Below are 144,179 nucleotides of genomic sequence, written 5' to 3' on the forward strand. Positions count from 1 at the left end.
AGTAGACAGAGAGAGCATCCCTTTCAGATACAGCATACAGAGAGAGAGCACCCCTATTTTAGAAACAGCAGACAGAGAGAGCACCCCTTTTCATATACAGCAGAGAGAGAGCACCCCTTTTTCAGATACAGCAGAGAGCACCCCTTTCAGATACAGCATACAGAGAGAGAGAGAGAGAGCACCCCTTTTTCAGATACAGCAAAGAGCACCCCTACAGCATACAGAGAGAGAGAGCACCCCTTTTTCAGATACAGCAGACAGAGAGAGCACCTTTTTTCAGGAACAGCAGACAGAGAGAGCACCCCTTTAAGATACAGAGAGAGCACCCCTTTTTCAGATACAGCAGACAGAGAGAGCACCCCTTTTTAATATACAGCAGACAGAGAGAGCACCCCTTTCATTTACAGCAGACAGAGAGAGCACCCCTTTTTCAAATACAGCAGACAAAGAGAGCACCCCTTTTTAAGATACAGCAGACAGAGAGAGCACCCCTTTTTCCAGATACAGTACACAGAGAGAGCACCCCTTTTTCAAATATAGCAGAGAGAGCACCCCTTTCAGATACAGCATACAGAGAGAGAGCATCCCTATTTCAGATACAGCAGACAGAGAGCACCCCTTTTCAGATACAGCAGACAGAGAGCACCCCTTTTTCAGATACAGCAGAGAGCACCCCTTTCAGATACAGCATACAGAGAGAGAGAGCACCCCTTTTCAGATACAGCAGAGAGCACCCTTTTCAGATACAGCAGACAGAGAGAGCACCCTTTTTTCATATACAGCAGACAGAGAGAGAGCACCCCTTTCATTTACAGCAGACAGAGCACCCCTTTTTCAGATACAGCACAGAGTGAGCACCCCTCTCAGATACAGCAGACAGAGAAAGCACCCCTTTCAGATACAGTAGACAGAGAGAGCACCCCTTTTTCAGATACAGTAGACAGAGAGAGCACCCCTTTCAGATACAGGTGAGAGCACCCCTTTTCAGATACAGTAGACAGAGATAGCATCCCTTTCAGATACAGCATACACAGAGAGAGCACCCTTATTTTAGAAACAGCAGACAGAGAGAGCACCCCTTTTCAGATACAGCAGACAGAGAGAGAGCACAACTTTTTCAGATACAGCAGAGAGCACCCCATTCAGATACAGCATACAGAGAGAGAGAGCACCCCTTTTCAGATACAGCAGAGAGCACCCTTATCAGATACAGCAGACAGAGAGAGCACCCTTTTTTCAGATACAGCAGAGAGAGAGAGAGAGCACCCCTTTCATTTACAGCAGACAGAGAGCACCCCTTTTTCAGATACAGCAGAGTGAGAACCCTTTCAGATACAGCAGACAGAGAGAGCACCCCTTTCAGATACAGCAGACAGAGAGAGCACCCCTTTCAGATACAGCAGACATAGAGAGCACCCCTCTCAGATACAGCAGAGTGAGAACCTTTTCAGATACAGCAGACAGAGAAAGCACCCCTTTCAGATACAGTAGACAGAGAGAGCACCCCTTTCAGATACAGTAGACAGAGAGAGCACCCCTTTTTCAGATACAGTAGACAGAGAGAGCACCCCTTTCAGATACAGCAGACAGAGCACCCCTTTTTCAGATACAGCAAAGAGAGCACCCCTTTTTCAGATACAGCAGAGAGAGCACCCCTTTTAGATACAGCATACAGAGAGAGAGAGCACCCCTATTTCAGATACAGCAGACACAGAGAGAGCGCCCCTTTTCAGATACAGCAGACAGAGAGCACCCCTTTTCAGATACAGTAGACAGAGAGAGCACCCCTTTCAGATACAGCATACAGAGAGAGAGCACCCCTATTTTAGAAACAGCAGACAGAGAGCACCCCTTTTCAGATACAGCAGACAGAGAGAGCACCCCTTTTTCAGATACAGCAGAGAGCACCCCTTTCAGATACAGCATACAGAGAGAGCACCCCTTTAAGATACAGAGAGAGCACCCCTTTCAGATACAGCAGAGAGAGAAAGCACTCTTTTCAGATACAGCAGACAGACAGAGAGCACCTCTTTTTCAGATACAGCAGAGAGCACCCCTTTCAGATACAGCATACAGAGAGAGAGAGCACCCCTATTTCAGATACAGCAGACAGAGAGAGCACCCCTTTTCAGATACAGCAGACAGACAGAGAGCACCCCTTTTTCAGATACAGCAGACAGAGAGCACCCCTTTTTTCAGATACAGCAGACAGAGAGAGCACCCCTTTCATTTACAGCAGACAGAGAGAGCACCCCTTTCAGATACAGCAGACAGAGACAGCACCCCTTTTAGATACAGCAGACAGAGAGCACCCCTTTTTTCAGATACAGCAGACAGAGAGCACCCCTTTTTTCAGATACAGCAGACAGAGACAGCACCCCTTTTAGATACAGCAGACAGAGAGCACCCCTTTTTTCAGATACAGCAGACAGAGAGAGCACCCCTTTCATTTACAGCAGACAGAGAGAGCACCCCTTTCAGATACAGTAGACAGAGAGCACCCCTTTTTCAGATACAGTAGACAGAGAGAGCACCCGTGTTTCGGATACAGCAGATAGAGAGCACTCCTTTCAGAGACAGCAGAGAGCACTCCTTTCAGATACAGCAGAAAAAGATAGCGCCCCTTTAATTTACAGCAGGCAGAGAGAGCACCCCTTTTTCAGATACAGCAGGCAGAGAGAGCACCCCTTTTTCAGATACAGCAGGCAGAGAGAGCACCCCTTTCAGATACAGCAGAGAGAGAGAGCACCCTTTTCAGATACAGCAGACAGACCGAGAGCACCCCTTTTTCAGATACAGCAGACAGACCGAGAGCACCCCTTTTTCAGATACAGCAGAGAGCACCCCTTTCAGATACAGCATACAGAGGGAGAGCACCCCTATTTCAGATACAGCAGACAGAGAGAGCACCCCTTTTCAGATACAGCAGACAGAGAGAGCACCCCTTTTTCAGATACAGCAGACAGAGAGAGCACCCCTTTCATTTACAGCAGACAGAGAGAGCACCCCTTTCAGATACAGCAGACAGAGAGCACCCCTTTTTCAGATACAGCAGACAGAGACAGCACCCCTTTCAGATACAGCAGACAGAGAGAGCACCCCTTTTTCAGATACAGCTGACAGAGAGCACCCCTTTTTTCAGATACAGCAGACAGAGAGAGCACCCCTTTCATTTACAGCAGACAGAGAGAGCACCCCTTTCAGATACACCAGACAGAGAGCACCCCTTTTTCAAATACAGCAGACAGAGACAGCACCCCTTTCAGATACAGCAGACAGAGAGCACCCCTTTTTCAGATACAGCAGACAGAGACAGCACCCCTTTCAGATACAGCAGACAGAGAGAGCACCCGTGTTTCGGATACAGCAGATAGAGAGCACTCCTTTCAGATACAGCAGAGAGCACTCCTTTCAGATACAGCAGAAAAAGAGAGCGCCCCTTTAATTGACAGCAGGCAGAGAGAGCACCCCTTTTTCAGATACAGCAGGCAGAGAGAGCACCCTTTTTTCAGATACAGCAGGCAGAGAGAGCACCCCTTTCAGATACAGCAGGCAGAGAGAGCACCCCTTTCAGATACAGCAGGCAGAGAGAGCACCCCTTTTTCAGATACAGCAGGCAGAGAGAGCACCCCTTTTTCAGATACAGCAGGCAGAGAGAGCACCCCTTTTTCAGATACAGCAGGCAGAGAGAGCACCCCTTTCAGATACAGCAGGCAGAGAGAGCACCCCTTTCAGATACAGCAGGCAGAGAGAGCACCCCTTTCAGATACAGCAGGCAGAGAAAGCACCCCTTTTTCAGATACAGCAGGCAGAGAGAGCACCCCTTTCAGATACAGCAGGCAGAGAGAGCACCCCTTTTTCAGATACAGCAGGCAGAGAGAGCACCCCTTTCAGATACATCAGAAAAAGAGAGCGCCCTTTAATTTACAGCAGGCAGATAGAGCACCCCTTTTTCAGATACAGCAGGCAGACAGAGCACCCCTTTTTCAGATACAGCAGGCCGAGAGAGCTCCCCTTTTTCAGATACAGCAGGCAGAGAGAGCACCCCTTTCAGATACAGCAGGCAGAGAGAGCACCCCTTTCAGATACAGCAGGCAGAGAGAGCACCCCTTTCAGATACAGCAGGCAGAGAGAGCACCCCTTTTTCAGATACAGCAGGCAGAGAGAGCACCCCTTTTTCAGATACAGCAGGCAGAGAGAGCACCCCTTTCAGATACAGCAGGCAGAGAGAGCACCCCTTTCAGATACAGCAGGCAGAGAGAGCACCCCTTTCAGATACAGGTGAGAGCACCCCTTTTAGATACAGCAGATAGCCTGGAGAAGTGATAAAGCAGTGATACGTGCACGGTGATAACGCACCAGCCAATCAGCTGCAATATATAAGTTGACAGTTATAAACTGATTGGCTGGTGCGTTATCACCTTGCACTTATCACTGCTTTATCACTTCTCCAGGCTTAATACATCTGCCCCAGAGCACCTGCCCAACACCATGGCAGACACAGTACTGAGATGGACATGTCCGTCCAGGACTCTCTCCACAGCCGGAGTCAAGATGGCGCCGATGCACGAGACTTATATAGAGTGCAATACCCAGGAGAATCCGACAGTGGGAAGATGATGTTCGGTCCTGCGTTGGGATCTGAGTAAGGTGAGACGTCCTGTGCTCTACTTGGATCGCAATGTTCTGGGGGGGGGGGGGGGGGGGGAGAGATCAGTTCCTGGGGAACCGAACTCACTCATCCCTAGTTATAATAGTAGTGCGAACATAACATCTCATAATATAATACTTTAGAGATATTGGGGGTCATTCCGAGTTGATCGCTAGCTGCCGTTGTTCACAGCACAGCGATCAGGCCAAAAATCGTCATTTCTGCGCATGCGTATGCACCGCAATGCGCACGTGCGACGTACGGGTACAAAGTCCTTTGTGGTTTTGCACAGGTTCTAGCGAAGCTTTCAGTCGCACGGCACAACGCAAGAAGATTGACAGGAAGGGGGCATTTCTGGGTGTCAACTGACCGTTTTCAAGGAGTGTTTGGAAAAATGCAGGCATGCCGGGGAAAACGCTGGCGTGGCTCGGCGAACGCTGGGCGGGTGTGTGATGTCAAAAGCCGTCCCTCCAACGTTAGAATCAATGCACACGAAGAGTAACTACAGGGCTGGTCTTGTTTTGCACAAAATGATTTTGCAGGCGCTCTGCTGCACAAGCGTTCGTACTTCTGCAAAGTGAAAATACACTCCCCAGTGGGCGGCGACAATGCGTTTGCACGGCTGCTAAAAACTGCTAGCGAGCGATCAACTCGGAATGACCCCCATTGTGGATATACATCCATTCCGTTGCTGCAATCCTGGTATTTGTTAGTAGTGAAATATACAGGAGCTTGGGCCCTCATTCCGAGTTGATCGCTCGCTAGCTGCTATTAGCAGCAGTGCAAACGCTAAGCCGCCGCCCTCTGGGAGTGTATCTTAGCTTAGCAGAAGTGTGACCGAAAGGATCGCAGCTCTGCTACAAAAAAGATTGTGAAGTTTCTGAGTAGCTGGAGACTTGCTCCTAGCTAGCGATCACTTCAGTCAGTTTAGTTCCTGTTTTGACGTCACAAACACGCCCTGCGTTCGGCTAGCCACTCCCCCGTTTTACCAGGCACGCCTGCGTTTGTATCTGACACGTCTGCGTTTTTCAGCACACTCCCGGAAAACGGTCAATTACCACCCAGAAACGCCCCATTCCTGTCAATCACTCACCGATCAGCAGTGCGACTGAAAAGCGTCGCTAGACCTTGTGTGAAATTGTATCGGCTTTTGTGAAAGTACGTAGCGCGTGCGCACTGCGCACCATATACATGCGCAGAAGTGCCAATTTTTTGCCTGATCGCTGCGCTGCGAACAACGGCAGATAGCGATCAACTCGGAATGACCCCCTTGGTGAGAAAAGTAGCCCCGAGCAGGATGCACTAATATGAGACGGCTCACTCATAAACTTTAATACAGTATAAGAAGTTAGGTAGCGCTAAATTTTGTGCAGGACCTGCTCACTTCAATTTTGGAAGCAATTCTAGACCTTTAATATCTCTGTAGCAATAACACCAAGTTTAATTGAGACAGCTCATAACGTTTAGGAAATAAACTGATGCGGGTCTGGTATATATATATATATATATATATATGAAATGACAGATGAAGTAAGTGATACAACTGTTGCTGAGTGATATAACATCATGGGAAAGGGTTACAATAATAAGTAGCTATAACTGCAGAGTGCAGCCTATGGGGGAGATTCAAATGTTTGAAAAGTCAGTTGGGCGTCTGTATTTTCCTATCTAATACACAGGAAAAAATAGACTGCCAACTGACTTTTCAAACATTTGAATCTCCCTCTATGACTGAAATCCCCCATTAGTCTGTAACAAATGGAGACTGTTGAAGAAACGTAATAGTATCCAATTACAATTGCAGAGCGCAATTCATGAATTATTACCTGTAGAGCAGGGGTCTTCTTCCTCTAATGGGCCTTACACATTGGCCAATCCGCCGCCGAGCTGCCCGACGGCGGATACGACCGACGGGCGACCCGGCGGTGGGGGGGGGGGGGGGGGCAGTGACGGGGGGAGTGAAGTTACTTCACTCCCCCCGTCACACGGCTCCATAGAACTGCAGGCAAATATGGACGAGATCGTCCATATTGGCCTGCATGCACAGCCGACGGGAGACCAGCGATGAACGAGCGCAGGGCCGCGCATCGTTCATCGCTGGAGCCTCCACACTGCACGATATGAACGTTGGCCCTCATTCCGAGTTGTTCGCTCGGTAAAAATCTTCGCCTGGCAGCGATTTTCCGCTTAGTGCGCATGCGCAATGTTCGCACTGCGACTGCGCCAAGTAAATTTGCTATGCACTTAGTAATTTTACTCACGGCTTTTTCATCGTTCTGGTGATCGTAATGTGATTGACAGGAAATGGGTGTTACTGGGCGGAAACAGGCCGTTTTATGGGCGTGTGGGAAAAAACGCTACCGTTTCCGGAAAAAACGCAGGAGTGGCCAGAGAAACGGGGGAGTGTCTGGGCGAACGCTGGGTGTGTTTGTGACGTCAAACCAGGAACGACAAGCACTGAACTGATCGCAGATGCCGAGTAAGTCTGAAGCTACTCAGAAACTGCTACGAGGTGTGTAATCGCAATATTGCGAATACATCGTTCGCAATTTTAAGATGCTAAGATTCACTCCCAGTAGGCGGCGGCTTAGCATGAGCAAATCTGCTAAAATCCGCTTGCGAGCGAACAACTCGGAATGACCTCCGTTATCTCATTCATTAATGGACGAGATCGTTCATATCGTGCAGTGATGTCGGCCAGTGTGTATTAGACAGTGTGGGCCGTATTAAATAATTCAATGAAGCCCGAGGGCCACCAAGCTATACTGCAGTATTTAGACTTATAAACTATTTAAAAATTATAATTTAAGATTGTATGGGGCCTATTTATTAACATTGTTTTTACTAAAATAATGTGAAAAAGGGTGTTTTCTGTTTTTTTCTGTTTTCACACCCTATTCACATTATTTTAGCATCACCTGAATGTATTAGAGGGCATTTGGAGCAGTTTTCATGAAACTGCTCCAAATGCTCCAGGTGCTGCAAAGCGGCAGCGCACTTTACAGCACCAGGGGTCACAGCGCAGAAGAAGGACCCGGCGCCCAGCAGCGCTCACCGAAGCAGCGGACACCGGCTCCTGGGACTGGTAAGTATGAATCCAGGGGGAAGGGGAGGGTGCTATATCCGGTGCAGGGGTAGTCACAATAGGGGGGGGGGGGGGGGACCCGGCAGCGGCAGTTGCAACGGGCGGCGGCGCATACGTAGTAGGCCATCGGGGTATTTTTTACGAAAAATACCGCGATGATGCTGCAAAGAGAAATCGCAGGGACAGGACTTGCCCGCAAGCTTTGTCCCTGCTTGCCACAATTGATACATCCATGCGATGCACTCAATTATCGCAGTGCAAGTTTAGTCGAGTTTATCACCTGTCATCGCGGATGGTGATAAATAGACCTCTATGTCTGCTCTACTGCAATACAATATTTCCACGTGCCCCACCTCACCACATTGGAGACCAGACCCCCCCCCCTCTCCCACCCCCACCCCCGCTGTCCATGACAACAGAAGCACCCCGCTTACTGTAACCATATTCTGTCCACCTTATCTGGCTTTCAGCCTGTGCCTAACGTCAAAGACAGGTGCTCAGTGCCTCAGCCACAGTGCTGAGAAGGGGAAGGGAGGAGGAAGGGTTGGTTCTAAATCGGAGTGGGGTAAGGGACCTTTGACGTCACCAGGGGGTGGAGCCACGTCACCAGGGGGAGGAGCCACACCCGAACAGGGTACCCAAAAAGTACGCTCGCCACCGGGTTACTAAAGGTAATAGTTGGTGGCGTGGATAGTAGAACTATCCAGCTGGCCTAGCTACCCCCCCTGGTGACATGGCTCCTCCCCCTGATGTCATAGGTCCCTTAGGCCACTTGGATCTAGCATCTACCGAGGAGGAAGGGGTGGCAATGGAAGACGAGAAGGGAATGGAAGAAAGTAGAGGGGAGGAGTCTGATCCTTGCCATGGTATTGGTAAACAGAAAAACAGTAGCTGGAGGAGTATAGGGGAGGGGACAATCTTCTATGAATATGAATTACATTAGAACAAATTAAAACGTTTTTAATTAATATCAAAACCTAAAAACAGATTACAGTATGTACAAAAAAACCCAGTTCATAAATATATATTGCCTCTGAAGTAAGCAATATATATCAATGAATAAATTGTATTCATTAAAAACAATTCACGTGAGTCAAATAAGTAGCGGTAACAGTTCTATCAGCTTTGTATTGCACTGCCTACCTTCTGCTTATAAAGCAGTGTGCTTACAGTGTGAGGGAGATGGTGTGCTGCGTTGTCATACAGATGCTCCCCGTCTGCACCAATTGTGAGCTCCAGAGGAGTTGTGTTAGAGCGCTATGGGCAAGCGGGAGCGCCGCAATGTAATACAGGTGCTCTCAAACAGTCACCACTCTTTGCACAGGGGTATAGTGTTAGGGATGGACATCGTATTGCGATGGTTAGCAGCCAACAATGGCCCTCATTCCGAGTTGATTGCTCACTAGCTGCTTTTAGCAGCATTGCACACGCTAGGCCGCCGCCCTCTGGGAGTGTATCTTAGCTTAGCAGAACTGCGCGTAAAAATTCTCATGCAGTTTCTGAGCAGCTCCAGACCTACTCCTACCTTGCGATCACTTCAGTCAGTTTAGTTCCTGCTTTGACGTCACAAACACGCCCTGCGTTCGGCCAGCCACTCCCCCATGTCCCCAGAAAACGCCTTAATTTTTACCTGGCACGCCTGCGTTTTTTAGCACACTCCCGGAAAACGCTCAGTTACCACCCAGAAACACCCACTTCCCGTCAATCACTCACCGATCAATAGAGCGACAGAAAAGCGTCGCTCGACCTTGTGTAAAACTACATAGTTCTGTGTAAAAGTACTTCGCGCGTGCGTACTGCGCATGCATGTACTGTGCGTACGCATGCGCAGAAGTGCCGCTTTTTCAACTAATCGCCGCGCTGCGAATGAAAGCAGCTAGCGATCAACTCGGAATGAGGGCCCATGTTTTTGTTGTGATGTTAGTGTTTTTACCATTTGATGGCGGCATTCCGATGTTTTCCACCATCGAATAAATAATAATTTGATGGTGTTCCAATGGTTAACTTACTTAAACACTGAAAGCTGCGCTTTCAGCTGCTCCTATATTGCTGCTGTTCCCTGCATCGGGGGAACATCTTGGTGACCCATTGCAGGTTTTCTCTGTGCCTCCGAGGTGACCCGCTCGGCCCCTCCCCTCTCCCAACAGAGCAGATTGCTTGCTGTGATTGGCTCTCTGACACTGTGAGAACCAATCAGAGCACAGCTCTTGCCACTGCAGCATCAGAGATGAGGAGCCTGACTGTATCACTCTGACTGTGTCTCTCTCCTCCATGTCTGCGGCACCATTCAGATAACTGGCGGCCGTGCCACGCAGGTTAGTGGAGCTGTGGCTGTGTCCAGTGCTGCAGCTGCTCCACCTCCTCTTGTAATAGCCTGCCTCTGGTCTGTCTCAGTACCACCTCTAGCCCGCCCCCATTAAGCAACGGTGCGGCAAACATCGTGATGGATTTACCATTGAATGCTTTTAATGTGATAGTTAACTACCATCATATCGGAACATTCGATGGCGGAAACCCATCCACCATTCGATGATGGGTTTCCGATGTCCATCCCTATATAGTGTGCAGCGCACCACTTACCACTCCATTCACAGCTTTCGCCGGTGGGCAGGCCCAGCGCTAGCCGCTCAGCAAAGGGATGTAGTGCAGGGAGGCGCCAGGCTGGAGAGGCGTTCTACACAGGACCAGGATGCAGCCTGCTACACAGGAGGATGAGTTGTTACATCTCTGGCCTGCCAGACTTCTTTAGGTAAGTGTGTGTGTGTGTGACTGTGTGGCATAATGTGTGTAAGTATCACTGGTACAGGGGGGTGTTACACGTGTAAGCACCACTGCTACAGGGGCAATTACTTGTGTAAGGGGGCGTTACGTGTGTAAGCGTCACTGATACAGGGGGCGTTACGTGTGTAAGCGTCACTGATACAGGGGGAGTCTTGTATAAGCATCACTACTACAGAGTTCATTGTGTGTATAAGTGGCACTACTACAGGGTTCATTGTGTGTATAAGTGGCACTACTACAGGGTTCATTGTGTGTATAAGTGGAACTACTACAGGGAGCATTATGTGTATAAGCGTCACTGCTACAGGGGGCATTATGTGTATAAGTGTCACTGCTACAGGGGGCATTATGTGTATAAGTGTCACTGCTACAGGGGGCATTATGTGTATAAGCATCACTACTACAGGGTTCATTGTGTGTATAAGTGGCACTACTACAGGGTTCATTGTGTGAATAAGTGGCACTACTACAGGGTTCATTGTGTGTATAAGTGGAACTACTACAGGGTTCATTGTGTGTATAAGCATCACTACTACAGGGTTCATTGTGTGTATAAGTGGAACTACTACAGGGAGCATTATGTGTATAAGCGTCACTGCTACAGGGGGCATTATGTGTATAAGTGTCACTGCTACAGGGGGCATTATGTGTATAAGCGTCACTGCTACAGGGGGCATTATGTGTATAAGCGTCACTGCTACAGGGGGCATTATGTGTATAAGCGTCACTGCTACAGGGGGCATTATGTGTATAAGTGTCACTGCTACAGGGGGCATTATGTGTATAAGCATCACTACTACAGGGTTCATTGTGTGTATAAGTGGCACTACTACAGGGTTCATTGTGTGTATAAGTGGAACTACTACAGGGTTTATTGTGTGTATAAGCATCACTACTACAGGGTTCATTGTGTGTATAAGTGGCACTACTACAGGGTTCATTGTGTGTATAAGTGGAACTACTACAGGGAGCATTATGTGTATAAGCGTCACTGCTACAGGGGGCATTATGTGTATAAGTGTCACTGCTACAGGGGGCATTATGTGTATAAGCGTCACTGCTACAGGGGGCATTATGTGTATAAGCGTCACTGCTACAGGGGGCATTATGTGTATAAGCGTCACTGCTACAGGGGGCATTATGTGTATAAGCGTCACTGCTATAGGGGGCATTATGTGTATAAGCATCACTGCTACAGGGGGCATTATGTGTATAAGCATCACTGCTACAGGGAGCATTATGGCCCTCATTCCGAGTTGTTCGCTCGTTCTTTTTCCTCGCATCGGTGCGATAATTCACAAACTGCGCATGCGCAATGTTCGCAGTGCGCCTGCGCCAAGTAAATTAGCACAACAGTTAGGTATTTTACTCACGGCTTAACGAAGAAATTTCTTCGTTCTGATGATCGGAGTGTGATTGACAGGAAGTGGGTGTTTCTGGGCGGAAACTGGCCGCTTTATGGGTGTGTGCGGAAAAACGCTGCCGTTTCTGGGAAAAACGCGGGAGTGTCTGAAGAAACGGGGGAGTGTCTGGGCGAACGCTGGGTGTGTTTGTGACGTCAAACCAGGAACGAAACTGACTGAACTGATCGCACTGGCAGAGTAAGTCTCGAGCTACTCAGAAACTGCAAAGAAATTTCTATTCGCAATTCTGCTAATCTTTCGTTCGCAATTCTGCAAAGCTAAGATTCACTCCCAGTAGGCGGCGGCTTAGCGTGTGCAAAGCTGCTAAAAGCAGCTAGCGAGCGAACAACTCGGAATGAGGGCCTATGTGCGCTGTCCCTTTGTAAAGAATGGGAGGGCGCAAATTTATAGTTTGCAGGGGTACGCCAAACACCCTAGCACCGCGAGTAACCCTTCGTAGTCTGAGGGGTCTGGTGGTGCCACTTGTGTGGGGCAGTGTCCGACTTTTCGACCGGCCAGTTGTGCTGGTCTTTATATGCAACATAAAGATAGCTGGCCGCTGGACAATGCTTCCTGCATCATGTGTGCTGGAGTGACTTCTGAGCTGGCCGGCCCACTCCACACTGTCCCCAGCCCTGTGAGAGAGCCGATGAGGCGGGCCAGCGGGAAGCTTCTCAAGTTCCCGCTGGGCCAAACCGCCTCTGCCACAGAGTCGCCAGAGCCCACTGCAGAAGGCCACCTGAATCACACGACTATCGGACGGTATCCGCCCAGTTGGTCGACCATGTTATGGTCGACAGTCATTAGGTCGACCACTATTGGTCGACATTGACATGGTCGACATGGACACGTGGTCGACACATGAAAATGGTCGACACGTGAGAGGTCGACAGATGAAAAGGTCGACATGAGTTTTTTAACTTTTTTTTCTTTTGGGGAACTTTTCCATACTTTACGATCCACGTGGACTACGATTGAAACGGTAATCTGTGCCGAGCGAAGCGGTAGCGGAGCGAAGGCACCATGCCCGAAGCATGGCGAGCGAAGCGAGCCATGCGAGGGGACGCGGTGCACTAATTGGGGTTCCCAGTCACTTTACGCAAAAAACGACACCAAAAAAAGTTAAAAAACTCACGTCGACCTTTTCACGTGTGTAGACCATTTTCATGTGTCGACCATGTGTCCATGTCGACCATGTCAATGTCGACCAATAGTGGTCGACCTAATGACTGTCGACCATAACATGGTCGACCATTCATACCGGAACCCTATCGGACAGGCAGCGCCATGGTCTGAGAGGTCCACAGGGGTGCGGGTAAGACCTGGAGCTGCACCAGGTGGGGGAGCCATTAGCTGAGCTTTACCAATGGGGCAGATGCACAGGGGCTGGTCGGGCAGGAGACTGCGGGGAGAATAGTGAGAGCCAGTATAGCCAAGACTCCTCTGTCAGTCATCCAATCAGCATAGTCAGGGAGCAGTTTTTTACGCTCCCTCCTGGATCCGTCTCTGTAATTATCAGCTATCACTTCTACCTGAGTGTGTGTGTGTGTGTGGGGGGGGGGGGGGGGGGGGGTGCCTTGATGTGAGCTCATGGCACAGCCTGTCAATGAGGCAGATGTACAGCTGCCTCAACTCCTGTGTTATTTTCAATGGGCTTTTCCTGCCCGCGGCCGCGGCCCTGCCCCCCACTTCATATAGTTTATAACTGTGCCTCCCGCTGCTTCCCATCCAGACTTAGCTAGGTTTTCACTGAAAAATTTATAGAATAATACCAAAAAAGTCCGTATAACACAGGAGATGTAGTTATGAGACCGGTGGTCAGGAGATCACCGGTCACGTTACCGACGGCTACATCCCGCACCCTTTAAGTCCCGACAGTCAACATGCTGACTAGCAGGGACTATTGCGCTTGCCACCGAGCCTGCAGCGTGGCGAGTGCAGCTTGTTGCCCCCCCCCCACTGCATTCCACTGCCGGGATCCCCAACGGCGGTAACGCTTACCCAACCCTAACGCAGAGTCTGTGTTAAAAGCATCTTCTTTGTATTATTCTAATCCTCAGAATATGACAGGTGAGGCTCTGCCTCCCCTGACTGTACGTCCCTGGTCTACACACTCATAACATAGAGTATAAATTATATGGTTGTATGGTGCACCTGCACTCTTGTCCCAGCAAGGTAGCACATCCCACTATAAGATGCTACGGCGTGCAGTCCAGGCCCTCTCCCACCCTGGTTACTGGACAGCTTGCCTGTGACAGCTGGAAGGCTTTAATGTCAGGATTGGAGCCATAAAGTGGACTGTTCTGCGAATTGGAGAAACATTCAATATGGCGTCCGCCGCTGTCGCTGTAGCAGGACTGATAATATGCAAATGCTAATGTCAGCCTTCCCCCCAGAGTACAACGGGGAGTACGAGCACAGAGGCAGTGCCGGTTCAAGGGCGCAGAGCGCCCCGGGCAGGAAAGGGGCGTGGCCTAATACAGGGGGCGTGGTGAGTCACGCCCCCTGTACATTGAAAGCGCCGCTTGAATGCTGAGCGGTGCGCGATGACGTCATCGCGCACCGCACAGCAAAAGGTCCTCTCCACGAAGAGAAACTAGACGCTATGCGTCTAGTTCCCTTCTTGGAGAGGACCTTTGCTGTGCGGTGCGCGATGACGTCATCGCGCACCGCTCAGCAGTTACTCTCCACGAAGGGAAACTAGACGCATAGCGTCTAGTTCCCTTCACAGGAGGCGCCGAGGACGGGGACGGCAGCGGGCAGCGGAGGCGGACGGGGGACACAGCGGGCAGCAGTGGCGGATCTTGCCACGGTGCGGCGCCCTCCGGATGGCGCCAGCGCCCTCCGGAAGGCGGCGCCCCGGGCAAAAGTCCTGCTTGCCCGTGGCAAGAACCGCCACTGCACAGAGACACCCATTTTTAGAGTCCGTTGTCGATGCAACTGGGTCAGTGGCTCTGAACGCTCTTAACGCTTGCTCCGCCATTGCCGCACCATCTACACTTACGACACCCTGTGGGTTGCTCAGTGTAGGGAAATCCATAGACCATCGATGTAAAAACAGTTCAATAAAAACATTGATGGTCTATGGGTGATGTTGAGTACTTTTACTATTGATGATGGAGAACCAGTTGGATCCCCGCCATCGATGGTAGCCGCGGTCCCAATGTTTAAAAAAAAAAAAATCTATATTTTTATTTTGCAGTTTACAGTGCTGCTGTTGCTGCTCGGGGCTGTGAGGCTGCCAGCCAGCAGCCCTGCGCAGCGCCCCTCTCTTACTGCCGGGAATGGGATGGCCTGCATCCATGACAGTCTGTGCTGTCAATCACAACTCAGCCCCACCCCCAGCTCTTACCCAGAGCATACTTGCCTACTTTCCCGGATCCAGCAGGAGACACCCCAATTTTCGGGTATCCCCTGCAGCCCATGGAAGAATGGGCTCCCCTTCTGCATCCCATCCACTGGGTGTCCTCGAAAAGGGGGCAGGGCTTAGTGACGTGTCTCTATGGAAATGCACCATTTTGGCCCCACCCCAATGCAAATTTGAGCCAATCGCAGCAAGAAAATCATGGGTGGGGCCTAATGACCTAACTAACTAAAGTGGTCACTGAGTATGTCACATATCTATTCTCTCCCCACACAGACACAGCCATTCCCAAGAGGGGAGATACTGCACGGCACTTCAGGGGGCAGGACCAGACTTCACGTCAGTAGGCACCGCACCCGGCTCGGCAGAATCCTGCGATTTGCAGGTCAGTTCCGAAGGGGTGGAGCTAAAATAACACAGTTAGCATAATTTTAGTCCTGCCCTCTCCCAACGGACTGGCGATTCCCTATTTTATCTCACCATCCTGCCCACTTCTCTGGGAAGTGTCCGGGATGTGGGAAATGTGGCTACTCTTCCAGGGCTGCAGTGGACTGTCTGAAAAATCGTGAGTCTCCTGCAACTTCCGGGAGAGTAGGTAAGGATGTTGCATTGCAGTGTGGTCACCCTTCTGTCTGAATAATACTAATTAATGCTGCTTGGTGCACATTTTGAGGATTGTCTATCATTTTGTCAAGTATGTCACATATCTGTGGACGTTACTGCTTAGCCCCTCCCTCTGCACTGATCTGTATTGTAAGAAAGTTTAGTTTCATTTCTTCCTGTTCCCTAGAATGGCGTCTGCAATGCTGGGAGCTGAGCTGAGCTGCTCCATCTGCCTGAGCACTTACACAGACCCTGTATCCCTGAGATGTGGACACATCTTCTGCCAGGACTGTATTGTGAGGGTGCTGGATACACAGGAGGGGGATGGGGGCTATTCCTGTCCGGAATGCAGGGCTGAGTATCAGGAGCGCCCGGCACTGGAGAAGAACAGGAAGCTGAGTAACATTGTGGAATGTTTCCTATGTAGTCACCCAGAGCCGGAGGAGACCCAGATCTTCTGTACTTACTGTGACTCTCCTGTGCCGGCTACTAAAACATGTCTGCAGTGTGATGCTTCATTTTGTGATAAACACTTGAGCAAACACAGTAAATCCGCTGAACATGTTTTAACTGAACCCACTGTTTCCCTTGAGCACAGAAAATGCTTCATACACAAGGAGATTGTAAAGTATTACTGCTGTGAGGACTCAGCGCCAATCTGCATATCCTGCTGGGTGACTGGAGACCACCGGGGTCACCATGTGGAGCTTCTGAATGTGGCCTCTGAAAAGAAAAAAGAGACACTGAGAAATGTTACGGAGACCCTGAAGTCTGAGAGAGAAGAGACTGAGAGGAGAGTGCAGCGTCTGCAGGATCACAGGAGAGAGGAGAAGGAGAAAGCCGCCGGTGTCACTGAGAGAGTCACTGATCTGTTTAGAGACATCAGGGAGAAGTTAGACACCCTGGAGAGGGGGGTCCTGGGTGAGATCTCCAGACAGGAAGAGCAGATGTCACTCTCAGTCTCTGATCTGATCACACAGCTGGAGAAACAGAAGGACGAGCTGTCCAGGAAGATTAGTAGCATTGAGGAGATGTGTAACATCACTGATCCATTAACTGTCCTGAAGGAAGAACCAGAGAGTGATGTCATCAGTCAGAGGAGCTGTGATGTCACCAGTGATGTAAGAGATACTGGATGTCTGGATGAGGCAATAATCTCACTGATGTTACACAGGGGACTTTTACACTTGGTTGATAATCTGATTCATCTAAAATCAGAGAAACAGCTCTCTGTGCAGAAAGCAGACATATTACTGGATAGAAAGACAGCCAATAATTACATTATTATATCAGGGGATCGCAGATCTGCTTCTGTTACCGATGTATATAAGCAGAGACCAGATGGACCAGAGAGGTTTCTCTCCCAGCAGGTGTTAAGCTCCTGTAGCTTCTCATCTGGGAGACATTACTGGGAAGTGGATGTGAGTGCAGCAGATTGCTGGCTGATCGGGGTGGCCGGTCACAGTATAGAGAGAAAGATATGTGGTAATGAATCATTCATTGGTTGTAATGACAAATCATGGGGTCTGGAGCGTAATTATTACCTTGAAGCAAAACATAACAATGTAGAGAAAGACATAGAAGAAATAGATCCAGATTCTGTGCAGACAGTGGGGATATACCTGGACTATGAGGCCGGGCGTCTGTCCTTCTATCAGCTGTGTGACCCCATCAGACACTTACACACCTTCTCCGCCACCTTCACTGAGCCCCTATTTGCTGCCTTCTATGTGTATGAAGATACCAACATCAAATTAGAGTAAATAGGAGATTATTTGGAAGACAATATAACATATGTAAAACTCACTGTGGAAAATGAATGACTTAATATTATATTACTTAGGTTTTTCTTTGGATTTTTTTTTCCCACTAATAATCAAGAACAGACCAAATACCATTGTAAAGGCGAGAGCTACTGTATTTGTTGTATAATTATCGTGTGTTTATCAAACAGTAACTCCTATCCAGAACTTTGGGGTAAACTAAGTTATAATAACATATAAAGTTCTGTATAACGTGGGTGCAGAGTTCCCCTGATCAGCAGACTCCAGCGGTCAGTGATCCGGTGCTGGTCTGTTACCTGCTACTAGGGAGGGTCTATGCCAGGCAGACAGTGCTGGTGGTGATGCCGCCCTCTGTAGGGCGCCTCGTTCATTAGGGTCCCAGGAGAGGGTCATAAACATCATCTTCATCTGTGTTTAGGACAGGCCTCCACTGTAGCAGAGAACAGAGCTGAAGTTACCATTGGAGGCTACAGCATACCTCCCAAGTGTCCCGATTTTCGCAGGACAGTTCGGTTTTTCAACAATATACATTAAGATGCATTTTCACTGTCCATCGACCATCGATGGTTCCAAATTATCGATGGTTTATGGCTGATGGCAAATACTTTTGCCATTGATGGGGGACAACCAGATGGTTTCCCACCATGGATGGTACAGAGCCACCCGAAGGTTCTTTTTTTTTTTCTTTCTTCAAGGTGATTGGACACAGAGCATAACTCAACCCCCTGACACCTATGAAGTCCTGTTCCCAGGTTCTAATTAGCCCACGGGCCGGTAAGTGAAAGAATAGGTATAACCATTGATAGAGTTAATTCTAAAATTCTAAATAATAATTTATGCTAACCTGCAGAGCTGAAAATGAGCAGAACCTGTACGCAAATACAGTATTTTAACATATTTCTATGTATTCTCCCCAAGAGACTTCTATGTGTCCATTGTTTTGCAGTAACAAGATAATATAATTTTACTGTTACAAAGTCACCATCTGTGTTCTCATAGAAGAGTGAACAATTGGTCTTTAATATCTGTTAAGCTCTTAGAAAAGGCTTGAAATCATAATTATTTGCTTATTAATAATTAGGACAACACTGCCCTCTGCTGCTAATACTGACAGTGCATGTGCATTTATAATAATGCCTCGGCAACAGTTTGCACATGCTCAACATATGATCTGATATGTGTTTGAAAAGTTTTATAAACCCCTGTGGTTCTAATAAGTGTCTGATACACTACTGGTGTGTGTCCATTACTCTGCGGCCATGATATTAACCCGTTTTTTTACAGATAGTCTGGTTGACTAACTATTGCCCCTAATGCATACTTACCTACTTTGCTGCCTCCTCCTCCAGGAGGAGGCAGCGTTGTAGGTGCACGGGGGCGTGGCTGGCAGCAGGATGGGCTGTTCGGGGGCGTGGCCAGCAGCAGGATGGGCGGTCCGGGAGCGTGGCATCAGGGTCACGTCATCGTGACTCCACCCCCCGCTGTGCTGTGCCGAGAAACAAGGTGCTGCATAGCGGGGGGCCGAGCTACGATGACGCGATTCATCGCAAATCGCATCATCGGACCCCCTCGGGCCGCCCACTTGTTCTCTGCTGCGGGCGGCCGAGGGGGAAAGCGGGAGGCTTGCCCACCTTTCCGGGGGGCCGGGAGGGTCACCCGATTTTCGGGAGCCTCACGGCCATTCCGGGAGGGTAGGCAAGTATGCGCTAATGCCATCAGTTGTTGAAACCATCGATGGTCATCCGTTGAACAGGTCTGCAATCATCGGTCACTTGCTATTCCACCATCGATGGTAAACACACCGACTGCAATCCCTAGCTCAGTTATTTTATCTTGAGTAAGTCTAAACATGGCCCTTTGGGCTGCATATCTGTGTTGGGTACAAAGCCACATCTGCAGACACCCCCTGACAATACCATAAAGCGCCCTTATTTTGCGAACACTTCTGCCCACTTCCCAGTCACCGCCCAGGAACACCCTTGGCTATCCACCGCAAGCTCTATTGCAAGCAACTCTGCACACAACAGCGATGGCTGCATACAGTCAGGGGGACATATGCACCATAAGGGTTTTCTGGAGTTCTCACAAATGTTCAGTGGCAAATAATCACTCAAGTGGGCAAAATATAGCATTGCGTCCGCCTCTGCATCACAGTGGCGCACGCAGGGTGGGGGGTGGGGGGGCGGGTCCGAGTACCTGAAAACCCCCCCTGATGAGCAAAACTTTTTATTTTTGAGACGGAGACACTGTATTTATGTAAGTATGTGTGTTTGTTTGTGTGCTTGTGTATGTCTATATGTTTGTGTATGTATATGTGTATGTATGAATTTGTGTGCTATATATATGTAAACATACAGTCTGCATATATACGTACATACACACACGGAAACGGGTGGCACTTCATATGCCAGCTGTCGGGATCCCGGCGCTCAGCATACCGGTGCCGGAATCCCGACAGCTGGCATTCCGACAACTATTTTCCCTCTTGGGGTGTCCACGACACCCCTGGAGGGAGAATATATAGCGTGGCGCACGTAACGCACCACCTTGCCCACAGCATGGCGCTCGCCCCGCTGCCGGCATACCAACGCTCGGATACCGGTGTCGGTATGCTGGACTCCAGGATCCCGAGCGCCGGTATGCCGTAGTAGACCACATGGAACCCCCCCTGACTAAATCCCGGTTTGGCCCTGGCATCAGGCAGCCCTGAGGTCTTTGGTTTGATTCCCACCAAGGCACTACCTGTGATAAGACTGTATGTTCTCCCCATGTTCGGGTAAGTTTTTCCTCCAGGTGCTCCAAATACATACTGGCGAATTAATTGGTTAAAGTCATGTCCCAGGACCACAAGGCCACACCTTTTTTTTTGCAGGTGCCCATTGTCCCTCTAGGGTGTGGTATGTTAGGTCGACCACACTTAGGTCGGCAGTGTCTAGGACGACCACTATTGGTTGACAGTAAGTAGGTCAACATGGTGTCTAGGTCGACGGAGTCTAGGTCGATATGTTCTAGGTTGACATGACATAAGGTCGACATGAGTTTTTTCACTTTTTTTGGTGTTGTTTTCTCCGTACAGTGACCGGGAACCCAAATTAGTGCACCGTGTCCCCTCACATGGCGAGCGAGCTTCGGGCAAGGTGCCTCGCTCCGCTACCCCTACCGTTCCCACTTGTAGGCCACGTGGATCATAAAGTATGAAAAGGTAAAAACAATGGGGGGAAAAATTTGAAAAACTCACGTCGACCTAGAGTCCCTCTCGACCTAGAAACCATGTAGGCCGACTTACTGTCGACCAATAGTGGTCGACCTAGACAGTGTCGAGCTAAGCATGCTTGACCTAAAGACCGGATCCCGTCCCTCTCCCCTCCTCCCTACTGTTGGTTGGAATGTAAGTGTCTCTCTGTTCATACTCAGCCTTGTTGTATTGCTGTGTTTATGCTGGCACTTTATACATAACTGAACTTGGTTTACTAACCTTAGCCTATAAGGGAAATAATTGTACAAAACTCTGTCATACTCTGTCTGCAATGTTATCTTGGGCACATACATCGCATATGTCTACATCATCAATTCAAGCAGGATTAAAGTATTATTTACTAACTTGCTAAATCATTCTATTACATACACAATGCTTCGTTAGAACTAATCTCTGCTGTACAATATTTGTGTTGTTATCATATATAGTAAAATGTATATTCTTTGGATCAAAAACTTTCAAACTTTGTCTTGGACCGCTCACCTGGCACCTGGTAACTTGGCTTTTGTTATGGGAAGACTGTGCCCAAGTCTTAAGCCCAGCGATGGCTATTGGCTGGCCGGCTTCCAGAAATAGGACTGCGCCCTGTCTGTGTGCACAGGGATCACCTAATAATTGTTCATTCAGGTATAAAGACAAAGCGGTCCTGGACAGGCCTAAGCCTCTTGGATGGGGAATTGTTTGCCGTGCTGAGTCACAGGCACTGGGTTCCAGGTGGGCAGAGAAGGGACACCTGGTGCCTTTATATAAAGCTTACTCTCTCCTCTGGGTTTATCATATCTGATTATCTCTAGCTACGTTCTCCATGGCCGGGAAGAAGATTATCACTGTCTTTGGAGCCACAGGTGAGTGGATTGTCCCTCTCTCATGGAGGTCTATGGGTAACTTCAGCCAGATCACTGGGATTTGGATATTCCTCTGGATCACGTCCTCTCACACCATTTACTGTTCCCTGTGGTCTTTTGTGCTTACAAAATCTATATACGGTTTCTTCTTGTCTTAAGCTAGGTACACACTACCCAACGGGTGCCGGGGATCCGGTAAACACTCCATTTCCATTCATCTCTTGAAACATTCCAGCACTCCTGCATACACACTATTCAATTATCGGACATTATTGGCTGTTCTGAATCCCGAAAGTCGGGCAGTGTGTATCTAACTTTTCTCATACTTGAGGGAGAGTAAGAACGGATTGCAGTCTCCTAGGTAACAGTATGGAGGGTTCAAATTCAAACCCCAATGACTAGTGATATCATTGTATGCTTGAAGGGATATTTCCGGAGTTTCCATCCTAGCTTTCTTTTACTTTTCTGTCCCCATGTAAATACTTGTCATTGATTGCAAGCTGCGGGATGTGATTATGAAGTAGGAAGTATTGCCGCACACTAGGGGAAGTGTAGCAAACCTCAGAGAGATAAGGCAGAGACTTTGCACATATTAACCAATCAGCTACTAACTGTCATTTTATAGACTGTGTTAGCTAAATGATAGCTGGGAGTTGATTGGTTGCTATGGGTAACTGCCCCACTTTCTTTCAGAGGTTGGATTCATCCCCCCAACTGTAGTTTTAAACAGGGCAAAGCCAGCTCTTCATGGGGGGTTTCTAGGTACTCGGATACCCCCCCTGCGTGCGCTACTGATGTTATATGTGTAATGTACAGATGGCAGATGCAGTGGGTGATGTAACATTATTTTCAGAAATCTTCCCCTCCCCAGTTGTCAACTGGTTCCAGAGGGTAGAGCTGGATGATATTATAATGTCCTCTGGTGGTCAGTGTAGGAACTACTCCAAGGTGTGATTTTCCTGGTTGGAATTCTGCGAGCCTGCTTGCTACAAATCCCTGATGGGAGCCTCAGAATTCTTTCTGCTGTTTTATGATTTGGCAGTCGCCTCTTGGTCATTGGGTTCCCGGTGGCTCCCCCCATCCCTTCCTTCCCCCCTCCTTTCCCTTCTTCTCTTATCTACTTTTTTTATTATTATTTTCTGTTTCCTTTATATATTTTTACTTTTATGCCTCTATGGGCCTAATTCAGACCTGATCGCAAAAGCAAAATATTTTTGTAATGGGCAAAACCATGTGCAGTGCAGGTGGGGCAGATGTAACATGTGCAGAGAGAGTTAGATTTGGGTGGGTTATTTTGTTTCTGTGCAGGGTAAATAGTGGCTGCTGTATTTTACACTGCAATTCAGATTTCAGTTTGAACACACCCCACCCAAATCTAACTCTCACATGTTACATCTGCCCCACCTGCACTGCACATGGTTTTGCCCATTAGAGAAATATTTGGCTGTTGTGATCAGGTCTGAATGAGGCCCTATGTTCTGTGTATAAAATACTATTGCAGTAAGCCATGCTTACATTTACACTTGGTCATAATGTATATAGCCGTCAGTTTCTTTCTATGACTGTCACTTTTAGACATCGCTGCCCCCATGTAAAGTTTTGGACTTTTTTAAGGCATATTTGCAGTTTTGCAGTGAAACGTCTTGGCTATTTTTGTTTTGTCTATGGAAACCTGTGATCACGACGTGGTGATTTGTCTACTTGTTTGTATATTAAAACTTAGATTAATTTGACTTGCAAAAATAATAATAATTTCTAGAGGTCCGTACATACAGGGAAATATCTGCATTGGATTCCCGGGAACAGGCAGTAATTGCTGAGTACTGTGACTTATAAGACGCTTTGTAACTGTCACATAAATAAAGGGAACTCTGACAGGTTTCTGGTGATTGGGGCGGGTCACTGTGTATGCTTCGGGGCAGACGCAGGATATTAAATGGGGATTTGGAATACAATAGATTATATAAATGGGCACTTCCGCAGCGGGGGGAAGAAATGCAGAATATTAGTGGGTGTCATTCCACCGCCTTTGGCAAATGCCACATCACATCTTTCATATATTCTTAGTATGCCTATATACACATTGGGCTGATGTGGCGTGTGTACAATGGGCCTGAATCATGTTTGTAAGTAAAGCCAAAAACAATGCTGCACTGCAGGTGGGGCAGAAGTAACATGTGCAGAGAGAGTTAGATTTGGCTGGGCTATATTGTTTCTGTGCAGGGTAAATACTGACTGCTTTTGCATGTAGCCCACAGATGTTAAACAGATGAAATTTTTACATTGCAATTTAGATTTCAGTTTGAACACACCCCAATCTCTCTGCACATGTTACATCTGCTCCACCTGAAGCATGGTTTTGCTTGCCTTTTGGCTTTACTTCCAAACATGAATCAGGCCCTATGCCAGTTAGTGTAGCACATCTTCCATGAAATCGCACTGCGTGTGCCTAGAACATCAGCTGCACGCACATGAAGTGGTCGCTTGTAATTTCCCATTTATTTATTTTTTTTTAAATGTGAGACGGGGAATTGTTCTGGCTGTATTATTGCAGAGAATTACTTGATGTTTTATTGATGCCTAATAGCAAATGCAAATTTTCCATGCCAAACAAAAGGCTATACACTTGCGTACTGTATGTGTCTGTGGCTTATGCCTGGCTATGCAATAAAAGCTGCAGATTATCTTGCAATAATTGCAGCTTTACATATAGAAACAAACAATTGCAGCTTCTTTAGTGGACTCAAATGGCTCCTGTGTTTTGGGACACAACAGCGACCAACTTGGCATCAGCCACATTACCTGCAAATTTTAAAAGTATTTTGTATAATGTTACATTATATTAATCCTGTCTGCATAGTTTATAAACTGCACAATATATATTTTGTTTGGAAGAGCCCTACATCGCCACCTGATGCCCAAAAGTGGTACTGAGGTCTTATATATAAATATATATACAGCAGGGTTGGGGAACCTTTTTTCTTGCCAAGTGCCATTTGGATTTTTGTAACTACATTCATGGGCAATTTCTGAAGTGCCACCCCACCTCCGATGCGCGCGCCCTCCTGGGAAAGTAGGCGTGGCCTTACAAAATGCCCACATTAGTGCTCCTTACACAAAATGTACACAGTAATGTCCACAATAGTGCCAGTTACACATAATGCCCCTAGTAGTGCAGATGCACATAATATCCCCAGTAGTGCCAGACACATATAATGCCCTCAGTATAGTCCCAGATACACATAATGCCCTCAATATAGTGCCAGTTACACATAATGCCACTAGTATAGTCCCAGATACACATAATGCCCTCAGTGTAGTGCCAGATACACATAATGCCCCCAATAGAGTGCCAGTTACACATAATGCCACTAGTATAGTCTCAGATACACATAATGCCCTCAGTGTAGTGCCAGATACACATAATGCCCCCAGTAGAGTGCCAGTTACACATAATGTCTCCAGTATAGTCCCAGATACACATAATGCCCCCAGTAGAGTGCCAGTTACACATAATGTCTCCAGTATAGTCCCAGATACACATAATGCCCTCAGTGTAGTGCCAGATACACATAATGCCCTCAGTGTAGTGCCAGATACACATAATGCCCCCAGTAGAGTGCCAGTTACACATAATGCCACTAGTATAGTCCCAGATACACATAATGCCCTCAGTGTAGTGCCAGATACACATAATGCCCTCAGTGTAGTGCCAGATACACATAATGCCCTCAGTGTAGTGCCAGATACACATAATGCCCCCAGTAGAGTGCCAGTTACACATAATGCCACTAGTATAGTCCCAGTGTCACAACTGAGGGCCTGAGCTGACGGGAGGCAGCCTCAGTTGTAGGGGCTGAGATGTACCGGAACCTGGGAGGTTGTATCAGACCCCTGGACATGTAAGTAACATGAATAATAACTGCCCGAAGGCGTGACCACGACAACTTGGATAAAAGTCAATGATGTTTATTATGACAACTCCGCAACACAGCAGCAGTAAAAGAAAACGTAAAAGTCAGCAAAGAATAAATACAGTTCCTGGGTACTACAGGATGGCAGGAGCCACAGGGCACTGGTAGTGTGAGATAGTTCTTATGATCTTCTAGATGGAAAGTCCTTACCAGGCCCGACTGTAGCAATGGAGATAACCCAGGATTGTGCCAGCTGGTGTTCCAGGAAAAGCTGGGTTGCTGAAGATAAAACAGCTGCTGTGGATACTGGCTGGAACCAGACTGTTGTTAGCACGGAGTGGATACTGGCTGGAACCAGTTAAATAATAAATGAACTTGGGAGCGATGAAATATGAACTGAAATGTAGAACTTGAGAGCGGAGAAACAATAATACCGGTGGAGAGTGGTAAAGTGTAGAAAGGACACCGGCCCTTTAAGGGAAGCTGTACTCTGCTGGAAGCTGAGCTGGAAGCAGGTAATGTTGTAGCTGGAAACAGATGAATCCACAATGGATTGGAGAGTCAGGCTACACCGCAGGTGGAATGCTGGTGCGGGTCTCTATGGTGGAAGTCTTGAGACAGGAGCTGGAACCTGGAAGACAATCACAGGAGAGAGACAAACAGGAACTAGGTTTGACAACCAAAGCACTGACGCCTTCCTTGCTCAGGCACAGTGTATTTATACCTGCAGCAAGGAAGGGATTGGCTAGGCAATTATGCAGATTATCAATACTGAGAACAGATTGGTGGAAATGATCAGCTGACAGAATCCAAGATGGCTGCGCCCATGCAGACACTTGGAGGGAAGTTTGGTTTGTAATCCATGTGGTAATGAAAACAGTAATGGCGGCGCCGGCCACCGAAGACAGGAGGCGCCAGGCTGACAGATGCACATCCAACCACGCGGACACAGCGGAGGCCGCGGCTGACGTAATCGCCACTCAGACACTCTGCATGCAGAAGTTCAGGGACGGCTGCGGAGGCCGCGGGAGACGCCATGCCAGGTGTAATATGGCGTTTACTGTGACAGCGTCCCAGAGTGACAGGAGAGGATACAGGAATGTACACATCAGGATAACAGATGGGATCCGGTCCTGGAGCGCTGAGCCAGCCTTAGGAGGCATCTTATGGGTAAGAAATGGCGTCCAGATACCCGGATCGTGACAGCACCCCCCCCTTTAGGAGTGGCCCCAGGACACTTCTTTGGCTTTTGAGGAAACTTGGAATGGAATCTCCGGACCAAGGCAGGAGCATGGACATCAGAAGCATTGGTCCATGAACGTTCCTCAGGACCATAACCCTTCCAGTCAATAAGATATTGTAGTTGACCGTAACGGTGACGTGAGTCCAGGATCTTGGCCACTTCATACTCAACGCCTCGTTGAGTTTGGACTTTCGGAGTTGGAGGAAGTGAGGAATGAAACCGATTCAAGATCAGCGGTTTCAACAGGGAAACATGGAATGTCCTGGGTATTTTTAAGAAGGGAGGCAACTGGAGTCTGTAAGCAACAGGATTGATAACTTGTTCAATCTTGAAAGGACCGATATAGCGAGGTGCAAACTTCATACTGGGAACTCTTAACCTCAAATTCTTCGTGGATAACCATACCCGATCACCCACCTTGAGAGCAGGAACTGCTCGACGCTTCTTATCCGCAAACTTCTTGTACCTGAACGATGCCTTGAGCAGAGCTGATCGTATGCTCTTCCAGATATTGGCAAACTGATGCAAGGTGATATCCACTGCGGGAACAGAAGTTGCTGGAAGCGGTTGGAACTCAGGGACTTTAGGGTGGAATCCAAAGTTAGTGAAGAATGGTGTTGAAGCAGATGAAGAATGATACTGGTTGTTATGACAGAACTCGGCCCAGGGAAGTAATTGAACCCAGTCATCTTGAGAGGAGGACACATAGATGCGGAGGAAGGCCTCCAAGTCCTGATTCACCCTCTCGGTTTGACCATTGGTCTGAGGATGGTAAGCCGTGGAAAACTTTAGCTTGACTTGGAGGACTTGACATAAACTTCGCCAGAATTTGGCTGTGAATTGAACTCCTCGATCTGAGATAATTTCTTCAGGAAGACCGTGGAGTCGGAAGATCTCTTGTATGAATACTTGAGCCAACTTGGAAGCTGACGGAAGACCGGTGAGAGGAATGAAGTGTGCCATCTTGGTGAACCGGTCAACTACCACCCAGATGGTATTGAACTTGTTGCACATGGGTAAGTCTGTAATGAAGTCCATCGACAAGTGGGTCCATGGTCGACGGGGAACGGATAGTGGAACCAGTTGCCCCGCAGGCGACTGGCGGGATACTTTATGTTGGGCACACTTTGGGCAAGATGCAATAAACTCCAAGACGTCCTTTTTCAGAGTTGGCCACCAATAGGACCTAGAGATAAACTCCAGGGTTTTTTGGATACCTGTATGTCCGGCAAAACGGGAAGCATGGGCCCAATGCATGAGCTTCTTCCTTAGCATCGGCTTCACAAAACTTTTCCCTGATGGGGGCGTAGAGTCCATCCCTACCGTGGAGAATGCCAACGGATTTATAATAGGATGCTTGTCTGAAGACTCTGACTCATTTTCTTGCTCCCATGAGCGGGAAAGGGCATCGGCCTTGCGATTCTGAGAGCCCGGACAGAACTGGAGTTTAAAGTCGAACCTGGAAAAGAAAAGTGCCCATCTGGCCTGACGAGGGTTGAGACATTGTGCGCCCTTCAGGTATAAAAGGTTCTTGTGGTCTGTAAGTATGGTGATTGAATGAGAAGCTCCCTCCAACAGATACCTCCACTCTTCTAGAGCGAGCTTGATGGCTAGCAACTCCTGGTCGCCAATGGCATAGTTGCGCTCAGCTGGGGAGAACTTCCGGGAGAAGAAACTGCAAGGGTGTAAATGGCCATCTTTAGCCCTCTGAGATAACACCGCTCCTACTCCAACGGAGGAGGCATCCACCTCTAAGATGAAAGGAGAGTCGATGTCAGGCTGTTTCAGAACAGGCGCAGAGATGAACCTTTGTTTTAAAAGATGAAATGCTTGCATGGCTTCTTCAGACCACTTGGACGGGTTAGCACCCTTCTTAGTGAAAGCAGTAATAGGCGCCACAATGGTGGAAAAGTCTCGTATAAACTTTCGGTAATAGTTGGCGAACCCTAAGAACCTCTGGACCCCTTTGAGGGTTAAGGGTACCGGCCAATTTTGGATTGCTTGTAGTTTCTCAGGATCCATCTCTAGTCCGGAACCGGACACAATGTACCCTAGAAACGGAATGGACTTGACTTCAAAGACGCATTTTTCTAATTTGCAATAGAGATGATTGACACGGAGACGGGACAGAACCTCTTTAACCCAAAAACGATGTTCCTCTAAATCGTTGGCAAAAATGAGGATATCGTCTAGATAGACCACGACATGACGGTATAGAATGTCTCTGAAGATCTCATTGACAAAATGCTGGAAGACAGCTGGAGCATTGCTCAATCCGAAGGGCATGACGAGGTACTCATAATGTCCGTCACGGGTGTTAAAGGCGGTCTTCCACTCGTCACCCTCACGGATCCGGATGAGATTGTATGCACCTCGCAAGTCCAGCTTTGTAAAGATGGTAGCTCCGCTAACTCTGTCAAAGAGCTCAGTAATCAGGGGTAAAGGATAACGGTTCTTGATGGTAATGTCGTTCAAACCTCTGTAGTCGATGCACGGCCGCAGACCACCATCTTTCTTTTTTACAAAAAAGAAGCCTGCGCCGGCTGGAGAAGAAGAAGGTCGAATGAACCCCTTTGCTAGGTTCTCTTTAATATATTCCTCCATAGAATGCGTCTCAGGCAGAGACAACGGATAAGTTCGGCCTCGAGGTGGAACCTTCCCTGGAACGAGATCAATCGGACAGTCCCATTCTCTATGAGGAGGAAGGATATCAGCAGAAGCTTTACTGAACACATCCGTGAAATCTTGATATGGAGGAGGTGGAACATCAGACGACCTGGGGGAGGAAGAACAGACAGGCAATACTTTAAACAAACATGTCTCAGCACAGGAGGAACCCCATGCCAGGATTTGCGTAGTCGTCCAATCAATTGTAGGATTGTGAAGACGGAGCCATGGAAGGCCCAGGACCACAGGATGTGTGGCTCTTGGAATCACTAAAAAAGAAATAAGTTCGGAATGAAGAACTCCCACTCTCAGACGAACTGGTAGAGTCCTTAAAGAAATAACTGCATCAAAAATTTTGCTGCCATCCACGGCAGTTAAAGAAATGGACGAAGGAAGTCTCTCGGTGGGTAGGGACCACCGTTTAACATAGGCTTCGGTAATAAAGTTCCCAGCTGCTCCGGAATCAAGGAGGGCAATGACGTTCCGATAACGTTGAGCAACTTGAAGCGAGACTGGGAGATTACAATCTTGAGGAGATGGAGAGGAGATCATTACTCCTAGCCGGCCCTCTCCTTGGCGAGCTAGGATTTGGAGTTTCCCGGACGTTTGGGACAGGCATTAATGGTGTGAGACGGAGCTGCACAATAGAGACAGAGAAACTCGGAGAGACGTCTTCGGCGCTCAGCAGGAGTTAAACGGGAACGGCCAAGTTGCATGGGCTCATCTTTAGATGGTGACAGTTGACGAGGAGGAGGAGCAGAAGATTTTGGAGCAGATGATCTTCCACGCTCAGTTGCTCTCTCTCTGAAACGTAAATCAACTTTCGTGCAGAGTGAGATTAGCTCATCTAACTTAGAAGGTAAGTCTCTGGTAGCTAACTCATCTTTAATACGCTCAGATAAGCCATGCCAGAATGCAGCATACAGGGCCTCGTCGTTCCATGCCAGTTCGGATGCCAGGATCTGGAACTGTATCAGATATTGTCCTACAGTACGTGACCCCTGGCGTAAACGGAGAATCTCGGATGAAGCTGAGGTTACCCGGCCTGGCTCGTCGAAGATGCGCCTGAATGTTGACACGAAGGCAGTGTAGGAAGATAGCAGGGTGTCGGACCTCTCCCATAACGGTGATGCCCAATCAAGGGCTGAGCCACTGAGAAGAGAAATAATGTAGGCAATTTTTGTACGGTCACTGGGAAAATTGCCAGGTTGTAGCTCAAACTGAATCTCACACTGGTTGAGAAATCCCCTGCAGAATCTTGGAGATCCGTCAAATTTTGCTGGCGTTGGAAGACGTGGAGCAGAAATGGGTAAGGTGGGTGGGGTTATAGCTGGAGTCACTGTGGTTGACGCACCAGACGCGCCTGATCCACGGAGAGTTGTCTGAATCCCATCCAGCCGAGTAGAGAGATCCTGGAGACAGCGGATGATGTGGCCCTGTGCAGCCTCCTGATGTTCTAGTCGGGCTGCCAGTTCTTGCATCGGCCTGGCCGCTTGATCCTGGTCTCCGGCTGGATTCATTAGGTCAGTGCTTACTGTCACAACTGAGGGCCTGAGCTGACGGGAGGCAGCCTCAGTTGTAGGGGCTGAGATGTACCGGAACCTGGGAGGTTGTATCAGACCCCTGGACATGTAAGTAACATGAATAATAACTGCCCGAAGGCGTGACCACGACAACTTGGATAAAAGTCAATGATGTTTATTATGACAACTCCGCAACACAGCAGCAGTAAAAGAAAACGTAAAAGTCAGCAAAGAATAAATACAGTTCCTGGGTACTACAGGATGGCAGGAGCCACAGGGCACTGGTAGTGTGAGATAGTTCTTATGATCTTCTAGATGGAAAGTCCTTACCAGGCCCGACTGTAGCAATGGAGATAACCCAGGATTGTGCCAGCTGGTGTTCCAGGAAAAGCTGGGTTGCTGAAGATAAAACAGCTGCTGTGGATACTGGCTGGAACCAGACTGTTGTTAGCACGGAGTGGATACTGGCTGGAACCAGTTAAATAATAAATGAACTTGGGAGCGATGAAATATGAACTGAAATGTAGAACTTGAGAGCGGAGAAACAATAATACCGGTGGAGAGTGGTAAAGTGTAGAAAGGACACCGGCCCTTTAAGGGAAGCTGTACTCTGCTGGAAGCTGAGCTGGAAGCAGGTAATGTTGTAGCTGGAAACAGATGAATCCACAATGGATTGGAGAGTCAGGCTACACCGCAGGTGGAATGCTGGTGCGGGTCTCTATGGTGGAAGTCTTGAGACAGGAGCTGGAACCTGGAAGACAATCACAGGAGAGAGACAAACAGGAACTAGGTTTGACAACCAAAGCACTGACGCCTTCCTTGCTCAGGCACAGTGTATTTATACCTGCAGCAAGGAAGGGATTGGCTAGGCAATTATGCAGATTATCAATACTGAGAACAGATTGGTGGAAATGATCAGCTGACAGAATCCAAGATGGCTGCGCCCATGCAGACACTTGGAGGGAAGTTTGGTTTGTAATCCATGTGGTAATGAAAACAGTAATGGCGGCGCCGGCCACCGAAGACAGGAGGCGCCAGGCTGACAGATGCACATCCAACCACGCGGACACAGCGGAGGCCGCGGCTGACGTAATCGCCACTCAGACACTCTGCATGCAGAAGTTCAGGGACGGCGGCGGAGGCCGCGGGAGACGCCATGCCAGGTGTAATATGGCGTTTACTGTGACAGCGTCCCAGAGTGACAGGAGAGGATACAGGAATGTACACATCAGGATAACAGATGGGATCCGGTCCTGGAGCGCTGAGCCAGCCTTAGGAGGCATCTGATGGGTAAGAAATGGCGTCCAGATACCCGGATCGTGACACCCAGATACACATAATGCCCTCAGTGTAGTGCCAGATATACATAATGCCACTAGTATAGTCCTAGATACACATAATGCCCTCAGTGTAGTGCCGGATACACATAATGCCCTCAGTAGAGTGCCAGTTACACATAATGCCACCAGTATAGTGCCAGCAGAGCACTCACCACCATTGCAGGACAGGTCCCATCCAGACATCTGCACACCACCGGTCCAGGTCCTGGGTCCGGTCTGCACCACAGCACAGCCATTCTTCCCACCCGCCTGCAGCCAGCAGAGTAGACCCCCGCCGAGTTCCCTCTCCAAAGCTGCCTCACATCACTGCTTGTATTCCATACCTCTACTCATTTTACAGTAATGGTCCTGCTTAAGTTTATTAAGTCTCCAGTTGCTTTATTTCATATGATCACAGTCTCTTGGTGCGTCCTAGCTGCAAAGTGTTGCAATTGAAAAACAGTTTCGGCTAAGAAGAAGCAAAAAGACGTCCGACACTGGCAGAGTCTCTCAGAACATTGCGTGCTGAGAGGGGCTGTTTCTCGCAATTACAGCAGTGATATGAGGACACATTTGTAAGTCACACCGCGCATACGTCCCAATAGTGCAGAGTTGCAGTTATCTTAGTGTGCGCACGGAGGTGGTCTGTCTTATAGACGTCACCAGGGCCGGTTCTATGGCTTTTTGCGCCCCGGTGGGAAATAGGGGCGTGGCTTCATACAGGGGGCGTGGTCAGTTACGCCCCGTACAGTAGTAGCGCCGCTGAAATGCTGTGCGGTGGGTGATGACGTCATCGCGCACCGCACAGTAAAGGTCCTCTCCACGAAGGGAAACTAGACGCTACGCGTCTAGTTCCCTTCACAGCGGGACACAGCGGGCAGCAGGGGGGCACAGCAGTAGCGGATCTTGCCCTGGTGCGGCACCCTCCGGATGGCGGTGCCCCGGGGAAAAGTCCTGCTTGCCCGTGGCAAGATCTGCTACTGGACGTCACTGACAGTGGCTGTGTACACAGACACTGGTTCGCTCACATAGGAGGGCATACCTGGATGGAGAAACTGCACCTATGGTAGGGCTGGTGTAATGGAGTCTAAGGACGCACCAATCAGTATTGCTGCATGGACAGACACTGAAAGTGAGCGACTCAGCCTCTGTGGTGGATGGCCACACCCCTAAGCATGGGCCCCTATAACTGAACTCCCCCAGTGGGCCTTTCATGCCCCAGTCCGACTCGGGGCCCATTGTGTGTCTGTATTTTAGATACCCCCATGGTGCCCTGTGATCGCCTTGGTTCACTTCATCCTGGCGTCAGCCCTGCCCCTCAGCCTGTGCATGCTTCTGTGTCTCTGCAAACACTGTGCACTTATGGAAATCCATGTACAAAGTTACTCAGCAGATGTTTTGCCTCTGTGACCTCCACGATTTGTTTGCCTGTGGGATTAGAGCCAGCAGAACCCCCCAAACCCCCCTGCCCTATAACATGCCAGTGTATGTTCCAAGTCAGTCTGTAAACATAGCTTTTGGCTCTGGAGCATACTAGTAAAACATAGGATTGAAGTGGGATTATTATTCTGGCATCATGTTAGCATATAGCTGGCGTCTTACCGTACCAGTATTGTGTGAGTAGGGTGAGGTCCATGAGACACCTGGAAAGTTATGTTCACACACTGATAGACGGGAGCCTAGCCATCTGAATATGTTCCAAATAGATAGCAAGCTCTTGTGACCAGTGTGTACAAATCTGCACATGTATAACACACTGGGCCTGCTTCTGAGTCAGACGCTGCATTGTCCGCGTGTGCGCTTTTTGATGGATGTAGCATGTGCAACGTTCTAACAATACTGCTCCCCTGTTGCACAACCACTTTGGGCAAACCATATTGCCATGCAAGGGCAGCAAATATATTTATATTTTTCAGGGCAGAGTAAATACTGGCTGCTTTTGCATATAGCCATAGCCAGATTAAGATGAAGGGGAGCGCAGGAGATACTGTTCCCCGGGCTCACCTCTGTCAGGGGGGCCCCTGTCCGCAGCACTCTGACATCACTAGCTCTCCCTCTTGTGCAGCAGCTGAACCAGGCAGACAGAATGTGAGCAGGATAGTATGCAGTGCAGGCAGAAACACAAGAGTATCTGGTTTCATGAACTATCGATGGAGTTCCTGACCAGAAGAGAGATAGGAGGGTTGAGAAAGCTGTAAGTGACCCATGGATTAAACCCCCCCAAAAGGCATAATGCATTTCCAATACACTTCTTAGAATGTGAGCCTCAATATACGTGCACACAATGGTGCGACCAGTGATGGTATGTCCTGTGCGACTTACATGCATGCACAAATATCACGGCCTGGGATGGGTATGGGTCATTGGGTTGACACAACTTAGGTCGACAGTTATTAGGTTGACCACTGAAGGTCGACACTGGCATTAGGTCGACATGTACTAAGTCGACGGGTGAAAAGGTCGACACGAGTTTTTTTACTTTTTTGGGTGTTGTTTTCTTCGTAAAGTAATGGGGAACCCCAATTAGTGCACCGCGTCCCCTCGCATGGCACAGGTTACCGTTCCCAATTGTAGTCCACGTGGATTGTAAAGTATGAAAAAGTCCAAAAATGGGGGGAAAAAGTGAAAACATCAAGTTGACCTTTTGACCTGTCGACCTAGTACATGTCGACCTAAGTTGTGTCGCCCTAACGGCCATATCCCTGTGGGGTGAGCAAGTTACAAACACAGAATGTGATGGCAGATAAGAACCACTTGGCCCATGTAGTCTGCCCTAAAACATTTTTACCTACCAGTATATTATTGGCTCATGGGAGGAGACCGGAGCACCCGGATCAAACCCAAGCAAGCATGAGGAGAAGATACAAACTCCACACAGTTGGGGCCGTGGGGGAAATCAAAGTGCTGTGAGGCAGCAATGCTATCCATTACACCATCCGTGCTGCCCAAAGTTGTTGACTTTGTGCCACAACCTCTGCTGCTCTGTTTCCTCTCCTCACCCGCAGTTCTGTGTCTCCCATACTCATCCACCTTTCATATTTATTTTGTGGAATAATGCGCCGGGTGCTGTAAATTCTAAGGGTTGTAGAAGTAGTAGAGGAGTGTTTTGGTCATTGTTCCCAGTGGAAATATTATATCGGAGGCATAGTGAGAGGCGGGGACACCTCAGAACAGTTTAAACAATCATTTATTTACAATATCATTAATAAAAAAGAAATGATACTTAGCCAAATTCCTGAAAGCAGTTTTACAGGATAATCAGAGTCCTAGCATAGGGTGTTGTTCTGTCTGCTGTGGAGCGCCTGGGTCTTTTGTCAGTCATGTGCACTCTCTTGCCATCTGTTTTCTCAATAGAGCCAGACTGTAGTGTCCCTGTCTGCAAGGTGGGAGGCCCCTGGTCAGTGATACCATATTGCAAAATCTGTTTTTACACAGGGGGGTATCCAATTAGCTGCAACAATGCGGTTTCGTGATACATTATCGCAAATGCGATCATTCTGTATCCTATTAGCAGGGATAAGTTATTTGCAATAAGTCTCCATAGGGTTTATCGGGTGGTATTCAGGTTGCCGGCAGGCCGGGCTCCCGGCGACCACCATACCAGTGCCGGAATCCCGACCGCCGGCATACCGACATCTTTTCTCCCTCTTGGGGTCCACGACCCCCCTGGAGGGAAAATAGAAAGCGTGGCACACGTAGCGCGCCAACGTGCCCGCAAGGTGCTCATTTGCGCTCGCCCACCTGTCGGTATGACGGCGGTCGGGATTCCGGCGCTGGTATGCTGGTCGCTGGGACCCCGACCGTTGGCAAACCATACCACACCCGGTTTATCATAGGGGTGTGGTATGTAAGGACGATGGTAAGTAGGTCGACAATGTTTAGGTCGACCACTATTGGTCGACAGGGATGCTAGGTCAACAGGGTGTTTAGGTTGACTTTGTCTAGGTCGACAGGTCAAAAGGTCGACATGAGTTTTTAATGTTTTTTTAGTGTATTTTCTCCGTACAGTGACCGGGAAGCCCAATTAGTGCACCGTGTCCCCTCACATGGCTCGCTTCATTCTGCGCAGGTTACTATTCCCACTCTTAGTCCGCGTGGATCGTTAAGTAGGAAAAAGTTCAAAAAATGAAGGGAAAAAAGTGAAAAACTCATGTCGACCTTTTGACCTATGACATGTCGACCTTTTGACCTGTCGATCTAGGTCATGTCGACATACTTACTGTCGACCAATAGAGGTCGACCTAAACATTGTCCACCTACTTACTGTTGACCTAGAGACGGGATCCCTATCTCTGAGCAGGGGATAAGTAGTGCAAAATCCCTATATTTAGTTAAAAATGTTGGGATTTGGTTCTGAACCCCTGGGACAACCCCAAGTGACTAATAATTAGGCACTTAGACGTTTTTAATTATTTTTAATTGCCCATTAATGACATTCCATTTTTGGGGTTAAAAAATGCAAAGGGATGGAAATTGGGGTACAAGGTATGGGACAGGTACATTGGGGGGCTGTATGAGTGGGACAGGTGTTTTTTTAGACTTGCTGGTGGGAGTGATTGGTCCATTTCCACTTTTATTTAAAAGTCCCCTAAAATGACCCAAATATATACTTATACCCATTTTTATGTACCCCCAAATTTAATGAGAGCATTTATTTTGCAGAATAAAAATAGCTTTCTACAATTTTTTAAATTGCTTAAAAAAAATGCATTTAAAACCATTCGACGCAATGTAATGACACCAAACAGTTTTATTATAGCCACTAGTAGATTTCTATGTTTTCCTATAGTAGTTTGGCTTTTTTTGGGGGGTACAGGCAGATTTCCCCACTTTCTCCTATATTTATCTCAGCTTTTGCTGGCTAAAATTATCGCGCAAATCCTGTTATCGCCATTTTGGAATAGGATATCTCTGGCAGCGACATAGGCCGATTCTTCAGGATATAGATGCCATAACATTAGCCGCAATCATATATCGTGTTATCACGGCTAATTAGATAACCCCATATAATTCTAATTCAGGTCTAACTGCCTTTACTCATGCTTACCTACTTTCTGGCTGCTCCCTGCGGGAGAGAGCAGCCAGGTCGGCTCAGAGGGCGGGCAGGGGAGGCTGTGACGTAGAGGAGGGGGTGGGCCGGAGGCGGGGCAAGGGCAAAGTGGGGGCGGAGCAAGGGCGGGGTCACAATGACGCCTCCTTTAAGCCACACCCCCAGCTCTGTAATGCCGCAATCACTGGCATTACACTGCAGGGGGCGTGGCTATGATGACGCGATTCAGCAAGAATCGCGTCATCAACTGCCCGGACCGCCCACTTTACACACTAAGTGGGCGGATGGGCAGGGGGGACCCCGCGAATCGGGAGACTTGCCTGCTCTTCCGGGGGGCCGGGAGGGTCACCCGATTTTCGGGAGCCTCCCGGTCATTCCGGGAGAGTAGGCAAGTATGCCTTTACTTCTGTGTATTTTGGATTGTAATATCAGATATCCTAGCATATTTGGACTTGATCAAAGTAAACATCTATTTGTTAGCCACAAATAGATCTATTGCCTGTTCCCCAATGTAAAAAACACAAAGAAGAACCAAATTCTGAATAACATACTATTAGCTTATAGTCTATTGAAAACAAGATACACAGGGCCAGACAGAGTTGGACTGGCCCACAGGGGTATAGGGGAAACCACCGGTGGGCCTCACTGTCTGGGTGGCCCTTCTCCTCCACTATGGATCAGGTTCCAGACTGTGCACTTGAATTGTACATTATACATGTTACCTTATACTGCACAGGACTATGGTGTATTACTCTGGTACATTATCATGCATGCATTAGCAGTATTTACTATATATACTTATCAAGGGGCCCAGCCCATGCACTCTTTCATGGTTAGGCAAACCAATGTGGTGGCTGGCCACACCCGTTCATGAGACTGGCCATATCTCTAAATATGGGCCCCTACCACTGCATCCCCCCCCCCCGGTGGGCCCCTTATGCCTCAGTCCAACACTGGGGCCAGATGCAATGACGCCCTAGTTTGGCGGCCGTGCGAGATACCGGATGAACACAGACATTTTTTTACGATTGGTCACTATACCTAAATCACTGTCTCCCACAGGAGCTCAGGGCGGATCAGTAGCCGAGGCTCTATTGCATGATGGGCACTTTGCGGTCAGGGCGGTGACTCGGGACACCAGCAAACCAGCAGCTGACAAGCTGAAACAGGCCGGAGCGGAGGTCGTGTGCGCGGATCTGGACAACAAGGAAAGCCTGGCGGCCGCACTGAAGGGCGCCTATGGTGTTTTCTTGGTCACCGATTCCTGGGGCCATTCCGATAAGGGCAAGGAACTCACCCAGGTAAAGACTACAGTCATGGCAGTGACATCATGAATAATAATTAAAAAAACAATAAATGTACATTCATTAATGAGCAGAAGCTGTCATGTTGCATTCTCTGTCTGCAGGTTTCAAATATATATTTCTAGACAACAGTGCCACCTTGTGGTCACATCGTCACTGCACGATGGGTTGGCTTTAGATAGAAGATAGTGATGCTTGATGTTGCCCATTGCTCTTGTGCATTACAAAGCAAATTTCCCAACATTGTTAAAATATAACACAAATTATCTAAATTGTTGCATTCATACAATATTAGGAGCTTGAGTTGCCATTTATTATAAATAAGCACAGTTATGAAATGTAATGGACATGACCACAGGTGATGTAACTAATAGTAACAAATTAAATGAACTAAAGTGTACTAAAAGAATGATAATTATAATTGTATTATGTCGACAGTCACAATAGCAACAGTATATTATAGTGGGAGATTTAGGGTTAGGGTTAGGCTGGGGATTGTGCTTCGACAGGTCGGTAGGTTTGAGCTTAAAGAGCCTATTGACATAGTTGACGTTCTGGTGTCAACATTTTGCAACACAACAGGTTTTTTAAAACCGTAACCATTCCACCTGATTCAGAAGTGTCTCACCAAATAATCTGACATTTTCTGTGCAATACAACAATTGAAATGAATTCTTATGAAACTTGCCAAAAACCCCAGTGTCCAATGCAGGATTTCTAGAGGGAGGTTTACAAGTGCAATCCACAATCTCCCTCTCCGCGGAACATTGGAGCAAGTGCGGGAGTCTGTGGGAGCGGTAGAAGAACGTAGTAATGACTCTGGACATTAATGTAAACACATTGGTCTGTTTATACACTGGATGCTGTATGGAATACAGTATTAATATTTAGCACTAGAGAAGGTCTATAGTATAGGCGGTATCAAACATATTCAAATAATTTCAATATGATAAGTGGTCAGGAAAAGGATAATAATACCATAATAAATAAATTCACAAACACAATAGAACCACTACTGTATTTTCTAAGCAACATTCTCCCACCTCATGGTAAGGCCCCTGTCTCTTCTTCCTAATAACTACTCTCTGGTTCAATGCACTGATTGAGGATTCAGCTCCACACACACAGCAAACTTGGTAGACCGGACATGTGCAGCTGCAGCAGCACTTGCCAAGAGGAGGGGGGTACCGGGCAACACCCTATTTGCCTATGGACCCCCATCCCCACCTCATTTATCATACCACATGATCTCCAAAACCAAGGATGTTGTGGTAAGGGTATTGTCACCCAGATCGAATCTAACAGATACATCATGAACCCTGCCCCTCACCACATAACTAAACCTAATGATGACATATAAACACCATTGACATAATTTTATGTTTTTTTGAACTTCACAATAAGAAACTTTTGGCCTAGGGGGTGTCGTGAAAACAAAAAATATATATATATATATATATATATATATATATATTCTAGTGTGACATGACTCAAAAAAGTTTGAGATCCACTGATCCACTAAATATACAATATGTCCATATTGACTTTACCGTTTTTGTGTTCCAGGGGAAATTGGTGGCGGATTTGTGTAAGCACCTGCACGTGGAGCATGTGGTCTACAGTGGCTTGGAGAACGTGAAGAAGGCCACTGGAGGGCATCTCTCCGTTCCGCACTTTGACTTTAAAGGCGAGGTGGAGGAGTACTTTAAGCACTTGGAGTGCCACATCACCAGCGTCAGGCTTGCCTTCTACTACGAGAACCTGCTGGATACGTTCAAGCCACAAAAGTGCAAGGATGAGGCGTGCTACTCAATATGTACGAGGGGGAGTATATATATATGTATGTGTGTGTGTCCGGTGATTCTACACGTCACGCAAATTGGGGGATAATTTGGTGTTAGATTGCCCTACAAGTTTTTGTAGACTCCAGATTTTTTGAAAAAAAAAAACCCAAAACACTTTATCTCCAGTAAAGCACCAAATCCTACAAATTATTTGCCTATCGGTATAATACAGGTAGTAGTGGTTACCACTTACCTCAAAAGCAAGAGTGACAACATTACACAATTATTGGTATACGCACATAACAAACGTAAAGTGAGAGAAGAACAGAAGGAGCTCCAGAGGGTAAAATTATATAATGGACCGGATTCTGAGGTGGGGTAAAGCATAAAAAAAGTAATACCCCTTTCAGACATAGAGCAAAAACCCAGGTTCAAAGCGGGTCCGGCTTATGTCTGAAAGGGTCTCCACGGGGTTGACCGTCCCGGGTCCTGTTACCCTTCAATCGACAAGGGTTATTCCCTGGACTAGCAACCCGGCACAGTGCCATGGCACCTGCCTGAAAGTATGACCTGGGTCTTGATGACCTGGATCACGCCTCAAAGGAGCTGATTTGTGGGGGACAGTAGCTCTTGGAGATAACATCACCTCTAAGTGTCCACTATAAACTGGAATACGCAGGTACTGGAAGGCCCATGTCCGTTGTGAGGGGTGGCAACCTGGGAATAACCCGGGTTGTCACCCATGTTTTAATGGGGACTTTAACAGAAAGCCCTGGTTTCAACCCATGCTCAGTGTCCCGGGCCCGAGCCTGGTTGAAGATGGGGTTTTATGTTTGAACTGTACTCCTATGCAAAACCATTCTGCACTGCAGGTGGGGCAGATGTATCATGTGAGACAGAGTTAGATTTGAGAGAGTTATGTCCAACCTCAAATCTACATTGCAGTATAAAAATCAAGTTGTCCAGCATTTATGGTCTACGTGCAAAATTAGCCAGCATTTACCCTGCATGCAAAAAATAAATGTACTTGCCACCCCCCCCCCCCCCCGTACATTGCAGCGTGGGTTGTCCATGTGCACAGTTACTAGTGCTTTTGTGCTTTACTAACACTACGGAATCAGCCTCGATGAGTTGATTTTAAATGGCAATTTACCTCAACATTTTTACTTTTTGGAAATGCTCTTTTTTTTAATAGTTTGTCTGAAAAACATCTTTTTATAAAAACTTTTGATCTAAAAAACCTCTTGCTAATGACCAAGAATACTGTAATCCAGTATTGTATGCCTGGACTTCATTGCACAAAGGTTTCTGATCCATTCATCATGTCTTGTTTTAAGGCCTGCCAGTGGGCGATGTACCCCTGGATGGGATATCTGTGGCAGATCTGGGTCCTGCCGTTGTCACCATCCTAAAACATCCGTCACACTACAAAGGGAAGACCATTGGGCTCAGCGCAGAGAAGCTGACGGCGGAGCAGTATGCCGCAATAATGTCCAAAGTCACCGGGAAGACCATTAAAGACGCCAAGGTGAGTGTCCTGTGGCTGTATCTTTCGTAGTTGGTTGGTCTTGTGCCAGACGTGTCCTACGTTGAAGTCTCTGTCAGTGGTGTAGCAATAGCCCCCGCAGACCCCAAACTGGCTTAGAGGCGTGGGGTGGCTTTTGGGCGGGGGCTATTGCTATGCCACTTCCTGGAACTGGAGATACTTCTCTTTGGCCCCCCAAAATGGCCACCACCTCAGAGGAGACAGTTATTAAGGATGCTAGAGGTGTTGGTTGCCATTTTGGGAGGGACGTTTTTAATGGGGGCAGGCGCAACAGGACTGCAGACCTGTGGCAGCCGGAGGGGTCCCCTGACAACGAGCAGTTACTGTGGTGGTGGTGGTGGGGGCGCCTGAAACTTTTTGGGTGGGCGCCTAATTTATAGTCACGCCACGGGTCTCTGTTAAATACATTTGACCTAAGAAACATTTCTGGTAGCCATGAAGAGTCAAAGTCTTTACATAGAATTTTCAATGAAGTGACTCAATGACCAACTTATGGTTTCCCAAATGAGGAGTATATTTACTTAGACTAAAGTGGTGGTGTTGCCCATAGCAACCAATCAGATTCTGTCTATCATTTTCTAGGATGCAATAGAGAAATAATAGACAAAGTCTGATTGGTTGCTATAGGCAACACCACCACAATTCATTTTGAGAAGCTTTAGCTTCTAAAAATGAGACTCTTAAGATTTAAATTGTCCTAAAATGATTAGTTGCAACTGGCCAGATCGTCATTGGACATGTTGGTAATTGAAGTGGGAAGAGGACCACTGCGGGCCTGTATATACATTTGTATTCTGACTATCAGGGCCGGCGCTACCATTAGGCAGCTTTAGGCAGCTGCCTATGGGCGCCGGCCACTAGAGGGCGGCAAGCTCCTGCTGAACCAGTTTTAAAAATTATTCTAGTGGCTGCCGCGGCGCGGGTCTGGCCAGCCGCAGCCACCACTGTCAGTCACCCTCCTCACCGGCCAGGGTGAATTGCTTTTGCCACGACTGGACACAACCGCCAGTCAACAGCAGCGGCTCCCGCTCACCTCCGCCGCCGCAATGAAAGAAGTCAGCAAGGCTCCGTACAGTCAAAGCACTTGCGGCCGGGCCACCCTTATTGACTGTCAGAGGCTGACAGTCGGCCTGCTGCGCGATGCTGCTGTGTCTCTCTTCTGGCCGGACAAGCAGCAGAAGCATCGTTTTCTCCCTTCTCGTCCTGCAGCGCCCCCTCTCAAAGCCGCAGGCAGGGAGGTCCGGTCACTGCCCCGAGCCTTGCATGCTCCCTCAGTCGCCCATCGTTTTCCACAAGCTGCTGGCCGCTGCTCACCTGCTCCAGGCTCCCTTGTATCTGCCTGACCCCGGCCAGCTCCACATCCTGCCCCTGCAAGCTCTGTGTGCAGAGAGGAGCGATGGAGTGCTGCATTGGAACCGCACTTCTAGGACAAAAAGTCCCCCCTGCCACAGACATCAAATTTATGTAAGTGAAAATCGTATATGGCACCATGACATTAAACTAAATTAGGGTTGTTAGGTATAATTTATATAAAGGAAAGGGAGGGGGGGAGGGGGGGGGGGGGATAAGCACAACGCATATAAGGGGTGGGGGTATGGTAAACAAAAACATATAAGGAGTACACAAAATTGTACTATATATATATATATATATATATATATATATATATATATGTTCCGTATGGTTTACCGTTTGGGTGGGATGCCAGCTGTCACAATCCCGACAGCAGCATCCCGCCCGCCAGAATGCCTCCCTGTCGTCTCTCTGGCTGTCCCTGTCATCTCTCTGGCTGTCCCTGTCTTCTCTCTGGCTGTCCCTGTCTTCTCTCTGGCTGTCCCTTTCGTCACTCTGGCTGTCCCTGCTGTCACAATTTCAGCTCATTCAGTGTGCTACAATGTGAATTTCGGCTCATTCCGCGTGCTATAATGTGAAATTTGGCTCATTCAGTGTGCTATTATGTGAATTTCGTCTCATTCAGTGTGCTACAATGTGAATGTCGGCTCATTCAGTGTGCTATAATGTGAATTTCGGCTCATTCAGTGTGCTACAATGTGAATGTCGGCTCATTCAGTGTGCTACAATGTGAATGTCGGCTCATTCAGTGTGCTACAATATGACTGTCGGCTCATTCAGTGTGCTACAATGTGAATGTCGGCTCATTCAGTGTGCTACAATGTGAATTTCGGCTCATTCAGTGTGCTACAATGTGACTGTCGGCTCATTCAGTGTGCTACAATGTGAATGCCGGCTCATTCAGTGTGCTACAATGTGACTGTCGGCTCATTCAGTGTGCTACAATGTGAATGTCGGCTCGTTCAGTGTGCTACAATTTGACTGTTGGCTCATTCAGTGTGCTACAATGTGAATGTCGGCTCATTCAGTATGCTACAATGTGAATTTCGGCTCATTCAGTATGCTACAATGTGAGTTTCGGCTCATTCAGTGTGCTACAATGTGAGTTTCAGCTCATTTAGTGTGCTCACAGTGCTTTTATGTGGCTTGATAAAAGCGCTGAAACGTTGCCGATCAGAGCCGTGTCCTGTTGTCATTATTTACGAGACCTGAGTGCCGCCATTGGAGGGAATATAGATATAAAGATATAGATATACGTTAATGCTATATAGTCTGTGCGTTTCCAGTATGAACAGCTGGGCTTGGGGAACCAGTGTAGCATTGTAGGATGGGTCCAAATTACTATTTTGGGGGAGAGGTTAGGCTGCGGGGTTGGGTGGGTTAGGGTTAGTCTGCAGGGGTGGGAGGGTTTTGCTGTGGGTAGGGGGGATTAGGCAGCCCTGGGGAGGGTTAGGATTAGGCTTTGGGGGAGGAAGGGTTAGGGTTAGGCTGGGGGAAGGGGGAGTTAAGGTTAGGCACCACTGGGGAGGGTTAGGATTAGGAAGGGGGGGTGGTGGAAGATTAGGGATCAGGGTTAGTTTACATAATTAGCAAGTGTTGGGATTTTAATCTTCTGGATGTCGCTGTCCGTATTCTGACAGCCGGCATCCCGAGCGCCAGGATATCGTATGTAACATATATATATATATATATATATATATATATCCCTAATAATAACACCTAACCTTAACCCACACTGATAAATCAACCCTTATTTCCTATCCCTAATACCGTAACCCCAATATCCTAACCCAAACCGATAAATTGTGAGGCGGTTACCTGGGTGGGGGGAGAGGGGGGGGGGGGGGGCTGCTGCTGACTATTTGCCTAGGGTGCAGAGAAACCTTGCACCGGCCCTGCTGACTATACAAACCTCCAAAAGGGGCAGCTCTCGTTCAACTTGGGCCACTTTCTGAGATGCCAAATTGGTCACTAATACTAAGGTCGAGCCTCGGGTTCGGACATTTGGTGCCAAAGTATATTCTTTCTTGGTGCCCGTCTTCTTCTACAAAAGCAAACTAATGTATACAAACATGGTGTTGTATCCTCAGATTCATCCTGACGAGTTTGAGAAACGCGACTTCCCAGAAGCGAAGGGGATGGCCAATATGTTCCGATTCTACATGACAAAACCCGACCGGGATGTGGAGATGACCCACAAACTCAACCCCAAAGTCAAGAAGTTCCAACAGTGGATGGAGGTTAACAAGGACAAATTTAAAGACCTGTGACCGGAAGACATCTTTCTGTAGTGTTACATGTCATATCAAATGTATACTCTAAGTACCAAATGTTTTTTTTTTGATAAGTGGTTTTTGCTACTAAATTGAAAATTACGTCTTTTTACCATGTGTTCTTTGTGTTAGAAATGCAAGTGGGCACCACTCATCCTTGTGGCCCAATGTGGGTTCTTTTGTAACTTTAATGTACAGTCCGAGCTGGACAGCAATAATGATTTGCATTTAATATAGTCTTTGGTACCTAAACCACTTGTCCAGATCTTTACTCCATCAACATTTCAGGTTCATGGCAGAGGATGTGGCCCCAGTACCAGAGATTTAACAGTAACTTAAACAGAACTTTGCAAGACTCCTACAGCCAGTTCTGAGTCACCAGGATATACATATACATTGATGTAAAATAATCCCAGCAGTTTCCTCTTTCATTTCTGAAGGTTGGGCAGAAAAGTGAAACAGAAAAGGGGATTTATGTCCCACAAAAGGGCATCGGCCTGTGGACTGAGATAGCCGGGTCAGAGTGGGTGCAGAGGAGTGGGTTGGGTCAAGGATGTCCTTCCACACCAATTCCACCCACATAATAACACTCACACGTACAGAAACAAAGACTTAATGTTCCTGTGGTTCATATGATCCCTAGTGTAAAGGAATACAGTGTTTGGAAGTTGTACTGTGCACTTCCTGAGTCTTTTCTGAGCCACAGAACTATGGTGGAGAATTATCTAAAGCGGACAAGGGGAAGAGTTGCCCATAGCAGCTCAACATACTCTAGCTATTCTATAGAGTGTACTAGGTAAATGATAGGTTGATTCTGATTGGTTGATATGGGTAACAGCTCCACTCATCCTTTTATAGAAGGTTTAATAAATATTTATATGGGTAGGACAGTTTCCAAAGCCTAACCCTCCTTCCCCTGCAGCCTAACCCACCCTTAGTGCCTAACCCTCCCCTCTGCAGCCTAACTCTAACCCCCAACCACTACCGCAGCCTTACCCCAACCTCCCCTATACTGCCTAAATCTAACCCCCCGCACCCTCCCCCCAATCCCACGGCCCAACCCTAACCTTTCCTGGCATACTTAAGTTTGGAAGATGCTGACAGTCGGGATTCTGGCGTCAGCACTGTGAACAGTGTCGGAGTTCCAGCGCCGGTCTTTTAACCAGTGTTGGGATTCCCGCGTTCGATATGGTGAACGCATCCCCTCCAACCTAATAAAATGGAGGCAGTGGGCCAAATCAAAAAATAGGGCATCGGATCAGAAGATAGAGTAAAAAAATTTCTGCTGATAGTATAACCTAAAAACATCACCTTTTGTGGGCATTTGTATTTAAAGAGACGATTTGGAATAGAGAGGATCATTTGGAATAAAACTAATATTGTATATTGTGACAAACACATATTTAAAGGCAACGGAACACTTCAAAAAAATAAAAACTATATAGAAAACAGCTAACCAAATCTTCATAACAGCACTGGTACTGTACTTTGCACAGAAGAGTATCATAGAAGGTTTTCCAAATAGCAAAGATAATTGCACAGCAGACAACTGGTGGACAGATCCTCCCAAATAGCACAGATAGTTTGGACAACAAAGAAATGCCTGCCTGTTATTTCATATATCACAGGCACTTTCCCATGTGGAGAATTGCCGATAGGTAGCAGGTTTTCTGAATAGCAAAGGTACTTGCACTGAAATAGTGAACAGTTCTTTCAAATAGCACAAAAACTTACACAGTAGCGAGATATTGGTTAGATCTTCACAGAACTCCTAATTAGTTGCACTGAAGAGAAATACTGAACAGTTCTTTCACATAGCATAAATAATTTGCACAGTAGCAAGATGTTAAGCAGATCTTCAGATAAAGGGGGTCATTCCGAGTTGTACGCTCGTTGCCGATTTTCGCAACGGAACGATTAAGGAAAAAATGCGCATGGTTCGCAGTGCGCATGCGGTTAGTATTTTAGATCAAAACTTAGTAGATTTACTCACGTCCGAACGAAGATTTTTCATTGTTGAAGTGATCGGAGTGTGATTGACAGGAAGTGGGTGTTTCTGGGCGGAAACTGGCCGTTTTCTGGGAGTGTGCGGAAAAACGCAGGCGTGTCAGGGAAAAACGCGGGAGTGTCTGGAGAAACGGGGGAGTGGCTGGGCGAACGCTGGGCGTGTGTGTGACGTCAAACCAGGAACGAAACTGACTGAACTGATCGCTATTTGTGAGTAGGTCTGGAGCTACTCAGAAACTGCTAAGAAATTTCTATTCGAAATTCTGCTAATCTTTCGTTCGCTATTTTACTAAGCTAAGATTCACTCCCAGAGGGCGGCGGCCTAGCGTGTGCAATGCTGCTAAAAGCAGCTAACGAGCGAACAACTCGGAATCACCCCCAAAATCCAGATTTATTGCACTGAATAGAGAGTTTTCCAACACAGGTAAATGAGCTCCTCTAAGCAGCACAGAGCAGGAATCCAAGTATTCACCAGGACTGACAGAATTAGACTGATTATAACAAAGTATAAAAGGGCTGAACAGCCAATTACCACAAGTCCAGCAACCAAGCAAGGTTATGAACCCAGCTGCAGCAATCAGGAGTCAAGATGAAGCCCAGAACGATGACACCATTTAAATATTTGTAGAATATGAATTTTTGGGGGATATCTGAAAACGTTGAGTATCACCGGCATGTATGTTGGAGAGACCACAACAAATATGGGAAATATCTGCAGCGATCCCTATATTTCTGACAGAAGTGGCAGCCCCCCTTTCTGTGGGGTGTGCAATGATGTCAGATTTACACAGCCGCCGCAACTAATTCCATCTGAAGATGGTGTTAGTCCATTGTAGCATATGTTGTATGAGGAGTGTTCTGTACTGCCTCCATCCATTTGCAGCAGGGCCGGGGGTTTCTAGTACCTAAACCTGGCCAGGTTCCCTCCTGAGTGGACTAACCTCCACTCACACACCTGCTGCACAACCCGAGAGTACTCACCGGGCCCATTCTGCAAATACTAAATAATACACTGAGCACCACATGCTGTTCCATACCTCCCAACTGTCCCGGTTTTCGCAGAACAGTCCCGTTTTTTGGGGTTCCTCCCTCCTGCCGGCCGCAGTGTTCCGGGGTGGGGGGCGCAGTTGGGAGGCTCGAATCACTCGCTGCTGTGCGTCTATTTCTGGGAGGCAGAGGGATTGGGGGCATGGCCAGCAGTTCACAGAGCACTGCCCGTGCCCCCACTGTGACTAAAATGGGAGGCGTGGCCCGCGATCGCGGCATCCCCGTGAAGCCACTCACCCTTTCTCATAAGCTACGCTCCCTTCTCTTCGCTGTGCAAAATGTCCCTATTTACCTCCTGTGAATGTTGGGAGGTATGCTGTTCTATACATTGCACCGAGCACCAGATGTGGCTGTATATAATACACAGAGCACCAGATGTGGCTCTATATAATACACCGAGCACCGGATGTGGCTCTATATAATACACCGAGCACCGGATGTGGCTCTATATAATACACAGAGCACCGGATGTGGCTCTATATAATGCACCGAGCACCGGATGTGGTTCTATACAATGCACCGAGCACCAGATGTGGCTGTATATAATACACAGAGCACCAGATGTGGCTCTATATAATACACCGAGCACCGGATGTGGTTCTGTATAATACACTGAGCACCGGATGTGGCTCTATATAATACACCGAGCACCAGATGTGGTTCTGTATAATACACTGAGCACCAGATGTGGCTCTGTATAATACACTGAGCACCGGATGTGGTTCTGTATAATACACTGAGCACCGGATGTGGCTCTATATAATACACCAAGCACCGGATGTGGTTCTATATAATACACCGAGCACCGAATGTGGCTCTATATCAGGCATTTCCAAACTGCGGCCCTCCAGCTGTTGTGAAACTACATATCCCAGCATGCCCTGACACAGTTTTCCTGTCTGAGAATGGCATGCTGGGATGTGTAGTTTCTTAACAGCTGGAGGGCCACAGTTTGGACATGCCTTCTCTATATAATACACTGAGCACCGAATGTGGTTCTATATAATACACTGAGCACCAGATGTGGCTATAATACACAGAGCACCGGATGTGGCTCTATATATTTATTTGTTTATGTACTCTGTAATTGGGCGCTGCGGAACCCTTGTGGCGCCATATAAATAAAGGATAATAATAATAATAATAATGAAATATAATACACCGAGCACCGGATGTGGCTCTATATAATACACCGAGCACCGGATGTGGTTCTATATAATACACTGAGCACCAGATGTGGCTCTATATCAGGGACGTGCAGTCAGGGGAGGCAGTGCCTCCCCTGTCATTCTCCCCTGTCATTAATGATTATAATAATATAAAGAAGATACTTATGACACATATTCTGTGTCATAAGTAAGTATATGCTTTATATCAGTGGTTCTCAAACTCGGTCCTCAGGACCCCACACAGTGCATGTTTTGCAGGTAACCCAGCAAGTGCACAGGTGTATTAATTACTCACTGACACATTTTAAAAGGTCCACAGGTGGAGCTAATTACTTCACTTGCGATTCTGTGAGGAGACCTGCAAAACATGCACCGTGTGGGGTCCTGAGGACCGAGTTTGAGAACATGTGCTTTATATGATTGTAATAATTTTTACATGAGAAAACAAGTTTTGATCTGTGTTAGAGGCACCGATAGCGGTGCCCCCTGCGGCTAATGACAAAGGGTTGGATGCGGGGGGCGGGCAGGGGGCGGAGCCAAAGAGAGGGCTGTAAAAGCCCATTAAAAAAGAAGTATAAGCGGCACTAGTATGAGTGCCTCAGTGACAGGGGCGTGCTTTCAGCACATATGAAAGCACGCCCCTGTCACTGATGCAAATATGATTGGGCACCAGATCCTGAGCCCACCTTGGAGTCCGGCCTACTTAACGCCTGACTTGAGTCCCGGGCGGCATCAGCGGAACTCATGCTCCAGCCAGCCGCCTGTCTCGGTCCCGCCGCCAGTAGCAGTAGTTCGGAGGCTGCGCTGCGGGACGGGAGGCATGAATGAATGCTCTCCCCAGTGACCCCAGCAGTGACCCCAGGCAAGCAAGGGGGGGAGGAGACCAGACATGGGGGGGGATGAGCCATGGAGAGAGAGGCAGCCATACGGGGACTCAGGGGGGGCGGACACACGGTGGGGAGGGGGGAAACCTTGGGAATACACAGGGGGAAAACAGCATTGGGGACCTTAAGTGGGTAGGCAGCCATGGAGACATAAAGGAGGGGAAGCAGCATTGGGGACCTTAAGGGGGGAGGCAGCCATGGGGACATAAAGGAGGGGAAGCAGCATTGGAGACCTTAAGGGGGGAGGCAGCTTGGGGATACACAGGGGGGAGGCAGTCTTGGGGCGATACAGGGGGGAGGCAGTCTTAGGGAGATACAGGGGGAGGCAGACGCTCCTGATTGGCTGCCGGTCTGCAGCAGATTACAGCACACACATTTAGCACACACATTTAAAATCTGCCACGCGACCACTCCTTATTGGCTGTCGGTCCGCAGCAGATATGAAATAGTAGCGCCTCGGTAATAGGAGCAGCAGTGCCGCCGACCACAGCCTCTTCCTCCTTGCACTGCCGCCGTCCTCTGCCTCCTCCTCACTACACCGCCACTACCCTCATCCGCACCCCGCCACCCTCAGCAGCTCCGCCGCCGCCCTCACCGCACGTCACTGCTCTATATAATACACCGATCACTGGATGTGGCTCTATATAATGCACCGAGCTCCGGAAGTGTCTCTATATAATACACCGATCACTGGATGTGGCTATAATACACGAAGCACCGGATGTATCTCTATATAGTACACCGCAGTGACGTGCGGTGAGGTCATTGGCTGGGGAGGCACTGAGATTTTATATATATATATATATATATATATATATACATACATACAGTGGGGGGTATGGAAAAGTGAAGGTTGCAATTATGCGTGCACCTCCGGAAAAGGGGGTGTGGCCACTCAAACAGGGGTGTGTCCTTCAGTGTAGTAGGACCCCTTATACTATCTAGTACTGGCGCCTCTTTCACTTGATACCACACAGTATGAGCCGAAATTCACATTACAGCACACCGTATGAGCCGAAATTCATATTTTACCACACAGTTTGAGCCGAAATTCACATTACAGCACATGGTATGACACGAAATTCATATTTTACCACACAGTATGAGCCGAAATTCACATTACAGCACACTGTATGAGCCGAATTCACATTACAGCACACGGTATGAGCCGAATTCACATTACAGCACACAGTATGAGCCGAATTCACATTACAGCACACGGTATGAGCTGAAATTCATATTTTACCACACGGTATGAGCCGAAATTCACATTACAGCACACGGTATGAGCCGAATTCACATTACAGCACACGGTATGAGCCGAATTCACATTACAGCACACTGTATGAGCCGAATTCACATTACAGCACACGGTATGAGCTGAAATTCATATTTTACCACACAGTATGAGCCGAAATTCATATTTTACCACACGGTATGAGCCGAATTCACATTACAGCACACAGTATGAGCCGAATTCACATTACAGCACACGGTATGAGCTGAAATTCATATTTTACCACACGGTATGAGCCGAAATTCACATTACAGCACACGGTATGAGCCGAATTCACATTACAGCACACGGTATGAGCCGAATTCACATTACAGCACACGGTATGAGCCGAAATTCACATTACAGCACACGGTATGAGCCGAAATTCATATTTTACCACAAGGTATGAGCCGAAATTCACATTACAGCACACGGTATGAGCCGAAATTCACATTACAGCACACAGTATGAGCCGAATTCACATTACAGCACACGGTATGAGCCGAAATTCACATTACAGCACACAGTATGAGCCGAATTCACATTACAGCACACGGTATGAGCCGAATTCACATTACAGCACACGGTATGAGCCGAAATTCACATTACAGCACACAGTATGAGCCGAATTCACATTACAGCACACGGTATGAGCTGAAATTCATATTTTACCACACGGTATGAGCCGAAATTCACATTACAGCACACGGTATGAGCCGAATTCACATTACAGCACACGGAATGAGACAAAATTCAGGGAGAGTGACAGCAGGTACAGGGAGAGGGAAAGTGACAGCAAGGACATAGGGACAGGGACTATGACAGCAGAAACATAGGGACAGGGAGAGGGACAGCAAGGGCATACAGTAGGGACTAGGGAGAGAGAAAGGCAGCAGGGTAAGATTACCTTTTTAGCAGCGGCGGTGCGGAGGATGCTGTGGTCTGCAGTGCAGTGGATGAGGAGGCTGTGTTCGGCATGGTGCGACGGAAGTGCAGAGAAGAACTGAGGGCGGCGGCGGAGCTGCTGAGGGTGGCGGGGTGCGGATGAGGGTAGTGGCGGTGTAGTGAGGAGGAGGCAGAGGACGGCGGCAGTGCAAGGAGGAGGAGGCTGTGGTCGGCGGCACTGCTGCTCCTATGACCGAGGGCGCTACTATTTCATATCTGCTGCGGACCGACAGCCAATAAGGAGTGGTCGCTAGAGATGAGCGCCTGAAATTTTTCGGGTTTTGTGTTTTGGTTTTGGGTTCGGTTCCGCGGCCGTGTTTTGGGTTCGAACGCGTTTTGGCAAAACCTCACCGAATTATTTTTGTCGGATTCGGGTGTGTTTTGGATTCGGGTGTTTTTTTCCAAAAACACTAAAAAACAGCTTAAATCATAGAATTTGGGGGTCATTTTGATCCCAAAGTATTATTAACCTCAAAAACCATAATTTACACTCATTTTCAGTCTATTCTGAATACCTCACACCTCACAATATTATTTTTAGTCCTAAAATTTGCACCGAGGTCGCTGTGTGAGTAAGATAAGCGACCCTAGTGGCCGACACAAACACCGGGCCCATCTAGGAGTGGCACTGCAGTGTCACGCAGGATGTCCCTTCCAAAAAACCCTCCCCAAACAGCACATGACGCAAAGAAAAAAAGAGGCGCAATGAGGTAGCTGTGTGAGTAAGATTAGCGACCCTAGTGGCCGACACAAACACCGGGCCCATCTAGGAGTGGCACTGCAGTGTCACGCAGGATGGCCCTTCCAAAAAACCCTCCCCAAACAGCACATGACGCAAAGAAAAAAAGAGGCGCAATGAGGTAGCTGACTGTGTGAGTAAGATTAGCGACCCTAGTGGCCGACACAAACACCGGGCCCATCTAGGAGTGGCACTGCAGTGTCACGCAGGATGGCCCTTCCAAAAAACCCTCCCCAAACAGCACATGACGCAAAGAAAAAAAGAGGCGCAATGAGGTAGCTGACTGTGTGAGTAAGATTAGCGACCCTAGTGGCCGACACAAACACCGGGCCCATCTAGGAGTGGCACTGCAGTGTCACGCAGGATGGCCCTTCCAAAAAACCCTCCCCAAACAGCACATGACGCAAAGAAAAAAAGAGGCGCAATGAGGTAGCTGTGTGAGTAAGATTAGCGACCCTAGTGGCCGACACAAACACCGGGCCCATCTAGGAGTGGCACTGCAGTGTCACGCAGGATGGCCCTTCCAAAAAACCCTCCCCAAACAGCACATGACGCAAAGAAAAAAAGAGGCGCAATGAGGTAGCTGACTGTGTGAGTAAGATTAGCGACCCTAGTGGCCGACACAAACACCGGGCCCATCTAGGAGTGGCACTGCAGTGTCACGCAGGATGTCCCTTCCAAAAAACCCTCCCCAAACAGCACATGACGCAAAGAAAAAAAGAGGCGCAATGAGGTAGCTGTGTGAGTAAGATTAGCGACCCTAGTGGCCGACACAAACACCGGGCCCATCTAGGAGTGGCACTGCAGTGTCACGCAGGATGTCCCTTCCAAAAAACCCTCCCCAATCAGCACATGATGCAAAGAAAAAGAAAAGAAAAAAGAGGTGCAAGATGGAATTATCCTTGGGCCCTCCCACCCACCCTTATGTTGTATAAACAAAACAGGACATGCACACTTTAACCAACCCATCATTTCAGTGACAGGGTCTGCCACACGACTGTGACTGATATGACGGGTTGGTTTGGACCCCCCCCAAAAAAGAAGCAATTAATCTCTCCTTGCACAAACTGGCTCTACAGAGGCAAGATGTCCACCTCATCTTCACCCTCCGATATATCACCGTGTACATCCCCCTCCTCACAGATTATCAATTCGTCCCCACTGGAATCCACCATCTCAGCTCCCTGTGTACTTTGTGGAGGCAATTGCTGCTGGTCAATGTCTCCGCGGAGGAATTGATTATAATTCATTTTAATGAACATCATCTTCTCCACATTTTCTGGATGTAACCTCGTACGCCGATTGCTGACAAGGTGAGCGGCGGCACTAAACACTCTTTCGGAGTACACACTTGTGGGAGGGCAACTTAGGTAGAATAAAGCCAGTTTGTGCAAGGGCCTCCAAATTGCCTCTTTTTCCTGCCAGTATAAGTACGGACTGTGTGACGTGCCTACTTGGATGCGGTCACTCATATAATCCTCCACCATTCTATCAATGTTGAGAGAATCATATGCAGTGACAGTAGACGACATGTCCGTAATCGTTGGCAGGTCCTTCAGTCCGGACCAGATGTCAGCATCAGCAGTCGCTCCAGACTGCCCTGCATCACCGCCAGCGGGTGGGCTCGGAATTCTGAGCCTTTTCCTCGCACCCCCAGTTGCGGGAGAATGTGAAGGAGGAGATGTTGACAGGTCGCGTTCCGCTTGACTTGACAATTTTGTCACCAGCAGGTCTTTCAACCCCAGCAGACCTGTGTCTGCCGGAAAGAGAGATCCAAGGTAGGCTTTAAATCTAGGATCGAGCACGGTGGCCAAAATGTAGTGCTCTGATTTCAACAGATTGACCACCCGTGAATCCTTGTTAAGCGAATTAAGGGCTGCATCCACAAGTCCCACATGCCTAGCGGAATCGCTCCGTGTTAGCTCCTTCTTCAATGCCTCCAGCTTCTTCTGCAAAAGCCTGATGAGGGGAATGACCTGACTCAGGCTGGCAGTGTCTGAACTGACTTCACGTGTGGCAAGTTCAAAGGGCATCAGAACCTTGCACAACGTTGAAATCATTCTCCACTGCACTTGAGACAGGTGCATTCCATCTCCTATATCGTGCTCAATTGTATAGGCTTGAATGGCCTTTTGCTGCTCCTCCAACCTCTGAAGCATATAGAGGGTTGAATTCCACCTCGTTACCACTTCTTGCTTCAGATGATGGCAGGGCAGGTTCAGTAGTTTTTGGTGGTGCTCCAGTCTTCTGTACGTGGTGCCTGTACGCCGAAAGTGTCCCGCAATTTTTCTGGCCACCGACAGCATCTCTTGCACGCCCCTGTCGTTTTTTAAAAAATTCTGCACCACCAAATTCAAGGTATGTGCAAAACATGGGACGTGCTGGAATTTGCCCATATTTAATGCACACACAATATTGCTGGCGTTGTCCGATGCCACAAATCCACAGGAGAGTCCAATTGGGGTAAGCCATTCCGCGATGATCTTCCTCAGTTGCCGTAAGAGGTTTTCAGCTGTGTGCGTATTCTGGAAAGCGGTGATACAAAGCGTAGCCTGCCTAGGAAAGAGTTGGCGTTTGCGAGATGCTGCTACTGGTGCCGCCGCTGCTGTTCTTGCGGCGGGAGTCCATACATCTACCCAGTGGGCTGTCACAGTCATATAGTCCTGACCCTGCCCTGCTCCACTTGTCCACATGTCCGTGGTTAAGTGGACATTGGGTACAACTGCATTTTTTAGGACACTGGTGAGTCTTTTTCTGACGTCCGTGTACATTCTCGGTATCGCCTGCCTAGAGAAGTGGAACCTAGATGGTATTTGGTAACGGGGGCACACTGCCTCAATAAATTGTCTAGTTCCCTGTGAACTAACGGCGGATACCGGACGCACGTCTAACACCAACATAGTTGTCAAGGACTCAGTTATCCGCTTTGCAGTAGGATGACTGCTGTGATATTTCATCTTCCTCGCAAAGGACTGTTGAACAGTCAATTGCTTACTGGAAGTAGTACAAGTGGGCTTACGACTTCCCCTCTGGGATGACCATCGACTCCCAGCGGCAACAACAGCAGCGCCAGCAGCAGTAGGCGTTACACGCAAGGATGCATCGGAGGAATCCCAGGCAGGAGAGGACTCGTCAGACTTGCCAGTGACATGGCCTGCAGGACTATTGGCATTCCTGGGGAAGGAGGAAATTGACACTGAGGGAGTTGGTGGGGTGGTTTGCGTGAGCTTGGTTACAAGAGGAAGGGATTTACTGGTCAGTGGACTGCTTCCGCTGTCACCCAAAGTTTTTGAACTTGTCACTGACTTATTATGAATGCGCTGCAGGTGACGTATAAGGGAGGATGTTCCGAGGTGGTTAACGTCCTTACCCCTACTTATTACAGCTTGACAAAGGGAACACACGGCTTGACACCTGTTGTCCGCATTTCTGGTGAAATACCTCCACACCGAAGAGCTGATTTTTTTGGTATTTTCACCTGGCATGTCAACGGCCATATTCCTCCCACGGACAACAGGTGTCTCCCCGGGTGCCTGACTTAAACAAACCACCTCACCATCAGAATCCTCCTGGTCAATTTCCTCCCCAGCGCCAGCAACACCCATATCCTCCTCATCCTGGTGTACTTCAACACTGACATCTTCAATCTGACTATCAGGAACTGGACTGCGGGTGCTCCTTCCAGCACTTGCAGGGGGCATGCAAATAGTGGAAGGCGCATGCTCTTCACGTCCAGTGTTGGGAAGGTCAGGCATCGCAACCGACACAATTGGACTCTCCTTGTGGATTTGGGATTTCAAAGAACGCACAGTTCTTTGCGGTGCTTTTGCCAGCTTGAGTCTTTTCAGTTTTCTAGCGAGAGGCTGAGTGCTTCCATCCTCATGTGAAGCTGAACCACTAGCCATGAACATAGGCCAGGGCCTCAGCCGTTCCTTGCCACTCCGTGTGGTAAATGGCATATTGGCAAGTTTACGCTTCTCCTCCGACAATTTTATTTTAGGTTTTGGAGTCCTTTTTTTTCTGATATTTGGTGTTTTGGATTTGACATGCTCTGTACTATGACATTGGGCATCGGCCTTGGCAGACGACGTTGCTGGCATTTCATCGTCTCGGCCATGACTAGTGGCAGCAGCTTCAGCACGAGGTGGAAGTGGATCTTGATCTTTCCCTAATTTTGGAACCTCAACTTTTTTGTTCTCCATATTTTATAGGCAGAACTAAAAGGCACCTCAGGTAAACAATGGAGATGGATGGATTGGATACTAGTATACAATTATGGACGGACTGCCACGGTTAGGTGGTATAAAAAAACCACGGTTAGGTGGTATATATTGTAATACAATTATGGATGGACGGACTGCCTGCCGAGTGCCGACACAGAGGTAGCCACAGCCGTGAACTACCGCACTGTACACTGGTTGATAAAGAGATAGTAGTATACTCGTAACAACTAGTATGACTGACTATGACGGTATAAAGAATGAAAAAAAAACCACGGTTAGGTGGTATATATTGTAATACAATTATGGATGGACGGACTGCCTGCCGAGTTCCGACACAGAGGTAGCCACAGCCGTGAACTACCGCACTGTACACTGGTTGATAAAGAGATAGTAGTATACTCGTAACAACTAGTATGACTGACTATGACGGTATAAAGAATGAAAAAAAAACCACGGTTAGGTGGTATATATTATAATACAATTATGGATGGACGGACTGCCTGCCGACTGCCGACACAGAGGTAGCCACAGCCGTGAACTACCGCACTGTACACTGGTTGATAAAGAGATAGTAGTATACTCGTAACAACTAGTATGACACTATGACGGTATAAAGAATGAAAAAAAAACCACGGTTAGGTGGTATATATTATAATAATACAATTATGGATGGACGGACTGCCTGCCGAGTTCCGACACAGAGGTAGCCACAGCCGTGAACTACCGCACTGTACACTGGTTGATAAAGAGATAGTAGTATACTCGTAACAACTAGTATGACTGACTATGACGGTATAAAGAATGAAAAAAAAACCACGGTTAGGTGGTATATATTGTAATACAATTATGGATGGACGGACTGCCTGCCGAGTTCCGACACAGAGGTAGCCACAGCCGTGAACTACCGCACTGTACACTGGTTGATAAAGAGATAGTAGTATACTCGTAACAAACTAGTATGACTGACTATGACGGTATAAAGAATGAAAAAAAAACCACGGTTAGGTGGTATATATTATAATACAATTATGGATGGACGGACTGCCTGCCGACTGCCGACACAGAGGTAGCCACAGCCGTGAACTACCGCACTGTACACTGGTTGATAAAGAGATAGTAGTATACTCGTAACAACTAGTATGACACTATGACGGTATAAAGAATGAAAAAAAAACCACGGTTAGGTGGTATATATTATAATAATACAATTATGGATGGACGGACTGCCTGCCGAGTTCCGACACAGAGGTAGCCACAGCCGTGAACTACCGCACTGTACACTGGTTGATAAAGAGATAGTAGTATACTCGTAACAACTAGTATGACTGACTATGACGGTATAAAGAATGAAAAAAAAACCACGGTTAGGTGGTATATATTGTAATACAATTATGGATGGACGGACTGCCTGCCGAGTTCCGACACAGAGGTAGCCACAGCCGTGAACTACCGCACTGTACACTGGTTGATAAAGAGATAGTAGTATACTCGTAACAACTAGTATGACTGACTATGACGGTATAAAGAATGAAAAAAAAACCACGGTTAGGTGGTATATATTGTAATACAATTATGGATGGACGGACTGCCTGCCGAGTTCCGACACAGAGGTAGCCACAGCCGTGAACTACCGCACTGTACACTGGTTGATAAAGAGATAGTAGTATACTCGTAACAACTAGTATGACTGACTATGACGGTATAAAGAATGAAAAAAAAACCACGGTTAGGTGGTATATATTATAATACAATTATGGATGGACGGACTGCCTGCCGACTGCCGACACAGAGGTAGCCACAGCCGTGAACTACCGCACTGTACACTGGTTGATAAAGAGATAGTAGTATACTCGTAACAACTAGTATGACACTATGACGGTATAAAGAATGAAAAAAAAACCACGGTTAGGTGGTATATATTATAATACAATTATGGATGGACGGACTGCCTGCCGACTGCCGACACAGAGGTAGCCACAGCCGTGAACTACCGCACTGTACACTGGTTGATAAAGAGATAGTAGTATACTCGTAACAACTAGTATGACACTATGACGGTATAAAGAATGAAAAAAAAAACCACGGTTAGGTGGTATATATTATAATACAATTATGGATGGACGGACTGCCTGCCGAGTGCCGACACAGAGGTAGCCACAGCCGTGAACTACCGCACTGTACACTGGTTGATAAAGAGATAGTAGTATACTCGTAACAACTAGTATGACTGACTATGACGGTATAAAGAATGAAAAAAAAACCACGGTTAGGTGGTATATATTATAATACAATTATGGATGGACGGACTACCTGCCGACTGCCGACACAGAGGTAGCCACAGCCGTGAACTACCGCACTGTACACTGGTTGATAAAGAGATAGTAGTATACTCGTAACAACTAGTATGACACTATGACGGTATAAAGAATGAAAAAAAAACCACGGTTAGGTGGTATATATTATAATACAATTATGGATGGACGGACTGCCTGCCGACTGCCGACACAGAGGTAGCCACAGCCGTGAACTACCGCACTGTACACTGGTTGATAAAGAGATAGTAGTATACTCGTAACAACTAGTATGACACTATGACGGTATAAAGAATGAAAAAAAAACCACGGTTAGGTGGTATATATTATAATAATACAATTATGGATGGACGGACTGCCTGCCGAGTTCCGACACAGAGGTAGCCACAGCCGTGAACTACCGCACTGTACACTGGTTGATAAAGAGATAGTAGTATACTCGTAACAACTAGTATGACTATGACGACGGTATAAAGAAAGAAAAAAAAATACCACGGTTAGGTGGTATATAATTATACAATTATGGATGGACGGACTGCCTGCCGAGTGCCGACTGCCGACACAGAGGTAGCCACAGCCGTGAACTACCGCACTGTACTGTGTCTGCTGCTAATATAGACTGGTTGATAAAGAGATAGTATACAACAATATACTACTATACTGGTGGTCAGGCACTGGTCACCACTAGTCACACTGGCAGTGGCACTCCTGCAGCAAAAGTGTGCACTGTTTAATTTTAAATTAATATAATATTATGTACTCCTGGCTCCTGCTATAACAACCTGCAGTGCTCCCCTGTCTCCCCCACAATTATTATAAGCTTTTATACATTGATGTGCAGCACACTGGGCTGAGCTGAGTGCACACAGACTGAGTCACACTGTGTGACTGCTGTGTATCGTTTTTTTCAGGCAGAGAACGGATATAGCAGAGAACGGATATATTAAATAAAAGTTAACTTAACAACAACTGCACTGGTCACTGTGGTAAACTCTGTCTGCACAATCTCTCTCTCTCTCTCTCTCTCTTCTAATCTATTCTAATGGAGAGGACGCCAGCCACGTCCTCTCCCTATCAATCTCAATGCACGTGTGAAAATGGCGGCGACGCGCGGCTCCTTATATAGAATCCGAGTCTCGCGAGAATCCGACAGCGTCATGATGACGTTCGGGGCGCGCTCGGGTTAACCGAGCAAGGCGGGAAGATCCGAGTCGCTCGGACCCGTGAAAAAAAAAGTGAAGTTCGTGCGGGTTCGGATTCAAAGAAACCGAACCCGCTCATCTCTAGTGGTCGCGTGGCAGATTTTAAATGTGTGTGCTAAATGTGTGTGCTGTAATCTGCTGCAGACCGGCAGCCAATCAGGAGCGTCTGCCTCCCCCTGTATCTCCCTAAGACTGCCTCCCCCCTGTATCGCCCCAAGACTGCCTCCCCCCTGTGTATCCCCAAGCTGCCTCCCCCCTTAAGGTCCCCAATGCTGCTTCCCCTCCTTTATGTCCCCATGGCATTGGCTGCCTCCCCCCTTAAGGTCCCCAATGCTGCTTCCCCTCCTTTATGTCTCCATGGCTGCCTCCCCCCTTAAGGTCCCCAATGCTGCTTTCCCTCTGTGTATTCCCAAGGTTTCCCCCCTCCCCACCGTGTGTCCGCCCCCCCTGAGTCCCCGTATGGCTGCCTTTCTCTCCATGGCTCACCCCCCCCCCCCCCATGTCTGGTCTCCGGCCCCCCTTGCTTGCCTGGGGTCACTGCTGGGGTCACTGGGGAGAGCATTCATTCATGCCTCCCGTCCCGCAGCGCGCCGGCCGAACTACTGCTACTGGCCGGCGGGACCGAGACAGGCGGCTGGCTGGAGCATGAGTTCCGCTGATGCCGCCCGGGACTCAAGTCAGGCGTTAAGCAGGCCAGACTCCAGGGTGGGCTCAGGATCTGGTGCCCAATCATATTTGCATCAGTGACAGGGGCGTGCTTTCATATGTGCTGAAAGCACGCCCCTGTCACTGAGGCACTCATACTAGTGCCGCTTATACTTCTTTTTTAATGGGCTTTTACAGCCCTCTCTTTGGCTCCGCCCCCTGCCCGCCCCCCGCATCGAACCCTTTGTCATTAGCCGCAGGAGGCACCGCTATCGGTGCCTCTAACACAGATCAAAACTTGTTTTCTCATGTAAAAATGATTACAATCATATAAAGCATATACTTATGACACAGAATATGTGTCATAAGTATCTTCTTTATATTATTATAATCATTAATGACAGGGGAGGCACTGCCTCCCCTGCCTCCCCTGACTGCACGTGCCTGGTACACCGAGCACCGGACGTGGCTCTGTATAATACACCGAGCACCTGATGTGGCTCTATATAATACACCGAGCGCCGAATGTGGCTCTATATAATACACCGAGCACCAGATGTGGCTCTATATAATACACCGAGCACCAGATGTGGCTCTATATAATACACTGAGCACCGGATGTGGCTCTGTATAATACACTGAGCACCAGATGTGGCTCTATATAATACACCGAGCACCAGATGTGGCTCTATATAATACACAGAGCACCAGATGTGGCTCTATATAATACACTGAGCACCAGATGTGGCTCTATATAATACACAAGCACCGGATGTGGCTCTATATAATACACTGAGCACCAGATGTGGCTCTATATAATACACGAGCACCGGATGTGGCTCTATATAATACACTGAGCACCGGATGTGGCTCTATAAAATACACTGAGCACCGGATGTGGCTCTATATAATACACTGAGCACCGGGTGTGGCTCTATATAATACACCGAGCTCCGGATGTGGTTCTATATAAAACACTGAGCACCGGATGTGGCTCTATATAATATACCGAGCACCGGATGTGGCTCTATATAATACACCGAGCACTGGATGTGGCTCTATATAATACACTGAGCACCGGATGTGGCTCTATATAATACACTGAGCACCGGATGTGCCTCTATATAATACACAGAGCACCGGATGTGTCTCTGTATAATACACTGAGCATCGGATGTGGCTCTATATAATACACTGAGCACCGGATGTGGCTCTATATAATACACCGAGCACCGGATGTGTCTCTGTATAATACACTGAGCACCGGATGTGGCTCTATATAATACACCGAGCACCGGATGTGTCTCTGTATAATACACTGAGCACCGGATGTGGTTCTGTATAATACACTGAGCACCGGATGTGGCTCTATATTAGAGATGAGCGGGTTCGGTTTCTTTGAATCCGAACCCGCACGAACTTCACTTTTTTTTTCACGGGTCCGAGCGACTCGGATCTTCCCGCCTTGCTCGGTTAACCCGAGCGCGCCCGAACGTCATCATGACGCTGTCGGATTCTCGCGAGACTCGGATTCTATATAAGGAGCCGCGCGTCGCCGCCATTTTCACACGTGCATTGAGATTGATAGGGAGAGGACGTGGCTGGCGTCCTCTCCATTTAGATTAGATTTAGAAGAGAGAGAGAGAGAGAGATTGCTGTGATACTGTAGATTAGAAGAGAGTGCAGAGTGCAGACAGAGTTTAGTGACTGACGACCACAGTGACCAGTGACCACCAGAGACAGTGCAGTTGTTTGTTTTATTTAATATATCCGTTCTCTGCCTGAAAAAAACGATACACAGTCACACAGTGACTCAGTCTGTGTGCACTGCTCAGCCCAGTGTGCTGCACATCAATGTATTGTATATAAAGCTTATAATTGTGGGGGAGACTGGGGAGCACTGCAGGTTGTTATAGCAGGAGCCAGGAGTACATGATAAATAATATTATATTAAAATTAAACAGTGCACACTTTTGCTGCAGGAGTGCCACTGCCAGTGTGACTAGTGGTGACCAGTGCCTGACCACCAGTATATTAGTAGTATTGTATACTATCTCTTTATCAACCAGTCTATATTAGCAGCAGACACAGTACAGTGCGGTAGTTCACGGCTGTGGCTACCTCTGTGTCGGCACTCGGCAGGCAGTCCGTCCATCCATAATTGTATTATAATATATACCACCTAACCGTGGTTTTTTTTTCGTTCTTTATACCGTCGTCATACTAGTTGTTACGAGTATACTACTATCTCTTTATCAACCAGTGTACAGTGCGGTAGTTCACGGCTGTGGCTACCTCTGTGTCGGAACTCGGCAGGCAGTCCGTCCATCCATAATTGTATTATAATATATACCACCTAACCGTGGTTTTTTTTTCGTTCTTTATACCGTCGTCATACTAGTTGTTACGAGTATACTACTATCTCTTTATCAACCAGTGTACAGTGCGGTAGTTCACGGCTGTGGCTACCTCTGTGTCGGCACTCGGCAGGCAGTCCGTCCAACCATAATTGTATTATATACCACCTAACCGTGGTTTTTTTTTCATTCTTTATACCGTCGTCATACTAGTTGTTACGAGTATACTACTATCTCTTTATCAACCAGTGTACAGTGCGGTAGTTCACGGCTGTGGCTACCTCTGTGTCGGCACTCGGCAGGCAGTCCGTCCAACCATAATTGTATTATATACCACCTAACCGTGTTTTTTTTTTCATTCTTTATACCGTCGTCATACTAGTTGTTACGAGTATACTACTATCTCTTTATCAACCAGTGTACAGTGCGGTAGTTCACGGCTGTGGCTACCTCTGTGTCGGCACTCGGCAGCCCGTCCATAATTGTATATACCAGTGACCTAACCGTGGTTTTTTTTCTTTCTTTATACATACATACTAGTTACGAGTATACTATCTCTTTATCAACCAGTCTATATATTAGCAGCAGACACAGTACAGTGCGGTAGTTCACGGCTGTGGCTACCTCTGTGTCGGCACTCGGCAGCCCGTCCATAATTGTATATACCACCTAACCGTGGTTTTTTTTTCTTTCTTTATACATACATACTAGTTACGAGTATACTATCTCTTTATCAACCAGTCTATATATTAGCAGCAGACACAGTACAGTGCGGTAGTTCACGGCTGTGGCTACCTCTGTGTCGGCACTCCGCAGCCCGTCCATAATTGTATATACCAGTGACCTAACCGTGGTTTTTTTTTCTTTCTTTATACATACATACTAGTTACGAGTATACTATCTCTTTATCAACCAGTCTATATATTAGCAGCAGACACAGTACAGTGCGGTAGTTCACGGCTGTGGCTACCTCTGTGTCGGCACTCGGCAGCCCGTCCATAATTGTATATACCAGTGACCTAACCGTGGTTTTTTTTTCTTTCTTTATACATACATACTAGTTACGAGTATACTATCTCTTTATCAACCAGTCTATATATTAGCAGCAGACACAGTACAGTGCGGTAGTTCACGGCTGTGGCTACCTCTGTGTCGGCACTCGGCAGCCCGTCCATAATTGTATATACCACCTAACCGTGGTTTTTTTTTCTTTCTTTATACATACATACTAGTTACGAGTATACTATCTCTTTATCAACCAGTCTATATATTAGCAGCAGACACAGTACAGTGCGGTAGTTCACGGCTGTGGCTACCTCTGTGTCGGCACTCGGCAGCCCGTCCATAATTGTATATACCACCTAACCGTGGTTTTTTCTTCTTTCTTTATACATACATACTAGTTACGAGTATACTATCTCTTTATCAACCAGTCTATATATTAGCAGCAGACACAGTACAGTGCGGTAGTTCACGGCTGTGGCTACCTCTGTGTCGGCACTCGGCAGCCCGTCCATAATTGTATATACCAGTGACCTAACCGTGGTTTTTTTTTCTTTCTTTATACATACATACTAGTTACGAGTATACTATCTCTTTATCAACCAGTCTATATATTAGCAGCAGACACAGTACAGTGCGGTAGTTCACGGCTGTGGCTACCTCTGTGTCGGCACTCGGCAGCCCGTCCATAATTGTATATACCAGTGACCTAACCGTGGTTTTTTTTTCTTTCTTTATACATACATACTAGTTACGAGTATACTATCTCTTTATCAACCAGTCTATATATTAGCAGCAGACACAGTACAGTGCGGTAGTTCACGGCTGTGGCTACCTCTGTGTCGGCACTCGGCAGCCCGTCCATAATTGTATACTAGTATCCAATCCATCCATCTGCATTGTTTACCTGAGGTGCCTTTTAGTTGTGCCTATTAAAATATGGAGAACAAAAATGTTGAGGTTCCAAAATTAGGGAAAGATCAAGATCCACTTCCACCTCGTGCTGAAGCTGCTGCCACTAGTCATGGCCGAGACGATGAAATGCCAGCAACGTCGTCTGCCAAGGCCGATGCCCAATGTCATAGTACAGAGCATGTCAAATCCAAAACACCAAATATCAGTAAAAAGCCTCTTTTTTTCTTTGCGTCATGTGCTGTTTGGGGAGGGTTTTTTGGAAGGGACATCCTGCGTGACACTGCAGTGCCACTCCTAGATGGGCCCGGTGTTTGTGTCGGCCACTAGGGTCGCTAATCTTACTCACACAGCTACCTCATTGCGCCTCTTTTTTTCTTTGCGTCATGTGCTGTTTGGGGAGGGTTTTTTGGAAGGGCCATCCTGCGTGACACTGCAGTGCCACTCCTAGATGGGCCCGGTGTTTGTGTCGGCCACTAGGGTCGCTAATCTTACTCACACAGTCAGCTACCTCATTGCGCCTCTTTTTTTCTTTGCGTCATGTGCTGTTTGGGGAGGGTTTTTTGGAAGGGCCATCCTGCGTGACACTGCAGTGCCACTCCTAGATGGGCCCGGTGTTTGTGTCGGCCACTAGGGTCGCTAATCTTACTCACACAGCTACCTCATTGCGCCTCTTTTTTTCTTTGCGTCATGTGCTGTTTGGGGAGGGTTTTTTGGAAGGGACATCCTGCGTGACACTGCAGTGCCACTCCTAGATGGGCCCGGTGTTTGTGTCGGCCACTAGGGTCGCTTATCTTACTCACACAGCGACCTCGGTGCAAATTTTAGGACTAAAAATAATATTGTGAGGTGTGAGGTATTCAGAATAGACTGAAAATGAGTGTAAATTATGGTTTTTGAGGTTAATAATACTTTGGGATCAAAATGACCCCCAAATTCTATGATTTAAGCTGTTTTTTAGTGTTTTTGGAAAAAAACACCCGAATCCAAAACACACCCGAATCCGACAAAAATAATTCGGTGAGGTTTTGCCAAAACGCGTTCGAACCCAAAACACGGCCGCGGAACCGAACCCAAAACCAAAACACAAAACCCGAAAAATTTCAGGCGCTCATCTCTACTCTATATCAGGGATGGGGAACTTTGGCCCTCCAGCTGTTGTTGAACTACATATCCCAGCATGCCCTGCAACAGTTTTAGCATGGCCAAATAGGAAAACTGTAGCAGAGCATGCTGGTATGTGTAATTTAACAACAGCTGGAGGGCCAAAGATTCCCAACCCCTGCTCTGTATAATACACCGAGCACCGGATGTGGTTCTGTATAATACACTGAGCACCGGATGTGGTTCTGTATAATACACTGAGCACCGGATGTGGTTCTGTATAATACACTGAGCACCGGATGTGGTTCTGTATAATACACCAAGCACCGGATGTGCCTCTATATAATACACCGAGCACCGGATGTGGCTCTATATAATACACAGAGCACCGGATGCGGCTCTATATAATACACAGAGCACAGGATGTGGCTCTATATAATACACCGAGCACCGGATGTGGCTCTATATAATACACGAGCACCGAATGTGGCTCTATATAATACACCGAGCACAGGATGTGGCTCTATATAATACACCAAGCACCGGATGTGCCTCTATATAATACACCGAGCACCGAATGTGGCACTATATCAGGCATTTCCAAACTGCGGCCCTCCAGCTGTTGTGAAACTACATATCTCAGCATGCCCTGACACAGTTTTCCTGTCAGAGAATGGCATGCTGGGATGTGTAGTTTCTTAACAGGTGGAGGGCCACAGTTTGGACATGCCTTCTCTATATAATACACCGAGCACCGAATGTGGTTCTATATAATACACTGAGCACCAGATGTGGCTATAATACACAGAGCACCGGATGTGGATCTATATAATACACCGAGCTCCGGATGTGGCTCTATATAATACACCGAGCACCGGATGTGGCTCTATATAATACACCTAGCACCAGATGTGGCTCTGAAAATACACCGAGCACCAGATGTGGCTCTATATAATACACAGAGCACAGGATGTGGCTCTATATAATACACCGAGCACCGGATGTGGCTCTATATAATACACCGATCACTGGATGTGGCTCTATATAATACACCGAGCTCCGGATTTGGTTCTATATAAAACACTGAGAACCGGATGTGGCTCTATATAATACACCGAGCCCCGGATGTGGTTCTATATAATACACCGATCACCGGATGTGGCTCTGTATAATACACCGAGCACCAGATGTGGCTATATATAATACACTGAGCACCAGATGTGGCTCTATATAATACACCGAGAACCGGATGTGGCTCTATATAATACAACGAGCACCAGATGTGGCTCTATATAATACACTGAGCACCAGATGTGGCTCTATATAATACACGAGCACCAGATGTGGCTCTATATAATACACCGAGCACCAGATGTGGCTCGATATAATACACTGAGCACCGGATGTGGCTCTATATAATACACCGAGCACCAGAAGTGGCTCTATATAATACACTGAGCACCGGATGTGGCTCTATATAATACACCGAGCACCAGATGTTGCTCTGTGTAATACACCGAGCACCAGATGTGGCTCTATATAATACACAGAGCACAGGATGTGGCTCTATATAATACACAGAGCACCAGATGTGGCTCTATATAATACACTGAGCACCAGATGTGGCTCTATATAATACACAGAGCACTGGATGTAGCTCTATATAATACACTGAGCACCAGATGCGGCTCTATATAATACACTGAGCACCAGATGTGGCTCTATATAATACACTGAGCACCAGATGTGGCTCTATATAATACACAGAGCACCAGATGTGGCTCTATATAATACACCGAGCACCGGATGTGGCTCTATATAATACACTGAGCACCAGATGTGTCTCTATATAATACACAGAGCACCAGATGTGGCTATATATAATACACAGAGCACCGGATGTGGCTCTATATAATACACTGAGCACCGGATGTGGCTCTATATGATACACCGAGCACTGGATGTGGCTCTATATAATACACCGAGCATCGGATGTGGCTCTATATAATACACTGAGCACCGGATGTGGCTCTATATAATACACTGAGCACCGGATGTGGCTCTATATAATACACTGAGCACCGGATGTGGCTCTATATAATACACTGAGCACCAGATGTGGCTCTATATAATACACTGAGCACCAGATGTGGCTCTATATAATACACCGAGCACCGGATGTGGCTCTATATAATACACTGAGCACCAGATGTGGCTCTATATAATACACCGAGCAACAGATGTGGCTCTATATAATACACCGAGCACCAGATGTGGCTCTATATAATACACTGAATACCAGATGTGGCTCTATATAATACACAGAGCACTGGATGTGGCTGTATATAATACACAGAGCACCGGATGTGGCTCTATATAATACACCGAGCACCGGATGTGGCTGTATATAATACACAGAGCACCGGATCTGTCTCTATATAATACACCGAGCACCGGATGTGGCTCTATATATTACACTGAGCACCAGATGTGGCTCTATATAATACACTGAGCACCGGATGTGGCTCTATATAATACACTGAGCACCAGATGTGGCTCTATATAATACACAGAGCACAGGATGTGGCTCTATATAATACACAGAGCACCAGATGTGGCTCTATATAATACACTGAGCACCAGATGTGGCTCTATATAATACACTGAGCACCGGATGTGGCTCTTTATAATACACGAGCAACAGATGTGGTTCTATATAATACACAGAGTACTGGATGTGGCTCTATATAATACACTGAGAACGAGATGTGGCTCTATATAATACACTGAGCACTGGATGTGGCTCTATATAATACACTGAGCACCAGATGTGGCTCTATATAATACACAGAGCACCGGATGTGGCTCTATATAATACACCGAGCACCGGATGTGGCTCTATATAATACACCGAGCACCAGATGTGGCTCTATATAATACACTGAGCACCGGATGTGGCTCTATATAATACACCGAGCACCGGATGTGGCTCTATATAATACACCGAGCACCAGATGTGGCTCTATATAATACACCTAGCACCGGATGTGGCTCTATATAATACACCGAGCACCGGATGTGGTTCTATATAATACACAGAGCACTGGATGTGGCTCTATATAATACACCGAGCACCGGATGTGGCTCTGTATAATACAATGAGCACCGGATGTGGCTCTATATAATACACAGAGCACCAGATGTGTCTCTATATAATACACTGAGCACCAGATGTGGCTCTATATAATACACAGAGCACCAGATGTGGCTCTATATAATACACAGAGCAGCAGATGTGGCTCTATATAATACACCGAGCACCAGATGTGGCTCTGTATAATACACAGAGCACCAGATGTGGCTCTATATAATACACCGAGCACCAGATGTGGCTCTATATAATACACTGAGCACCAGATGTGGCTATAATACACAAGCTCCGGATGTGGCTCTATATAATACACTGAGCACCAGATGTGGCTATAATACACAAGCTCCGGATGTGGCTCTGAATCAGAGGTTCTCAAACTCGGTCCTCGGGGGCCCACACAGTGCATGTTTTGCAGGTCTCCTCACAGAATCGCAAGTGAAATAATTAGCTCCACCTGTGGACCTTTTAAAATGTGTCAGTGAGTAATTAATACACCTGTGCACCTGCTGGGTTACCTGCAAAACATGCACTGTGTGGGCTCACGAGGACCGAGTTTGAGAACCTCTGCTCTAAATAATACACCGAGCACCAGACGTGGCTCTATATAAAACACTGAGCACCAGATGTGGCTCTATATAATACACAAGCTCCGGATGTGGCTCTATATAATACACTGAGCACCAGATGTGGCTCTATATAATACACCGATCACTGGATGTGGCTCTATATAATACACCGAGCTCCGGATGTGGCTCTATATAATACACAGAGCAACGGATGTGGTTCTATATAATACACCGAGCACCGGATGTGGCTCTAAATAATACACTGAACACCGGATGTGGTTCTATATAATACACTGAGCACCGGATGTGGCTCTATATAATACACAGAGCACCAGATGTGGCTCTATACACCGAGCACCGGATGTGGCTCTATATAATACACAGAGCACCAGATGTGGCTCTATATAATACACCGAGCACCGGACGTGGCTCTATATAATACATCTTAACAAATACAGTGACTGAATGGAAGTTTAAAATATGCGACATATAACATGAGTTTCTTAGTGCACACTGCGGCCATATTGGGAACGTTCCCCTGACTGTGCGTCCTTAGCTCTCATTGTGTCATGTCAGTCACAGCGGTGTTACACCTTTCCTTACATTCCACAGAGACGGCAGCACAAATATGGGTGTGAGGGCCTTTAATCCTTTGTTTTTGTGTATGTCTTTGAGGTGTGTGACTGGACTCGCCCAGCCCCCACCCATTTATTCCTGGGTGTCTCTAGTAGTTAGTGCAGCTCAGGTACAGGTGCCATCATTGCTAGCAGGTCTATATAGTCTCTTTCTCAGCTGGGATTCATATCACCCAGCTACTGTATACTGCAGAGAGGCACCAGCTCGCCCGCCAGACCCTCAGCAGTTTAGGTGAGTACCACAACCTATTTTTGTAGGGAAAAATTGTATGTAATTATAATTTTAAGGATATCCATGCTTGAGCACAGATGACTCAAGCACGAACATCCTTGAAACCTGGACTATGTGGGTAATTCCAAGTTGATCGCAGCAGGATTTTTTATTAGCAATTGGGCAAAACCATGTGCACTGCAGGTGGGGTAGATGTAACATGTGCAGAGAGAGTTAGATTTGGGTGTGGTGTGTTCAATCTGCAATCTAATTTGCAGTGTAAAAATAAAGCAGCCAGTATTTACCCTGCACAGAAATAAAATAACCCACCCAAATCTAACTCTCTCTGCAAATGTTATATCTGCCTCTCCTGCAGTGCACATGGTTTTGCCCAACTGCTGAAAAATTTCCTACTTGGAATTACCCCCTATAAAGGCTTAGAGGGACATGTACTAAGCAGTGATAAAATTGGAGAAGTGAGCCAGTGGAGAAGTTGTCCATGACAACCAATGAGCTGCTCTGTATACTTTTATAGTATGCAAATTATAAATGTTACGTCAATGCTGATTGGTTGCCATGGGCAACATCTCCACTTTTCCTCTTTTATCACTGCTTAGTAGATGTCCCCCTTTGTCTGGGAAACTCTTCCCTATTCTGAGAGCACTTCTCCTGGTAGTTGGAGGCTAGCACATCGCTTGCTCTGATTGGCTGTCACTGTTACACCTGTAATGTTGACACTGATATTCTGTCAACTTATTAAACCGCTTACCCTACGTCGGAAATGTAGACCTTAACAATACTGACATTAATTATGTCGACCTTTTAACCATGTGGACCATCTGCGGTTGACATTATGAATATCAACATGTTAAACAGCGATTGTCCTACTGCACTGCCTGCAGGTCTCTTCTGAACGTGTTTTTGTGGAGCCATCTCATGGTTCCTGAACAATAGTGTCGTTGTACAGGCTGTGTTTGAAAAATGGCAGTGATTGGTTGTTACTTTATCTCTCTCCAAGATTTGATAACCGCCCATAAAGTGGAGAGAGAGATAAAGTACCAAAGCAAGCAGCTCCTAACTTTTCATACACAGACTGTAACATGGCAGTTGGGAGTAGATTGGCTGGTACTTTATCATTCTCCAAAGTTTGAAACCCCTGCCCCCCAGTACTAATCAATCTGCTCCTGTCACTTTACAGGCTGTGTTTGGAAAATGTCTCTCTCTCTCTCTCTCTCTCTCTCTCTCTCTCTCTCTCTCTCTCGATAGGCATTTGTGAATGCAGTAAGACCATGTTTTATGTGAGGAGTATTTAATGGAGCGTCCCACAAAAATATCCAATTGCCTGCTCTGTCTCCTCACAAGTCTGCACCCATCAGGCATGTACAGGTTTAGAGAAAGCACTTACTCAGTGCAAACCCAATTAAATCTTTTTTTTTTTTTTTTTTTTTTTTCTTCTTCTTCTCTTTTCTGTTGTCAAAGCTCCCCAGAACTGGCACTCGCTCCCTGTGCTGAGTCACTGGTATAAGGCGTGCTCGTGTATAGGGGAAACTGAGGCGTTTCATAGAACTTCTCCTCAGTCCTCACAACTTCTTCTACAACATGGCTGCAAGGAAGCTGATCGTGGTCTTTGGAGCTACAGGTGAGTGACGTACAGGCTGCAGGTCCTCCTGACGCGGACAGTGGGATCATTGGGGGTAATTCCAAGTTGATCGCAGCAGGATTTTTGATAGCAATTGGGCAAAACCATGTGCACTGCAGGGGAGGCAGATATAACATGTGCAGAAAGAGTTAGATTTGGGTGGGTTATTTTATTTCTGTGCAGGGTAAATACTGGCTGCTTTATTTTTACACTGCAATTTAGATTGCAGATTGAACTCACCACACCCAAATCTAACTCTCTGCCTCCCCTGCAGTGCACATGGTTTTGCCCAATTGCTAACAAAAATCCTGCTGCGATCAACTTGGAATTACCCCCATTGTCTGTTAGTTTAACTTCTCCGCACTCCTGATACAATAACTTGACTTGAATAACGCATGCATTGTCCCATGGCAGCTGCCCCTACTTCTCGACAGTCCTAGCTTTTATAGGACTGACCCTAGAAATTTCTGACCCTAAAGAAGTCCCTAATTTTACTACTGACCAGCGACATAGAACTCTATAATAACTTGGGCTTGTTCTCTCGCTGACTAACTGACAGTGACTATACAATAAAAGCTGCACTCAGGGTTTGTGCAGATAGTGTAGGCCAGTGTTACTGATCTAGGAAACACGGAGCCTAATTTAGACCTGATCGCTAGGAGCCAGGAGGCGATTTTTGCACTGCTGCGATCAGATAGTCACCGCCTACAGGGGGAGCGCATTTTCGCTGTGCAAGTGTGCGATCGCATGTGCAGCAGAGCTGTACACACAGAACTTGTGCAGCTTCTGCACAGCCCAGGACTTACTCAGCTGCTGCGATCACTTCAGCCTGTCCGGGACCGGAATTAAGGTCAGACACCCTCCCTGCAAACGCTTGGTCCTGCCTGCGTTTTTCCAGCCACTCCCTGAAAACTGTCAGTTGCCACCCACAAACGCACTCTTCCTGTCAATCTCCTTGCATACGCCCGTGCGATGGGATTCCTCGCAGAATCCCGTCGCAGGGCGGCGATCCCCGTTGCCGTCCGTCGTGCATGCGCAGTTCGGACCTGATCTCAGGCTGTGAAAAAATGCAGCCTAGCAATCAGGTCTGAATTACCCCCACCGTGCGGCGTAACACACCTTGGGTGACTATACAGTTGCCCTACACAATCTTATAATCATTGGTGTGACACTTGTGTCTTATTACAATGTCTGGAGGGTGCTGAGGACTTTGATTTTTGGCAACTGGAAATGTGCCCTTTTTTTTTTTTCTTGTGCGTACTCTTTACCGGTGCTGGGAACAGTGCACAAAATACACCCTACAGCAGTCATTCCCAACCACTGTCCTCAAGGCACACCAACAGTGCAGGTTTTAGCGATATCCAGGCTGCAGCACAGATGGTTAAATCAAAATAACTGAGCTACTAATTAAGTCAACTGTGCTCAGGCCTGGATATCACAAAAACCTGCACTGTTAGTGTGCCTTGAGGACCGTGGTTGGGAATGCCTGCACTACAGGCTCTGTGTTCTACATTGGACATCTGCTGTGCATGCGATGGTGAATCAGGGCCTATGTCCTATCCACTCAGAACATGTCCCCAGACCCAGTTGGATATATCTGACTCCAAATCATCAGTCCCATTACAATTTATCTGCAAAATCGTGGTGCATTCTCTCCTCCCTTCCCCAAAGTGGACAGTTAAAACTAAGTAATGTGCTATATGTATAGACAAATAGGATATGACTTGACACTATTTGTGTCATTAAGTGGGCGATGGAAGGCGTATTCTATACCTCCTAATGAACCAGAGGTCATGGGTACAGAGGGTAAAAAGCATGTATGGTCTTGCCATGTTGGGGGTATGGTCAAACCACACTGGGGCATGTCAGGTCCCCCTGGGGATGGCCATCATCCATCATTGGTTAGAAACTCTCTATAGTTTGCCAATGGTGGTGGAGGTCTGGTGTTTATCTGCCATTAGTGACAGATCAGGTGGTGACCTGGCAATCTTTTATTCTCAGGCCAATAGCGCTTAGCCACGCCCATTTAATGTACAGCTTAAGTACCACCCCCTTCCCTGTTTGGCCCACTGGGATCATTTGTCACAAGGTAGTGATGTCCACCTAAGGTTTATACCATTGGTGTTTTTCAGTCTATGGCTTCTTGCCTTCAAGGTAAAGTATAGATGGCACCATGGCTGGAGACCATCCATGGTAAACCATTTGATAAAACCAACCCCCCCCCCCCCCAACCCCTTCCTACCGTGGTCATACCTATTTCTGCAGGATGCTAGGACAGCTGTGGCATGTGGAACCTACTCATCTTGATGTTCCTGGTCACCATGTTGAGCAGAGGACATAACTCCCAACTTACCACACCTGACATTTGGAAAGTATGATATGACAATAATTACATTTTGAAGACTCCACCCAAATTGCATACAGGCAAGCACCCTTGTGGCAGCCTATGGGGAATCATCCTGATTTTAGGAGCCGCCTAGACATTTTGGGATTAAATTAGGTTCACTAACCTCTTTTTTTTTTTTTTTTTTTTTTTTATCACTGAGGGAAACCCTTATGCATAATGTACGCACCCATCTCCCCCAACCCCCTTTCCCCCAGAAGTTGCTCACCTTATAAAAAGCAAGAAATTCCCATACAAATCCAAAATAAAAAGGAAATAGACATTGCCTCTATGAATTGTGGGCTTCCTCCAATGCATAGATGTGTTTATATCTTCTGCATTGCCTAAGAAGGTTCCCTCTACTTCACCTGAATCTGTTTACCTTCTCACAGGTGCTCAAGGAGGATCAGTAGCTAAAGCTCTACTAAGTGATGGAGTATTTGCGGTCAGGGCAGTGACTCGGGACCCCAGCAAACCAGCAGCCACAAAGCTGAAACAGGCCGGGGCGGAAGTCGTGTCCGCAGATCTGGACAATGAAAAAAGTCTGACAGCAGCGCTGACAGGAGCTTCTGGAGCATTCGTGGTCACTAGCTTCTGGGAACACTTCAGCAAGGAGAAGGAGGTAGCCCAGGTAAGCATGGCCATCAGTGGTGAGAATATCTTCCATGTCCAATACTTTATTCACCCATGCAAAGACAACTTCAATACGAGTAGAACCATTGTATAATGCGCAGGTTCTCAAACTCTGTCCTCAGGACCCCACATGGTTCATGTTTTCCAGGTCACCTGTGGATTTTTAAAATGTGACAGCTGGTGATACGCAGTGACCTGGAAATCGTGACCTGTGTGGGCTCCTGAGGACCGCATTTGAGAACCACTGGTATAAAGGGAGAGGATTGTTGCTAAATAAGAATACATTAAGGGGTCAATTCTATTCGGCAACTTAAGAATAGCGCCGGGAATTAGCTCCCGACGCTATTCAATTCAGCTCCAGTTAAGTCGGCGATGTCCCGTTCTCGCCGACTAAACAGACTGAATTGTCGGGAGAACGGGCATTCTCCGACTTAACTCCCCGGCGCGAGGCTGATTCCCGACAGAATCAGCCTCATGCCGGCCGCGAGGCAGCACTTTTGTCGGGTTTCTTCTCTCATCCCCCGGGGATGAGAGAAGAATTCCCGACAATTGCGGGTCACTAGCAGCTGAATTGAATAGCGTCGGGAGCTAATTCCCGGCGCTATTCTTAAGTTGCCGAATGGAATTGACTCCATTGAATCTGATCTTCATGTTACCATCCAATTGGCCGCATTAAAGAGCTGACCCTCCCTTCTGGAAACTGGGAGTTCCTGGTGGGGAAGACACCCACCTATTTTCTGTTCCCAGGAGGAGATGTTATGCAGTATTAAGCTTTGGATGTCCCACATGAGACAACCAATTCCATTGCTGAAAATGGAGGGGCGTTGCGTTGCATGCTGATGTTGTTAAATCTGCCCCTTATACTCCCCTTTACTTCTGAACATGATTATAATATAATTTATCTGCATTTTAGATACTTGTCTCCAATAAAGCTAGTTGTATCAAGCCATACAACTAGATGGTGAGACTTGCATTTAATATACTGAAGAAGCTGGCAAATATTGGAAAATACGGAGATTTGGGAGTGTCTCTGGAAACTAGGGAAAGTTAGCTACAGGTTGAGTTTCCTATATCCAAATTCCTAAATACAGAATATTTTGAGCACAACTGAGATGGTGACACTGTTGCTCTCTGCTGGTGCAATGTACACAAACTTTGCTGAATGCACACACTTATTACAAACATTGCATAAAATGACCTTCAGTCTATGCGTATAAGGTATATATGAAACCTAAGTGCATTCTGTGTTGATACTTGGGTCACCTCCCCAGGATATCTCCTAAGGAATGCAAATATTCCAAACTACGGAGAAATCAAGTATCCAACATACTTCTGGTCCCAAACATTTGGGATATGGGAAACTCAACCTTTACTAGGAAATTGGGTTTGTCAGTAGAGGGGGCAACCCCATTCTGAGGGGTACCTTTGGTCATCAGTAGCTGGATCGGTAACTGATATCTGGTTCTCCAGGGCAAGGTGATCGCAGACCTGTGCAAGAAGTTGGGCCTCAGTCACGTTGTTTACAGTGGTTTGGAGGATGTGAAAAAGCTGACGGGAGGAAAGCTTGAGGTTCTACATTTTGATGGTAAAGGAGAGGTGGAGGAGTACTTCAGAGCTATCTGCTGCCCTATGACCAGCGTGAGACTCTCCTTCTACTTCGAGAACCTGGCAACTAATGGCAAACCACAGAAATCCAAGGACGGGAAGACCTATGATCTGGGTAAGACATCTAGGAAGTGTTTTGCTCATGTAGAGCATTGGAAATTTAGAAAGACGCTGGAAGACCAATCATTGATTCTATATACCAGAGTTTCCCAAGCTCTGCCATTACAGTACAAGGTTTTAAGGATATCCATGCTTGAGCACAGGTGACTACAGCTGAATACATACCAGCCGATATAGTGCGGGGGTTTGGTATGGATTACCGGTGAACGGGATGCCGGCTGTCAATATCCCGACAGTGGTATCCTGCCCGACAGAATGCCAGCAGTGGGGTGATTTCTAAGAGTCCCCTTGCGGGCTTGCCACGCTGTGGGCTCTCTGCGCTCGCCACAGGATCTATTCCCACTCTGTGAGTGGGAATATCCCTGTTGAGCCCGGATTCCGGCTGGCGGCATTGCTGGCTGGCGTGATTCTGGTGTCTGTATCCTGACCGCTGGGATCCTGACAGCCAGTAAATTAAATATATCCCATATGGCGGGTGTGTACCCCAATATATGTCTGACATCATTCAGACATATCTCGTCAGCTGTGCGGCACATCCTGCACTGTATTTGTAAAGCCACGTTTTGCTGAGCCTATAGACCATGGGTCTTCAACCTGCGGCCCTCCAGCTGTAGAATTACACATCCCAGCATGCCCTGCCACAGTTTTGCTATTAAGGCATACTAAAACTGAGGCAGGGCATCCTTGGATGTGTAGTTCTACAGCAGCTGGAGGGCCGCAGATTGAAGACCTACAGAATAGAAGCTGGGACAGTGGAGGACAATTCTTTCCGCTGTGTGGTGTTGTGCAGGTAGGACTGGTGGTGGGGCTAGGACCTGCATAGTCAATAATTGGCACTGAAAGTAGCTGTAATTTGTATGCCCTGAAGTGATGCCGATTCTGAGTATCGGACTAGCACAGCCATGGCATACGAAGTGATTCGGCCAGCGCGGGCGCTAAGCGCTGAAAAAATGTCTCATGGTGTTTCTCACTATTCTACTGGTGCCGCAGCTTTTAAGTTCCACATGGAAGAGACAATGGTCCTTATTGTCAGTCAGATGCTGCAGCACCTGCGTCTTTTGCCGACACTGATTCTGTGAATCATTGCAAATGCCGCTATAAGACCTTCCCTGGTGTACAGCCGGGCGTCTGCATGCGCCCATTTTTAAGCATCTTTAGTTGCTCAAATGATAGAAACTGGTTGCTATGAGGAGGTCAGCATACCGACTCCGGGATCCCGGCTGCCAGAATGCCGGCAGGGAAGACTAGCGCCATGAAGCCCCTTGCGGGCTCGGTGGCTGACTGTGCTCATCACAGGTTCTATTCCCACTCTATGGGTGCCGTGGACACCCACGAGTGGGAATAGTCCCTGTGTGTCGGCATTTGGATCGTCTACATTGCCAGCAGTCGGGATTCCGGCATTAGCATCGTTACCGCCGGGATCCTGACTGCCGGTAATGTGACCGCATCCCGTATGCACTCACCATTGGACCTCTACCAAAGATGTGCACCATCAGTGGTCTGCCATCAATGGTAATACCATCTAACCTCCCCATCAAACCATTGATTGCTAACCATTGATGGTCCACGGCCAACCGTATTCCAAAGTATGCGTAGGTAAAGAGCAAGGTGGCTGAAATTTTGTGGAGGCACAGACGTTTTTTGGTGAAACCGTAGGGTTAAGGTGAGATTAACCCTAACCGTGGTGAGATTTTGACTATCTTTGATTTTGACTTCCCCGGATCCCTGAACCACCGATACGGACTATTTTTACTTGAGATTTTGACTAAGTGCCAATTTTGACTATACTATGTAGTAGATGGTACACAATATAGTCCAGATTGGCTTACCTGCACAGTCTCTTTTCTTGCAATATTGGGGATGCGGTCGGAATACCGACACCGGAATCCTGACTGGCACAATCCCGACATATTCTCCCTCTGTGGGTGTCCACGACACCCATGGAGGGAGAATAAATTAGTGTGCCCGCAAGGGGCTGCGTTGCACTCGCCCCCTGTCGGGATTGTGCCGGTCGGGATCCCGTCCGGCGGAATTTCGTAATGATCCCCGATATTGACCCCATGGGAGCGTGCTTCTGTATTGCAAGCTCTGTACACACGGTGCGATTTGCACTGACTTTCCTTACGATTTTGACTATATACTCAAAATTGTAAGGTTACATCGCACCGTGTGTATGCACCTTCATTCCTTCCTGGGAGGATTAGTACAAAAACACTTGACTTTTGCTCCAGCTCTTAGTTGGTGGAGGTCAGGTCTCCAACGATTAAAAAAGACACAATTTGTGCTTTCCAGATGCACTCAATGGATAACCATTTATCTAGGTGCAGTTTATCCAGTGTAAAAAAACAAACAAAAAAAAAACTCCAAGCCTAATGTCCTAAAGACCCACCCTAACAGCGGGAGGGTAGGTGGGCACCGTGGTGTAGTTTAAGTGGAGCATCTAGGCGCACCAGTGTAAACCCAAAGCGATTCTGTGGAGCCCAGCTAGAACGTGTAATGATTTGTGGACGCTCGTTAAAGGCTGACACTAGTGCAATGGCCGTGGCCTGTGACTGTTGTATGAAAGGTGGCTCCCTGAGCAGACCTATAAAATCAAGAGTTTGGGACCACGGAGCAGACCACGAACACTCTCGGGGCTTCTGCCGGATAACCAGATCTTGTTAATGGATGACAGTAGGACAGCAGATTCCAGTCTCCAAGTTTCTCATGAAATGCCGGTGTTCTTCATTCTAGATATTCCCATGGGTGATGTGCCGATGGACGGGTTCTCAGTGGCGGATGTGGGTCCAGCTGTCTGCAGCATCCTGAAGAATCCATCGGAGTATATTGGGAAGAACATCGGGCTTAGCGGAGATAAGTTAACAATTCAACAATATGCAGAGATAATGTCGAAGGTCACCGGCAAGCCCATCCGAGACACCAAGGTGAGTGTCCTGACCTCTGAACCCTAGGAATCCTGTATGGTATTCCATATGTAATACTCAGGTGCTGAATAGAACGCAGCTCCGATGCACAATAGGTGGAGGGGAAGGAGCGGTGCAACAGGCTGCATGGTAATAATATGGAATTTTACCAGGGGAACCCTCTGCTGGCTAATTATATGAAGCGTGGGCCATAGGCTACAGCGTTCACTGCGGGGACCAAGCTTGGGAATGCTTCGCATTCTGGAGCTTGGTAAATCTGACCGCATCGCATCCCCCTCTCCCCCCCCCCATAGAAACCCATGGGGATTGTGGCTGCCGACACGAACGGAGGGTCTGCAGCAGGTATTTTCATGTTTAATGTAACCGCGTTGAAGTGCCCCTACAATTTCCACTTATGGGGGTACACCTAGCACAGGATGGAGGAACCCCAGTGCTGAAAGTATGGTGGTACAGAGTACCATTAAGAAATATGGTGGTGGTATGCAGTACCACCAGCCCACCGCTGGGGTATAATTTATAAGGGGCATTTTTGTGTTTGGGACATAAAATGGTGTCGGTGGCATAACTGTGTGTGCCATAATATGTAATAGGCATTACGGTGTGTGGCATAATGTGGAATGGGCGTTACGGTGTGTGGCATAATGTGGAATGGGCGTTACGGTGGCATAATGTGGAATGGGCATTACGGTGTGGCATAATGTGTAATGGGCGTTACGGTGTGTGGCATAATGTGGAATGGGCGTTACGGTGTGTGGCATAATGTGGCCATGCCCCTATTGTCATGTAGCCAACTCCCCTAGTTTTGTGGGACCACGCCCCCTCATGACATGTGACCACGCCCATTTTTACTATGAGTACCACTAAGAAAAAATGTTTACTTGCACCACTGACTGGAACCCTGACCTGTTCCCATCCACTGCCTTTGCTGGGATGGGCAATGCAAGTCTTTATACTTATTTTGTCCCAGGCATCTGTTTCTTTTGTAGCAGTCCTCACCGCTGCCTGTCCGGGGAATGTATTGCACAGGTTCCTCCATCCCTAATGTCCCTTTTATCTCGCTCACTCTCATTGTAAAAAAACAAACAAACAAAAAACAGTCGCTAAACCTGTTACTTTGTGCTGCTTTGCCTACAGATCTCCCCTGAGGAGTACGAGAAACGGGGCTTCCCAGGAGCGCATGAATTGGCCGATATGTTCCGCTTCTACCTGACGAAACCCGACCGGGATGTGAAGCTTACACGCAAACTCAACCCCAATACCAAAACGTTCCAGCAGTGGATGGAGGAGAACAAGGAAAGCTTTAATAACTTGTAACATTTAGTTTTCTTTAAAAATTGTTGTTGTTTTTTTTACAAAGCTTATAAAAAAAAAAAAAAAAAAATTTCATTCAATGGCAGCATTTTCAGCAAGCCTGAAATTCCATTGTAAAAATGATTACAAAGTATTCAGTGTTCACTGTGTTTCATCTCATCAACTGTACTGAAATACCAGATAAGGGCATCATATGTTGGTGCTAAACTAAATAAAGGATAATTCTAATAGTATCAAAGGTTTGTCTGACCCACTTTAAGATGGGTGCCAGTGCCATCTAGTGGTGAAAGCTTCAAGGTAGCTCTAACGCTTGACAAAGGGAGATATTAGCAAAATGTATTGGTATATTATTTATAGCTTGGCATGGTAAGTATTAAACGGTGTCCTCATTTCCCAGATACTGTACCAGATCCAATAATTGGACAAGTTGGAGTCAGTACTGAGCACACAGGTAGTAGAAACTGTCCCTAATGTTGGGAGTAGAATCCCAGGGGTATATTTACTAAAGATCCATTTCCATCAATGAATATCTATTTCAAATTGACGGAAATTGATCTAAATCAATGTTGTGTTTCCAGGGCTAATAACACGCATTCATACCCCTTTCAGTCAGGAAAACAAATTGCAGGGTAATGCATTTGGGTCTGTTTTTTTTGTGGGCCAACCCTGGTACTACTTCTCCGCAAAAGGGTCAACTTGGGTCAAAAATCCTGCGACTTCGACCCAGCATTTGATCAGGGCCGAAGTTCTAGGATTGTTGCCCTGGTGATTTGTTTTTCTGTCTGAAAGGGGGTACAGGACTGGGACTGGAATCCTACCCATGGGGGGGGGGGGGGGGGGGGGGGGTGAAGCTGGGACTTCCACCTGGCTTTTGTCTGAAAGAGGTACTATTTTATAACATTTTATAAAAATTATATACAAAAATGATGCTAGAATGGAAAATTTGGGTTTTAGCCCCAAAAACCCAAAACTGATTTAGATCTATTAAAAAAAAACCTTTTTGATGAAGATCGGCCTTTGGCAAATATATCCCCCACAGGGTAATTGGTGGAGATTATTGTAGACCAGTGGTGCTCAATCTGCAGGTCGTGGCTCCCATCTCATCTTGGAGTAGTGGATTGCATTGGCTCAGGCTGATGATTTTGGCCTTAAGTTAACTGGTACGGGTGCTGTGACCGCCGGGAGGTGGTTGGAGAGTACAAATGCCACCCGCTGCCTCTCTCTTCCACCTTTTTTTTCCTTTCCCTGCCACCCGCTGTCTCTTCCTGCCTTCCCATCACTCTTTGTTTCCTACTATCTTCCTCTGCCACCCTCTGCCTTTCCCTGTCACCCCCTGCCTCCCATCAACAACTGCATCCCCTTGTCACGCACTGTGTCCCCCTGTCACTTACGGCCTCCTCCGGAAACCCACTGCTTCCCCATCACCCACTGTCTCCGGTCACCCTCTGCTTCTCTCCCAAACATTTCACAGGGGGTTTAAACTTATAATTCACGTGAATTTATTTAAACACACATGTAAGGACACGTGATTCTGCAGTAACTTGCTGGGGTCCTGTAGTAATTTTTATTGAAAAATGGGGTCCTAGAGTATAAAAGTTTGAGAACCCTTGGTGTAGACTGATGTGAATCTGCCAGAGACGGGGAGCGCACAGCCACTGGCGCTGACATTAATGTTATGTTGTTGTGTCATTGTGACAGGCTGGTAACTAGTCCATATATAAAAACAAATTCCATCAGTTTTGTGGAAGATTCTGCAGCATTACAACATTAAAATGAATCCTATCTGCTTTTAAATTGTATGGTAGATCCGCAGGAGATTCAAATGTTTGAATATTTTAAAACTTAATTCGACCATCGATGGTCATCCCTGTTTTTCAGTGAATGACCAGCAGGCCAATCACAGCCAGGGGGTGGGGCTTCATTGGTCTCGGGGGCGGATCTATGCTCCGTGTCCCTGCACCTTGCAAAAAAAATAAAAAATTCATTAATCCTGTGCCATCGATGGAGGGAAACCATCTGGTTCTCTACCGTTGATGGGCGAAAGCATTCGACATCGGACATAAACCATCAATGATTAGGAATCATCGATGGTCAATGGTCATCCCTAGATCGAACCATCTCTCAATCTATTTTTGGTCCCTCCAATACCCCATTGCAGCGCTGTCCCACTTCACTTATTTACTGTACAAGGTGATTTATAAAGTGTGAGCCCCAGCGATGCTAACGGCACCCCGGGAATGCTTGCAAATCCTGGAAGTGCAGCAACTGGCCATGCACACACATTAGTCAGCCCAGGCCAGCAGGCAGGGTGAGCCGGCCCGGCAGAAGAACCTTCCAAGCGGGAACATACGTGCTGATCCAGTGGTCCAGTCCACCCTTGGTACAAACCAATCAGCTCCTAACTGTCATTTTTTTTCAGACACAGCCTGTAACATGGCAGGTGTTGATTGGCTGGTACGTTATTTCTCTCCCTCAAAGGTTTAGTAAATAGGTCCCGATCATGTCTGAAGTTGAAAAGTGCAGAGACAGAAGCCGGGCGGAGCTCACATATCTCCTAACATTGAGCAGGCAGGTCACATTCTGTGGTGATCAGTAGACTCTGTTATCTGACTGTCACTAGCTGACAGGTTAAAGGTTAAGCACTATCATGAATGGCACGGAGAATAACCTATGCACCTTTTTCACACCGGCTGCCTGGCGTTTATTCACAAGTGATCTGCAGCAACTTCGGCATCTACAAACCCCCCCCCCCCCCCCCCCCCCCACTCCTCCTTCTGGGAGATTTACCAGTCCCATAGTGATTTGCGGCACTTCCAGATTAGGCTAAAGCTGGGCATGCACTATACAATTGCATACCTCCCATCTGTCCCGATTCCAGCGGAACGGTCCGGCTATTTGGACACTGTCCCAGCTGTGGCCTGCAGTGTTCCTACGGCAGTGGTGGTGGGGAGTTGGGAGAGCATGTGATCACCGCTGCTCTGCAAAAGCAGCGGGCGAACGCTGAATAGATGTTGTGCCGTGAGGCCACACCCACACCGGCAGTGGACACGCCCACTCAAGGACATGCCCCCTTTTTTGGAGGCCCATTCTGAGAAAGCTAGACGTTGGGAGGTATGTAATTATCTACCAGATCTGGCTGGTAGGAATGAATATCTGGTAATGGATGAGAGCAAATGACAATCCACCATTTGCTCCCAAACACTGGAAAATGGACAAAACCTGTCAATTAGACAAATGTATTAAATCCGTGATTCAACACATGACAGTTGGGAGCTGAACACATGACAGTTGGGAGCTGATTGGCTGGAGCACCAATTATCATACACAACAAGTTTTATCCCTCATTGATAAATAAGCCCCTGTCTTTAATGATTTCTTAATATTACGCCCATAGATGTCGACTCTCAGGCTGACAGCAGGAGTCGGTGTGGGGGTGTGGCTTAACATAAGGGGCGGTGTGGTGGTGTGATGCGGCAAAAGTGGGTTGTGTAGGGGGGTGGATGCGAGATAACATCTTCATGGCCACGCCCCTGCTATGGAATGCCAAGATTATTGGCATTGTACAGCGGTGGGCGGGGCTACTGTGACGTGATTCGACGTGAATCGCATCATCACCGACGGGTGAGCTCCCTTCACCCATCTCCTGGAGACTGGCCATCTCTCCTGGGGACTAGGAGCGCCATCCGATTTTCTGGAGTCTTTCTGCCATTCCAGGGGAGTGTAAGTGCACCTTGGTACATAGGCAACAAATTAAGCTCCCCAATTAATAAACAACATAGTCCCTCATTCCGAGTTGATCGCTAGCTAGCTAGTTTTAGCAGCCGTGCAAACGCTATGCCGCCGCCCACTGGGGAGTTTATTTTGTCTTAGCAGAAGTGTGAACGCATGTGCAGCCGAGCTCTGCAAAAACAGTTTGTGCAGTTTCAGAGTAGCTCTGAACCTACTCAGCGCTTGCGATCACTCCAGCCTATTCATGTCCGGATTTGACGTCATACACCCGCCCAGCAAACGCCCAGCCACGCCTGCGTTTTTTTCAGCCACGCCTGCGTTTTTGCACCCAGTAACGCCCCTTTCCTGTCAATCTTCTTGCGGCCGTCATTGCAACTGAAAACTTCGCAAGAACCTGTGCACAACCAGAACTGACTTTGTACCCATACGCCGTGCGTGCGCATTGCGGGGCACACACATGCGCAGAAATGCCGATTTGTAGCCTGAACGCTGCGCTGCGAACAACTGCAGCTAGCGATCAACTCGGAATGATCCCCATAGTAATGACTCTAAAGAAAGAAAAGTAATGGAAGTTAAACCTCGTGAGAGGGGAGATAGATACATAAAATGGGGTAATATTTAGGTTGCCGGCTGTTGGGATCCCGGCGCACAGTATACCGGCGCTGGAATCCCGAAACCTGACATACCGACACCTTTTCTCCCTCTTGGGGGTCCACGACCCCCCTGGAGGGAGAATAGATAGCGTGGCTTAGAATTTGATGACAGACGTTTCTGTTAAAGCTTATAAGTGGCAAATATTGAAAATGTTTCTAATAGATATAATTTGTATACATATTATAATACTGGACAATCAAGTAAAATGGAAGACGTTGTCTCCTTTGTGAAAATGCCTTTCTTCCATTACATGACCGGGTGTACTGGCGTATATCCAGCAGCACGAGAGGCACTAATTAATTACGATTAGTTGACATAGACAACCTAAAGCCTTATTCAGGTTTGTTAGCACACTAAAAAAGTTAGCAATTGGGCAAAACCATGCTGCACTGCAGGTGGGGCAGATGTAACATGTGCAGAGAGAGTTAGATTTGGGTGGGTTCTGTGCAGAGTAAATACTGGCTGCTTTATTTTTACACTGCAAGTTAGATTTCAGTTTGATACACCCCACCCAAATCTAACTCTCTCTGCACATGTTACATCTGCCCCACCTGCAGTCAGGGGCGGATCTATGGGCGGGCAAGCGTCCGAGGCGCTGTGGCCTGAGGGCGCGGCCGCTGTCACCCCGGCACTTGCCCGCTCACTCCGTCAGACTCAGCTCATTACTGGAGGGGGCAGTGGCACTGTGACTGTGTTCTGCAGCACTTACCTATACTGTCTCCATGATCTTCACTTTCTTGTTCCCCTGGCGCCTCCCCTGTCTTCCATCACTCGTAGGATAGTGCACGGAGACAGCCACACACATCACTTGCTGTACAGTGTATATTCTCTCTGTATAAATATATATATATATACTGTTCATACGGTATATACGGTATATTCTCTGAATATATTACTTGCCTATGGGCCTCTTATCGCCAGCCGCCACAACCCGCCGCCTCCGCAGCAGACGCCAACCCCCCTTCCCCCTGGCATACCTTCCTGCAGGAAGCCTGGACCCGGAAGGTAAATTCCTCCTCCCCCCAAGTAACGCAGCCGGAGGTCCTTCTGGCTGCAGGGAGGAGTAGGAGGAGCCGGGGACAGCCTACTGCCTGCTTCCCGGCAGCTGAGGAGACCCCCCCCACTGCCCCCCCCCCCGTACGCACACCACCTCACAGGTATCGCGGGGGGCCTCCGACACCGCATTGCAATGTTGAGCGCATATGTTAGTACATATGCGATCAACATCGCTGCGATGGGCAGGTTTTCCCTCTCCCTGAGCGGCGACTATTTTATCGCAAATTTGCAGCACAGCAGCGGTCAGGTCTGAATTAGGCCCAGTGCACGGAGCCCTGTGCTGTGTGCCCAGACACCCAACGAAAGAGAATGCCGCCCGTGGTGCTGCACTCTGCTGTCCGGACCGGAAGTGGCGGGTCTGGAGCGCTGTCTGCTTCCTTCTCCCTCCGGGATTCTCTTCTCTCTGGCTGCTGCTTCTTATGCACCTTGGCTGGCAGTTCCCAGCCTGGTGTCCTTCAGTGGCCTGTTTCTGCTATCATCTGGACACTTATGTTGCACCTCCACACTCCTTACCCTGATGCTGCTGGACCTCCATTCTTCTATAGGGGGATATCTCAGCACTAAGTGTGTGCAGCCCTCTTTAGTGTGGGGCATATGTAGGGAGCAGGGATTACAGGGGGGGGCATATCTAAGGAGCAGGTAATGCGGGGCGGGGGCATGTGTAAGAAACAGGGAATGCAGGAGAGCGGGCTTGCGTGGGGAGCAGGGATTATGTGTATCTGGCACTATACTGGGGGTATTATATGTATCTGGCACTATACTGGGGGTATTATATGTATCTGACACTATACTGGGGGCATTATGTGTATCTGGCGCTATAATGGGGGCATTATGTGTATCTGGCAGTACTGGGGGCATTATGTGTATCTGGCAGTACTGGGGGCAGTGATGGGGAGTAGGGTATACAGGGGTCAGTGATGTTGTGTAGGATATAGAGGGGTCAGGGATGTAGTGTGGGGTATAGAAGGGTCAGTTAAAATAATAATCCCAAGAATTTAGTACACCATTACTGAATTAAGTTGCAAAACTTCAGGAAAAAGTATGCAATCTGGGTAAAAAAAAAAGTCAAGGGGGCGCCAAATGAAAATTTTCGCCCTGGGCTCCGCATAGTCTAGAACCGGTCCTGCCTGCAGTGCAGCATGGTTTTGCCCAATTGCTAACTTTTTTTGTTTGCTAACAAACCTGAATAATCCCCTAATTAGGTGTTCGAGACTCTATGTACACAATACTGACACAATATACTGTTACAGACAGCAAATGGCCGTTTCCTGTGAAATCCTACTATGAAGTATGACGCAGAATATATATGAATTAAATGATAACTATATTTGTTGATCTGAAACATCAGAAAATTCTCCACATTTATTAATATTATTATTACTACATTTTATAAAAAATATCTTTTATTCGAGCACTGCACCACATTAGAATACAACACAATGATATAATCACAGAGCGTTATAGATGAACAATTCAGAATCCAATGGTGTCTGTAGACTTAGGGGGTAATTCAGAGATGATCGCAGCAGCAAATTTGTTAGCAATTGGCCAAAACCATGGGGGTCATTCCGAGTTGATCGCTAGCTGAAAATGTTCGCTGCGCAGCGTTGATACAAAAAAAATGGCACTTCTGCGCATGCGTATGCGGCGCAATGCGCACGCGCGACGTACTTTCACAACTGCCGATGTAGTTTCACACAAGGTCTTTTCAGTCGCACTGCTGGCCGCAGAGTGATTGACAGGAAGTGGGCGTTTCTGGGTGTCAACTGACCGTTTTCAGGGAGTGTTCGGAAAAACGCAGGCGTGCCAGGAAAAACGCAGGCGTGGCTGGGCGAACGCAGGGCGTGTTCGTGTCATCAAAACAGGAACTGAACAGTCTGAAGTGATCGCAAGCGCTGAGTAAATCTGAAGCTACTCTGAAACTGCACAATATTATTTTGTAGCCGCTCTGCGATCCTTTCGTTCGCACTTCTGCTAAGCTAAAATACACTCCCAGTGGGAGGCGGCTTAGCGTTTGCACGGCTGCTAAAAACAGCTAGCGTGCGATCAACTCGGAATGACCCCCCATCATGTGCACTGCGGGTGGGGCAGATCTTACATGTGCAGAGAGAGTTAGATTTGGGTGGGTTATATTGTTTCTGTGCAGGGTAAATACTGGCTGCTTTATTTTTTATTTTTACACTGCAATTTAGATTTCAGTTTGAATACACCCCACCCAAATCTAACTCTCTCTGCACATGTTACTGCCCCCCCCCTGCAGTGTACATGGTTTTGCCCAACTGCCAACAAATTTGCTGCTGCGATCAACTCTGAGGGGGTCATTCCGAATTGATCGCACGTAGAAACTTTTTGCTGCTGGTGCAATCATCCTGACGCCGCCTATGGGGAGTGTATTTTAGCATAGCAGGGCTGTGATCGCTTGTGCAGCTCTGCTATGCTAAATAAGTTTTGTGCAAAACAAGACCAGGGCTGCAGTTACTCACCCAGTGCGACGGATCCAGCGATGAAATTCCCGGTCCTGACGTCAGACATCCAGCCTCCAAACGCCTGGATCTGCCTGCGTTGGACTCACCACGCCTGGAAAACGGTGAGTATCCGCCCCGGAACGCCTCCCGCCTGTCAGTCTTCTTGCGATCGCCGCTGCAATCACATTTCTCGTTGGCGGCGTCGTTGCCCGGCGACGATCGTCACCAGGCAACAATGCGCGTGCGCAATGCAGCTGCCGCGCATTTCCAACCCGTTCACACCGCAGCGAAGAACCGCTGCGTCGGAACGGGTCGGAATTGGGCCCTTAGTGGAATGAACAATGGAGCCAAAGGAAATATTCAAAGTCATGTTTGCGTTAAAGACATAGATGCAGCACCGTCCTCGCCCAGAGCATAGGATAACACAGCAACATCCAGTATCACCCATAAGCCAGTCGTGTGTCAGACCGGCCTATAGTCCTGACTTCTGGGTGTGGGATACCTGCATGTAAGACACCGGCGGCAGGTGTACAGGATTAGTGTGCTCAGGTAATCCTCCATGCGGAATAACGTCGCCTTATGCACAATAATACAGAGGATTATGTGGTTGGATGGAGCTGGCAGTGATTGCTGGTATTACCCACGGACATTCCTGCTGGAGACATTGATCTTCCAGCGCTGCCAATGGGAACACTGATCTAAAGACGGGCAGAGCACCTGTCACTCTCTATATTGTCACTGCTGGGTTACAATCAGGTTCTACCTATTCCTTTCCATCCTATGTGCTACTGCGGAACAAAGGGTGACATCCCGGAAAACTGGTAGATAGGAGAATGGTGCTGTTACCCGTAGCAACCAAACAGATTCAAGCTGTCCTTTTCCAAGTAGGGTTTCGAAAATGAAATCAAATGTCTGTCATGTCTGTATAAATTACAGCACCTTTATCCCGTGCACCAGTTTCCATAGATCAGTCCATGGCGTTTCACACTATGCATGAACCTTTTCCTTCCTCTGGGGGAGATGTACTAAGATGTACTGGAGAGAGATAAAGTGGAGGGAGATAAAGTACCAGCCAATCAGCTCCCAACTGGCATGTTACAGGCTGTGTTTGAAAATTGACAGTTAGGAGCTGATTGGCTGTTACTTTATCACTCTCCACTTTATCACTTTTTAAGGCTTAGAGGCCTATTTATTAACATTATTTTTACACTGTTTTCACTTTTTCACACCCTTTTCACATTATTTTAGTATCACTCCAATCAGTGGCGGAACTAGCGAGCGGTGGGCCCAGGTGCAACAAAATGCTTTGCCCCCCCCCTCATCCCATCCAAGTCCACCCCCTCACCCCTGGAGAGGATCTGGTGAGGGGTACCTGCTCAGGGCCAGAGAAATGGATACCTAGCAACAGTGCCGTAACTAGACATTTTAGCACTGTGTGCAAGAAACGGCATCGGAGCCCCACCCCTGCATGCAAAACAGGGGCAGTGCGCGCCGTAGCGCATGCAAAAATACATAGGGGTGTGGCCACAAAATAATACCAATTCATAAAACGGTGCACAGTAGTCTCCATTATTCAAATTACGCCGCACAGTAGCACCACTACACCAGTAGAGACCCTTTTACACCTTACGGCGGACGGCGTCCCCTTTTACACCTTACGGCGGACAGCATCCCCTTTTTACACATTGCGGCAGATAGCGTCCCCTTTTTACACATTGCGGCAGACAGCGTCCCCCTTTTTACACATTGCGGCAGACAGCGTCCCCTTTTTACACATTGCGGCAGACAGTGTCTCCTTTTTACACATTGCGGCAGGCAGCGTCCCCTTTTTACACATTGCGGCAGGCAGCGTCCCCCTTTTTTACACATTGGGCAGGCAGATTCCCCCTTTTTTTCACATTGCGGCAGGCAGATTCCCCCTTTTTTACACATTGCGGCAGACAGATTCCCCCTTTTTTACACATTGCGGCAGATTCCCACTTTTTGCACATGGAGAAAGAGAGAGAGAAAGAGAGAGAGAGAGAGAAAGAGAGAGAAAGAAAAAGAAAGAAACTTACCCTCTCCGCTGGCTCAGGCTCCTCGTGCAGCTTCTGATCACGATTCCCGGGCAGGAGAGAAGGAGGAGGAGGGAGGTGGAGGAGGGAGCCGCAGCAGCGCTGTGCTATTGGTGGAGGCGCTGCTGCTGCTGACCCTCTGCTTCACTATAGGCTGTTCGCCGCCGCTGTGAATACTGGGATAAGCTTCACAGCGGCAGAAGACAGCCTAAAGTGAAGCAGAGGTTGCCCGCAGCACACAGCGGCATGTAATGAGTCAGTTTGACTCATTACATGCTTTGGGCCCCTGGAGAGTGGCGGGCCCCAGTGCAATGCACTGGTTGCACTGGCGGTAGTTCTGCCTCTGACTCCAATGTATTAAAGGGCATTTGGAGCAGTTTTCATTAAAAACTGCTCCAAACCCTTTAATTCACTTTTTTTTTTTTTGTAACCCACATCGCATTCCCCATATTTATAATGGGAAATGTGATGTGGCCGAATTTACAACAAAAAAAATGTGAAAAAAAATTGCAGTGTGCCCTGTGATATTAACTCCAGCTCAGGCTGGCGAGATCACAGGGCAGCAATGCGATGGGCAGGCATTTGCCCAGCTTTCTCTGCCCCCTGGCAGAGAAAGCTGTGCGGGACCCGGCCAGTGTGATCAGCTCTGTGTGTTCGATGGACACACAAGCTGATCACTGGTAAAAAAAAAAAAAAAGTAAAAAAACCACCAGGAGCCGTTGGTCTGTGCTCCGCTGCGGGCTTCCGGGCGCCGGGGTCCTCCATGTGCTGCCCTGTGATCCCCGGAGCAGTAAATTGATGCTGCAAAACAGCAGCTCACTTTACAGCACCGGGGGTAACAGCAGCGCACAGGATCATGCGCCCTGAACTTGCAAGAATATTTACCGTGCTGGGGGGGGGGGGGGTCCACGGCGTGAGAGGGGGAGTCGACCCGGTGGCGGTGGTAGCTGCGATGACGGCGGTGGTAGCTCATGAGCAGCAGGACATCGGGGTATTTTTCCCGAAAAATACCCCGATGATGCTGCGGACAGGCATTGCAGGGACAGAGCTTGCTCGCAGTGCGGATTCGGGCGATTTTATCACCTCACATCTGCATCCTTGGATGCGGGTGGTGATAAATAGGCCCCTTAGTACATCTGGCCCTCTGCCTGTTATTGCCCAGTCTTGTTTTATTACTGTTTTGTTCCCAACTGTAGAGTGCAGCAGCGTATGCTGGCGATATATCAGTAAATGTTAATAAATAACTATACTACAACGGATGTGTATATATATTAACCCCCATGCACTGAAAAAATGCAATTTATTTTCCCCTTTAGTGTAGAAGTAGCGGAGGATACATGTTATGGCCCCTACACACTTGCCGATGTGTGCGGCCGATATGAACGATCTCGTTCAGTAATGAACGATAAATCGTTCATATCGCTCAGTGTGTATTCACCAATGATGAACGATGCGCGTCATGGATAATGTGATCGGCTGCTGACTGCTGGGAGTGCCAGGGGCTCACTCGGTCTTAGGAGCAGGGGCTGTTCTCTTGGACTCAGTCCCCCCCCCCTCCCTGACAGCCCCCTCCCCGCCTGCAGGCATTGCTGAGTCACAATGATATTGTGCTGCTGCTGAGAGTGAGGGGGAGGGGGAGGGGGTGGCCCGGGCTGTGCTGTATATCCAGTTCCTCTGCTTCCTGGGATACATCCTCTCTCACTATGTCTGGGAAAAAGGTGATTGTTGTCTTCGGAGCCACAGGTGAGTGGGGGAAGCAGGGTGGTGCAGCCTACAGGCAGTCAGGGGGTACAGATACAGGGTAATCAGGGGCGGATCCAGAAGAAAATGATAGGGGGGGCACCATGGAAGGGGCAAGTACATTTGCGTGCGGCTTCGGTGCATGTGAGGTGGCGCTTCTTATACAATGCCCACAGTTGTAGCGCTCATTATGCAATGTCCCCTGTACTGGTAGTGCCACTTATATAGACCCCATAGTAGTGGTGCCCCTTATGCAATGCCCGTATTGCCCCCAGTAGTAATGTTGCCTGTAGTAATGCCCCCAGTCATTTAGTGAGTGTGGCCAATTAAAATGAGACGTGATACACAGACATATGCCCCCAATAGTGCAGTGCCAAATCCACAATTGCACCCACAGTGCCAGATCCACAATTGCACCCACAGTGCCAAATCCACAATTGCACCCACAGTGCCAGATCCACAATTGCACCCACAGTGCCAAATCCACAATTGCACCCACAGTGCCAGATCCAAAAATGCCCCCACAGTGCCAGATCCAAAAATGCCCCCACAGTGCCAGATCCACAAATGCCCCCACAGTGCCAGATCCACAAATGCCCCCACAGTGCCAGATCCAAAAATGCCCCTACAGTGCCAGATCCAAAAATGCCCCTACAGTGCCAGATCCACAGCTGCCCCTACAGTGCCAGATCGAAAAAATGCCCCCACAGTGCCAGGTAAACAAATGTTCCCACAGTGCCAGGTAAACAATTACCCCCACAGTGCCAGGTATACAATTGCCCCCACAGTGCCAGGTATACAATTGCCCTCACAGTGCCAGGTATACAAATGCCCCCCACAGCAGGTATACAAATGCCCCCACAGCAGTGCTGCAGCGGCTATGTCTGGCGCCGGTGGCGGTGGCGTGTAGGACTTCAAACTAGCCGCCGGTTCGTGAGCCAATCAGAGCTTGCGGACCGGCGGCTCCTGATTGGCTGCCGGTCCGCGAGCTCTGATTGGCTCACGAACCGGCGGCTGGTTTGAAGTCCGCTACACGCTGCCAGATAGCCGCGCTCTCCTCCTGACAGCTGAGACATGCTGCCGCCGGACTGAGCGGCAGCGTGTCTCAGTGACACAAGCGGGGGGGGGGGGAAGGGCACGGGCCCGAGTGCCCCCCCCCCCCCCCTGGATCCGCCACTGAGTGTAATTGCTGGGCAGTCAGTGGGTACAGGTACAGTGTAATTTTTCTGGAGTCTTCCGGCCATTCCAGGGGAGTGTAAGCAAGTATGATTATAGCTCTGTCTTTTAGTGTATGGGTCCCCCCGCCCTACGTGCTATAGGCCTTGGATGCACCTTGGTACATAGGCAGTAAATTAAGCTCCCCAATTAATAAACAACATAGGCCCTTATTCTGAGTTGATCGCTCGCTGGCTAGTTTTAGCAGCCGTGCAAACGCTATGCCGCCGCCCACTGGGAGTGTATTTGAGCTTAGCAGAAGTGTGAACGCCTGTGCAGCCGAGCTCTGCAAAAACAGTTTGTGCAGTTTCTGAGTAGCTCTGAACCTACTCAGCGCTTGCGATCACTTCAGCCTATTCGTGTCCGGATTTCCACGCCTGCGCTTTTTCAGACACGCCTGCGTTTTTGCAAACACTCCCTGATAACGGTCAGTTGACACCCAGAAACGCCCCCTTCCTGTCAATATTCTTGCGGCCGTCAGTGCGAGTGAAAACTTTGCTAGAACCTGTGCACAACCACAACGGGCTTTGTACCCGTACGACGCGCGTGCGCATTGCGGGGCACACACATGCGCATAAATGCTGATTCTTAGCCTGATCGCTGCGCTGCGAACAACTGCAGCTAGCGATCAACTCGGAATGATCCCCATAGTAATGACTCTAAAGAATGAAAAGTAATGGAAGTTAAAGCTCGCGAGGGGGGAGATAGATACATAAAATGGGGTGGTATTTAGGTTGCCGGCTGTTGGGAACCCGGCGCACAGTATACCGGCGCTGGAATCCCGACAGCCGGCATACCGACACCTTTTCTCCCTCTTGGGGGTCCACGACCCCCCTGGAGGGAGAATAGATAGCGTGGCTTAGAATTTGATGACAGACGTTTCTGTTAAAGCTTATAAGTGGCAAATATTGAAAATGTTTCTAATAGATATAATTTGTATACATATTATAATACTGGACAATCAATTAAAATGGAAGACGTTGTCTCCTTTGTGAAAATGCCTTTCTTCCATTACATGACCGGGTGTACTGGCGCATATCCAGCAGCATGAGGGGCACTAATTACGATTAGTTGACATAGACAACCTAAAGCCTTATTCAGGTTTGTTAGCACACTAAAAAAGTTAGCAATTGGGCAAAACCATGCTGCACTGCATGTGGGGCAGATGTAACATGTGCAGAGAGAGTTAGATTTGGGTGGGTTCTGTGCAGGGTAAATACTGGCTGCTTTATTTTTACACTGCAAGTTAGATTTCAGTTTGATACACCCCACCCAAATCTAACTCTCTCTGCACATGTTACATCTGCCCCACCTGCAGTCAGGGGCGGATCTATGGGCGGGCAAGCAGGGCAAGCGTCCGAGGCGCTGTGGCCTGAGGGCGCGGCCGCTGTCACCCCGGCGCTTGCCCGCTCACTCCGTCAGACTCAGCTCATTACTGGAGGGGGCAGTGGCACTGTGACTGTGTTCTGCAGCACTTACCTATACTGTCTCCATGATCTTCACTTTCTTGTTCCCCTGGAGCCTCCCCTGTCTTCCATCACTCGTAGGATAGTGCACGGAGACAGTCACACACATCACTTGCTGTACAGTGTATATTCTCTCTGTATAAATATATATATATATATACTGTTCATACGGTATATACGGTATATTTTCTGAATATATTACTTGCCTATGGGCCTCTTATCGCCAGCCGCCACAACCCGCCGCCTCCGCAGCAGACGCCGACCCCCCTTCCCCCTGGCATACCTTCCTGCAGGAAGCCTGGACCCGGAAGGTAAACTACTCCTCCCCCCAAGTAACGCAGCCGGAGGTCCTTCTGGCTGCAGGGAGGAGTAGGAGGAGCCGGGGACAGCCTACTGCCTGCTTCCCGGCAGCTGAGGAGACCCCCCCCCCCCACTGCCCCCCCCCCCCGTACGCACACCACCTCACAGGTATCGCGGGGGGCCTCCGACACCGCATTGCAATGTTGAGCGCATATGTTAGTACATATGCGATCAACATCGCTGCGATGGGCAGGTTTTCCCTCTCCCTGAGCGGCGACTATTTTATCGCAGCCCTCTGCAAATTTGCAGCACAGCAGCAGTCAGGTCTGAATTAGGCCCAGTGCACGGAGCCCTGTGCTGTGTGCCCAGACACCCAACGAAAGAGAAAGCCGCCCGTGGTGCTGCACTCTGCTGTCCGGACCGGAAGTGGCGGGTCTGGAGCGCTGCCTGCTTCCTTCTCCCTCCGGGATTCTCTTCTCTCTGGCTGCTGCTTCTTATGCACCTTGGCTGGCAGTTCCCAGCCTGGTGTCCTTCAGTGGCCTGTTCCTGCTATCATCTGGACACTTGTGTTGCACCTCCACACTCCTTACCCTGATGCTGCTGGACCTCCATTCTTCTATAGGGGGATATCTCAGCACTAAGTGTGTGCAGCCCTCTTTAGTGTGGGGCATATGTAGGGAGCAGGGATTACAGGGGGGGGCATATCTAAGGAGCAGGTAATGCGGGGCGGGGGCATGTGTAAGAAGCAGGGAATGCAGGAGAGCGGGCTTGCGTGGGGAACAGGGATTATGTGTATCTGGCACTATACTGGGGGTATTATATGTATCTGGCACTATACTGGGGGTATTATATGTATCTGACACTATACTGGGGGCATTATGTGTATCTGGCGCTATAATGGGGGCATTATGTGTATCTGGTACTATACTGGGGGCATTATGTGTATCTGGCAGTACTGGGGGCAGTGATGGGGAGTAGGGTATACAGGGGTCAGTGATGTTGTGTAGGATATAGAGGGGTCAGGGATGTAGTGTGGGGTATAGAAGGGTCAGTTAAAATAATAATCCCAAGAATTTAGTACACCATTACTGAATTAAGTTGCAAAACTTCAGGAAAAAGTATGCAATCTGGGTAAAAAAAAAAGTCAAGGGGGCGCCAAATGAAAATTTTCGCCCTGGGCTCCACATAGTCTAGAACCGGTCCTGCCTGCAGTGCAGCATGGTTTTGCCCAATTGCTAACTTTTTTTGTTTGCTAACAAACCTGAATAATCCCCTAATTAGGTGTTCGAGACTCTATGTACACAATACTGACACAATATACTGTTACAGACAGCAAATGGCCGGTTCCTGTGAAATCCTACTATGAAGTATGACGCAGAATATATATGAATTAAATGATAACTATATTTGTTGATCTGAAACATCAGAAAATTCTCCACATTTATTAATATTATTATTACTACATTTTATAAAAAATATCTTTTATTCGAGCACTGCACCACATTAGAATACAACACAATGATATAATCACAGAGCGTTATAGATGAACAATTCAGAATCCAATGGTGTCTGTAGACTTAGGGGGTAATTCAGAGATGATCGCAGCAGCAAATTTGTTAGCAATTGGCCAAAACCATGGGGGTCATTCCGAGTTGATCGCTAGCTGAAAATGTTCGCTGCGCAGCGTTGATACAAAAAAAATGGCACTTCTGCGCATGCGTATGCGGCGCAATGCGCACGCGCGACGTACTTTCACAACTGCCGATGTAGTTTCACACAAGGTCTTTTCAGTCGCACTGCTGGCCGCAGAGTGATTGACAGGAAGTGGGCGTTTCTGGGTGTCAACTGACCGTTTTCAGGGAGTGTTCGGAAAAACGCAGGCGTGCCAGGAAAAACGCAGGCGTGGCTGGGCGAACGCAGGGCGTGTTCGTGTCATCAAAACAGGAACTGAACAGTCTGAAGTGATCGCAAGCGCTGAGTAAATCTGAAGCTACTCTGAAACTGCACAATATTATTTTGTAGCCGCTCTGCGATCCTTTCGTTCGCACTTCTGCTAAGCTAAAATACACTCCCAGTGGGAGGCGGCTTAGCGTTTGCACGACTGCTAAAAACTGCTAGCGAGCGAACAACTCGGAATGACCCCCCATCATGTGCACTGCGGGTGGGGCAGATCTTACATGTGCAGAGAGAGTTAGATATGGGTGGGTTATATTGTTTCTGTGCAGGGTAAATACTGGCTGCTTTATTTTTTATTTTTACACTGCAATTTAGATTTCAGTTTGAATACACCCCACCCAAATCTAACTCTCTCTGCACATATTACATCTGCCCTCCCCCCCCCCTGCAGTGCACATGGTTTTGCCCACCTGCCAACAAATTTTCTGCTGCGATTAACTCTGAGGGGGTCATTCCGAGTTGTTCGCACGTAGAAACTTTTTGCTGCTGGTGCAATCATCCTGACGCCGCCTATGGGGAGTGTATTTTAGCATAGCAGGGCTGCGAACGCTTGTGCATTTCGCAGCATTGGGCCCTTAGTGGAATGAACAATGGAGCCAAAGGAAATATTCAAAGTCATGTTTGCGTTAAAGACATAGATGCAGCACCGTCCTCGCCCAGAGCATAGGATAACACCGCAACATCCAGTATCACCCATAAGCCAGTCGTGTGTCAGACCGGCCTATAGTCCTGACTTCTGGGTGTCAGATACCTGCATGTAAGACGCTGGCGGCAGGTGTACAGGATTAGTGTGCTCAGGTAATCCTCCATGCGGAATAACGTCGCCTTATGCACAATAATACAGAGGATTATGTGGTTGGATGGAGCTGGCAGTGATTGCTGGTATTACCCACGGGCATTCCTGCTGGAGACATTGATCTTCCAGCGCTGCCTATGGGAACACTGATCTAAAGACGGGCAGAGCACCTGTCTCTCTCTATATTGTCACTGCTGGGTTACAATCAGGTTCTACCTATTCCTTTCCTTCCTATTCGCTCCTGGGGATCAAAGGGTGACATCCCGGAAAACTGGTAGATAGGAGAATGGTGCTGTTACCCGTAGCAACCAAACAGATTCAAGCTGTCCTTTTCCAAGTAGGGTTTCGAAAATGAAATCAAATGTCTGTCATGCCTGTATAAATTACAGCACCTTTATCCCGTGCACCAGTTTCCATAGATCAGTCCATGGCGTTTCACACTATGCATGAACCTTTTCCTTCCTCTGGGGGAGATGTACTAAGATGTACTGGAGAGAGATAAAGTGGAGGGAGATAAAGTACCAGCCAATCAGCTCCCAACTGGCATGTTACAGGCTGTGTTTGAAAATTGACAGTTAGGAGCTTATTGGCTGTTACTTTATAACTCTCCACTTTATCACTTTTTAAGGCTTAGAGGCCTATTTATTAACATTATTTTTACACTGTTTTCACTTTTTCACACCCTTTTCACATTATTTTAGTATCACTCCAATCAGTGGCGGAACTAGCGAGCGGTGGGCCCAGGTGCCCCCCCCCCCCCCCCCCCTCATCCCATCCAAGTCCACCCCCTCACCCCTGGAGAGGATCTGGTGAGGGGGACCTGCACAGGGCCAGAGAAATGGATACCTAGCAACAGTGCCGTAACTAGACATTTTAGCACTGTGTGCAAGAAACGGCATCGGAGCCCCACCCCTGCATGCAAAACAGGGGCAGTGCGCGCCGTAGCGCGTGCAAAAATACATAGGGGTGTGGCCACAAAATAATACCAATTCATAAAACGGTGCACAGTAGTCTCCATTATTCAAATTACGCCGCACAGTAGCACCACTACACCAGTAGAGACCCTTTTACACCTTACGGCGGACGGCGTTCCCTTTTACACCTTACGGCGGACAGCATCCCCTTTTTACCCATTGCGGCAGACAGCGTCCCCTTTTTACACATTGCGGCAGACAGCGTCCCCCTTTTTACACATTGCAGCAGACAGCGTCCCCTTTTTACACATTGCGGCAGACAGTGTCTCCTTTTTACACATTGCGGCAGGCAGCGTCCCCTTTTTACACATTGCGGCAGGCAGCGTCCCCTTTTTACACATTGCGGCAGGCAGCGTCCCCCTTTTTTACACATTGCGGCAGGCAGATTCACCCTTTTTTACACATTGCGGCAGACAGATTCCCCCTTTTTTACACATTGCGGCAGATTCCCACTTTTTGCACATGGAGAAAGAGAGAGAGAAAGAGAGAGAGAGAGAGAGAGAGAGAGAGAGAAAGAAAAAGAAACTTGCCCTCTCCGCTGGCTCAGGCTCCTCGTGCAGCTTCTGATCACGATTCCCGGGCAGGAGAGAAGGAGGAGGAGGGAGGTGGAGGAGGGAGCCGCAGCAGCGCTGTGTTATTGGTGGAGGCGCTGCTGCTGCTGACCCTCTGCTTCACTATAGGCTGTTCGCCGCCGCTGTGAATACTGGGATGCACTTCACAGCGGCAGAAGACAGCCTAAAGTGAAGCAGAGGTTGCCCGCAGCACACAGCGGCATGTAATGAGTCAGTTTGACTCATTACATGCTTTGGGCCCCTGGAGAGTGGCGGGCCCCAGTGCAATGCACTGGTTGCACTGGCGGTAGTTCTGCCTCTGACTCCAATGTATTAAAGGGCATTTGGAGCAGTTTTCATTAAAAACTGCTCCAAACCCTTTAATTCACTTTTTTTTTTCAGTAACCCACATCGCATTCCCCATATTTATAATGGGAAATGTGATGTGGCCGAATTTACTAAAAAAAAAAATGTGAAAAAAAATTGCATCGTGCCCTGTGATATTAACTCCAGCTCAGGCTGGCGAGATCACAGGGCAGCACTGCAATGGGCAGGCATTTGCCCAGCTTTCTCTGCCCCCTGGCAGAGAAAGCTGTGCGGGACCCGGCCAGTGTGATCAGCTCTGTGTGTTCGATGGACACACAAGCTGATCACTGGTAAAAAAAAAAAAAAAAAAAAAAGTAAAAAAACCCACAGGAGCCGGTGGTTGGTGCTCCGCTGCGGGCTTCCGGGCGCCGGGGTCCTCCATGTGCTGCCTTGTGATCCCCGGTGCAGTAAATTGATGCTGCAAAACAGCAGCTCACTTTACAGCACCGGGGGTCACAGCAGCGCACAGGATCATGCGCCCTGAACTTGCAAGTATATTTACCATGCGGGGGGAGGGGGTCCACGGTGTGAGAGGGGGAGTCGACCCGGTGGCGGTGGTAGCTGCGATGTCGGTGGTGGTAGCTCATGAGCAGCAGGACATCGGGGTATTTTTCCCGAAAAATACCCCGATGATGCTGCGGACAGGCATTGCAGGGACAGAGCTTGCTCGCAGTGCGGATTCGGGCGATTTTATCACCTCACATCTGCATCCTTGGATGCGAGTGGTGATAAATAGGCCCCTTAGTACATCTGGCCCTCTGCCTGTTATTGCCCAGTCTTGTTTTATTACTGTTTTGTTCCCAACTGTAGAGTGCATCAGCGTATGCTGGCGATATATCAGTAAATGTTAATAAATAACTATACTACAACGGATGTGTATATATATTAACCCCCATGCACTGAAAAAATGCAATTTATTTTCCCCTTTAGTGCAGAAGTAGCGGAGGATACATGTTATGGCCCCTACACACTTGCCGATGTGTGCGGCCGATATGAACGATCTCGTTCAGTAATGAACGATAAATCGTTCATATCGCTCAGTGTGTATTCACCAATGATGAACGATGCGCGTCATGGATAATGTGATCGGCTGCTGACTGCTGGGAGTGCCAGGGGCTCACTCGGTCTTAGGAGCAGGGGCTGTTCTCCTGGACTCAGTCCCCCCCCCTCCCCCCTCCCTGACAGCCCCCTCCCCGCCTGCAGGCATAGCTGAGTCACAATGATATTGTGCTGCTGCTGAGAGTGAGGGGGAGGGGGTGGGAGGGGGTGGCCCGGGCTGTGCTGTATATCCAGTTCCTCTGCTTCCTGGGATACATCCTCTCTCACTATGTCTGGGAAAAAGGTGATTGTTGTCTTCGGAGCCACAGGTGAGTGGGGGAAGCAGGGTGGTGCAGCCTACAGGCAGTCAGGGGGTACAGATACAGGGTAATCAGGGGCGGATCCAGAAGAAAATGATAGGGGGGGCACCATGGAAGGGGCAAGTACATTTGCGTGCGGCTTCGGTGCATGTGAGGTGGCGCTTCTTATACAATGCCCACAGTTGTAGCGCTCATTATGCAATGTCCCCTGTACTGGTAGTGCCCCTTATATAGACCCCATAGTAGTGGTGCCCCTTATGCAATGCCCGTATTGCCCCCAGTAGTAATGTTGCCTGTAGTAATGCCCCCAGTCATTTAGTGAGTGTGGCCAATTAAAATGAGACGTGATACACAGACATATGCCCCCAATAGTGCAGTGCCAAATCCACAATTGCACCCACAGTGCCAGATCCACAATTGCACCCACAGTGCCAGATCCAAAAATGCCCCCACAGTGCCAGATCCAAAAATGCCCCCACAGTGCCAGATCCACAAATGCCCCCACAGTGCCAGATCCAAAAATGCCCCCACAGTGCCAGATCCAAAAATGCCCCCACAGTGCCAGATCCAAAAATGCCCCTACAGTGCCAGATCCACAGCTGCCCCTACAGTGCCAGATCCAAAAATGCCCCCACAGTGTCAGGTATACAAATGCCCCTACAGTGCCAGATCCAAAAATGCAACTACAGTGCCAGATCCAAAAATGCCCCCACAGTGCCAGATCCAAAAATGCCCCCACAGTGCCAGATCCAAAAATGCCCCCACAGTGCCAGATCCAAAAATGCCCCTACAGTGCCAGATCCACAGCTGCCCCTACAGTGCCAGATCCAAAAATGCCCCCACAGTGTCAGGTATACAAATGCCCCTACAGTGCCAGATCCAAAAATGCAACTACAGTGTCAGGTACACAAATGCCCCCACAGTGTCAGGTACACAAATGCCCCCCACAGTGCCAGGTAAACAATTGCCCCCCACAGTGCCAGGTAAACAATTGCCCTCACAGTGCCAGGTATACAAATGCCCCCACAGCAGGTATACAAATGCCCCGACAGCAGGTATACAAATGCCTCCACAGCAGTGCTGCAGCTGCTTACCGCTGCTGCTTCTCTACCCGGCTCTGAGGGTGTCAGGAAGAGAGCGCGGCTATGTCTGGCGCCGGTGGAGGCGGCGCGTAGGACTTCAAACTAGCCGCCGGTTCGTGAGACAATCAGAGCTTGCGGACCGGCAGCTCTTGATTGGCTGCCGTTCCGCAAGCTCTGATTGGCTCACAAACCGGCGGCTGGTTTGAAGTCCGCTACACGCCGCCAGATAGCCGCGCTCTCCTCCTGACAGCCGAGTCATGCTGCCGCCGGACTGAGCGGCAGCGTGTCTCAGTGACACAAGCGGGGGGAGGAGGAGGGGGGGGGGGGGGGCGGGGTGCCCCACAAATGACAGGGGGGGCACAGCCCCCCCCCCCCCCCCCCCCCTGGATCCACCACTGGGTGTAATTGCAGGGCAGTCAGTGGGTACAGGTACAGTGTAATTGCTGGGCAGTCAGTGGGTACAGGTACAGGGTAATTGCTGGGCAGTCAGTGGGTACAGGTACAGTGTAATTGCTGGGTAGTCAGTGGGTACAGGTACAGTGTAATTGCTGGGCAGTCAGTGGGTACAGGTACAGGGTAATTGCTGGGCAGTCAGTGGGTACAGGTACAGTGTAATTGCTTTGCAGTCAGGGGGTACAGGTACAGGGTAATTGCTGGGCAGTCAGTGGGTACAGGTATAGTGTAATTGCTGGGCAGTCAGTGGGTACAGGTACAGTGTAATTGCTGGGCAGTCAGTGGGTACAGGTACAGGGTAATTGCTGGGCAGTCAGTGGGTACAGGTACAGTGTAATTGCTGGGCAGTCAGTGGGTACAGGTACAGTGTAATTGCTGGGCAGTCAGTGGGTACAGGTACAGGGTAATTGCTGGGCAGTCAGTGGGTACAGGTACAGTGTAATTGCTGTGCAGTCAGTGGGTACAGGTACAGGGTAATTGCTGGGCAGTCAATGGGTACAGGTACAGGGTAATTGCTGGGCAGTCAGTGGGTACAGGTACAGGGTAATTGCTGGGCAGTCAGTGGGTACAGGTACAGGGTAATTGCTGGGCAGTCAGGGGGGACAGGTACAGTGTAATTGCTGGGCAGCCAGTGGGTACAGGTACAGGGTAATTGCTGGGCAGTCAGTGGGTACAGGCACAGTGTAATTGCTGGGCAGTCAGTGGGTACAGGCACAGTGTAATTGCTGGGCAGTCAGTGGGTACAGGTACAGGGTAATTGCTGGGCAGTCAGTGGGTACAGGTACAGGGTAATTGCTGGGCAGTCAGTGGGTACAGGTACAGGGTAATTGCTGGGCAGTCAGTGGGTACAGGTACAGTGTTATTGCTGGGCAGTCAGTGGGTACAGGTACAGGGTAATTGCTGGGCAGTCAGTGGGTACAGGTACAGTGTAATTGCTGGGCAGTCAGTGGGTACAGGTACAGGGTAATTGCTGGGCAGTCAGGGGGGACAGGTACAGTGTAATTGCTGGGCAGCCAGTGGGTACAGGTACAGGGTAATTGCTGGGCAGTCAGTGGGTACAGGCACAGTGTAATTGCTGGGCAGTCAGTGGGTACAGGTACAGGGTAATTGCTGGGCAGTCAGTGTGTACAGGTACAGTGTAATTGCTGGGCAGTCAGTGGGTACAGGTACAGTGTAATTGCTGGGCAGTCAGTGGGTACAGGTACAGTGTAATTGCTTGACAGTCAGTGGGTATGGGTACAGGGTAATTGCTGGGCAGTCAGTGGGTACAGGTACAGTGTAATAGCTGGGCAGTCAGTGGGTACAGGTACAGTGTAATTGCAGGGCAGTCAGTGGGTACAGGTACAGGGTAATTGCTGGGCAGTCAGTGGGTACAGGTACAGTGTTATTGCAGGGTAGTCAGTGGTTACAGGTACAGTGTAATTGCTGGGCAGTCAGCGGGTACAGGTACAGTGTCATTGCTGGGCAGTCAGCGGGTACAGGTACAGGGTAATTGCTGGGCAGTCAGTGGGTGCAGGTACAGTGTAATTGCAGGGCAGTCAGTGGGTACAGGTACAGTGTAATTGCAGGGCAGTCAGTGGGTACAGGTACAGGGTAATTGCTGGGCAGTCAGTGGGTACAGGTACAGTGTTATTGCAGGGTAGTCAGTGGTTACAGGTACAGGGTAATTGCTGAGCAGTCAGTGGTTACAGGTACAGTGTAATTGCTGGGCAGTCAGCGGGTACAGGTACAGGGTAATTGCTGGGCAGTCAGTGGTTACAGGTACAGTGTAATTGCTGGGCAGTCAGCGGGTACAGGTACAGGGTAATTGCTGGGCAGTCAGTGGGTACAGGTACAGTGTAATTGCAGGGCAGTCAGTGGGTACAGGTACAGGGTAATTGCTGGGCAGTCAGTGGGTACAGGTACAGGGTAATTGCTGGGCAGTCAGTGGGTACATGCACAGGATAATTGCTGGGCAGTCAGTGGGTACAGGTACAGTGTAATTGCTGGGCAGTCAGTGGGTACAGGCACAGTGTAATTGCTGGGCAGTCAGTGGGTACAGGTACAGTGTAATTGCTGGGCAGTCAGTGGGTACAGGTACAGGGTAAATGCTGGGCAGTCAGTGGGTACAGGTACAGGGTAATTGCTGGGCAGTCAGTGGGTACAGGTACAGTGTAATTGCTTTGCAGTCAGGGGGTACAGGTACAGGGTAATTGCTGGGCAGTCAGTGGGTACAGGTATAGTGTAATTGCTGGGCAGTCAGTGGGTACAGGTACAGTGTAATTGCTGGGCAGTCAGTGGGTACAGGTACAGGGTAATTGCTGGGCAGTCAGTGGGTACAGGTACAGTGTAATTGCTGGGCAGTCAGTGGGTACAGGTACAGTGTAATTGCTGGGCAGTCAGTGGGTACAGGTACAGGGTAATTGCTGGGCAGTCAGTGGGTACAGGTACAGTGTAATTGCTGTGCAGTCAGTGGGTACAGGTACAGGGTAATTGCTGGGCAGTCAATGGGTACAGGTACAGGGTAATTGCTGGGCAGTCAGTGGGTACAGGTACAGGGTAATTGCTGGGCAGTCAGTGGGTACAGGTACAGGGTAATTGCTGGGCAGTCAGGGGGGACAGGTACAGTGTAATTGCTGGGCAGCCAGTGGGTACAGGTACAGGGTAATTGCTGGGCAGTCAGTGGGTACAGGCACAGTGTAATTGCTGGGCAGTCAGTGGGTACAGGCACAGTGTAATTGCTGGGCAGTCAGTGGGTACAGGTACAGGGTAATTGCTGGGCAGTCAGTGGGTACAGGTACAGGGTAATTGCTGGGCAGTCAGTGGGTACAGGTACAGGGTAATTGCTGGGCAGTCAGTGGGTACAGGTACAGTGTTATTGCTGGGCAGTCAGTGGGTACAGGTACAGGGTAATTGCTGGGCAGTCAGTGGGTACAGGTACAGTGTAATTGCTGGGCAGTCAGTGGGTACAGGTACAGGGTAATTGCTGGGCAGTCAGGGGGGACAGGTACAGTGTAATTGCTGGACAGCCAGTGGGTACAGGTACAGGGTAATTGCTGGGCAGTCAGTGGATACAGGCACAGTGTAATTGCTGGGCAGTCAGTGGGTACAGGTACAGGGTAATTGCTGGGCAGTCAGTGTGTACAGGTACAGTGTAATTGCTGGGCAGTCAGTGGGTACAGGTACAGTGTAATTGCTGGGCAGTCAGTGGGTACAGGTACAGTGTAATTGCTTGACAGTCAGTGGGTATGGGTACAGGGTAATTGCTGGGCAGTCAGTGGGTACAGGTACAGTGTAATAGCTGGGCAGTCAGTGGGTACAGGTACAGTGTAATTGCAGGGCAGTCAGTGGGTACAGGTACAGGGTAATTGCTGGGCAGTCAGTGGGTACAGGTACAGTGTTATTGCAGGGTAGTCAGTGGTTACAGGTACAGTGTAATTGCTGGGCAGTCAGCGGGTACAGGTACAGTGTCATTGCTGGGCAGTCAGCGGGTACAGGTACAGGGTAATTGCTGGGCAGTCAGTGGGTGCAGGTACAGTGTAATTGCAGGGCAGTCAGTGGGTACAGGTACAGTGTAATTGCAGGGCAGTCAGTGGGTACAGGTACAGGGTAATTGCTGGGCAGTCAGTGGGTACAGGTACAGTGTTATTGCAGGGTAGTCAGTGGTTACAGGTACAGGGTAATTGCTGAGCAGTCAGTGGTTACAGGTACAGTGTAATTGCTGGGCAGTCAGCGGGTACAGGTACAGGGTAATTGCTGGGCAGTCAGTGGTTACAGGTACAGTGTAATTGCTGGGCAGTCAGCGGGTACAGGTACAGGGTAATTGCTGAGCAGTCAGTGGGTACAGGTACAGTGTAATTGCAGGGCAGTCAGTGGGTACAGGTACAGGGTAATTGCTGGGCAGTCAGTGGGTACAGGTACAGGGTAATTGCTGGGCAGTCAGTGGGTACATGCACAGGATAATTGCTGGGCAGTCAGTGGGTACAGGTACAGTGTAATTGCTGGGCAGTCAGTGGGTACAGGCACAGTGTAATTGCTGGGCAGTCAGTGGGTACAGGTACAGTGTAATTGCTGGGCAGTCAGTGGGTACAGGTACAGGGTAAATGCTGGGCAGTCAGTGGGTACAGGTACAGGGTAATTGCTGGGCAGTCAGTGGGTACAGGTACAGGGTAATTGCTGGGCAGTCAGTGGGTACAGGTACAGTGTAATTGCTGGGCAGTCAGGGGGTACAGGTACAGGGTAATTACTGGGCAGTCAGTGGGTACAGGTACAGTCTAATTGCTGGGTAGTCAGTGGGTACAGGCACAGTGTAATTGCTGGGCAGTCAGTGGGTACAGGTACAGTGTAATTGCAGGGCAGTCAGTGGGTACAGGTACAGTGTAATTGCTGGGCAGTTAGTGGGTACATGTACAGGGTAATTGCTGGGCAGTCACTGGGTACAGGTACAGTGTAATTGCTGGGCAGTCAGTGGGTACAGGTACAGTGTAATTGCTGGGCAGTCAGTGGGTACAGGTACAGTGTAATTGCTGGGCAGTCAGTGGGTACAGGTAGAGTGTAATTGCACAGTATTACACTATAAAATTAATTTTTTGTAGTAGGTGGGGAGTGGACAGGGCTGCCTTATATTACAGAGAACAATAAAACACATTGGCCTCACAAGGATGAAAATAAAACACAATGGCCCCCGATAGGAAAAAAAACACTTTAGCCCCAACAGGTACACATTGGCCCCCACAGGAATAAATAAAACACATTGGCCCGACAGGAAAATAACTACCACATTGGCCCCCAACAGGAAAAGAAAAACAATGTCCCCCTACAGGAAAAACAAACAAACAAACAAACAAACAAACAAACAAACAAACACTGTATATCAGGGGTGTCAAAGACAAGGCCCGCGGGCCAAATCCGGCCCGCCAGACCTCGTCTGATGGCCCGCGGTGCCGCCGCCATGAAACCCCCTTCTCCCGAGTGCCCAGCTCGGGGGGGGGGCGGGGTTTCGCGGAATGACGCGATTGCGTCGTGACGTCACGGCGCAAACGCGTCATTCAACGAAACCCTGTCGGAGGAGGGAGAAGGGAGCCGTGCAGACGAGGAGGGAGAGGCGGCTGAAGAGCGGCGAGAACCGCTTCAAATGTAAGTCAGCCCCTCTCCCTTCCTCTCTTTCTCTCTCTCTCCCTCCTTCCACCACCTGCCGCTATGTGTAAAATGGGGACCTGTACCTGCCGCTATGTGTAAAATGGGGACCTGTACCTGCCGCTATGTGTAAAATGGGGACCTGTGCCTGCCACAATGTGTAAAATGGGGACCTGTGCCTGCCACAATGTGTAAAATGGGGACCTGTGCCTGCCGCAATGTGTAAAATGGGGACCTGTGCCTGCCGCAATGTGTAAAATGGGGACCTGTGCCTGCCGCAATGTGTAAAATGGGGACCTGTGCCTGCCACAATGTGTAAAATGGGGACCTGTGCCTGCCACAATGTGTAAAATGGGGACCTGTGCCTGCCACAATGTGTAAAATGGGGACCTGTACCTGCCGCTATGTGTAAAATGGGGACCTGTGCCTGCCAGAATGTGTAAAATGGGGACCTGTGCCTGCCACAATGTGTAAAATGGGGACCTGTACCTGCCGCTATGTGTAAAATGGGGACCTGTGCCTGCCACAATGTGTAAAATGGGGACCTGTGCCTGCCACAATGTGTAAAATGGGGACCTGTACCTGCCGCTGTGTGTAAAATGGGGACCTGTGCCTGCCACAATGTGTAAAATGGGGACCTGTGCCTGCCACAATGTGTAAAATGGGGACCTGTACCTGCCGCTATGTGTAAAATGGGGACCTGTGCCTGCCGCAATGTGTAAAATGGGGACCTGTGCACTATAAAAGGGGGCACATGGCTGGGCACTATAAAAGGGGGCACATGGCTGGGCACTTTAAAAGGGGGCAGATGGCTGGGCACATATAAGGCAGGTGGAGCGGTAAATTTTGGATAGACCTACAGATACAACCGGCCCTTTGATGGGGACCAAACTGCTGATGCGGCCCCCGATGAATTTGAGTTTGACACCCCTGCTGTATATTATACCATCTGCTGTGGTAACCTACATATAATACCAGTAAGGATGCCCATCACATTACACAGCCAGGGGAACACATCATATTATATTGGCTGTGTATCCCTTCACATTGCACCAGTAGTGCTGCCACTTGCGATATAGCAGCAAAGATGCCAATTATTTTACACTGACATGGTTCCTGGAGCAATGTTGGAAAGCAGACACAAAGAGGGACTTTTATAAAAGCTCCTCATGCTCATCCAGGGGGAGCCAGAGACTGAGCTCACAGGCAAAGTGGTACAACAGGTCAGCGACTATACATATTGGGTACACCTGTCCCGGAAACTCTCAAAATGGCAGATGTGAGGAGATCTTATTTATCTGTTGAGTGATGTTACCGTGTTGTGCGTTGAGCTTGAAGGTTCGTCCCAGTTGTAAAAGTCCCATTGTGTCGGCGTCCATTTCTGCCCATGGTGCTGGCAGTTCCTGCTGTGCTGGGGCTGGCAGTGTGTTTTCTGATGCACTACAGACAATGGGACTCAAGGTGTGTGGGGCAGGTCCACGTGATGTCATGATGTCACGCAGTACCAGTATTGGTGATATTAATAATGGTCTAAACCCCATTGCTGAGCCTCTGTAAAACATGGAACTAGAAGCCAGCCTTTGTGAAGGATCATGGATGGGCCGGATTTCATGGGGCACGGCAATGGGTCCCTTGGGACCCACTGGACCCTAGACAGGGGCCTAGGTTGCCTTGTGGGAAATCCGGACCTGCCACCAAGAGACACAGTGCTGCACGCTGAGACACAGTCTACCGTCTCCGCAATGTCCTCACCTTCCAAACTGCGCCCTGATGCTTAAAATCTGGGGAGGGATCTCTGTTACTGGCCTGACACAGTACCATGAAGTGCAGATGGTGCTGGGTGACATGTAAAACACAGCATCTGTGAAACTGATCCTGGGGAGAATACTGTGTATATATATATATATATATATATATATAAATAACAATGTTAATTCATTGAAACGTTACGTTTGATATACTGTTGTGTCCAGTGTTATTATTGCTCAAGCCTATGAGTGCCGCACCTTGGAATATATATATATATATATATGGTATATTCCTGTTTATTATGTATATGTGCATAAATAAACATGTTTGTGTACATTACTTTGTTCCCTCTTTCATGCAATCTACTGTTTGTACTAAACTATTTGTTTATAATCCTCTCCGGCAGGAGCTCAGGGCGGGGCAGTGGCCGACGCGCTACTACAAGATGGCTACTTTGCGGTCAGGGCGGTGACTCGGGACACCAGCAAACCAGCAGCTGTGAAGCTGAGGGAGGCCGGGGCGGAGGTGGTGTGCGCAGATCTGGACAATGAGGAAAGTCTGGTGGCCGCACTGACCGGAGCCTATGGAACTTTCTTGAACACCACCTCCTGGGAACACTTCAGCAAGGAGAAGGAGGTGGCCCAGGTAAGGCCCCCGTGTACAGTGTATAGAGAAATGCTAGCCACCACTGTAACCCAATTTATTCTTCTGTAAAGGGGCAACGTTACCTGAACGTGATCTTTGCATAATAGTGCAGCTCACTCCTACTAATGGAACCATGGGGGTCTTATGTTGGGGACCCCTCTGGCTTGGGAGATACTGTACTCTGCTGGCATTTTAGCAGACACTTTTTCCAAACTGACAGCCAATAAACCACGATTGGCGGAAGACCTATCAATCAAAGTGGGGTGACTACTGATTGGTCCTTCTGCCTACTCCCATACTGTGCTGTAATTTAAAAGAGCAAACAAATTAGATTTCCGAGTTTTGCACCACAGGACTGGTGGATTCTGGGAAAATTAGCTGCACATTAGACCCAGGGGGATTGTGTTACAAGCATCCCCGAGTTAGCGCAACGTATAGGTAGGTAGTAGTGCAGCTTTATGTTATGACGGAGCGCCCCTTTAATCTCTCATTTCACACTGGTGGAAAAATTATATTGCGACAATCTTCCAATTTCTTAATCCAATATACAGAAGTAAAAGCAATAAACAGCAAATATGCAATTTAATATAAATTCCACCCAAATAGTAGCACAGCTTTTCCTTCCATCAAGCCTGGTCCCCGTACAGCAAGGTCGCATAGTAAAAAGTTAGTGAGAGTAAGCTGCCTTCCGGTGTCAATAGGCAACACAATGACAAGCAATCTGCTTCCTCTTCATTGCTAAAATTATTAATATGTATTTATGGCTATTTTGTAACCATAAGTTATATAAATAATTTTGCTGCATCATTGCTTATATTTGGGCTTAACATACTATCCCTTTAAACAAGGACACTCATGGAATACACAGGTTCCGTGGCTGGCTGACTTGAAGCCTGAATTTCACCTGCTTTTAATCAGCCACAAAACCTGTGTAATCCATGAGTGTTCCAATTTAAAGTGACAGTATAGTAGCATGACCAACTGCCACATCCCGACACTGAGGATCCTGACACCGGACAGTATTTTACTCCTTTCCCCTACCCTAACCCTTTGGGGGTGGCGGTTAGGGCTTATACGTGGGGGGCGGTGGCTAGTAATAACTTTCGGGGTGTGGTGGCTACGGCTTAGTACCCCACTAGTACCTAACCCTAACTCTCTCTAGTGCCTAACACAAACCCTCCCCACTAACCCTAACCCTGATACTCACCTTTGGGGACCCCATAACACAAGTTTTCGTCTCTCTCCTAGAACCACTGGTGATTGCACCATTTTGAAGTAAATTGGCTCAAACATTGATGAAGATCTTTCTCCTTTACAGGGAAAATTGATCGCAGATGTAATCAAACGACTTGGCGTGTCCTTCGTGGTCTACAGTGGCCTAGAAAACGTGAAGAAGCTGACAGGGGGAAAGCTGGAAGTGCTCCATTTCGACGGCAAAGGGGAGATAGAAGAATATTTTAGAGAGATTGGAGTCTCTATGACCAGTGTGCGACTTCCAGGTTACTTTGAGAACCTCCTGACCTTCTTCAGGCCCCAGAAGAACAAGGACAGTGACAGCTACTCTCTGGGTATGGCACAGGGTGATGCCTTGTGGGGGTATGGTGAAGGAGGGGAACATGGTGGCTGTCTGAGCAACCACCTGAAGGTGTGGAGACTGGTTGGAGGATGCGTATCTTATATAGTGTAGAATGACAAAGGCGGTCCGGGGACATGGTTGGGTGGTTTGGGGATGTAACCAAATGTATGAATATATAGGTATGAAACTTATTATCTGGAATGCCTCGGAATTTCCGATTATCTGATTGGCTATTGAACATTGTACACCTGGACAAGCAGAAGATAATTATAAGGTGGTCTGACCCTAGTCAAGTACACATGTAAGTTCATATGTCCTCCTAGTTTTATAAGTGATGAGTGGCGCTCCGTAGCGGTTGCGTTTCTGAAGCTGTCGCAGTTCTCGAGTTTTGTTGGGCACATTAACACTTTTCACATGTTACATATGTCATCTTCAAAATGTAATTCCAGTCATGCCCATGGGTGACGTTCCGCTGGATATGATGTGTGTGAAAGACTTGGGTCCCATCGTCGTCAATATCCTGAAGTCTCCGTCGCAATACGCCGGCAAGGACATCGGGCTCAGCGCGGAGAAGCTGACGGTGGAGCAGTATGCAGATATATTGTCCAAAGCCTTAGGGAAAACCATCAAGGATGCCAAAGTGAGTATTGGTGGGACAGGGCTCTCCCAGTTGGACCCATGACACAAGAGGAGGTAGTGGAGGTGTGATCTGTACCAGCACTATAATCCTGGCGCCTACTTAACGAGAGCCTTGCACCTGCTGCAAGTGATAGATAGTTTGTAAAGGCCTGAAACAGTAACAATCCCTGTGCTGAAATGCAATGAAGGTATGAACAGTAGGTCTGCTTATTACCATTGCCATCAGTGCACCCTGAATAAGAGTCCTCCTGGTACAAGACACAGGTTCCCTTGGTGGTGCATGCTGTGGTACGCTGGTGCTATGTGCTAAGGCAAGGATAGCTGAAACAGTGCAACCCCCAACGCGTTTCATCCCTTGAGTCTGTCTCTGAGGGATGAAACGCGTTGACAGTTGCCCTCTTTCAGCTATCCCTGTCCTATCATGCAGCACCGATCACCTGTCAGCGGCATTGGACCGTTCAACAGCGGATACGACTCAAGTGATCGATTATGGTTGGCATGCATTAGCTCAACATTGACAAAAGATTGCCAAAAAGGTTAACGTGGAAATAGTCGACACAGAAAAGGTCAACATTTTTTTACATTTTTTTTTTTCATTTCTTTAACTATCATACTTTACCTTCCACGTGGACTACGATTGGGAATAATAACCTCGCCCGAAGCATGGGGAGCGCAGCGAAGCGATACACTTATTGTGGTTCCACGTGCAAATACGGAGATGACACCAAGATTAACTAAAAAGCTCAAGTCGACCTTTTGTCAAAGTCGACCTTTTGGGGCCGACCTAGACACTTTCTAACTAATTACTGTCAACCATGTATACCGCACCTCTTCTGAGTTATGAAGTTCAATATCCCCCACCCCCACCCCCCACCCTTGCCAAATTTATAGCTGGTGGTACCTGTGATTCTGATGAGGGGTTAAGCAGTGGCTGGGCTGTCTATTGAGATGCTCACTGGCTGCAGCTCCAATCTACCGAGGGCTGCATAAAGTCGCACCATCGAGTGGACATCGTACATGGTAGCTCAGAATGTCTGTTGGCATTTGCCCGCTGGAGTTAGAGGAACTGCATCTTTCGACGCCCACGGCTTGCCCGCCAAATTGATCCACCCCCACTGGCACTGCCCCGGTATGTCTATCATTACTGTATGAACCTCCGTCCAGTTCTTATCTGGGTGTGCCAGCTGTGACTATGAACAAGACCATATGGCCTTTCATGGATGAAATACTCTGCAGGCTGATTAATGACATTGAAGGTGTAGTGAGTGAGAGCGAGGGACTCGGCTAAATGTGGTATACGTCTAACCCACGTCTCTCTGCTTACAGATATCCCCTGATGCCTATGAGAAGCTGGGCTTCCCGGCAGCACACCAACTGGCCAACATGTTCCGCTTCAACATCACGAGACCTGACCGGGATGTGGACATCACCCTCAAAATCTACCCAGAGGCCAGGAAGTTCCAGCAGTGGATTGAGGAGAACAAGGACGCATTTAACGACCTGTGAATGATTCCCTCGGCACTGACTGCTGATTCCAAGCAAAAGAATATAAAACATTGCGATCAGTGTGAGGAGATGTTCCCTGGACCAGCAATGTGACACGGACATCTCTGTTTTTCTTTCTTACTTTTTATGTTTTTTATTACAAATATTTTTGATAAAAGACAATAACAACATGACACGTCTCAAGCATTATTAACCTTTATTTATATACAGTATGAGGAATACAACTTTTCATGATAACCCCTTGTACAGCCATTTATCTGCATTGGTTTGGTTTCCCCTTGGTTCCTCACCTATTTTCATCTCTGTAATTACGTTATCCACCCTTCTAGAAAACATTGCCAGCAGCGTGCCCGTCCCAACCAGTTTGTGCCTGTATCAGTATATGTTAATAACAGTCCAGCCATCTTGTACTGTATTACATGCCTATATTAGATGGTGCTAGAAAAAGTCCCGCTGACACATTCTGATTGGGTGAAGAAATTGTACTAGTTTGGGCTAAGGATAATGGAATGTGCACATAGGGGATCATTCCGACCCGATTGCTCGCTGCAGTTTCTCGCAGCGCAGCGATCAGGTCGCAACTACGCTTGCACCGTCGCCGAAGTGCACCGGTGCATGCCAGTTGTCGTTGCCTAGCGATTGCCTCTGAGGCAGTGGCAGTCGCTGGGCGGGAGGGGGCTGGACAGCGGCGTAAAGCCATCATTTAGGGGGCGCGGCCCGGCCGACGTAGGCATGGCCAAACCGTTGGGAGGGCAGGCCGCAGCGACTTCGCGACGTCACACGAAGCCGCTGCGGGCCGTGGAGCGATGAGTAGCTCCCGGCCAGCACGCTAAAGCTGCGCTGATCGAGAGCTACTCTTGAAGTGCACAGGCATCGACGCAGTGCGATGCCTTTGCACTTGTGCAGGGGAAGGGGGGGGGGCGGCACTGACATGCGGGGTGGACTAGCCCTGTGGTGGGCGTACCCCCACATGTCATTGTGAGTTATTTAGCACAGGTACGATCAACTTGGAATGACCCCCATTGTTCCAGATTTTGACTAAAAAACGGTATAATCCAAGATTATGGGGGGAATTCAATTAGCCGCTGGAATTAATTGTGGGCTAATTGATCCCCCAGGCCTATTCAATTAGCCTCCGCCGGCAGCACTTATTGGGGATTCTTTTTACTCCTCTGAACACAGGTGAAAAAATTCCCAGATAACCAGCCGCGAATCCACATTCCCCCGAATCCACAGATTCTGTGTTAACCTCCCTTAACACGTTAATTTAATGGATGTTAAACAGGATTTTGGGTAAAAGAGGGAGTGCAATCGAATAGCCACAGGCATTAAAGTCCGTGGCTACCTCCTTTTTTCACCTGCGGCAATTTACCGTAGATAATTCAGTTCCCCACTTATGTGCCTTTGTTTTGTATTATGGGGGTCATTCCGAGTTGATCGTAGCCCTACAAAATTTAGCAAATTTTGTCCATAGACATGTGGGGGGACGCCCAGCACAGGGCTATCCCGCCCCGCATGTCAGTGCCGCCCCCCCCTCCCCGCAGAAGTGCAAAAGCATTGCACAGCGGCGATGCGTTTGCACTTTAGGAGTAGCTCCCGGCCAGCGCAGTTTTAGCGTGCTGGCCGGGAGCTACTCGTCGCTCTTCGGCCCGCAGTGGCGGTGTGTGATGTCACGCAGCCGCTGCGGCCCACCCCCCGCGTGGTCCGGCCACGCCTGTGTTGGCCGGACCGCGCCCACGAAACGTCGGCCAAACGCCTCCCCCCTGCCCAGCGACTGCTTCTGCCTGTCAATCAGGCAGAGGCGATTGTAGCGCAACAACAGCGCACTGCGGTGCCGGCGCATGCGCACTTCTGACCCGATCGCGACGCTGCGATAAACTGCAGCATGCGATTGGGTCAGAATGACCCCCTGTATTCCAAGAAGAGTTGGAATATAATATTGTATCAGAGATCTGTTTAAATATTGCTTATTACACATGTTCTCATGTTATAACTCTTTCTTAATAACTATATTTAAGGCAATGCTGCCCCCTGCCGATAAATAAAGTAGATTAATGCAGGTATTCTATGTATGCTATAAGTCAGTGAGGAGTCACCGCCTACTGCCCCTAGGGGATAAAAATGGCATCACGGCAGAGCAGCACTCCTGTTACCAGTATACTGTCCGGTGCCTTCCTAGGTAACCCCCAGCTTGGTTCCAATACATACAGCGATGAGACGGCACTCGGATGAATAAAACACACTGCAAGCTGGTCGTTTTAATGTTTCAGAGTTTTACTTCACTTCGTCATCAGGATAATAAAAGGTTCAAAGCAAACAACATTTATACCACCCCTAACATGTCTCACTTCTGGTCAGGGTGTCTGAAAGGTAAACACCCACTGTGGGCGTCCCAAACTCCATCACCATAATTAACAAAAAACAAACAAAAAAAAAAACACCTGAGCTGGGCAGTAAAAAAAGACCTATCATTTACACAGGGTAGATATAACAATGTTGATACAGCAGTATACATTGGCCCTCATTCAGAGTTGTTCGCTCGCTAGCTGCTTTTAGCAGCATTGCACACGCTAAGCCGCCGCCTACTGGGAGTGCATTTTAGCATAGTAAAATTGCGAACGAAAGATTAGCTAAATTGCAAATAGGCCCTCATTCCGAGTTGTTCGCTCGCAAGGCGATTTTAACAGAGTTGCACACGCTAAGCCGCCGCCTACTGGGAGTGAATCTTAGCATCTTAAAATTGCGAACGAAAGATTCGCAATATTGCGATTACAAACTTCTTAGCAGTTTCAGAGTAGCTTCAGACTTACTCGGCATCTGCGATCAGTTCAGTGCTTGTTGTTCCTGGTTTGACGTCACAAACACACCCAGCGTTCGCCCAGACACTCCTCCGTTTCTCCAGCCACCCCCGCGTTTTTTCCGGAAACGGTAGCGTTTTTTCCCACACGCCCATAAAACGGCCTGTTTCCGCACAGAAAGACCCATTTCCTGTCAATCACACTACGATCGCCGGAGCGAAGAAAAAGCCGTGAGTAAAAATACTAACTTCATAGCAAATTTACTTGGCGCAGTCGCAGTGCGGACATTGCACATGCGCACTAAGCGGAAAATCGCTGCGATGCGATGAAATTTACTGAGCGAACAACCCGGAATGACCACCAGACACTTCTTAGCAGTTTCTGAGTAGCTCCACACTTACTCGGCATCTGCGATCAGTTCAGTGCTTGTCGTTCCTGGTTTGACGTCACAAACACACCCAGCGTTCGCCCAGACACTCCTCCGTTTCTCCAGCCACTCCCACGTTTTTCCCAGAAACGGTAGCGTTTTTTCGCACACACCCATAAAACGGCCAGTTTCCGCCCAGAAACACCCATTTCCTGTCAATCACATTACGATCACCAGAACAAAGAAAAAACCTCGTAATGCCGTGAGTAAAATACCTAACTGCATAGCAAATTTACTTGGCGCAGTCGCACTGCGGACATTGCGCATGCGCATTAGCGACTAATCGCTCCGTTGCGAGAAATAAATAACGAACGAACAACTCGGAATGACCCCCATTGTTACACGTTTTAATGTTTGCAACATTAATAAAAACACTGCAACAGTACACAGTATATATATATATATATATATATATATATATACATACATACTAGGTGCTTCATCGCGCCCAACGGGCACTCTTCACACTGTCGGAAGGGGCTACGCCCCCTAAACCCTTGCATGTCTATCTGGGGTTCAATATTTGCATTATATGGAGCAGGGGCGTTTTAAGAGAGGAGGAGGCCCGTGTGCAGCATTCTGCTTCAGGGGCCACCTCCTCTCTGACCGAGGCACTGCATTTAATACTTACCTCTCCTGGGTCCCCCGGCGGTGCCATCCTTCTCCGCAGCGGCAATAGAGTCTATTGCGCATGCGCAAACCTCCGGGAACACGGCACGGCAACCATTTTCCCGAAGATTTTGCTACTGCGCATGCGCAAAACTCCGTAAAAATGGACGCCATGTCATCTTTCTGGGGTTTTCAGCAGGCGCAATAGAGATTGTTCCCCCTAGTGTTCAAACTCTATTGCGATGCCGAAAAAGGGATGGCTTTGACGGGGGACTTCAGAGAGGTAAGTATTAAGCAAATGGGTGCAGTGTGTGCGGGGTGGGCCCCTCTGGACCTGGGGGCCCGTGTGCCTCGCACACACTGCACCCATTATAGAAACGCCAATGATATGGAGTATTACCTGCATTCCTTTGTTAGTGGTTAAATATTGCACAATGATAGGGCGTGCGATGGTGAATGAGGCGCAGCCCCTCGCGACGGCGTGAACAGCACCTGCAGGGCACGATGTACAGAATGACCGGGTGCGGGGGGGACTGCGGATGGGGGAGGGTGTCTGTAGATGCTGCGGGTGGAGGGGGGGGTGGATGCGGGGGGGGGGGGGGGCGGATGGGGAAGGGTCAGGAGGTGCTGGAGGCTGGGGAGGGGCAGAGGAGAGGGGGCTGCAGATGGGGAAGGGGTCCAGAGGCACTGCAGGTGGGGGAGGGGCAGGGGTGCCACTGGTGGGGGAGGGGCAGGTGCAGGGATGTTGCGGATGGGTGAAGGGTTCCGGAGGTGCTGTGGGATGGGAAGGGGCGGGGGTGGGGTAGGGGGTCTGGAGGCACCGCAGGTGGGGGAGGGGCAGGTGCGGCGGATACGGAAGGGGGTCCGGAGGCGCTGCAGGTTGTGGAGGGGCAGGTGCGGGGGCGCCGTGGGTGGGGGAGGGGTGGGTGAGGGGGGTGACCATGGATGGAGGAGGGTGTCTGCAGATGCTGCGGGTGGAAGGGGGGCAGGTGTGGGGGGAGACATATATGGGGGGTGGATGGTGGAGGGGGTCTGGAGGTGCTGTGGGTGGTGAAGGGGCGGAGGAGTGGAAGCCGCGGGTGGTGTAGGGGGTCTGGAGGCACAGCGTGTGGGGGAGGGGTGGAGTACTGCATGTGGTGGAGGGGAAGGTGCGGAGGTGTGGGTCATTGGGGAGGGGTCTGGAGGTGCTGCGGGTACTGTATTTGCCAAAAGGTAGTTGGAGGGTATGCAGTAACAGGGCCAGGACAGGGGTGACGGGGCCAGGACAGGGATGACGGGGCCAGGACAGGGGCGACGGGGCCAGGGTAGGGGCGGCAGGACCACGATAGGGTTGACAGGGCCAGGATAGGGGTGACAGGGCCAGGATAGGGGTGACAGGGCCAGGATAGGGGTGAAAGGGCTAGGATAGGGGTGACAGGGCCAGGATAGGGGTGACAGGGCAAGGCCAGGGGTGACAGGGACATGACAGAACACAGGGCACGGGAGAGATTGGTATTAGGGACAGGACAGTGGTGACAGACAGATGTGTCTTACCGGAGTCACTGCTGCTGGCTGCTGCTGTTCCACTCTAACCTGTTGGGATCTGCTGCTGGTGGAGACTTGGCATGGCTGACTCTCTCAGGCTGGAGTTCTGCTTCCTCTGCCCGTCCGCATCCCTCACCCCCTCCACAGTCACACAGCGCGGACCACGCACCCTTTCATTGGCCACGCCCCCTTTTCGCAGCGTGTGTGTCCCTCCTGCCTGAAGAAAGCTGGGAGGTATGCACACCTGTCTGCCTGAAGAAAGCTGAGAGGTATGCACCCCTGCCTGTGCCATGCCCATACCATCTGCTTCTCTCCTAGTCTCCTATAGATTTGCCCAGATCTGTGACTCATTTGACTAACTCCGCCCAGTGTTGTGACTCCGCCCAGCGTTAGCAAATGAGGCACAAAGTCACAGATCTGGGCTATTATATAGGAGATAGATATATATACACTGCAAAATGTTTCATACAAAACTTCACAAAAGTTTTTGGTAAAGATTTTAAAGAAATTTGGAAAGATCTGCAAGTACAAGGAACGCTGCCATTTTAATGCATCACTGCTATAATAGCACAGATTAACCTTATCTAATGGCCCATACACACTTCGGCGATTTTGAGCTCAAAGTTGCTAACTTTTGGCGAGTTTGAACAGCCGAGTGAAGCACTTTCCACAGTTTCCTACTGTGGGAAGTGATTCACCCCCCCCCCCCCCCCCCCCAATGGGCATCACTGGGCACAGGGAAAATAGCTCAGTGTGTATGTACGTTTACACTCAAATAGTGCGGTCACAATAATTACAGCCAAAGACCTATCTCTTAAAGTACGTTCCGTTTTGCCCACATAACTCACAGAACATGGGTGGTCATTCCGAGTTGTTCGCTCGCTATGCCGCCTCCCACTGGGAGTGTATTGTAGCTTAGCAGAAGTGCGAAAGAAAAGCAGAAGTGCGAACGAAAAGGATCGCAGAGCGGCGGCAAACTTTTTTTGTGCAGTTTTAGAGTAGTTCAAAACCTACTCAGCGATTGCGATCACTTCAGACTATTCAGTTCCTGTTTTGACGTCGCGAACACGCCCTGCGTTCGTCCAGCCATGCCTGCGTTTTTCCTGGCACGCCTGCGTTTTTACGAACACTCCCTGAAAACGGTCAGTTGACACCCAGAAACGCCCACTTCCTGTCAATCACTCTGCGGCCAGCAGTGCGACTGAAAAGCTTCGCTAGACCTTGTGTGAAACTACATAGTTTGTTGTAATAGTATAACGAGTGTGTGCATTGCAATGCATACGCATGCGCAGAAGTGCCGCTATGACCACCATGGGCAAGTAATAAGATAAACAATACATTTAGTAGTACGCGACAATCTATGTCTGATTTCAAATTTCTTTCCAGTATATGGATGACTAAAATGCATCCCTGTTAACTCTGTTGTAGATGTAGACCCGTAATGTCGGTTTTCATTAACCGGTCTCTGATGTTCTTGCCTCGTATATAAGAAGGTATAATCATAGATTCATGTAGACCTCGGTTGAAATAATGGGCCAAAGTTTCTTAGATGCTCGGTTAATCTCACCACTAGCCTTAATGTAATGAGTAACCCATGGTAATCGTTTACCTTTCATTTTCCCAACACTCCCAGAGAGCAATTCACCCCTCGGTGATCAGAAACGTGGATATCATAACATCAAAGTGAGCGCCGGCTACTGACTTATTGCTGCAAATACGTAGAGATCTAGGAAATTGTTAGTATGGCAGTGGTGTCACAAGGGGGGGGGGGTGCGGGTGGAACCAAAGTGCCGGCACCTGTCACTGTGTAAGTAGTCAGCACTGCAGACAAGGGAGTCTCGGGGGGCAGCCCACACCTCCCGCCCCACCCAAGTGATGGAAATGGGGATCGGTATGCATAGCCCAGTTTCACGAAGCCACGCCCCCTTTAGCAGGTGCCCCACAAAGCCACGCTCCCTTTTTAGCAGACACTCCCCCGTTCCATGAAGGCACACCCCCTTTGTATTGGCAGCCGCACCGGGTGACGGAAAGGTAAGTGACGCCACTGGAGTATGGTAACACATACTTCAAACTCTTAGGGTGGACGCTATGCGCATGCAAAAGAGTATTCCTATAAGTAGGTTTACTATAGAGCGATGTACTGTTTCCTTGCTGTAGCGCCACTCGTACATCCCAAAAATTGTACCATATGGGCGTCAACAGTAAATGTAAACTTAACATGATGTAGAGATGTATTATGCTCATGTTTAAATGATGGCAGCGCTTGCTGTGTACCGGCCCAAATAACAAATAGATCTTCTATGTATCTCGCACAGAAAGTGATACTCTCTGATAATAGATGATTATTGCGAAAAAGATCCTCCTCAACCATAAACATATACAAGTTAGCATACGATGGGGCCACATTGGAACCCATCGCACACCCAGATAGCTGTAGATAAAATCTACCATCAAATATAAAAAAAAATTACATGTGAGGATTATCCCAAGTAAGTCAATCACCAAATCTACATCCGGCTCTGTATATAAAGGGTTATTGTCTATGAGTTTCCTCGCAGCAAACAACCCCTGATCATTAGGGATAATAGTATACAAGCTTGGTGTATAAACGCTGGACAAACAACAATCATCGGAAATATCAGATAATGTATTCAACCAATTCAAGAAAGAAGTATTGTCAAGTAAACACCTACAATGGCCAGTACTGGGTTAAACCCCAATGTATTTCTTGCTAAGACTACCCCCTCCCTTTCAGGCACCTCAATTGCATTGTCTAGTTGATATGAGCAGCTTCCTTTTTGTTCTGTTAATAATGAGGGGCACAGTTGGACCAGTGTTTGGAGGGTATGCTGGTCTCTGTAGTGCTATGTGGAGATCCCAGGGGGTATCTTCAGGTAAGTTATGTCTCTATTTGGATACATTTGCTCAGATGCCTTTATCATGTGGCATTATGTTATATTACCCAGAAGGGGTGCGGTTCCTCTGGATTGGTGTGCCTGGGCTGCTTTGGGGTAGCACATTGCGAGATCTTATTTAGCACCCCCTTAACACATTTATTAATCATTCTGGTCTTTTAATGACACTTTCACTAGTATATTAATTTTTGTATATAGATTTTGATTTCTTTTTATTAACACATACTAACACTTTACCTTCTCGCGTTGTTATGCTCTGGGGTAGCTGGCTTTTGCCGGTTTGTGGGGTTCTGCACCCCAGACTCAGACCTAGAGTTAGGGACCACCAGCATTAGAGGAGCCTTGTCGGGGGCCTGGTGGCTTATCATATATTTGCAAATGTATGTAAGTAAGACGTTTGGATTTCTATTATATACAGTATATAGTCTTTCATGTCTTGGTACAGGTACAGCTTGGTGTGCTGGGGGACACCAGGTGTTAAACCTCAATGTATTTCGTGCTTAGACTACTCCCTCCCTTTCACGCACCTGAATTGTATTGACTAACTAGCTGTTCTACCGGTTCTTCGTATGGGAGTTTCTGATTGTCACCTCGCAGAAAGAATTTTAACAAGGGTAAGTTCTTACCATAAAACTCGTTTTCTGCTGTGGGGTACACTGGGCTCCACAAGGAATGGACAATGGGGATGTCCTAAAGCAGTTCCTTATGGGAGGGGACGCACTGTAGCGGGCACAAGAACCCGGCGTACAAAGGAAGCATCCTGGGAAGCGGCAGTATCGAAGGCATAGATCCTTATGAACGTGTTCACAGAGGACCACGTAGCTGCCTTGCACAATTGTTCATGGTCGCACCATGTTGGGCCGCCCAAGAAGGTCCAACAGACCGAGTAGAATGGGCCTTAGTGTGATCAGGAGCAGAGAGACCAGCCTTCACATAAGCATGTGCAATCACCATTCTAATTCATCTGGCCAGAGTTTGCTTGTGAGCAGGCCAGCCACGTTTGTGAAACCCAAACACAACAAAAAGAGAATCAGATTTCCTAATAGGAGCAGTTCTCTTCACATAGATACGGAGAGCCCGTACCACATCCAAAGACCGCTCTTTGGGAGACAGATCAGGAGAAACAAGTGCCGGAACTCCAATCTCCTGATTAAGGTGGAACGAAGAAACCACCTTAGGTAGATAGCCGAGACGAGTCCTAAGAACCGCCCGGTCACGGTGAAATATCAGATATAGGGAACTACAGGACAAGGCACCCAAATCCGACACTCTTCTAGCTGAAGCAATAGCCAGCAGAAACACCAACTTAAGGGAAAGCCACTCAAGGTCAGCTTAACCAAGAGGTTCAAACGGAGACTCTTGTAACGCCTCCAAAACCACCGACAAGTCGCAAGGAGCCACAGGCGGGACATAGGGAGGAGTAAAGGTATGCACATCAGGTAAGGTCGCAATTTTTCTCTGAAACCACACCAACAAGGCAGATATTTGAACCTTGAGGGAGGCCAGACGAAGACCTAAATCCAGGCCCTGCTGAAGAAAAGCCAACAACTTGGCTATACTAAACTTGGAAGCGCCATAATCGTTAGATGCGCACCAAACAAAGTAAGAATGCCAGACCCTATAGTAAATCCGAGCCGAAGCCGGTTTCCGGGCCAGCAACATAGTTTGAATGACCGCCTCAGAAAACCCTTTAGCCCTTAAGACGGAATCTTCAAGAGCCACGCCGTCAAAGAGAGCCTGCTAGGTCCTGGTAGACACAGGGGCCCTGAACGAGGAGGTCTGGGCGTTGTGGAAGTAGAATTGGACGCTCTGACGATAGGCCTTGCAGGTCTGAGAACCAGTGCCGTCTGGGCCACGCTGGAGCTATGAGAAGCAGAATTCCTTTTTCTTGCTTGAACTTCCGAATTATCCTGTGCAGGAGTGACACCGGAGGGAACACGTACGGCAGCCGAAACCTCCACGGTACCGCCAGCGCATCCACGAATGCTGCTTGAGGATCCCAGGGTGGGGGTCCGGCTTCTAGGGTATACCCAGGAATGGTTGAAGACCACTTCAGATGCCTGGGTACGGGAAGTCGTCACTCGAGGTTACGCCATAGCCTTCAAAAACCGACCGCCTCATCGATTTTGCCAGACAGATGTCCCGTTGGACAAGACAAAGGTAAATACTCTACAGTCGGTGGTACAGTCCCTCCTGGATACAGGAGTCGTAGTACAGGTGCCTCTTGCGCAAAGGGGCCGGGGGTACTATTCTCCGCTGTTTCTAGTCCCGAAACCGAATGGGTCATCCCGTCCCATTCTCAACCTCAAGGCATTGAACAGGTTTGTGAAGGTTTCCAAGTTCCGGATGGAAACCCTTCGCTGTATAGTTCTGGCCTTGGAACCTGGGGACTTCATGACTGCATATTCCTATAGCAGTGTCTCATCAGCAATACCTGAGATTTCTGATTGGCAACTGCCATTACCAGTTTCGGGCATTACCTTTTGGTTTAACAACGGCTCCGCGAGTCTTTACAAAAGTCATGGCAGTGATGACGGTGGTACTCCGCCGTCAAGGGGTCAGGATACTGCCGTATTTGGACGACTTGTTAATCCTGGCAAATTCCCCAGAACTTCTCCTGCGTCATCTAGATTTGACTGTCCGGTTTCTGCAAGCCCACGGGTGGCTCATCAACTGGAAAAAGTCATCCCTGATCCTTGCTCAGAGCATGGTGCATCTGGGAGCACTATTAGACACTCACAACCAGCGGTTGTTCCTGTCTCAGGAGAAAGTCCTGAAACTTCAGGACAGGATTCGTTGCTTCCTAACGTCCGCAAGTGTCGATACATTCGGCGATGCAGGTGCTGGGCTTCATGGTGTCAGCATTCGACATAGTGGAGTACGCTCAATTTCACTCTCGCCCTCTCCAGAGGCTGATTCTAGCCCAATGGGATGGCCTGCCTCACCGGATCAGGTCTCAAATGATCTCATTGACTCTGGAGGTCCATCTGTCGCTGCTCTGGTGGCTCCGGGACCAACAACTGTGCAGGGGCCGTCCGTTCTGGATATCCGACTGGGTCCTGTTGACGACAGATGCCAGTCCTAAGAGGTTGGGGTGCAGTGCTGGAGCAACACTCCCTTCAGTGGCGGTGGACCAAGGAGGAGTCCCTCCTCTCGATCAATATTCTGGAGTTGCGGGCGGTCTTCAATGCCTTGAACCTAGCCCAGCATTTAATTCAGAACCGTCCTGTTCAAGTACAGTCAGACAACGCCACCACAGTGGCTTACATAAATCATCAGGGCGGCACTGGAAGCCGCCTAGCAATGAAGGAAGTCTCACAGATTTTACAGTGGGCAGAACGCCATCTACCGGCCATATCGGCAATATTCATTCCGGGAGTCCTGAATTGGGAAGCGGACTTTCTCAGTCGTCAGGACGTGCATGCCGGCGAGTGGGGCCTCCATCCAGAAGTGTTTCAACTCCTAGTGGAAAGGTGGGGCCTTCCAGACGTAGATCTGATGGCGTCTCGACACAATCACAAGGTTCCGGTCTTCGGAGCAAGGACAAGCCTGCCATCATGCGGCAGGCTTATCTGTCTTGGAAGCTGGCTGACGGGCCGCCCAGGCTCTTTTGGGCTTAGGCTTACCAGGTTTGGAAGTGCAGGCCTGTTTGTTGTACGCCTGATCCCCAGAACCAGAGCCCAAAGCTGCTATATTCTCCTCATAGGTATCTGCGATTTCAGCAACACCGGCAGTGTGTTCAGCCCCAGAACCGTTACCCTCAGAAGCAGACATGATATAACTTGCAGTATCAGGTAACACAGTACAATTTGTCAGCAGCACAATACCTCTTACCCAAACCCCTGTGCAGTGTAGTCAGCACCAGCAGAGATAAAGGGGAGATATGGTGACTAAATCACAGAGAAAAATACGTAATACAGTATATATTTGTGAAAATCCTATATTAGATAAAACCTGACGCACCAAGCCCCCTCAGGTTATAGAATATAGGGATAGCAGGTTGAGTGAAAGACACGAAATGCACACCACTAAGCTATCAAATGCACACACAGATAGTCACAGTTTGTACAATGCAGAGGTTATTACTAACAATAATACTGCACTGGACTAGCTTACACAGCTATATAACAATAGATATAACAGTACACAGTAAGAACTGGATGTATATCAAAGGGTAATTGTACTAGGAAACCCTGACTAAATGCACTCTTTCTTAACTAACACTGAATAAAAAAAGGCAGGTAGAATACTTACGTGTCTTGTAAAGTGACAGCACTGACAACCTGACAACCTGACGCCGGACCTTTTGCTTTACCTAAAGGACGAAAGGGGCGAAAGGAAGTACCTTTAGCCTTCGACACAGAAGGAGCAGTACTTGGCAGACAGGCAGTTTTGGCAGTAGCCAAGTCAGCCACAATCTTATTTAAATCCTCCCCAAACAGAATATCTCCCTTAAAAGGGTTTTTCTAGAGTCCAGATCCACAGACCAGGATCTCAGCCACAATACCCGGCGAGCCAGGATAACGAGAAGCTGTGACAATGTATGACAAGCATTGTCTAGCATGGTCAGAGGATATTTCAGCCTCTAACTCCAAGGCCCATGCTTCAATAGCCTCTGCCGCCCATGTAGCTGCAATAGTGGGCCTTTGTGCAGCACCCGTGAGGGTGTAAATCGCTTTCAGACAACCCTCCACACGTTTATCCGTAGGCTTTTTTAGAGACGTGAAGGTGGTGACCGGTAGAGCTGAGGAAACCACCATCCTAGCCACATGTGAGTCCACTGGAGGAGGCGTTTCCCAATTCTTAGACAGCTCCGGCGCGAGGGGATAGCGAGCCAGCATCTTCTTTTGAGGCACAAACTTCATACCCGGGTTTTCCCAGGGTTCCTGACGTATATCAATTAGGTGGTCAGAGTGAGGTAAAACTTGTTTAATCACCTTCTGACGCTTGAGCCTATCTGGTTTCTTAGGAGAAACGGATGGCTCGGGATCATCCGTAATCTGTAAAATTAACTTAATAGCCTCCAAAAGATCAGGAACATCCACATGTGAACTACCCTCCCCATCAGCCGTATCTGAGTCAGAACCTGTGGGGTCAGTGTAAGTGCCGTCTTCATCCGACAAGGTGTCAGTGACAGCAGTGGATTGTGAGGAGACAAGCGCTCGCTTAGAGGACCCCTTGGACGTAGGTGAGCGACGGTCAGACTTTTTAGTAGTCAGGGACTGGTTCAACTTCTTTATTTGAGCAGATAAATCGCCCGCCCACGGCGGGTTAGCTGCAGGGACCACAAACGGTTGCACCGGCATCGGGGGTCCCATAGGGGGTGTTAGTTTATGAACTAGCGTATGCAGAAGCGTGGAGAAAGCGGCCCACGGCGGGTCATTATTTGCCTCCGTTGCCACCGTCCCACTGGGGGGCAAGGAGCCCCCAGAACCAGAGCCCAAAGCTGCTATATTCTCCTCATAGGTATCTGCGGCTTCAGCAACACCGGCAGTGTGTTCAGCCCCAGAACCGTTACCCTCAGAGCAGACATGATATAACTTGCAGTATGAGCAGTGCCGTTTCTAGCGGCGGGCGAGCCGTGCAACCGCACGGGGCGCCCGCCGCGGTACTTTGTTACTCCTTATCGCCTCTCCCAGAGCGCTCCTGCTTGGGGGGGCGGAGTTTCGCGGAATGACGCGTTTGCGTCGTGACGTCACGACGCAAACGCGTCATTCCGCGAAGCCCCGCCCCCCGAGCAGGAGCGCTCGGGGAGAGGAGATAAGTTGAATGCATGTAAGGAGGAGGCGGCCGGCGCGAGGGACGTGAGTCGGCGGGACCGAAGAGCGGGAAGATGTAAGTATTCTCTCTCTCTCTCTCTCTCCCCCCCCTCTCCCCCTTCCTTCCCCCCCACTTGAAACCTGCCTGCCGCACTGTGTAAAATGGGGACACCTGCCTGCCGCACTGTGTAAAATGGGGGCACCTGCCTGCATACTGTGTAAAATGGGGATATCTGCCTGCCGTACTGTGTAAAATGGGGATATCTGCCTGCCGCACTGTGTAAAATGGGGGCACCTGCCTGCGTACTGTGTAAAATGGGGATACCTGCCTGCCGCACTGTGTAAAATGGGAATACCTGCCTGCCGCACTTTGTAAAATGGGGATACCTGCCTGCCGCACTGTGTAAAATGCGGGCACCTGCCTGCGTACTGTGTAAAATGGAGATATCTGCCTGCCGTACTGTGTAAAATGGGGATATCTGCCTGCCGCACTGTGTAAAATGGGGGCACCTGCCTGCCGCACTGTGTAAAATAGGGATACCTGCCAGCCGCACTGTGTAAAATGGGAATATCTGCCTGCCGCACTTTGTAAAATGGGGGCACCTGCCTGCGTACTGTGTAAAATGGGGATACCTGCCTGCCGCACTGTGTAAAATGGGGATATCTGCCTGCCGCACTGTGTAAAATGGGGGCACCTGCCTGCGTACTGTGTAAAATGGGGATACCTGCCTGCCGCACTGTGTAAAATGGGAATATCTGCCTGCCGCACTTTGTAAAATGGGGGCACCTGCCTGCGTACTGTGTAAAATGGGGATACCTGCCTGCCGCACTGTGTAAAATGGGGATATCTGCCTGCCGCACTGTGTAAAATGGGGGCACCTGCCTGCGTACTGTGTAAAATGGGGATACCTGCCTGCCGCACTTTGTAAAATGGGGATACCTGCCTGCCGCACTGTGTAAAATGCGGGCACCTGCCTGCGTACTGTGTAAAATGGGGATATCTGCCTGCCGTACTGTGTAAAATGGGGGCACCTGCCTGCCGCACTGTGTATAATGGGGGCACCTGCCTGCCGCACTGTGTAAAATAGGGATACCTGCCTGCCGCACTGTGTAAAATGGGAATACCTGCCTGCCGCACTTTGTAAAATGGGGGCACCTGCCTGCGTACTGTGTAAAATGGGGATATCTGCCTACCGTACTGTGTAAAATGGGGATACCTGCCTGCCGCACTGTGTAAAATGGGGGCACGTGCCTGCCGCGCTGTGTAAAATGGGGATACCTGCCTGCCGCACTGTGTAAAATGGGGATATCTGCCTACCGTACTGTGTAAAATGGGGATACCTGCCTGCCGCACTGTGCAAAATAGGGGCACCTGCCTGCGTACTGTGTAAAATGGGGATATCTGCCTGCCGTACTGTGTAAAATGGGGATACCTGCCTGCCGCACTGTGTAAAATGGGGATACCTGCCTGCCGCACTGTGTAAAATGGGGATACCTGCCTGCTGCACTTTGTAAAATGGGGGCACCTGCCTGCCGCACTGTGTAAAATGGGGATATCTGCCTACCGTACTGTGTAAAATGGGGATACCTGCCTGCCGCACTTTGTAAAATGGGGACACCTGCCTGCCGTGCTGTGTAAAATGGGGACACCTGCCTGCCGCGCTGTGTAATATGGGGACACTTGCCTGCTGTAATGTGTAAAAAGGGGACTTTCCCCCCCCCCCTATGGTGGGTGTGATGATATCAGACGAGGCCACGCCCACTTTAATAAGACCACGCCCATTTTAATCAGGCCACACACCCTTGTCGGGAGCGCGCATTCTTTTTCTTTTTATGGCTATATGGGGGGGGGGGCACGCATTTTTTTTTTAGAGCAATTGGGGGGGGGGGGGGGGGGCACATTTTGAAATCTCGCACTGGGAGACAAATTGTCTAGAAACGGCCCTGAGTATGAGGTTAACACAGTACAATTTGTCAGCAGCACAATACCTCTAGCCCAAACCACTGCGCAGTGTTGTCAGCACCAGCAGAGTTAAAGGAGAGATATGGTGACTAAATCACAGAGAAAAATACGTAATACAGTATATCTTTGTGAAAATCCTATATCAGATAAAACCTGACGCACCAAGCCCCCTCAGGTTATAGAATATAGGGATAGCAGGTTGAGTGAAAGACACGAAATGGACACCACTCAGCTATCAAATGCACACACAGATAGTCACAGTTTGTACAATGCAGAGGTTATTACTAACAATAATACTGCACTGGACTAGCTTACACAGCTATATAACAATAAATATAACAGTACACAGTAAGAACTGGATGTATATCACAGGGTAATTGTACTAACCCTGACTAAATGCACTCTTTCTCAGGGCCGTCTTTTCGTATGGGCTCAATGAGCTCTTGCCCAAGGGCCCCAAGAGTATAAGGGCTGATAGCTGAGGGTCCCCTCTTTCCAGGGGTACCAGATTTTTGAAAATCGGCCTTGGGGAACAGGAGATATCCAACGTGAAAGCAGTGGTCCCCATCCGAGCCTGTTAATTGCTCTTCCCAGCCAGATATCTCAGGTTCTGTCTGACATAGAGTTTTTCTGAGGGTATAATCCAAAAGACGAGACACTCCCCTTTTGCTGGACACTGTCAGCTTGTCTCTACTGCCCAGAACCAGAGATATCAGCCTTCCAGCAGCTGGTCCCTGCTCCAGCTCCACAGGCCTAGTATACAGTTTTATATATTCATTGGAGGATTGCTCTGGTTCCTGACCTCTGATCCCCAAGTCCCCAGAACCTTCTGAAAGGTGGGACTCTCTAGTTTTGTTTCCCATTCAAAGCTAAGAAATATATTTTCAGGAACTTGAGATATCTGCAGTCAAGCAAGCTGCCCTCCCGCCAGAAAATGATAAATATTAAGCCCACTCCATTAGCCACCCCTCCCCTGCGTATTAAATACCCCCTACCACCCCGGAAGTCATGTACCAGGGCTTCTTCATTCAGCCCAATGCCCCCTTCTACAGCTTAGTGTTCTCCCTCCCACCCAGGGCCGGCGCCACCACTAGGCAGCTTTAGGCAGCTGCCTATGGGCGCCGGCCACTAGAGGGCGGTGCTGCACGCTGCCAGTGAAAGAATAATTCCTTACCCTTAGCTAAGCTGAGTTTCACGGCTCAGCAGGGATGCTGCACCGCCCTCCCGCATGTTACCCACGCCCCCACGATTGGATCTCCCTCTCTCCCCCTCATGTTGGGAGCTGCAGATTGACCTTAATGGGGGGGGGGGGGGGGGCTGGGCTTCATGGGAGCTGGCACGGAAAGCAGCTTTGGTCTGCTGGGGAGTTTGACGGTCTGGGGTGACTGGGAGCTCAGAGGAGAGGCTGGAGCAGGAGAAGGAGTGGCCGTTCCCAAGGTCAGTGTACAGTACATGGTTCTAACTCAGCAGCTTCATAGGCTGGCATTGTGTATAGGCTGCTACTGTCCTGTGTGGTGTGTTGGTTGGCTGGCACTGATCTGTTTGTACGGGGGGGGGGGGGGGGGGCCTGACTGGCACTGACCGGCACTGACCCCTATGTGTCTGTGTAAGTTGGCACTGATGTGTGTGTGTGTGTGTGTGTAGGCTGCTACTCCTCCCCTGTGTGTGTGTAGGCTGGCACACTCCCCCATGTGTGTGTAGGCTGGAACTCCCCCCCCCCCCCCCCCCGTGTGTAGGCTGGCACTCCCCCGAGTGTGTGTGTGTGTGTGTGTGTGTGTGTGTGTGTGTGTGTGTGTGTGTGCGTAGGCTGGCACTCTGTGTGTGTGTGTGTGTGTAGGCTGGCACTCCATGTGTGTGTGTGTGTGTGTGTGTGTGTGTGTAGGCTGGCACTCCGTGTGTGTGTGTGTGTGTGTGTGTGTGTGTGTGTGTGTGTGTAGGCTGGCACTCCATGTGTGTGTGTGTGTAGGCTGACGTGTGTGTGTGTGTGTAGGCTGGCACTGACCTGTGTGTGTATTAGCTGGCACTCCCCCGTGTATGTGTGTGTGTGTGTGTGTGTGTGTGTGTGCAGGCTGGCCCTCTTCTGTGTGTTTGTGTGTGTAGGCTGTAACTCCCCCCCCCCCCCCCCCCCCGTGTGTGTGTAGGCTGGCACTCCCGTGTGTGTGTGTGTGTGTATGTGTGTAGGCTGGAACCCCCCCCCCCCCCCGTGTGTGTGTAGGCTGGCACTCCCCCGTGTGAGTGAGTGTGTGTGTGTGTGTAGGCTGTAACTCCCCCCCCCCCGGTGTGTGTGTAGGCTGGCACTCCCGTGTGTGTGTGTGTGTGTGTGTGTGTGTGTGTGTGTGTAGGCTGGCACTCTGTGTGTGTGTGTGTGTGTGTGTGTGTGTGTGTAGGCTGACACTCCCCCATGTGTGTGTGTGTAGGCTGACGTGTGTGTGTGTGTGTGTGTGTGTGTGTAGGTTGGCACTGACGTGTGTGTATAAGATGGCACTCCCCTGTGTGTGTGTGTGTGTATGCTGCCACTGACCTGTGTGTGTATCCTGGCACTCCCCCACGTGTGTGTGTGTGTGTGTGTGTGTGTGTGTGTGTGTAGGCTGGCACTGACCTATGTGTGTAGGCTGGCACTCTCCTGTGTGTATGTGTGTGTGTGTGTGTGTGTGTGTGTGTGTGTGTGTGTGTGTGTGTGTAGCCTGGCACTCCCCCACGTGTGTGTGTAGGCTGGCACTGACCTATGTGTGTAGGCTGCCACTCTCCCATGTGAGTGTGTGTGTGTAGGCTGGCACTGACCTGTGTGTAGGCTGGCACTTCGCCGTGTGTGTGTGTAGGCTGGCACTCCCCCATGTGTGTGTGTGTAGGCTGACACTGACCTATGTGTGTAGGCTGGCACTCCCCTGTGTGTGTGTGTGTGTGTGTGTGTGTGTGTGTGTGTGTGTGTGTGTGTGTGTGTGTGTGTGTGTGTAGGCTGGCACTGACCTGTGTGTGTAGGCTGGCACTTCGCCGTGTGTGTGTGTGTGTGTAGGCTGGCACTGACCTGTGTGTGTAGGCTGGCACTCCCCCATGTGTGTGTGTGTAGGCTGACACTGACCTATGTGTGTAGGCTGGCACTCCCCCGTGTGTGTGTGTGTGTGTGTGTGTGTGTGTGTGTGTGTGTGTGTGTGTGTGTGTGTAGGCTGGCACTGACCTGTGTGTGTAGGCTGGCACTTCGCCGTGTGTGTGTGTGTGTAGGCTGGCACTGACCTGTGTATGTAGGCTGGCACTCCCCCATGTGTGTGTGTGTAGGCTGACACTGACCTATGTGTGTAGGCTGGCACTCCCCCGTGTGTGTGTGTGTGTGTGTGTGTGTGTGTGTGTAGGCTGCCACTGACCTGTGTGTGTAGGCTGGCACTCTCCTGTGTGTGTGTGTGTGTGTGTGTGTGTGTGTGTGTGTGTGTGTGTAGCCTGGCACTCCCCCACGTGTGTGTGTAGGCTGGCACTGACCTATGTGTGTAGGCTGGCACTCTCGTGTGTGTTTGTGTGTGTAACCTGGCACTCCCCCACATGTGTGTGTAGGCTGGCACTGACCTATGTGTGTAGGCTGACACTGACCTATGTGTGTAGGCTGGCACTCCCCCATGTGTGTATGTATGTGTGTGTGTGTGTGTGTGTGTAGGCTGACACTGACCTATGTGTGTAGGCTGGCACTCCCCCATGTGTGTATGTATGTGTGTGTGTGTGTGTGTGTGTGTGTAGGCTGACACTGACCTATATGTGTAGGCTGGCACTCCCGTGTGTGTGTGTGTGTGTGTGTGTGTGTGTGTGTGTGTGTGTGTGTGTGTGTGAGGTGGCACTGACTCCTGTGTGCTCGAACAGTGGAAGTTATAAAAACACAAGAGGGCTCATGTTGAGAGGAGTCAATCAGTGTCAATGATCACATAAATTGGCGATATTTGGCGACTGCCCATACACAATCCCTCTCTGGCAGTAATTTAGATGTAAATGTATCATCTGGAAATAGAATTTTACAACAGATAAGAACCACTTGGCCCATCTAGTCTGCCCTGATACTGCTCCCCTCCATGTATTACTTTCTAAACATAGCACAAAGACATGCAGGCAATGTATGAATGGTCAGTAGCACTGACCTCTTCCGACACCTGTAGCTATCGAATTCTACAGCTGCAGGTGTCGATGCCCACACACCACAGCAGGGACAGAGCTGTCCCTGGCTGTGGCAGCTGCCGGCTCCGGGCTATATTGGAGATCTCGTGAGAGTAGCGAGATCCCGCGCATGTGCACTGGAGCCGGCCGGACAGGGAGACACAGCACATAAGCACTGAGCTGATGCGCTGTGTGCTCAGCCGGGGATCGCCGGAGGGGAAAATTTAATTCCCCCGCTTCGGCAGACAAGATATTCATACATCTGGTCAATGTAGCTTCCTGCTTCGCCTTGCTAATGAGGCGAAGCAGGAAGTACTATAGCACATTGCCCCTTTAGTTTCCACCTGCCACTGCATAATATCACCCTGAGCTGCAATTGACATGACCATAGGTGGAGCTAGACAGATCCTTTAGGCGGAGCATGACATGCCAGCTCAGCAGTGCGCTGTGCGACCTCTCATACCATTTAGAATCTCCCTGAAATTAATTTCCAAAAGTAGGCAAGTATGGTGTGAGGGCGCGATCTGCGCATGTCTGCCTTCGCTGCTGCTGCCTCCCTGGCTCTCCCAGGTCCCGGAGGGCAGAAAATATTTGTGGTGGAGCGCCGTGTGTGAGGCCGCAATCCACGCATGTCTGCCTCCGCTGCTGCTGCCTCCCCGGCTCACCCAGGTCCCGGACTCTTCCTATGTGTGTGGAGTGACTGGCTGCGGTCTGTCTGCTCAGCCTACGTGGGCCGTGGCTGTTTAATATCTCAAGCTGGGTGAGTGCGGTGGAGGTGGTGGGGGATTGCAGTCGAAAGTGTTACAGAGATTGGCTCGCTGTGTAACAGGGCCATTATGTCTGTCATGTATATAAGGGAATGTAATAATGTGGGGCATATGTGTCATGGTGCGTTCACACTGGCCGATATATAGCTGGTCTGTCGGCTAGTGTGTACGAGCGATATCTCCGTGAACGTTGTCGTTCACAGACATATCGCGTCGGCCCTGCAGCACAGCCGACGGACAATATATCTAGTGATATATTGGCGCATCGCTGTGTGTGCAGGCAGTCAGACAACCGCCCATACACATGCTGCAACAGCTGGAGGTGATTGACCGCTGAACTGGGCGGGTGTATGTAAATGCCCGCCCAGTTTGTGACATCAGTGCCAACGGATCAGGCAGTGTGTATGCTCAACACACTGCCCGGTCCATCCGCAGATATACCTGCAGATCAATTGATCTACAGATATATCTACCAGTGTGCGTACCCAGCATTAGTGCCATTATGTCTGTCATGTATTAGGGCATTTAATAATGTGGGGCAATATGTCTGTCATTATGTGTAAACAGGCCCAGCGACGGGGGGACAAAGGGGGCACTTGTAACAGGCTCTGAGATTCCGAGGGGCCCTGGACCCTCATGAATCTCAGGAGTCCAGTTCTTGTGCCCCCTTGCCTGTGCTGCACTTAATCGATTCATGTTGGTCACTGTGCTGCGTGCTGGCTGCACACAGCAGGCGGAGCTCGAACTGCTAGCTGCACCAGGGGGAGGGCTGAGCCCCTTTCCTGTCCTCGGCAGCCCCTACGAGCTACGAAATGCTGGTATCCCAATGGGGGTTAAAGAGGGGATGCCCTCTCTGCCTGGAAACAACTACAAGAGCCTGTTGGACAGGGTGTCTCCACTGACGCACATGGCAGTTGGAGCCGTGGTAGGGATCCTGGAACTGTCAGATCCTGGAACAAGGTCGTAGCTACCATAGGTGCAGGGAGTGCAGCTGCTATGGGTCCCAGAGCTGAGAGGGGCCACCTTCCCTGTCACAGTTACATGTGTTATATACAGGGTGTAGCTACCATAGGTGCAGGGAGTGCAGCTGCTATGGGGCCCAGAGCTGAGAGGGGCCACCTTCCCTGTCACAGTTACATGTGTTATATACAGGGTGTAGCTACCATAGGGGAAGGGAGTGCAGCTGCTATGGGGCCCAGAGCTGAGAGGGGCCATCTTCCCTGTCACAGGGAGCTTTGGTATAATCCCCATGGTCCTTACGGAGTTCCCAGCATCCACTAGGACGTCAGAGAAAATAAGATTTTACTCACCGGTAAATCTATTTCTTGTAGTCCGTAGTGGATGCTGGGCGCCCATCCCAAGTGCGGATTGTCTGCAATACTTGTATATAGTTATTGCCTAACTAAAGGGTTATTGTTGAGCCATCTGTTGAGAGGCTCAGTTATATTTAATACTGTTAACTGGGTATAATATCACGAGTTATACGGTGTGATAGGGGTGGCTGGTATGAGTCTTACCCGGGATTCAAAATCCTTCCTTATTGTGTCAGCTCTTCCGGGCACAGTATCCTAACTGAGGTCTGGAGGAGGGTCATAGTGGGAGGAGCCAGTGCACACCAGGTAGTCCTAAAGCTTTCTTTAGTTGTGCCCAGTCTCCTGCGGAGCCGCTATTCCCCATGGTCCTTACGGAGTTCCCAGCATCCACTACGGACTACGAGAAATAGATTTACCGGTGAGTAAAATCTTATTTTTTTTTGCAATCGTATAATAATATTTCTGTATGGATTGTAGCCTGTAGCTATCTGTTGTTGATATATATAGTGGATAATACAGTTACCTACTTACTGTATTAGTAGTGAGTGAGCAGATATGGGGCATGGATAAAGGCAGAGCACTAGTATACAGATTGCACATCTGAGGGGAATGCTAATATCTTAATAACACGTGGCGCAGCCACATATCCCGAGTAAAACAATCAATGCTTACGATCTTTCAACCAATTAGACAGTGAAGTCTGCACTAATGTATTCTTTCTTTATAAAGATATTGTTCTGAAAAAATTTAAACAAGCAGACACAGTGCAGACTGTTGGGATAAAGAATCATAGATGATTTATTGGTTCTATTCACATAAATAGTATTAAACACTGCATATCATCCTCAAATAGCATGTACATAGTCCAGATCCAAATGTACTTCTCAATGCACGGCGGCGATGCTTTTGCATTCGCTGAGTAGCTACCTGCCTGCGCAGCCTAGGTGATATCATGCAGTTGCTGTGGCCCGCCCCCGCAACAGTTCAGATACGCCTGCGTTGTCTGGACCGCACCCCAACAACTGCATTCTACTGTGTGTATTATATGTAAGCGGCACTACTACTGTGTGTTTTATATGTAAGCGGCACTACTACTGTGTGTATTATATGTAAGCGGCACTACTACTGTGTGTTTTATATGTAAGCGGCACTACTACTGTGTGTATTATATGTAAGCGGCACTACTACTGTGTGTATTATGTGTAAGCGGCACTACTACTGTGTGTATTATATGTAAGCGGCACTACTACTGTGTGTATTATATGTAAGCGGCACTACTACTGTGTGTATTATATGTAAGCGGCACTACTACTGTGTGTATTATATGTAAGCGGCACTACTACTGTGTGTATTATGTGTAAGCGGCACTACTACTGTGTGTTTTATATGTAAGCGGCACTACTACTGTGTGTATTATATGTAAGCGGCACTACTACTGTGTGTATTATATGTAAGCGGCACTACTACTGTGTGTATTATATGTAAGCGGCACTACTACTGTGTGTATTATATGTAAGCAGCACTACTACTGTGTGTATTATATGTAAGCGGCACTACTACTGTGTGTATTATATGTAAGCAGCACTACTACTGTGTGTATTATATGTAAGCGGCACTACTACTGTGTGTATTATATGTAAGCGGCACTACTACTGTGTGTATTATATGTAAGCGGCACTACTACTGTGTGTATTATGTGTAAGCGGCACTACTACTGTGTGTATTATATGTAAGCGGCACTACTACTGTGTGTATTATGTGTAAGCGGCACTACTACTGTGTGTATTATATGTAAGCGGCACTACTACTGTGTGTATTATATGTAAGCGGCACTACTACTGTGTGTATTATATGTAAGCGGCACTACTACTGTGTGTATTATATGTAAGCGGCACTACTACTGTGTGTATTATATGTAAGCGGCACTACTACTGTGTGTATTATATGTAAGCGGCACTACTACTGTGTGTATTATATGTAAGCGGCACTACTACTGTGTGTATTATATGTAAGCGGCACTACTACTGTGTGTATTATATGTAAGCGGCACTACTACTGTGTGTATTATATGTAAGCGGCACTACTACTGTGTGTATTATGTGTAAGCGGCACTACTACTGTGTGTATTATATGTAAGCGGCACTACTACTGTGTGTATTATATGTAAGCGGCACTACTACTGTGTGTATTATATGTAAGCGGCACTACTACTGTGTGTATTATATGTAAGCGGCACTACTACTGTGTGTATTATATGTAAGCGGCACTACTACTGTGTGTATTATGTGTAAGCGGCACTACTACTGTGTGTATTATATGTAAGCGGCACTACTACTGTGTGTATTATATGTAAGCGGCACTACTACTGTGTGTATTATATGTAAGCGGCACTACTACTGTGTGTATTATATGTAAGCGGCACTACTACTGTGTGTATTATATGTAAGCGGCACTACTACTGTGTGTATTATATGTAAGCGGCACTACTACTGTGTGTATTATGTGTAAGCGGCACTACTACTGTGTGTATTATATGTAAGCGGCACTACTACTGTGTGTATTATATGTAAGCGGCACTACTACTGTGTGTATTATGTGTAAGCGGCACTACTACTGTGTGTATTATATGTAAGCGGCACTACTACTGTGTGTATTATGTGTAAGCGGCACTACTACTGTGTGTATTATGTGTAAGCGGCACTACTACTGTGTGTATTATATGTAAGCGGCACTACTACTGTGTGTATTATATGTAAGCGGCACTACTACTGTGTGTATTATGTGTAAGCGGCACTACTACTGTGTGTATTATATGTAAGCGGCACTACTACTGTGTGTATAATATGTAAGCGGCACTACTACTGTGTGTATTATATGTAAGCGGCACTACTACTGTGTGTATTATGTGTAAGCGGCACTACTACTGTGTGTATTATATGTAAGCGGCACTACTACTGTGTGTATTATATGTAAGCGGCACTACTACTGTGTGTATTATATGTAAGCGGCACTACTACTGTGTGTATTATATGTAAGCGGCACTACTACTGTGTGTATTATATGTAAGCGGCACTACTACTGTGTGTATTATATGTAAGCGGCACTACTACTGTGTGTATTATGTGTAAGCGGCACTACTACTGTGTGTATTATATGTAAGCGGCACTACTACTGTGTGTATTATGTGTAAGCGGCACTACTACTGTGTGTATTATATGTAAGCGGCACTACTACTGTGTGTATTATATGTAAGCGGCACTACTACTGTGTGTATTATATGTAAGCGGCACTACTACTGTGTGTATTATATGTAAGCGGCACTACTACTGTGTGTATTATGTGTAAGCGGCACTACTACTGTGTGTATTATGTGTAAGCGGCACTACTACTGTGTGTATTATATGTTAGCGGCACTACTACTGTGTGTATTATATGTAAGCGGCACTACTACTTTGTGTATTATATGTAAGCGGCACTACTACTGTGTGTATTATATGTAAGCGGCACTACTACTGTGTGTATTATGTGTAAGCGGCACTACTACTGTGTGTATTATATGTAAGCGGCACTACTACTGTGTGTATTATATGTATGCGGCACTACTACTGTGTGTATTATATGTAAGCGGCACTACTACTGTGTGTATTATATGTAAGCGGCACTACTGCTGTGTGTATTATGTGTAAGCGGCACTACTACTGTGTGTATTATATGTAAGCGGCACTACTACTGTGTGTATTATGTGTAAGCGGCACTACTACTGTGTGTATTATATGTAAGCGGCACTACTACTGTGTGTATTATATGTAAGCGGCACTACTACTGTGTGTATTATGTGTAAGCGGCACTACTACTGTGTGTATTATATGTAAGCGGCACTACTACTGTGTGTATTATGTGTAAGCGGCACTACTACTGTGTGTATTATATGTAAGCGGCACTACTACTGTGTGTATTATATGTAAGCGGCACTACTACTGTGTGTATTATGTGTAAGCGGCACTACTACTGTGTGTTTTATATGTAAGCGGCACTACTACTGTGTGTATTATGTGTAAGCGGCACTACTACTGTGTGTATTATATGTAAGCGGCACTACTACTGTGTGTATTATGTGTAAGCGGCACTACTACTGTGTGTATTATATGTAAGCGGCACTACTACTGTGTGTATTATGTGTAAGCGGCACTACTACTGTGTGTATTATGTGTAAGCGGCACTACTACTGTGTGTATTATATGTAAGCGGCACTACTACTGTGTGTATTATATGTAAGCGGCACTACTACTGTGTGTATTATGTGTAAGCGGCACTACTACTGTGTGTATTATATGTAAGCGGCACTACTACTGTGTGTATTATGTGTAAGCGGCACTACTACTGTGTGTATTATATGTAAGCGGCACTACTACTGTGTGTATTATATGTAAGCGGCACTACTACTGTGTGTATTATGTGTAAGCGGCACTACTACTGTGTGTATTATGTGTAAGCGGCACTACTACTGTGTGTATTATGTGTAAGCGGCACTACTACTGTGTGTATTATATGTAAGCGGCACTACTACTGTGTGTATTATATGTAAGCGGCACTACTACTGTGTGTATTATATGTAAGCGGCACTACTACTGTGTGTATTATATGTAAGCGGCACTACTACTGTGTGTATTATATGTAAGCGGCACTACTACTGTGTGTATTATATGTAAGCGGCACTACTACTGTGTGTATTATATGTAAGCGGCACTACTACTCTGTGTATTATGTGTAAGCGGCACTACTACTGTGTGTATTATATGTAAGCGGCACTACTACTGTGGGCATTGTGTGTAAGTGCAGGGTTGGTTCTACCATTAGGCAGCTGCTTAGGGTGCCAGTATCTGAGTGGGCTGCCCTGAGACTGCTTAAATCACAAATTTAAGGATAACTCCGTGAGATGCATCCCTGTAAAACTTAATGTAGACGGTAGCTGTTGAACTTCTAAGATGCTGCCTACATACTTTCATCTGACGGGCTGGAAAATGTGTACTGGTTTGTGGTTTTGGTCGGGGGGGGGTTTGGGGGGGCGGTTAAAAGCAGGCTGAAGTTTTGCCTAGGGTGTCGAGAAACCTTGCACCGGCCCTGCTCCCACCCCATCTGTGCAGTAAAGGAGCAATTAGCAGAAATTACTGCTCCAGGTCCTACATGCTGAGCGGAAGATAGAACACCCCCTACCGCCCTCGGGACATCAAAGCTGCCGCTGATAGCACACCTCACCCCTACCGCTGGAGGATGGGTAGGGGGCCCAATGCATTGCTGTGCCCAGGGGCCTACACTGCCGTTAAGACGGCCCTGCTCTTTCTTAACTAACACTGACTAAAAAAAGGCAGGTAGAATACTTCCGTGTCTTGTAATGTCACAGCACTGACAACCAGGCGGCTTTACACAGGAGGATTTGCCCAAGCAGTCCCAGGAACAGTGAGCTGAGGGATAATGGCGCCGCAGACACTGCCAGGGAGTGAGGGAGAGACAGATATGCAGCTCCAGGGCGGGAACATTTGCAGAAAATGGCGCCCTGGGGCTGGGGGAGGGGCTTCAGGTCCAAGCTCTATCCCCCTGCTGGCAAAACCACCGGGTACTGCGGGCTCTAAGAAAACGGTTTATAGAGAAAACCTGACCTGTCCCATGCCCTGGTGATCTAGTGGGATAGCTTGTACTGCCACAGTGTCCACCGCCAGCGCGCGCGGCCCGCCTCCCACTGACCGCGCCGGATCACGATAAAGACTGGGTCCCGCAAGC

At 48.5% G+C, this 144,179-nt stretch overlaps 4 protein-coding genes across 4 annotated transcripts; all 4 read left to right on the top strand.

Moving 5' to 3' along the window:
- Nucleotides 1–16,075: 16,075 nt before the first annotated feature.
- Nucleotides 16,076–18,652, top strand: LOC134945873 (E3 ubiquitin-protein ligase TRIM39-like). The gene has a single exon (XM_063935422.1). The coding sequence runs from the start codon at nt 16,076–16,078 to the stop codon at nt 17,648–17,650; it is 1,575 nt and encodes a 524-aa protein (XP_063791492.1). The 3' UTR covers nt 17,651–18,652.
- Nucleotides 18,653–21,656: 3,004 nt separating this feature from the next.
- On the top strand, nt 21,657–46,000 carry LOC134945875 (nmrA-like family domain-containing protein 1). Its single transcript, XM_063935423.1, has 5 exons — nt 21,657–21,772; nt 38,551–38,789; nt 40,359–40,608; nt 41,914–42,104; nt 45,566–46,000. Exons 1-5 carry the CDS (start codon nt 21,733–21,735, stop codon nt 45,743–45,745), a joined length of 900 nt encoding a protein of 299 aa, XP_063791493.1. The 5' UTR covers nt 21,657–21,732; the 3' UTR covers nt 45,746–46,000.
- A 26,024-nt stretch (nt 46,001–72,024) lies between these two features.
- LOC134945876 (nmrA-like family domain-containing protein 1) lies at nt 72,025–82,988 on the top strand. Its single transcript, XM_063935424.1, has 6 exons — nt 72,025–72,156; nt 73,615–73,774; nt 76,550–76,788; nt 78,261–78,510; nt 81,249–81,439; nt 82,574–82,988. Exons 2-6 carry the CDS (start codon nt 73,735–73,737, stop codon nt 82,751–82,753), a joined length of 900 nt encoding a protein of 299 aa, XP_063791494.1. The 5' UTR covers nt 72,025–72,156; nt 73,615–73,734; the 3' UTR covers nt 82,754–82,988.
- Nucleotides 82,989–103,275: 20,287 nt separating this feature from the next.
- On the top strand, nt 103,276–116,365 carry LOC134945877 (nmrA-like family domain-containing protein 1). Its single transcript, XM_063935425.1, has 5 exons — nt 103,276–103,439; nt 112,236–112,474; nt 113,793–114,042; nt 114,500–114,690; nt 116,016–116,365. Exons 1-5 carry the CDS (start codon nt 103,400–103,402, stop codon nt 116,193–116,195), a joined length of 900 nt encoding a protein of 299 aa, XP_063791495.1. The 5' UTR covers nt 103,276–103,399; the 3' UTR covers nt 116,196–116,365.
- The last annotated feature ends 27,814 nt before the right edge of the window (nt 116,366–144,179 follow it).

Source organism: Pseudophryne corroboree, chromosome 7 (genome assembly GCF_028390025.1).
Source record: "Pseudophryne corroboree isolate aPseCor3 chromosome 7, aPseCor3.hap2, whole genome shotgun sequence".
Taxonomy (NCBI): domain Eukaryota; kingdom Metazoa; phylum Chordata; class Amphibia; order Anura; family Myobatrachidae; genus Pseudophryne; species Pseudophryne corroboree.

What these genes read in the sequence shown, in the direction of transcription:
- LOC134945873 (XM_063935422.1), top strand. Translation starts at nt 16,076, where the DNA reads ATGGCGTCTGCAATGCTGGGAGCTGAGCTGAGCTGCTCCATCTGCCTG.
- LOC134945875 (XM_063935423.1), top strand. Translation starts at nt 21,733, where the DNA reads ATGGCCGGGAAGAAGATTATCACTGTCTTTGGAGCCACAG. An exon ending in TGAGGCGTGCTACTCAATAT is followed by an intron (nt 40,609 to 41,913) that starts GTACGAGGGGGA and finishes TCTTGTTTTAAG; the next exon opens with GCCTGCCAGTGGGCGATGTA. An exon ending in AGACCATTAAAGACGCCAAG is followed by an intron (nt 42,105 to 45,565) that starts GTGAGTGTCCTG and finishes TTGTATCCTCAG; the next exon opens with ATTCATCCTGACGAGTTTGA.
- LOC134945876 (XM_063935424.1), top strand. Translation starts at nt 73,735, where the DNA reads ATGGCTGCAAGGAAGCTGATCGTGGTCTTTGGAGCTACAG. An exon ending in CGTGGTCTTTGGAGCTACAG is followed by an intron (nt 73,775 to 76,549) that starts GTGAGTGACGTA and finishes ACCTTCTCACAG; the next exon opens with GTGCTCAAGGAGGATCAGTA. An exon ending in CGGGAAGACCTATGATCTGG is followed by an intron (nt 78,511 to 81,248) that starts GTAAGACATCTA and finishes TCTTCATTCTAG; the next exon opens with ATATTCCCATGGGTGATGTG.
- LOC134945877 (XM_063935425.1), top strand. Translation starts at nt 103,400, where the DNA reads ATGTCTGGGAAAAAGGTGATTGTTGTCTTCGGAGCCACAG. An exon ending in TGTTGTCTTCGGAGCCACAG is followed by an intron (nt 103,440 to 112,235) that starts GTGAGTGGGGGA and finishes CCTCTCCGGCAG; the next exon opens with GAGCTCAGGGCGGGGCAGTG. An exon ending in AGGAGAAGGAGGTGGCCCAG is followed by an intron (nt 112,475 to 113,792) that starts GTAAGGCCCCCG and finishes TCTCCTTTACAG; the next exon opens with GGAAAATTGATCGCAGATGT.